At 40.0% G+C, this 144,179-nt stretch overlaps 2 protein-coding genes across 4 annotated transcripts; one reads left to right on the top strand and one right to left on the bottom strand.

Moving 5' to 3' along the window:
• The first annotated feature begins 38,017 nt into the window (after positions 1–38,017).
• KIAA0930 (KIAA0930 ortholog) lies at positions 38,018–96,983 on the top strand. 2 transcript variants are annotated; one of them, XM_015870413.2, is made up of 10 exons: positions 38,018–38,457; positions 65,133–65,281; positions 79,633–79,737; positions 81,011–81,088; positions 83,295–83,396; positions 83,904–84,044; positions 85,834–86,028; positions 88,086–88,248; positions 89,546–89,701; positions 92,179–96,983. In XM_015870413.2, the coding sequence occupies exons 1-10, from the start codon at positions 38,313–38,315 to the stop codon at positions 92,217–92,219; spliced, it is 1,275 nt and encodes a 424-aa protein (XP_015725899.1). In that variant the 5' UTR covers positions 38,018–38,312; the 3' UTR covers positions 92,220–96,983. The 2 variants fall into 2 exon arrangements, with proteins under 2 accessions (XP_015725899.1, XP_015725888.1); XM_015870402.2 differs by having other exon boundaries at positions 79,630–79,737.
• Positions 96,984–98,740: 1,757 nt separating this feature from the next.
• Positions 98,741–114,263, bottom strand: NUP50 (nucleoporin 50). 2 transcript variants are annotated; one of them, XM_015870382.2, is made up of 8 exons: positions 113,951–114,263; positions 111,144–111,222; positions 110,380–110,463; positions 108,211–108,403; positions 106,752–107,411; positions 105,634–105,712; positions 104,285–104,403; positions 98,741–102,572 (listed from the first exon to the last, which is right to left on the bottom strand). In XM_015870382.2, the coding sequence occupies exons 2-8, from the start codon at positions 111,210–111,212 to the stop codon at positions 102,370–102,372; spliced, it is 1,407 nt and encodes a 468-aa protein (XP_015725868.1). In that variant the 5' UTR covers positions 111,213–111,222; positions 113,951–114,263; the 3' UTR covers positions 98,741–102,369. The 2 variants fall into 2 exon arrangements, with proteins under 2 accessions (XP_015725868.1, XP_015725877.1); XM_015870391.2 differs by lacking the exon at positions 113,951–114,263 and adding an exon at positions 113,065–113,449.
• Between the last annotated feature and the right edge of the window lie 29,916 nt (positions 114,264–144,179).

Genomic DNA, 144,179 nt, shown 5'->3' with positions numbered 1-144,179 from the left:
GTTGCACAAAGTTGGTCCTTAAGCACTCAAGAGTGTTTTTATTCCTTAAAACATTATCAGTGATGCCCAAAATCTGGAAGGCTCCTGGCTACAAAGCAACTGCACAGCTTAAGAACAACAAGGCTTCTTTCTAGATCATAAAATCATTGCTTTCTCCAGTGATTCCCATAGAATCAGATTATGAGTTCCTTAGGTAGGTAACTCCAGATAAGCAGTCTTTTTTTCCTTTTTATTTTTATCTTTTTCTTGAGACAGAAAATGCACATATTATTTGCCTAATTAAAACAAAGCAAATAAACCACCAGAACATATTGGATGTCGGAGGAAAAGAAACAGCCTATTTTGTGACGTACAAGGTACTTACAGATACTCTTCCATGTTTTGCAGCAAATATCTTCTCCCTCATCTGCTTCCTGTAGTGGTCAAAACAGATGGACAACAGAAAGAACAACAGTTTTAAAGAGCAATGGGTTGAGGTCCAGAATCACAACATAAATTTTGGTTGAAAGGTAACAATCATTATTTCTTTTTAGATTTGCTGCTGTCAAGCAATAAGTTCACCACTCAGACAAAGCTCTACATGAACTTCTTGGAACTTTGCCTGGATGAAGGCTGTAGTACAGCACTCTGTGGGATATGATCATACAAGCTGTTACTCATGTGATTGATTTTACAACTGTCAGAAGTATGCCAGAAGAGTTGCTCATCACAGAAAAGTTAATCAACTTTTTAAGTGGTCACAGGATGACGATTCTATTCATTATTTCTCATGATGATATTTTCTTAAGCTGTTGTGACTTAGCCTGAGTACCTGGCCATCTTGCATTCACCAGACACACAAAAGGGGGGATAACACTGCCTGTCTTCTGAGATTTTAAAACTGTTGGGTTTACTCCATACTGAACAGCATCTCAAGCAAAAATAGGAAAGTAACATGACAATAAGCTCTCTCAGCTCCATCTGTGTTGACAGATGTGTCCTAAATTAGGACCAGATTCCATCCTTGCTTACACTCATGTAAATCCATATGGACTCCACTGAAGTCAGGAGAACTGGTCTGGATTTACAGCATGTTACCATGAACTTAACCACAGTGTAACTATAGTGTCCCCTAAAGCAAGCAGATGAGATCACTGTAAACTTCTGTGTCTTTGTTTAAGTAACTACGCCAGTCTTCTTGCTCTCTGTTACCTTGTGGTTCATTCTGGAGTAATCTGTAGAAGTCCTTAGAGTCAGTCTGGATCAATGGCTTTGTGAGAACAAAACTTACCTGTAACCCTGTCTTTCCAGGGCTGTATGAAAACCATAATTAACTGGGGATGATAGGGCCCCAAAGGCCATGAAGCGTATAGAGTCTTCCAAGATATGTAGTTGAAGCCATCTTCAGCTGTGTGCAGGGTGGAGATAACCCCCCATATTCTGCTGTGTTTCATCTCTCTTATTCACTACAGAGCCTGAAATTTGCGTTCAGCTTGCAAGCACAGATCCCTGTAGAGAACATTACAGTGTTTAATAAAGAGATTAAAAACAGGGGGGTGACATCAACCAGTTCAGAAAGAATCCGGTGCAGAGGGTAGAAAAATAAGTAATACATAGAATCCATTTTGAAGTGCTTCGAGCATCATCACTGGTTGTTGGAAAAGCTATAATAAGCTTGCAATTTCCTGCCTATATCTTGGTGGATGGGGATCGCGAGGAATGAGCTGAAAGAAGAGAGTAGTAATGCCTTTGTGAATTAATAAAAAATAATAAAAAAAAATAATAAAAAACCTTCAATGAATATAAAAGATGTGGGAGAGAATATGGAGATCTCATTAAAAACAACGATAAACTGGTGATCAAGGTTTGTGACAGTGGTGGAGAACAGGCAGATAAAAATGGGCAAGTATGGAGATGTAACACTGTGAAAAATCCTGAAAGTGAGGACAAGATGGAATATGAAACAATGGAAATATTTCTCCTTCTGCCAGTCACCCTACCTAACATGGCCTGGTGGAATCTGTAACTGCTTCTGATGCTTGGTCTCGCATTATCAACCCCACAGATTTTACCAGCAAGGAAAGCTGCTGTAGTGCTGCTATGATGGTAAAGGAGTTTGACCTTTTGAGAGTTGCACTGAAACCAATAAGACTGTTCTAAGCTGTTACTAGGCTGCTACTATAGGGTTCAAAAGTGGTTGTTCTGCTGGCCAGTGTTAATAATGTAATAATAGTATCTAGAAATCCAGGCTATCCTGGCAATGATAACTTCCAGTTATCAACAAATACCTTGCAGTCACTGCCACAATGTACTTACATCATAGGGCTATAAATAAAAGTTAGAAATTTCCCATTTATCCAGGGATAAAACTGCCCACTGAAGCAGGAGTTGAAATACCTTCTATGACATTTCTCTCTCAAAGTCATTCCAGGATACTTGGAGAGGAGGCAATTCACACCTCAAGATCTGCTGCACAGAGGCCACAAGGATGCCTGATATTTTTGAGCTGTTGTGGAATTTCTTTGATACATCGTTGGCTCCTTGGGAGAGTATTACTGCCCTTTGTGGCTGCCACAAGGAGCACTCACTTCAGATCTTTAAATCTGCACACCTATTGACGTGGCTTCTTCCTTTCCTAATAAAGTCCCTTTGTGTTTAAGGATTACGGGCCTCAGGATGTTGAAAAGGGGCTGAAGTGATGGAGATAAGCTCCATCCTACAGTCACTCTGCAAAGGAACAGACCTACCTGCTGTGTTGAGATCCCATCTGTGCACAGATCTGGGCAGTGTAACACACTGAGCCATAGATCTCCTTAAATTAGAAATCTTTCTTGTGTTCATAAGGAAATAGGAAGGATCAGTTATGAAGACAACTCTTAGAGCTTATTTTATCATCTGGTGAAAATTAATTTTGTTCAGCCTTGAAAGATCAAGCAGTGATAGCAATAAGAAGGGAAAAACAGCTTGCTACAGAAATCAGAGCCACACCATTGTTTAATGATGTAAATTGGCACAGCTCCATTGAGGTGAATTTCTTACTGACAGAACTGGTCCTTCTAGCTTTCCCCTCAGAAATCTCATGCAAGATCTTAACATTGCAGTAAACTCCAAACAACCTCACAGCACCGAAGCATCTGCAGTTTAGGGGAGCCAGAGGTTAAAATGAAAGGCCCCTTTGTTACACAAAAATTACTGTTGTGTTTGCTGAGGAAATTTCTTACCATTTACAGATAACTTTTTGAACTTCAGTCTCGTACTGCTGGGAACATCTAAGAGGTATTCGTGTTTATTAAAATCCTCAGTTTATGTGACAGTGGAGATGTCCCTGATAAAAACCAAACACCCTTTCTTTACTGCAGCCTTCTCAGAACTACCTGTTATGATGGATCATTTGTACCAGACAGACAGGTCCATATAGGGCAGTCACACAGTTCTGTGCATGCAAGATGGTAATAATGATAGTTTCCTAATTTACTGTTGACTGAATGAGAAACTTGGTCTAAACATCATTTACAATCAAGGGTCACACTGGTGTAAAAGAAGGAAAAGACAAAATATTGTTGGTAGTTCATTGTGGATGGATAATGGTGTGTTGTATCTATGAAAAAGTAATGCATTTTTTGATGAAGAGCTAAGCAGAGATGACAGGGGATCAAGTTAATATTCCTGGCTTATGACTACATTCCTTAAGCTGCAGTTTCTTTTATTGGCTTTGTGCAAAAGTGACTTGACTGTATTGGCACTGAAAAGGGCTAAAGCAATGACACTTCCCTGGATGATGTAGGTAAGCAGGCCTTTCCAAGCAATATGATCCCTCATGATGGCCCCGAGTATCTGTATGATATAGCCCTTGTACCTTCATTTTACCAGGTAAATGATATTTAGCTTTCTGAGTTTGCAACCAAAAGTGAATGTTAATGAAATCCTACTAGATTAACACTTGAGGTTTGAGATGGATTCCTGTGTAAGGGCTGGAGAGTAAGTTTTTTTGCTCTTGGAGATTTTTATAGAGCTTGGAAGTCTTCTAAATCTAGAATCTTGACGCATCACTGCATGGAGCTATTCTAATACCTTTGAGACTCAGCTGAAATTCAGTGCAGTGGCTGTGGTTTCAAATGAGCATGAAGTACAACATAACCAGGCTCCCATGCTGACCAATGCTCTGAATTCCACTGCAGTCAGAGTGAAGTTTTCTAACAAAATGATGAATTAAGTCCATAATATCATAATTTTAAATGGATAAAGCTTTTCATTAGAACTTCATTTATGCATTAATTTTAACCAAAATCATTTATTTATTGTTTCCAGGAGGATAAAAAGTACGTTATCCTGACTAAAGTTGCAGCTGAAATACTTTAGGTTACATTCTGATAGATGCTGTTAGAAAATAACCAGATAAATGCCAGAACAGAGCTAGCCTTTAGAATGAGGTATATGAATTAGATGTTAATTAGTCTGAGTCTGCATTCTTCAGACAATACCAGAGAAAAACCTCATGCAGTTGCCTTCTAAAAAAAGTAGAAGTTTTGAGAAATAATTCTGGTGCATCGGTCCTTGGTCTTCATATCCGTGGTTGAAATGCAGACTGTGCGGGAAGATGGAGTAACTCACAAGTGAGGCACTGAATGTCCATCTGGGACAGAGGACTTAAACCTATAAGCCTATGACAGGAAAAAATACATATATATTTTATTGTAAGATTATACGAGACATGCAAGCACTGCTGTGACTGATGTCTAAGTGTAAAAACTAAGGCACGCTGAAGTTCAGGGACTTGGAAAAAAAACACGTCTGCTCTTGTTTCTCCCAGTCCAAAATCTAATGGATGGAGCTAAGATATTTTTACTTAAGTGGTAAGCAGAAGCTTGATTGTCTTGTGTAGAACTACTTAAACCTTATTTCTCCTCTCTCTTGGCCTACAGCAGACATGGGGCAGCATCCTGGGATTGTGATGGGAGCAAATGGATGGCAACATGTAGGAACACTGATAAGCAGGATAAATAAAAGTCTTCTGCTGGCTTTCTATAAAGATCCCGTAAATGTATAACAGTAGTTCAGACTCCATTATTAATGGCTGAGAAACAATACTACACAATTTTTATAGAATATGTTACTAATGATGAATAAATGCTGATGGATGCTACCTATATTACTGTAGATGTGGATCTTGTAATCCCCTCTTAACCTTACCACAAATAAAATTACAATTCACTTCAGGCAGACTTTTGCTTGACTTTGCTGGAAGGAAAACCTAACAGAGGTCTCCACTGGTTCATCCCTACTTTAAGCAAAGCTTCCCTGTACTCCTCAGAAAAACATGCATAGAGACATTAAGATGTGTTAACATACTAAGGCTACTAACTAATAAAACAGTGTGCAGTTACTGGAATTGTTATTCCAGCATCTAAATTGTCTCCTGGAATAATGAATACTAAACTCGTTATGTAATTACATTAGTGATCACGATTAAGTGAGAGATGGTGACTAGCAATAGCTTTCTTAGTGAGTTGTATTATATTATCTGAGAGCAGAAATTCATTTTTCTTTGTCTGTTTATGACTTTTTTTTCTCTCAACCCTCTGCTTTTTAGAGCCTTTGGGGAATGTTGGGCTAAATGCCTGTTCTTAAGAAAGTCTTTCAGAGGACTCTGAAAGAGAGTACGAGGTTGTATCTCTGAAATTCATTGTCTCTCCACAGAGATCCACAGGTCATTGGGATCTCTTCTGAAGAATAGCATTGCACATAGCTTAACTTGCCTAGTTACCTTAACAACTCCTGCATTTTACTTGTTTATGTGTTGGTATGGAAGCTCACTGGCTTTTGTACTTGGAGGTCCTGTGCTCTGGTTTTGAAAGTCAGGATTTGGGGACAACCTACTTGGCTTTAGTTAGTGATAGTTAAAGAAAGTCATTTCAACATAGTTAGTGCCTCCAGTTTCATTAGAGTAAGGAGAGATTCAACCTTGTCAGAAATGTAATCATATATTTGTGTATATATCAGAATCTGACCTTTTATTTCTGTGTTTCATTGCTCAGTATTCTTCGGTCTTAGCGGCATCTGAGGACATCAAACCAATGAAGCTTTACATGTTGGAACTTACACTGTAATGATTGGATGGGCTAATATCTCCCAGGAAAATTCTGTATTTTTTTCTGTATTAGCTTTCTTTGACTGAAGCAATGAGGCTTTGATTCAAAGTCTTCTTAAATGAAAGTATCATATATCTCTAAAATGATTAGAATCTATAAGGATTTGAAAGAAGTGAACTGTAGCAGGTAGACTGTAATTCATCTTACCAGCATGACGAAAGGCCTCAGTTAAATAAAACATTGTCTCTGAGGAAGCATAGATACTTGTTTTTATAGGCCATATTAGCTACACTGATATTTAACATTTCTATCATTTACTTAAATATTTATGAGCAAAGTTAGCATCCCTATTAACATTTAAAATTCCCTTCCCTGTTTCACCAAAATGCCATATGATGGATGAGGAGATAACACGAGTAATAAAGACACGGGGCTTAGCAGTAGCAGTCTCTCACCTTTATAGAGCACTTTCTCATCTAGATGAAACAGGGCACCAGACAGTTTGTTTTACAAGTTAGTTCAGAGATCTTGAAAATGATGGAGGCTATAGTGACTTGATGATATTTATTCAATCCTAATTCATGTGTGATCAGGTGTATACACTTGTTCTTTGACTTCAACCTGACCAACAAGAACGGAGTTCTGCTGCCTGTCTATGCAGCTCCTTTCAATCATGGAACTGTTCAACTGAGAACTAAAGTCACTGAAATCTTCTAAATCTTTATATATGCTACTTAAGTTAAATGCAACACTCGTTTTTGTGGCATGAGTTAAATGAGTAAAAGTGATTCGCTTCACATATGGTGCTTAGTTATCTAAGAGCATTTTTGTCTTTATTACCCTTCTATTTTGGATACTGAGTGAATTAGATAAACTTTGAATTTTAGGATAAAAGGTCTTCCTAAAATACAGCGCTTATGATTAGGCATATGGCATAATATAAATAGCTTGAAAATAAGCTGGGGGGACAGGAAATCACATTGGATAAATAAGTGCATGCATTTATCTTCATTATTTATATCTTAAGAGGCTTTATGTTTTTCTATTATATTTCAGCTGAATGTGGAAATCCCACTGGAGATGCTGACTTCACTATGTAAGTCTTGATGCAAACACAGAATAATAACTTCCAGCCTGAAAAGCATGCAGTATAAACAAGTGAGGAAAGAAAGCATGCGGAGAGTCTAGATGTTACAAACCAGAACATCCTTTGAAATAACCATTGTCCTATTGGTGATGTTTCTAGAAAAGCTATGGATGTCAATGTGAGGTTTGTTTTCCAAATGATCCCTTGGATTTTAAGCTTTATTTTATATGCTGATTTATGAACAGTTCAACCCACACTCCTTCCCAATGTTAGTTTGGACTGTGGGGGAATTGGGCAGGTAGGTGGCTTCTTCTTTCAGAGAGTCTTACTTCATTATACCCCACAGAAAGACAACATGTCTTTTCATTTCCCCAGAATTGCCTTCCATACATCTAAAGCTTATGAGTTACTCAGAAAAGCACAGAATGATTTTACACCATGCACGGAGAAAAACATGCAAGGTTCACCATCCCTTCTTTATGCACAAGAGAGTAAGTTTTACTGATCCAACCCCTGATTTCAGACCTGACCTCATTAATCTGACTCCTCCTGAAGGCCCATTTCTCCTGTCCTTCTGAATAAACCCTGCAGATGGCACTGATCTGGCTTGGAAGGCAGTGTTTGCAATTGCTGATATTACTATAATAAAAGTATAACAGAAGTAGAAGTGTTACAGCACAGAGATTCTGGGAATAGATATTCCTAAACTGCCATTTTTCCCTTGCTGGTGTCCCTCCTGTCTGCAGGTGCACGCTGAAAGCAATGCACAGTGACTATGTGGTCACAACTAATTAAAAGTCTTCTTGTTCTAGTTGTATTTGCAGAAACTAAGCACTTAAGATCTTCTTAGTTTCCCTTATAGGGTTTCAGACAATACTTTGGAGATGTGGAAGAAAAGCTGAGAAGGACAGCTGACTTCAGATTATGAGTCTCTGGCTGAGAACTAGGAGGCAAGGCAACAAAATAAATCAGAAGATTCTAATAATCAAGACTTTTACTGCATTGCCTAATTGCTGCACTTAAGTGACTTAGTTAACTATAAAAACTGATATATCACTATATACTATTTATGCCCACTGAAGTAAATGTGTAAATGTTTCCATGGCTGATTCACTGGGGCCTCTGTGTCTTTTGAGATATCCTCCAGAAAGATGTCATAGTGCTTACTTGTGGTTGAAGGGAAGTGAGAACTGCAGCACACATTCACCTTGTCAGAGTGAAACCAATACAATGGTTGCTGACATCCTAGGCACTTTGAGTAGGATGTCAATAGCATTAATAGTGCTAGCAATGCTAGATAAGAACTAAAAACTGTGCAGTCCACAGAGGATATAGCCTGGAAGTCCCATGGATGGGTTGGATTTGTATCCCAGCAGAGTGAATCTGAGGAGTGCTGTTCTCATTCTACATCTGCAGAGCTAAAGCACAGAGTAAAATGGCAGGCATACAGCAATGAATGTAAAGGGTGGCAATGGAGACAAACGTCTGCCTCCTGTTCCTTGTGAAGGGCTTGTGAAGGGCTCAGATCTCCTATGAGGAGAAGCTGAGTGAGCTGGGGCTGTTTAGTTTGGGGAAAAGGAGGCTAAGGGGAGACCTTATCGCCCTCTTCCAGTACCTGAAAGGTTCTTACAGTGAGAGCAGGGCTGGTGTCTTCTCACTAGTGACAAGTGACAGGACAAGGGGAAATGGCCTCAAGTTGTACCAAGATAAGTTTAGGCTGGACACTAGGAAACACTTCTTTACAGAAAGGGCAGTTAAACACTGGAATAGGCTCCCCAGGGAGGTGGTTGAATCACCATTCCTGATTACCTGGACTGTGTTTATGAGCCATTTGTGGATGTAGGTGCTCACGAGAGTATGCATTTAGCAGAAGGGGTATTCCTTCCCTCCTCCCTCACCCCTTCGGGACCTCACTCTCCCCCCTCGCCCTCACCACTTCAACCTTCAAGCACTCCCTCCCTCCCTCTCCGCGTCCCCTCCCTACCTCTCCTCCCCTCACCTGGCGTGCAACTCCTATCCTTCACCTGCCCCGTCCCTCCCTTCACCCGTATTCTTCCCCTTACTATCTGTACTTCCTGGGCCTTCACTTCCTTCCTCCTCTCCGTCCCCTTCACTTCCTTGCCTTTCCTTCCTTTTCCTTCCTTCCTCTTCCTTCCTTCCTTCCTTCCTTCTTCCTTCCTTTCCTCTTCCTTCCCTTCTCCTCCTTCCTCCTTCCTTCCGCTCCTTCCTTCCGATCCTTCCTTCCTTCCTTCCTTCCTTCCTTCCTTCCTTCCTTCCTTCCCTCCTTCCTTCCTTCCTTCCTTCCCTCCTTCACTCCTTCACTCCTTCCTTCCTTCACTCCTTCCTTCACTCCTTCCTTCACTCCTTCACTCCTTCCTTCCCTCCTTCCTTCACTCCTTCACTCCTTCCTTCCTTCACTCCTTCCTTCACTCCTTCCTTCACTCCTTCCCTCCTTCCTTCCCTCCTTCCTTCACTCCTTCACTTCTTCACTCCTTCACTCCTTTCTTTCTTCCCTCCTTTCTCCCTTCCCTCCTTTCTCCCTTCCCTCTTTCTTCCCTCCCTTCTCCCTCTCTCCCATTTCACCTTTTCCCCTCCCTTCCTCCCTCCCTCCCTTCCTCCCTTTCTCTCTTTCTTTCTATCCTTCTCTCTCTTTTTCTTCTTAAATGGTTCAATTTAGGGATTTACACAGAAAAATAAACACAAAAACTGTGTATTTAAAATATAAGAGAAATAGGCATTTTAAATATACATCACTTTGTTTACTTACTTAAACCCTAGGGGAACAAGGGCATATTAGACCCATGATTCCCTTGGAAACCCATATTCAGTGAAATGGGAACATTTCAGCACATGTAATTGATTTATACTTCAAAAAAATGAACATTTTTTCCCCCTCCCCACTCCTAAGCTGTTTGATTTGAAAGTAATTGCTCTGCTTTTGAGAGGCAACGAGAGGTACAGATACAGGGCTTACGTCAAAACTGGTAACCCCAATGCCACATCAAAGCCACACAAATGTGGCTGTGAGTGAAACCAGATAAATGCACTGATAGTCAGTCAGCATGAGCACTGGCCAACTGAGACAATATTTATACATCTGCAGGGAGTATGTTTTATTTAGTGTTTAGAAGGTGGTCATTTGATCGACCAGAGCTTCAGTTTGTTTGGTGGGGATGAAGGGGTGCTGGGGCTTCAAAGGTCCAACCAGATGTTCTGGTTAAAGATTCCAGTGCTTATTTCTTACTCCTTGTTGCCACCTAGTGAATTCAAAAGTGATTTCATGATGGATCTGTGTTCTGTTTGTTAGTTTGGTTCTTGCTTGAGATTTTTATTACCTCGTTGTCTGAAAGGAAAAGAAAAAATGAAACTTCAGAAACTGTATCCATTGTTGGGAAAGAGTGGAAAGATTTTCTGGTATGTTATTTTGCTGTGAGTCAAGATAGGCCAACTTGGGGAAGCTCTCATAAGCTCCTTGGCTGATGGAAATTTATTCATGTTCTAAGTGCGGACTGGTTGCCTGGTATCTCTCTGGTAAAGCAGCATAAGGTGTTTCTTATACTCCTACTTCTTCCTCATTTCAGAGCAGTCTTTCCCATTACCCCTTGCCCCTAGGTCATTTTGTCTTCTTTTTCTTCCTTTCTGCTTCTATTCCTTCCCCTTCAAATATTGGTCTTTATGCTGTTTCCCTCCCATTTGCCCTTACTATGAGCAAGACACATTCTTCATTTAGTGTTTGGAAAGTAAATATTCCTCATGATAGTTTTGATATGTTTTGGCAGTGCAAGTGAATCTCTCTTCTGACTGGTCCTAATTCTGACTCCTGTTATCCTTTACAGTGATAGTGGGGAAAGTCTCTTCTCACCGGTGACAGGTGACAGGACGAGGGAAAATGGCCTCAAGTTGCACCAAGGTAAGTTTAGGTTGGGCATTAGGAAACACTTATGTACAGAAAGAGTAGTTAAACACGAGAATAGGCTCCCCAGGGAGGTGGTTGAGTCACCATCCCTGATGTGTTTAAGAGCCGTTTGGATGTGGTACTCAGAGATACGATTTAGCAGAGGGTTGTTAGAGTTAGGGTACTATGGTTAGGATGTGGTTGGACCTGATGATATTTGAGGTCTTTTCCAACCTGAGTAATTCTATGGTTCTATGACTCTATGGCCCCCAAAACGTCAGAAAAGAGATGTGACATACAGATGACTCCTAGGATGCTAAATTGGTTCTTGAAAACCTAGTTCAGTTCCTGAATCTCTTTCCTTCATTTGTTCCATTGTGTCTCTTCTGTTCAGAAGGGTAACATGAGATATAGAACAGGTTAAAAGCTTTCATTTCCACTCCCTGGCAAAATAAGAATCAATACTTACTACAACTTGACAACTCTGTTGCAAACAACAATCTTATTGACTTGAGTTGATACCTAAGATGTTCTTCTAGGTTTCTGACATTACATTTTGCACATTTGTAATCTGGTCAATGAAAGATCTCAACAAGATAATTCTTCCAATAAACATCTCCCGTTCAACTAATAAAATAAATTAAGCAATAAATTGCAGGACTGAAAGGCTTGAAAATCTCAGAAACTGATATGATCACTCCTTGCAAGCTACAAACATAGATTTAACTATCTTTGGTGAAGACATTAAGTTTCAGAGGTACGTCATTCATAGGTTGCAAAAAATCTGCTGATTTGAAAAGCTGGTAGAATTAAAAGGTGTTGGTTTTGTTTTTAAAACCACACATTTATTTTAGTCTTGATGGGGTAGGCTCATAAATAGCACCTGAGATCAAGAGAATTTTTATCTGAGGTCAGAGAATTAACAGATATTTTCATACCTTGTATTTCCAAGGCAGGTGAAGACTTCCAAACTCAGTGCTTACCTGTGGTTATGTTACCATTCTTTGAGGCACACCAAGGACATACTATCTATAGGCATGTTACAGTTATCTGTAGGCGGTTATTATCAAATAGCGTGTAATAGATTTCTAATTTCATTTGCACATACCTCAGCGGTACCTCAGTGCTGTTGACAGTAGCATAAATGAAGGTAGCAGAAAGCAAGTGTCTTTAAACTGGAAGAGGGTAGATTTAGACTAGATATTAGAAAGAAATTCTTTACTGTGAGGGTGGTGAGACACTGGAACAGGTTGCCCAGAATGGCTGTGGATGCCCCCTCCCTGGAGCATTAAAGGCCAGGCTGGATGGGGCTTTGAGCTACCTGGTCTAAAGGGAGGTGTCCCTGCCTACAGCTGATGGTTGGAACTAAATGATCTTAAAGCTCCTTTCCAACCCAAACAATTCTCCTTTATGATTCTATGATTCTGTATCTTGAATATATTGCATATTAAATAAAAAAAAAATCAATTAGATGGAAAGAATAAAAGAGTAGACTTTCAACTTTCAAATGGGTATGTGGTGATCACTATTAAGCATAGAGAGCATTGTTCTTGCTGTCATGTTTTGACTCTTATCTGGCATTCTCACACTCTGCCTTTTATCCAGTATCATCATAGTATCATAGTCTTTCTGTCAAAAGCAGGGGAACTTGTCTATGTCGTGTATCAGAAAATTATTGACTGATGGGTCATCAGTAGGCATTTTTATAAAAGATTTTATTTTTTTTCTCCTCTGGTTCTTCGATTTTGTTGCAGGAGCTGCTAACTGAAAGGAAATAGCAATAGCTCCCTCTAGTGAAGTGAACTCCTGCAGATGTGTACCTGTGACTCTGCTGGGCCTCTGCTTTTTGCTTTTTGTTGTTATTGTTATTTGCTGGAGCATCCTCTGAACTCTTTCAACACTATCAAATACTAATTGCAAAAATAAAAAACTCCAATGGAGATCACTAAGACTCTAAGAAAGCTTAAAATTAATATGTATCTAACTGTATGAAGCTGTAGTCTGTTACAACTAAGTGTGGCTTTTGGCCATTCAACCTGAACCACAGCTGGCAACACAAGAACAAATTTCAGTACAACTCAGTTCCTACTGGATGTTGTTACAAATACAGGTGCTTTGCACTTCCCAGCAATTTCACATCCACTTTGCAGCCTAACCAGCTGTAGCTTTGAACTGACACTTTGGCTGCTGTTTATAGATGAACAGCTTCTACATCTTAAAACTGTGTAATGTGGATAACTTGTAGTTATGAATTAAATAATATTAAAATGAGTGTGTTTTGTAGTCATTATTTAATTACTTTGCCTTTTATTTCTTTGAGATTAAAAAAAAAAACAAACAAACATATTCTTTTTTTTTCTTTAGCTTTCTTCCTGTTCTTGGGCTATCTTCCTCCTGCTTTATTTTTATCCCTTTGTTTTAGCATGTTCATACTCAGCTCTGACACTTCCCAAGCTGTTACTCCCAGAAGCCACATAATAATGTCAAACATCTCTGGTAGAACAAATTGTACATTTTACTGTAGTTTGGACTCTAAAAATGAACAAGAGAATTTCCACAAAATGGAAAAAAAACATTGCAATAGAAGGCTGAGGAGTAATAAACTGATTTCTCCAATGGAGAGATCTTTAAAAAGATCTTAACAAAACAAAAACATAAGTTAATACAGTCCAGATTTCCTAAAGGGCAATTTTATTAATGAATGTCAGATTTTGTTGTTTTAGGATGTAAAATCAAACCATCAATTTCTGTGTGCCATAGGATTATATGAGGGGGTGAGGAAGAACCAGAAAAGTCAGAAATAATTTCATAGACACTAAGTAGTGCCAGTACAGATTTGATACAGTGGTGTTGTGTAGAGTTTTGTTGCGTCCTGTCTTTCAGTGCACATGAAGAATGCAAAGGCCTTTTTTGCTTATTATTTCCCGAGCATTATTGCGTATGCATACATCAAGAATCTGTTTTAATGCAGTCTGATCTGAGGTAATGGAGACAAGTGTGTAGGAGAAAGTGACCGAGGGAAACATAAAAAAGAAAAGCAAACCAAGAGGTCAGTAGAAGATTAGACCTCAGATTCAGGACTGCAGGCCCTCCAGCAAAGTATTCTCTGCACTGCATTGCAGTGGGTATCTCTTTAAAATGGAACCTTTTATCCTTAACAGAAAATCAAATGTAATTAAATGAAGAACAGGAACTGCCTTTTGATAAGTGATGTGCAGCAGGGAATTGTTCTCAGGACTAGATACAAAGAATCTTCCATGTTGTGTTCACTAGATTAAAGAGAACTTAGAAAGATGCATTGGAGAACTCTCAGAAACTGTGGAATGAGAGATATTTCAGTTATATTTGATAGTACTGTGCAATAGCACGGGGTATTACTAATGGATTTCAGGCCTCATAATGAAATAAAAAATGACTGCAAAAATGAAACTGTCAGTGGAGACATAATAGTTAATGCTTTGCAAGCTTCCAAAAAACTATGCACTTCCTAAAATAGCTCTGACATTTTCTAGAGCAGGTAGATGTGTCACAATGTGCCATGATTTCACATGAGTGAGGAATCATTGTTAAGGAATTGTTGTTGCACACTAAGTTAACACATGGCACCTCTAACAAGTTCTCAAAGATTAACTGAGGTGTATACCAATAAGCATGAACTATATCTCAGCGCTAATTGCATGTTCAAAAGCTTCCATGTGTTTCTATAAAGCACAAATTGGCTCAGAAGTAAGCAAACGCTAGCCACAAAAGGACACTGAGAACACATTACATATTCTCTTCAGGTACAAACATTCTGTTATAAGTGTCTGAGAGATATTTTGAAGAGGACATTTTTACTTAATTTTAGGCATAAAGAGACTCATTTGTCTTTCATCAAATTTTATTCTTAGCTTTGTTCTCTGCGGAACAGAAACATCTGAGCAGGGAAGAGATGGACTCACACTAATGTTTGGTTTGGAGAGAAAGTCTTCTGAGAGACGAGTAAAGCCACTCCAAATGGTGGACTAAGGAGAGTAGTGGTGTGAACTCAGGGAACAGTTTATAGGGTATGTGCTGTCTGCCTGCTCCAAGCGCCTGACACACTAATGGAAAGAGTGGGAAATGTTTCCAGTCGGTGTTCAACAAATGACTAATATATCAAGGAGTTCCTGTTCACGCAATGCTGAGTGTAAGAAGGGGTTTTGCAGAGAACTAAGTGGTTTAGCTCAGTCACTCTGTTGTGCTAATACTGCACATTGGCTGCCAGACTGAATCTAGCTTATATATGGGGGACTGGAAAAGAGGTCAAAAAACACAGCTCTGTGTGTCCATAATTACAGTGAGCTAGCTATACAAATTAGGATAGACACCACAGGTCTAGATTCTGCTTTAGAATTTGCTATTGCTTTTTAAGAGTTATATATATATATAAGTGTTAATGGTAGTGAGTCAGTGCATTAATGGGTGTATCAATGTAAATTCTCAACACAAAAATGATTGACTCAAAAGACAGAAGCCAAAATAGAAATCAAGTGATGTGTGTCAACCAGCTCTCGATGAGCCTCCTCAGATGAATCTTTTCAAGAGGCTCACCCTCAGGCTGTCATGTTTGAATGACTGAGAACATACTTGAAATGATTACTGTTCTGGCTTTTAAGTTTAAATATGGCTCATTGAATCAGCGTAAGTATTAACCAATTTTATCCCCATTTTATCTAATTGAAATCTCTGTAATGGAACTTCCCAGCCTTTTCACATCTTGTTATGGAGACCTATATGTCTAACACAGCTGGATGACTGAGCTGTTACTCAAAAAAGCCCTTGTGCTACTTCTGTCAGCTTCTCCCAAAGAATTCAGGGAGGTTTTCTGCCTTGTTTTCTTGCCTGAGCCAGTATTTGGTAATTATTCTGTAAACATGCTTCTCCAAACTGTTTTTGTCCTCCAGACCCTGAAGTGGCTGAGGAAATGTGCTACCATTACAGGGAGGTGTATCTGCCATGAAGCCTGCTTTCTTTGACTGCTTGACTTAGTACAGTGTTGGGAGTAAGAACTGAGTTTAGTTTGTAAGGAGGATTCATTCAGTCTAGCAACCACTCTTCCTGCTCTGTGTTTTCTTGCACAAGCTCCTATTTACGAATTTGTCCATAGCTACTTGCCAGCAAATCCCTCTGAAAAGGCCTGAGGGAAGACACCCATGAGAAGGTTGTTCTTTAAAAAGCTGAAAAGTAGCTTAATGATTTATGCAACACATAAAGGTTCTCTGCAGAAGTCAAAGAGTACCTCAGTTGTAACAGCTCTCATAAACAACCCTTTCTTTTGAGTTTTTCCATGTACTGTAACTCCAGACTAACAGCTGCTACTGTGTCTCTGCATTTTGTGTGTAAAACCAGCCTCCTCAGTGCCAGAAGGAAGGACAAGAGAGCACTTCTCAAGCAACCTTCATTGCCTCCTTCCTACTCTCTGAAGTAATACAACTGTGAAGGCCAAGAATCTCTTCCAAGGAGCAAGAGCCTTGTGCTGCTCCTTGTCCTGAACTACATTGTCTTCATACTCCATACTCTGGCCAGGGCAGTAGTAGGCTTGTGTGGCAGCAGGCAGCAGATGAGGAAGTGGGTAGGAGGTGGGATTTGTAATGGGAGTCACTTGCCTACACAAAAGCTGATTAAATTCCCAGTCAAAATTGTTTTCCATGGAAAATTATTTATTCAGGGCATTTTGTCTAAAATAAATTATTTTCTCTGTTAACAAATTATAGAGCTTCTTAGATTGCCTGCATTCAGAACCAATGGAAATACATTTTTTCTTCAACAGTCCTCCCAAGCTATTTTTATAAGCAACTCTAGTTTTCATAACTGACATGAATTTGACTGAGCTTGCCATATGAATTAAATGCATACACGTTCTAGGAAGAAAATGCACTAACATTTGTATCATGTAGGAAGTTAGAAACTGTGGAGTAGAACACTGACTATGATAAGGGAGAGCAGGACATAGTTGCAGATAATCTAAATGAATATGTTTAATATTTCCAGCACATTTCAACAGATCTGATTCTGACCTGTTGTGCTTAACAAGTGGATTTTAAGATTGCCCAAACTGTTTCAGCTAATTAAAAATGAAGAAAAGATAAGAATTTTAATTTCGTTTCATTATTCCAACAGATGGGATAGAAAAAGGGCTGTGAGTTTCCCATTCAATTCTAGAAGAGGAGTCCTATAGCTTTACATAAATTCCTTCTCTGGAGTATGCACTATCATGGTGAAAATGCTTATAATTTTCTGTGCTAACAGGATGTTTAACTTAGACATAGTCATACAAACTAGATGATTTGAGAGAAGGGACCAGAAGCACCCAGATATTCAAGGTCATAAACTCATAAACTCACAGGATATTCCAACAGAAATAAATTAAAATGCAAGAACACACTAAGATAGCTGTTCTGGCAAGCAGCCTGCTTTAATAATAGGTTTTCTCTTGGCAGGCTGCAAAAGCTAGTAGGTAACTGCGGAGTTGAGAATCCCTTGTTTTAAAGACAAGGCAAAGTAGGCTTGAGTCACATAGAAAAATTGGTGCAACAGCGAATGTTATGAGCTGGCAAAAAAAAAAAAAAAAAAGCACAACTGCAGTTTCAGGACTGTTGGAAGAAGCTACCATCAGTGCTCAGGAGCTGATTATAGTAACTGGCAGATGAGAATGGAGCTGAACTTTTTCAGGGAAGCAAAGCTCAGTAGAACTAGCGTTAATTATGAAACGTTTCCAATCTGGAAGCCCACCAGACTGACATGACAACCCACCATAACGTGTGCAGAACGATTTGCAGTGTGGTGAGGTCTGACAGAGGGTACAGCTGAAGCTCAGCTGTGCAGTTTCCGTCAGGTCCTGACTGCTGATGCTGCTGACAGGATCATTTCCTCACAACAGAGCTCCACCAGTTGTTCAAGCTGGCATATCCAGTGTCGTAGCTGTATAGAAGTGCTCCAGCCTGTTTGCCAATCAGCAAGTGCCTGCTGTCTCTTGTGACTGCACAAGCATTTGCAAGGGGAATAGTGAACTGGCTTTGCACCTTTGCTGTGACAATACTGAGGAAGACTTAATAATTCCAGTTACTTTCTAGAGAAGCACTCTTCTTTCTAGAAAAGCATGCGAAGACCAGATTTTTACCCCGGGAGTAGCTGTCGAAGAGATAGTGGGAGAGTAAAAGCCACTCACAAACTTTTCATACTGGAAGAAAGCCTTTAAAACAACTTAATTGCCAATGTAATTCCCGAACATCTTGAATGTTCTGGTACCTAATAAAAATAAAAGACATAAAAACACTCTATCAGGACTTACACTTCTGTTTGTTGTGGTTTAGCCCAGTGGTGGCCAAGCACAACACTGTCCTCTGCTCAATCTCCCAAATCTCCCACCTTCCCAGTGGGATGAGGGAGAGAATCAGGAATAAAAGGAGCAGAACTTGTAGGCTGGGATAAATCTATTTCCTAAAGGAGAGAAAAGGAAAATGATAATAGTTATGATTATATATACAAACAAACAAAGGGCAAGTGATGTACAAGCAATTGCTCACCACCTCCTAAACAAGGCTCAGCTCAGCCCCTGAGCAGCGGAAGAGAGTGAGATGAACTCTCACCTCCTTCAAACTCCTTCCATGTGATGTCATATGGTATGGAACATCTCTTTGGCCAGTTTAAGACAGCTGTCCTAATTCTGTTCCCTCCCAGATCCTTGGGCCTTTCACAGTAAATGGCCATATCTCTGAACTACTCTGCTTAGTAAGTAACTTTGATGTAACTGTAAACATTAGTGTTGTCAACACTGTTTTTCTCCTAGAACCAAGACACAGCATCATGCCAGATACTCTGAAGAAAACAATTCCATCCCACCAGAAATGAAGACAATCTCTCTCTTCTGGGAGGCTGTCAGTCCCTCACAGTCCATCCAGGTGAACAATCTGTCCCACCTCTTATTCCAAGAACACAGCACCCAGCATAGTTTCAGTGAATGGTATAGAATAAAAGTCACGGCCAAGTGGAAACATCTTCTCATTTCAACTATATAGCATAGCTTTTGCATTTTCAGAATGGGTAATTGTAGTGGAAATGCTAAGTCATGGCCTGAAGGAGTGATTGAGCACTTGGTGGGAAGGCAGGGCCAACTCAACAGTGATAATATACAAAATGGTTTAACATTTGTTTTATACAGCACCAGATAGCTCAACAGTAGTATGCTCGAGACTTACATTTTGTAGGTGATACCATGACTACCTTACTAACATGGTTATGAGAGACTTTGACCAACATCAGAAATGCTAGCAGTGAAAAAATTTTGTGAGAACTTAGATTTCAACACACCTTCTGAGAGGTGTCATTAACAGTAATAAAGGTGACTCCAAAGGGATTTAATTAGTCTAGACAACATCAGCTTCCCCTCAGCTGAAATGCAATTTATTGCTGCTTGGCCTTACAAGCATGTCAAAACCAGCAGGTATTCAGAGCTCTGTCTGTTTGATAAAATATCTTCATCCTTGGTTAACAGCTATGATATGCACATTGCATTGTAAATGATGAATTTGCATTTGCACTAGTAAGTGTCAAACATACCGGGGCTCCTCCCCTACAGGATGTTCTGTGGTCAGTCCATGTACTCACATGCAAACAGTGTGGGTTAACTGTGCAGCTGGATGTCATGACTGTCCAGGGTAATTGTTTTACTCCTCACTACCTCCAATTTTAATGCAAGACAAACAAAAAACCAAAAACCTTTGAATATGAAATGAAAGTGAGCTAATGTTTTTTTTGTTTGTTTGTTTGTTTGTTTGTTTGTTTCCTCAATATCAGTGCAAACTTCAATTCTGTAGTGGTAGAAAATAAGCAAAGGATTTGCATTCAGCTTTCAAGAAATGGTTGCCCCACAGTTTCTCCCTAGAACACAAAGTCAGAAGTGCAAACCTTTCTGCCCAACACTAGCGCAGAGATGCTAGACTTATTACTGCACTTAAACGTGCCCTCCTACCTATCATGTTTCTGATAAAGTCTTCTTTTGGGAACTCAAAAACAAGATTTTCAAATATTATTTTTGTAATGTATTACTTCTACTTGTCTTCTGTTAGAACTAGATGACTAAGAGCCATTTCACAGAGCCGGCACCTGCATTTCTAGTTAATGTACATGAGAGATCATGACTACTAAAAAATATGCTTCTTGTGGATTTAAACAAATCATTCTGTTTAAAACTCAGATGTATTTTATCATCTCATATGCTCTGTACAATTGGCAATAGAACAGACTCATTATATAGTCATACATCTAAGGTGTGACTCACAATTATTTTAAAAATCATTCTTCAGATAATGCACCATAATGCATTCTATAGGTTCTGTGATTAGAGAAAACTGCTAGCACTAAAATGTCATTTGAATAACACTTTATTAGTGTCTTTCCCTTTGGTTCATTGATCCTTAGGCTACGTACTTCCAGCAGTCCCATGTGGGGACTTCACTCTCAGTGAAATAATAAGGATGAAAAATGCATAATTAATGTTGTTTTTTCTACTGACAAAACCAAAAAAGAATGGAAGAAATGGGGAAAATTATATATATATTATTTATTTATTTTCACAGCAAACATATACTGCTGATAATGATAGTGCTGATTCAGGGCCTTAGCACCAATACAAAACTGAGGCGAACTCAAACTGCAAACTACATTAAGTGATCTGGGATTTTCTGATGGTATTGATCATCTTTCTCTGGGTTGCTGAGCCCTGAACAATGCTACAAGCTGGCATTTCAGCTTTGGTGGTGATTTACCCCAGTTCATCCAAGACTTACCTGGCTTCTCTGCAACACTGTGGTGGCTCATTTGAGAAATTCACAATTTGAGATTCACTGGAGATCATTTTAAAAGAAAATGAAAATCAAACAACATGGTTAAATTGTCATTTAAAACTGAAAATGCAGGAAAACAAGAGAGAATTTCAATAGGCCTAGCCTTAGGCTTTCATCTGAGTTCCCTGAGGCGCATCACTGCAGAAGTCACCAGGGTTTGACTCAACAGAACTGAGCCTCAAGGGTGCTGCCCAGGGCTCATTGTCTCTGCTTTATTCCCAAGCCTTCTGATTGCTCTTGGATGTCATTGATGCTTCCAAGTCCACCACAGAAATCCTCTATTTCAGAGAACCTTCCCTGAGGGCAGCCTAAGGCATCTGTGAGATAACTTACAAGATGCCCTTCAAGTTTGCCTGAGAATGGCTGAAGAGTAGAAGGATACTTTGGGAAGCATCTTTCTTTCCCCATGTTAATCTTTTATTTTAGGAAGATTTTTCATTAATAGCTATAATATCATGTTATCATAGCACTGTTTAATTTGGAAGGGACCCTGGCACAGAGATGACAGGTTAGTAGTTCCCTAGGTCATCCTTTCTGTGTTACTTAAAAATGAGCATGACTTTGTGTTTGTTCCAGTCTCCAGGGACTTCAGTTGACTGCCATAAGTTTTCAGATACATTTGAGAGTGGCTCAGCGACTGCTTCAACCAGTTCCTTCAGGAATCTGGGCTGCTTCTCATTGGGACCAGTAGATTTATGAATGTTCAGGTTCCTCAGGCAGTCGCAAACCTGATCTTCACTTACAGCAGGAGGGGCATTGCTCCCCCAGTTCCCACCTTCTGAACCATTCCCTTAAATACACATGTGTTAGAAAACACATGATAAAAGTAATTTTATTATACAACACTTTCAGTCACTTTCTGGTTTACTGACGTTTTAGGGAGATCACAATTGCACATTATATGTGATGCTAGTTGTCAGTCAGGAGAGACCTCATGGAATTATAATTCCTGAAGTTCTGGGCAACTTGCAGATAAGATCATTGTGCATTTTACTCCTATTAACTCACCCTATGTTTTCAGCTGTGTAATCCTTACATCTTCCTTTCTAAATGGTAATGTTGCAGTACATACCTATATAGCTGATTTTAAACCCTGACAGCAACAAATGTTTAGCAGTAAACCACACACAAACACCTTCCTTTGAGAGATTTTTGAAGCATCATTAACACCATAAAATATTTTTTAAAATGTCTTGTTGAAAGACATAATACAAATGAAAAATATTCATGAACGTTATTATTTCTATCCTTTTTTATTCCTCTCTATATTTCTCTAACATGTTAATTCAGTCATTTCCAGAGTGCTTGGAAACCTGCTGAATGGTCTGTGACAGGACTGAGGAAAGTGGAATGAGAAAACTAAAGGAAAATGAGCTTTGTGCTAGAGCAACTCAATTTCTCATTCCAAACAAAATCTATGGGCATCATAATATCAGCTCAGCTGCTGCTCACAGTATAAAATAATTTCTTTTGAAATCACCCTTTTCTACATTGCCTCCATGGCTTCTGTGTGAGCTGTGTCTTCTGCTGCAGTAACAGATTAACTATGCTACTCCTAACAAGAGATGCTGCAAGTGGCAATGAGAACTGAGCTTCAGCTTGAAGGCAGTAGAAAGTGAATTTTGGTGCAGAGCATTACTGTCTTCACAGAACATCTTCACAGAACCTATGAGTGTGGTACTGGCTGAGGTAAACTGAAATAATTAAACTGTATTGATTAGAATCAGTTTGAAAGCTTTCGGGGACAAAAAGACAATCTGGAATATTGGGAATTTCTTTTCTTGTTAGTACACCTATTGTGTTCAGAGCAATGTGGCATCTTTTGACCATTTAAAAACCACTGAACGAAGTTGTTATGGTGTTTCTTGAAGAAGCAGTGCAGTAAAAAGAATGGAAATGTAAGCATTGGGTTCGATTACAGTCTGAGGTATGTGCTGTCAGCTGTAGCCTGGAACAAAGTGGTAATAAAAAGATGAATATTTATCTAGAAAATGCAATTTATACACTACTGATGACCATTTCTGCATTGTAGTCTGGGTCCTCTTGGATCTTGCATTCATGGGAAACTAATGTAGAATACACAAAAGTCTGAAGGTAGCATGTAAGAACTATGGGCCACAATTCTTTTCTCACCAAAGTTATATGGCCCTTCTGTGTTTTTGTTTGATTCATGCTGTAGTTAGACTATGCTCACTAAATGATACCACAGGAAAGCACTCACATGATATGACAATGCAAGAGGAAGCTAAGAGGAAATGGCTACCCTGCAGATACCATTGCTGCATACAGACTGGCCAAAAGAACCTCAGGCTAGAACTTTTTGAATTTGGTTCCTAAAATCTCACTTCTAATGTAGGTACCCTGCATCAAGAAATTTCCGGAGCCTAAAAAATTTAGTATCTGTCCCTAAATAAATAGTTCGATATGCAAAAGGTAAAGCACCCTTAGCATTTCTCACTGACTTAATGATGTACCACAGGTCCTTTGAAAATAGATCATAGACAACACAAAGAATGTGACTTCAGGGTTCAATACTTTCTTTCCTGGTTTTGAAGACTTCACTGATGAAAACCCTGAAATACAGAATCTCTGTTGTGGTTTAACCTGGTGGCTCAGCACTGTGCAGTCATTCTCTCACCCCCCCACTTCCCACTGGGATGATGGAGAGAATCGAGGAAAAAAAAATGTAGAACTCATGGGTTAACATAAAACTATTTACTAAAATGCAGAAAAGAACAATAGTTATGTATATATAAATAATATATACCTGTGTATTACCAGTGATGCACAAGCAATTGCTCACTACTCCCAAGTGATGCCCAACTCAGCCCTCAAGCTGAGAAAGAGGGTGATATGAACTCCCACCTCCCTCAAAACTCCTTCCACATGGTGTAATATGGTATGGAATATCCCTTTGGCTAGTTTAAGACAGCTGTCCTAATTCTGTTCTCTCCCATCTTCTTGGGCCCTTCACTGTGAATGGCCATGGCTCTGTACAACATTGCTTAGCAGCAGCTATAAACATCAGCATGTTATCAGCACTGTTTATCTCCTAGAACCAAGACATAGCATCACACCAGACACTCTGAAGAAAACAATTCCATAATCCTGAAACTGAGGCAATCTTTCCCTTCAGGGAGGCTGTCAGTCCCCTCACAGTCTATCCCACCTTTTGTTCCTAAAAGACAGCATGCTGTGTGCTGTGGCCTCAAGTCAGTGGCTCTACAGCTTCAAGGGAAAGGCTACAGGCAATCAAGCAACCCAGTGTCTCTGCCACCCACCATACAAACCTCAGATCAGCCTTCTCTCCTCCCTGCTTTCAGGCTGCTCTTCCTGCCAGCACACCTGCATGTTTGGGCTAGAAGTGGGGAAGGGGTTAAAGGTAATGCTCTTGTGCCATTCAGGTCAGTCCTTTTATAGTTAAGCCAGGCTTCAAGCTTCATAAATTCAAATTCCCCTTTGTGTTAGGCAAAGGAAAATGATGGAGTGATATATCTTTAAGTACTGAGGATGAGATCATCTTCTTTTTATAGTAAATGAAATCATCCAGAAGCTGCACAGCAGCAGGCTGAGTGCATTTCTCAAGCTGCATGGCAAGAACGCTATCTGGGAATTTTTTTCCACAAGAAAAGGGAACACATATCCAGCCAGAACTTACCTTGAAGCATGACCCCTAGATCCTGCCTCTGTTTCTCAGAGAGTACTGAGAGCATATCTGCTTTTATGTTAGTACTTCTGCAGTCATTTAATTCCATCCATACAGCCATGACAGATAAAAAAACAATTTTTTTCTAATTTCACAGGGTGTAACTGAGAAATGCTGATTATGGTTTGAGTCTCATCTCAGAAAGGAGTTATCTGTTGTTCTGGAGTTACTGCTAGACAAGTAGATAAAACAATAAAGCCCAAGTAAGAAAGCACCCCACCCTAATTCTGTTCATTATCAGAGGGCACATAAGAAAAAGGAGTGAGTGTTGTTTGTAAGAAAGACCTCATCCATCTGCAAGTACACAGACAGACACGTGTACAGACACAAACACAGACATACGCTGCCTGAGTCATTACTGGGTCAAGCTTGGCCAGGCAGAGTCACAAGTGGGATTCCTGTAATAGCAGTGGGAACATCATGGGTCATGTTTGCAGTCCTGGCTTGTCCCGTATGAAAACCTGGAAAACATACTCTGAAATTGGCATACTGCAGGTGTATCCATAAATCAAAGCAATGCCTACACTTAACCACGTGTTTTGAAAACTGAGCAATGTCACTCTTTTTCCAACTGTACTCTACCCTGTTTTGCTCAGAGCAAGTCACACCAGGGTTGATTTTTCTTGTGATTTCTAATTTTAGCAAAGCTTTAATAGCCTCATGCAAAAACTGCATCCATTGAGATGTTTGTGTTTTACTGGCTATCTGCACTGTAGCTTTGACTGGCAGGGGAGAAACAGTCCTTAAATCTTAGATAAAATCCCTAAGAGGTGTTCTCACCACAGTCTCCTGTTAGGTGTGTAAAGGTCATTGCTTGCAATAACAGGGAAAGGAGGTGAGGTGTTTAATGTCTTGAAGCTGGATCCCACCTTTCAGTCACAGATGGCACAAAGGAAGTGACATCACTACATAGGGTGACAATCATAAGGAGCTTTGATAGTATAGGAACAATGTACATATTAAGAATGACATAGATCAGAAAAGGCCACAAAATAAATGGTAATGACAGTGGAACACGAGCTTTGTTTCTGAAAAAATGTCATGTTGTTTTATAGCCATCCTTTCTGTTTTTATTTTCATAAGCCTCTTAGATAATCAGATGTGAAATTTCACTCCAGTTTCATTAACAACCAAATCCAAGTAAGCTGCATGCTATAAAAAGCAGATCGCCTATCCAAGATAGTTACATTAAAGATTTATAGTAGTTATTAACCCATGACCATATCCTTAGCACTTGTCAACTGGCATAGATCCATTGGTACATAGCCAGTACATCCCAGCTGAGAAGCCAGACTTCAAAGTCAGGTCCCAAGAATAGTCATAGAACAGTCAATATCAATTTAAGCAATGCCTTCTTTCTTCATTCTGTCACTTTTTGTTGAATTTTTATCAAAGAGAAAGCCCTCATTTTATGTGCTTTTGTATGGAACAAAAGTATGTGGTGGGTACATGTGATATTTTTCATTTTATTGTTTTATTATACTGGCATTCTCAAAGTTTCTGAATAACAGGAGAGTACGTTTTAATTACAGAAAACATCGAAGTTGCAAAGTCTTTCATTACACCACACATTTTCATTTTTCTTTGGTCCCTAAATTCATTCACAGACCAAGCTGCACATTGAACAGTAAATTGTAGATATTGATAACTTGTTGTATCTTCAGTGATCATTTCCTGATCCTACGTCATACTATGATCATTCAGCTTCATTCTACATGTAATAATAAATATTCATAAAGACATTATTACAGACTAAATTATAATTGTATCTGATTATTTAAAAAACAATAATGACTACATTTTCACACAGTTTTCATGCAAAATGATAATAAATATTCACTTAACCACTGGAAGGATAAGGCACAGGAATAAGCATGAGTACATATGTGTATGTACGTGTGTGTGTATGTTTAAAAGGGACCTTGGTACCTTCTCATTGACTTTTCTTAAGAGTCATTTTACAGATTACATGATAAATTTACAGCGACCATTTCAAAGACATTGTGACGCTGCATTAAATTAACCTTTTTTTCTCTGTTGTCCAACTAAGATATTGACTGTTCTAAAAATAAAATCAATGTCAATAAGGAGGTGGTACAAGAATATTTGTGAAATTTGCCAGTGAACAACCTTAATACTTCTAAAGTGGAAAGCTCTGGCTTTCTTTTCAAGGTTCATTGTGTTGCACAGGCAAAAAGAAAAACAAAGCCCAGAATTACTAATTTTCTACCTCAATTACGACAGGGTGGTAATATCTGGGCTGCAGAGCTATAAACTGTAATTCCTTTCAAGCTATGCCTACGATGCAGCATGGAGGACATTAAGACAATTGTACACTGCTCTGAGCTGCTTATCATAGCAGTGGTATTAGAGCAGGAAGAGGCACTTCCTGCACTGCCCATAGGCTGGGTTTACAATACCCTGTTAGAACATAAGACAAATGCTGAAACATTACTAGAAGGCAGCCATAGCTTGAAACTGGATACAGTTGACTTTAACTTCAGTGCCATGAAAACACATGAAATTTCAGTTTTCTTTGCAACAGTAGGCCAGTGAGGCCTGGCCTCACTTCTTGTCCTTTGTTTCATATTGTAAGTTCTGACTGTAAAAGCAGCTAGAAAGTGGAAGAGTGCAGAACTATCAGCCTATTTAACAAATTAAGACCTGTCAGAATCTGAACTATTCTTGGTTAAACAGGACTGGTGATTATTATTGTTATTATTATTATTTTATTTTATTTTATTTTTTCCAGAGAAATACGTAGCAGAGCAATTTCCATTCCAGTAAAATTTGGGTGAACTTGCATAGGCAGAGTGTTCTGCTAATGCAATTGAGTCTGGACTAGCTTATTTCTAACTAGTTGTGGTATCACTGTGCACCATTGTACACTGTAAGCATACTATGAAATTCTTGGAGCTAGAACTGTAAGCCAGATTCATCACTGTTCTTGTATTTGACTAGTACAAAAATTACTCCCTCCTTGCAGAAGTGCAACTGTAAATAACTCCAAGTTCTTCTTCCACCTCAGAACAGTACTTCTGTCAACCGCTTTGGTGTTTTGAAACCAAGTGGAAAGTATTAATGTGATAGATTCTTAGCTCCAGAAAAGGGATAAGACATATGGATGCTGTTGCTTGACTAATACCATTAACATCACTTGTCATTTTGAACTCATCATGAAATCCTAATATAAGGCAGACCTACTTTCTGTATGCTTTTGAAAGTACAGTTTCAAATCACACTCTTTTTAGCAATGGAAGAAGCCAACTCCCACTCTATTACTAATCATGGGTTGAGAAGTCAGATTGTTTTCTCATCACTAGATTTGTCCTTAAAGACCAAAATAGTGAGATACTGGCAAGACAAACATGGGAAAGCCTGTGACAAAATTTCTCCATATATCTACACTTCACTTCTTAAATATGGATCTTTCTCCTTTTTAGTATTATCTCAGCAGTGCCTAAAGGGTTTGTCATTCTAACAGACCCATCATACCCTTATACACATATGTGAAAAAATGTTACTACTTACTTTCAATAAAAGCTTCAGACAGAACAAACTGGACAGGAAACAGAGGCACATTGCTTTGAACTGACTCATTCAGGACTGATCAACATGTCAGCAGCACAGCCAGGATGCGTATTCCAGTTTTCCTGCATTCCTACATTGAGGAGGTGTCTTCTGACCTTTGGTCTGCAGAGCCAGCAATACCTTGTGAGAACTAGAAAATTCTCTATTCATAGAATAATTAAGGTTGGAAAAGACCTCTAAAATCATCTAGTCCAACCATCCATCTACCACCAGTGTTGTCCACTAAACCATGTCCCTTAGTAGCCATCTCTTAAACATCTACAGGCATGGTGACTCAACCACCTCCCTGAGCAGCCCATCCCAGCATTTGACCACTCTTTCAGGCAAGCTTTTCCTAATATTTAACATGAATCTCCGCTGGCACAACTTGAGGCCATTCCATCTTGTCCTACTGCTGTTACTCAGGAGAAGAGGCCAACCCCCACCTTGCCACAACCTCCTCTCAGGCAGTTGTTGAGAGCTGACAAGGTCTCCCCTGAGCCTCCTCTTCTCCAGATTAAACAGCACCAGTTACCTCAGCCCCATTACTGCAATGAGTGCCATCATCGGGGGTGGTTGGATAGAAGGTGTAATTTCTGTTCCACATTAGATCTGTGATCTGTGAATATATCAGAGCAGGTTCAGGGAATGCCCAGGGCAGCCACTGGCACAGGGGATCAGGCAAGTTCATGGTGGCAGTTTGGGAGGTCAAGACCACATGTCTGGGCCAGGATCAGCAGGGTACATGGCCAGGCACAGCTGACACAGGGTTGCAGCAAAGCTCAGACTACTAAATGTGAGAGCTTCGCCTTAAAAGCAGTTTCAGAGAGAAGTAAGGAGAAATCTTGCTGTAGCTTCTTGGCAGAGATGTTTGGGGAAGTCTCTGCTGAGGCTGCTATCTATCAAGGCTGCCACCTACATAAAATCTATCCTGGCCTTGAGCCCAGGCACCCAAGCCCCTAGGCTCTTTTCGAGCAGCTTCTCAACATTTTCCAGCTGAGTCAGCTCTCTGCCTTTTTTCAAGGTTTTGATGCTCCACACTTCAGTACCTCATGCTGTTAAGTCTGTTCCAGTCTGAACCTGCCAAGCCTTCATTGGCAGCTGTTGCCTCGGGCTATATCATCTTACACTGCTTTGTGTCTCTGTTGTTTGGCTCTCCAACAGCAGCTGTGGATGCAATAAGACTGTCCTCAGCCTCCTCTTTGCTGGACTAAACCAGACCAGCTCCATATCCCATCTGTTATTATCCTGGCAACTCTCCGCTAGATCTACACAAGTTTATCAGAAGCCATTCTGAAGCAGGAGGTCCCAAAACTGGACACAAAAATCCAGAGGCAGCCTTACCAGTACCAAGAAGCCAAGCATAGTTTTCCTTATTCATGAGGAAAGCATGATGCCGGCTTCTGTTTAATCTGGCATCCACCGTAACTTCCAGGTTTTCAGAGTAGGCCTTCAACCTCTGGCTGTACCCATGACTGCTTTTAGTTTGTTTATTTTTTCCCTCTCCAATCTAGGTGTTGTCATTTTGACCCTGGAAGGCTTTTCTTCTCTCTTCTTGGAAAGAAGAAAAGACCCTTAAAAGCTGATCTTGCAGTCCTTCTTTAAGTTTTCTTTTGAGCTGATTTGAAGAAGTAATTACACAAAATATTCTGTTAATATATCCCTACAAGCTTAGCTGCTAAATTGTTGTATAAATGTAAGTAATGCTTGTCAGCAACACCATAGAAGCCTTTATATGTTATGGATGATATTTGTGAGGTAGCATTGTAAATGGGGAGGCATGTTGTAAGACTGTTCTGCTTTAACATGATACAAGTTATCACAATATAGTTAAGCTTGCTAGTGTTTGTTGATGGATACCCCTGCCCTGCAATTTGTTTAGATAACAGAAAGAGCTGTGTCTCTGAACCAAGGAGATAAGGAAGTTCTGCTGAGTCTTTACCAAGGAAATAGGAGGTCCTGCTTGGAATTGGTCACTGAATATGTAACATACTTCTGGGAAAACCTGAATACATAACATAACTCTGAGAAACTTCTGCATATGTAACATACCTCTTGGAAAACTTCTGCATATGGAACACAAGTTATGTAAATAAACTGAAGACTGTTTGTGTAAGCTATGCATGATAGGAGGATTACCCCATGCATCCAGAGCTACCAGTAAGAATATCTACTTAAATGTGTTACTGGTGTTAAGTCGCATTGCATAGATTTCTTCGGGTCAGAGCCGTTGCCATTAGCTGGCATTATTGAGAGTTTAAACACTTTTATTTTGCAGTGTTTTATAAAAGAAAGAGTGTAAGGCTTAAATCCCTCAGGTTCCAGATGAATTTTTCCCTTATTCCCATCTTTTCCTTTAAAGTACACACAGGCAAGACCAGATACAAATCCCACGCATTAGCAGCTTTCCAATGCTATCAAAATTCTACACAATTGTCTCACAAGCCTTTAAAATGGAGAAAGATATTATTTCAGAATCCTGCTATTGTTTGTTAAAAAGCATCTTCTTAGAAGGAAAATACTTGAAATACTGATCTGCCTTTTTTATTTTCCTGCCTAAAGAAACCATGTAAAGTTTCTTAGTTACATTCTGTGTGTCTGAAACTGAGCTTTCCAGATAAACAAAACCAGTGGACAGGTTGTATTGTTATTACTTAATTAGTAGTATAAAGGCAGGATCAAAGGATCTTCATTGAAAAAGATCAGCTGACAGCTGTATTAGGAATGAAGCTTTTAAGAATGTATTAGGATACGTATCTCTGAAGAAATGTCATATACATGTATATTTAATTCATGCATTCTTCCAGAATGAAATTGGCAACCTACTTAACACTTGTATGAGAAAAATAAATACATTTACATGAGAAAGCAACTTTGGTTTATGAACTTGCATGGAAAAAGAGGAAGAAGAAAAAAAAAAAAGAAGAAAAAGGAGAAATAATAAGAAAAAAAGGAACAGTGAGTCAGAGAGTGAGGGGTGCAGGCCAAACAACCTTAAACCTTTGGTGGAGCTGTTGGAGAGGGTCCTCAGAAGGGCCATGAAGATGATCATTACCTCCCCTGCAAGGACAGGCTGAGGGAGCTGGAGAAAAGAAGGCTGCAAGGAGACCACATTGTAGCCTTCCAGTATTTAAAAGGGAGCTATAAAAAGGAGGGGAATCAACTTTTTGCTTGGGTAGATAGTGATAGGATGAAGGGGAATGGTTTTAAGCTTGAGGAGGGCAGGCTTAGATTGGATGCAAGGGGGAAGTTCTCTAGCAAGCGAGTGGTGAGGTGCTGGCACAGGCTGCCCAGAGAGGCTGTGGATGCCCCATCCCTGAAGGCACTCAATGCCATGTTGGATGGGTCCCTGCTCTAGTGCCTGATTTAATGGTTGACAAGCCTACCTGCAAAGGGAGGTTGGAGTTAAATGATCTTTGAAGTCCTTTCCAACACAAGCCATTCTATGACTCTATGAAAATAAAGTACAAGTTTTAACATTTTCTAATAGCTTTGAATTTTTTTTTCTAACAGTACAAATAAGAAATGAAGATATTATAATTATTCTCTTTTAAATATTCAACACGTTATTAGTGGAGTACAACAATTGGAAAGGGGTAAGGGACATTTTTACTTCTCTTTGGAATAACAGAATAATTGAAAGTTGAAGGAAAAAATACTCAAAAGTGGAATGTTTGTCAATCTGGTGTTCATTCTTCTGACATTAGAAGGCTCAAATATGATAAAATGATAATAAAAGCAAGCAGAAAAGAGCATCACAAGGACTTGTGTAACATTCCAATTTAGGAATATATTTTATTGATATGGCAATTAGTGCTAAGTACTTCTTTTTACTTAGGAATATCGGTGCTTGTTAACACTGTGATCTATGTAGGTCACTCCAAAAGTAATGCTTCCTATTTATTCCCATGGAAACGACAATAAAGAACACAATAATACTATTTGTTAGAGTAAATTCTTAGCCATAAAACACTATTTTTCAACACATTAGCTATGTATTTTTTGAGAGTGACTAACAAGAGTCTATCTGTTACCATGCTCTATGTCTGCTTTATTTTCCACGGAAATAAATAGGAGGCATTATTTCTGGAGAGACCACCATATTTTATACGTAGCCCGAGACAATTCTTCACTCAGTGCAACCCAAGCAAGGAAAAAAAGAGCCAAAATGAAATAAGAATGTAGCCTGCAGCCAGCTGTATAGGCAGGCAGGCTTTGTTGGATGAAATGTCTGGTCACATCCAAGTTACAGCAGAGCATCCCAAAGATGCTTTCAATTACGACAATATCTTTATCTTGATTGATGCCAACTTTAATCTTTGAGAGGCTTTGAAAGACTTTTGACATCTAATTTCCAAAGCTTTATGCATGCATAATAGAACTGTCGCTTAATCCCTTCAGGACAGGAACTCTTCCTTTGTGTATGCATAATAATAATACATTCACATCATTTAAAGCCTGTGTGTTGTGTGTGAGACTGGGACATTCAAAGTAATATGTTTGGTGGTTTTTTTTCAGTTTAACTTGAGAAAAAGGAAATACCTTTAATATTTGTCACATACTACCCAACAAAAGAATATTGTCTTCCAAAGTGGAGTAGTTTACCTATTGCAAACATCTACATCTGCATTCACATTTCTGAACATATGGGCCTTATAGGGCAAATGTTGACCTAAGCTTATCTGCAAGGGTGCAAAAAAGGGACTGTAATACAGCATGCGACGTCAGAGCAGCTTGTTAAGAGAAACTCTGTCAGTTATCAATTACACTCCCGAAACAAAGCATTTGTCAGAGCTAACGTGCAGCCAGACATCCATGAGCAGACAATGAAGCACTAGCTAATTACCTACCAAGTCTTTCCATTTACTTGATTGACTTTGGTAAGCAGATTCAGCATGCAAATTTACCATTCTACAGGGACTTAGCACTTTCATTTAGAGACATTAGTTCTTCCTGACAGGAAATTACTTCTCTCTCATAATGTTTCCACATAAAATAAAACAAAACAAAACAAAACAAGAAAAACATAGTAAGGCGCAGGAAATACTTCTATGCATTTGGCACTTGATACTCATAAAACTTCAGCAGCTAGGACTAGATGTAAGAGTTGGCAAGTGCAGCAAAGTTCTCCACACAGAGCAGCCATGGCATCACTCCTTGGCATGCCTGACCTCTAACTTTAATTGTATCAAGGATTTTCCAGGAGATAAGCTGACAACCACACTATTTGCTGGATGGATTGAAAAGATGTCTGTTACAAGAGACATTTACAACACACTGTTGTTTTTGGCCTTAGGAATCAAATTCAAGTTTCAAGAGGGAAAAGCTTCTTCCTGACTTCATGACCTTAAGTAATCACTCATAACACTATCACAAAATCACAGAATCCCAGAATATCAGGGATCAGAAGGGACCTTGAAAGATCACCTAGTCCAATCCTCCTGCCGGAGCAGGAATACCTGCATCAAGTCACACAGAAATGCGTCCAGGTGGGTTTTGAATGTCTCCAGAGATGGAGACCCCACAATATCTCTGGGCAGCCTGTTCCAGTGCTCTGCCACCCTCACCACAACAATGTTTTTTCTCACATTAATGAGGAACCTCCTGTGTTCCAGCTCCTACACATTGCCCCTTGTCCTGTCATTGGATGTCACTGAGAAGAGCCTGGCTCCATCCTCATGACACTCACCCTTTACATATTTATAAACATTAATGAGGTCACCCCTCAGTCTCTTCCAAGCTAAAAAGATCCAGCATAACACTGTTATATATAAAATTAAGGATTATTTTCACAATCAGTCTGAATGCATGCCTGTATTCCACTCATAGAAATAAGGGTCAAAAACCAAACAGTCCTCTTGAAAGAAATACGGGATAGAATAACAGTGAAATCAAAAGCAGCATCCTTCTTTCACTTCCAAATCCAGACAAATCTTTACATTGTTTTCTTTTGGGTTTTATTCTATTTATTTATTTATTTATTGGTTAAATGATTAAAATGCCCTATTGATGTCTTACTCAAGTAACAAGCCAGTCATATCTTATTAAGTTCACATTATGAAGGCAGTAAATCCTAATTAAAATAATAATAATAAATGTTGCATTTCATTCTTTTGGTTAATTATAGAATGTTTTGTTTTTACCACTTATGTAAATAGTCCTGCAAATTTTGGTTATAAACCGGAAGGAAGTAACACTTCATGATTTTTGTAGTTTTTAGAAAATGGAATCCAACAACTTCCATTTATGGTAAAAGAGTTATGCACTTAATTCTCCATCCATTGTACTAAGAATTGCGTGCTCTACAAAACACAATGTCAGTTTAAGCGTTACCTTCAAACTGTATAGAAAGGTCTACTTCAAAAATAAAAAGAGTTTACAAGATGCAACGTCAAATAGAAAGCTATAACAGGTCACAGAAGATATTAAATACAAAAAAAAAAAAAATGTAAATAATAATTAATGAATTGCTATCTGTGAATGAACCACTGATACCAAGACTTGCAAACTACTCTCTTCTTGACTTGGCTTGAACATTCAAATCTCATGATTTTTAAACACTTAATAAGAGGGATGTTGTATTTATGAGTTCTCAGAAGCAATAATGACTCTGGCCAAGAAATGCTGTACAAGACACTGAATAACAGCTGAGATTATTTCACAGCTGAAGTCTATAGCTACTCCAGCTAATCACATTTTTACAGTTCATCTTGCTCATCACTAGTACCATTAACTCTGTTGGGAATGAAGGTCTCACGCAGACAACTGAGCTGGCTTAATATTTTAGCATCAAAGTTTCAAGCAACTCCAAACACAAATATGATATTCTCATGAATAGGACAGTCAGAAGCACCAGCCTACCAAAACGGTTGATGTTCCATGTTCAAAAAGAAAGTTGTAATGTTTTAACTTGTTTCCTTCCCTTCTCCCACTCCTCACTCCCACACCCTGTTCACCAGAATACAGGTCATTATGTTTTGATTTGAGAGAAAAGTCAACACTTCAGATGGTTTATTCTAAACATATTTATCCTTAGCTGAAATGAGTCTTAAGTTCTTGTTTTCCCTTCTAAATAAAATTCTGCGTCAGAAAAGTGTCAGAGATGGAGCTCGTCTTACACATGAATTACTTCCTGTCTTTGTAAAATACATTTACCAACTATATTCTAGAGGCCTAGAGAAGTTCAAGCACTAAATGACCAAATATTACAGTTATGTCCTGACCCCATTAGTACCTTCCTTTTACAAACTTGAGTTCCAGTTTTACCCAAGATCATCTGGTCACATATAGTCACCTAGCTTTAAAATTCTTTCTTCTTTAAACAGGAAAGGATTTCCCTAATTCAAAACTTGTCTGCCCTTATCTATTTATTATTTACTGAATATTTTACCTTATACATATTTGAGTACCAGCATATTTTGCAAAGGTGATTAAATACCCTGATCGGATGCCAAGGAAAGAGGGTCTGAGCAGAGATCAGCGGTGTGATCTAGAGAGAAACTTTGCGTTAGTGGTAAAAACATAGAAAACTACATGAATTGTCTTGAATGTAGTTGAATCAATCAGAATGTTTACTCTTCCATTTCTAGAATTGTTCACAAAATTGGCCAAGATTTTAAAACCCTGGTTTCTAATTAAAATACTACTTAGGATTTCCTGCTGAAATCGTTTTTTAAATGAAGTTATTGCATAATTTTCCAATAGAATTAAGTTAGCCATTACATCCTCTGTAAACTGTGCATGACTGACCTCTTCCACAAGTGATTCTTTAAAACTCTCTATTGTTGCCTGCTAGGATTTAACTTTCTTCTTAGGGTGGGCTGAACCCCTCTGTCATTATAAAGAGATTTCACAAGCCTCTGGCATTATTAGATGTTGACAGTAGACAAGAGATCCCAGCAATGAGGTCATGAGGCTCAATACAGCCAAATGCAAAGTCATGCACCTGGGTCATGCCAACCCTCACTATCAGTACAAGCTGGGAGACGGAAGGCTAAACTACATGCTGCTTTCTAACACCACAGTGGAGTTAGCTTTCTTACCAGATTACAGAAAGCAGCCCTTAGCTGCCAGAGTTCAAGGAGCACTTAGCACTCTCAGACATAACGTTTGGATTTTGGGTGATCCTGTATGGAGGCAGGAATTGGACTCAGTGATCCCCGTAGGTCCCTTCCAACTTGGAATTCTATATCTCAACAGATACTTGACCTGTGCAAAGCTCCATGTTATCTCTGCTTCCAAAGCAGCTTCCCAATTACTTTAATCCTTTCAACAAATCCCTGCCATCTGACTGCAAAGCCATCTTCAGACTGGCAGGAAGTGAATTCCTGTGATTTGGCTTTGTTGAGGGCCTGCCCATTTCATCTTAGGAAATAAGAAGTGGTATAAACTCAAAACGTAAAGAATTTCTTCTCGGACTTCAAATTTGCTGAATTGATGGGGGGTTTGTAAGTAGTGAGGTGTTTCTGGATACAATATAGATACAGTTAAAATAAAACAATGAAACAGGGATTCTGTGCTAGTACCTAATAAAACCCAGGAGCCTGTTATCACAAAGGCTGTGTTTCACCTCTCAATCCAATTAAGATAATTACACCTCAGGAAGAGCACAGGAGCAACCTAGAATAAAAGGCACAGAAGACTCAGTTGTTGTTAATGAAGAGAGGAATCGGACAAGTTCAAAAGCTGTTTCTATGAGTTCATACATGTTTCCACTCTTGCAATGCAAAGCTGAGCACTTCTGGCTTCCATTCAGCATAACCCAAGGCAGTTAACTAATGGAAGTAGAGACAGGTATGACAAGAACAGTACAAAAAAGGGGGCAAAAGGGCTGAAGAAAGCTGAAATGATGAAACACCTCTAACTTCAGAAATACATGACCTTATAATGACCTGTGCTGCACTCAGGGGACTATCTAGAAGGATAATTCTAGCTAAAAAAAACCTGCAACATTCTAAAGACAGTATTTTCTCAAGCTTTAATTGTAAGCTTCATCTTGGGAGCAGAACAAAAAGGAATTTTGGAGCATATTCCAACCTGCCCAGTTTAACACATTTCATAATGGGAGGCCCAAAGCTGTTGTTTCCTAAGTCTAAATGCCTTGGCAGCATCAGCAGTGTAAGGCATATATAGCATTGTCTCAACAATTAAAAAATACATTCAAATACATTAAATAAGCTCATATCTGCTGACTTTCAACCCCCTTTTAATTGCTAGGTACTCTCTGGTGAATCTGCTAACAAGCCCTGCAGGCTGTCCCTATTGGCTGCTACTAAAACAAGCACAGCAAGAAAAATGCAGGCTTGCACATAGCTGGAACAAGTTATTTATGTAGGCGTAGCAAAGCTTGACCATTACTGACTGATTCAAAAGACGTTCTTTACAATGTTAGCTCAGCTAGCACTTACTCAGCATATGCATTAAATGACTTGAGATTTCTTTAGCACAACACACGCACCCTAACGCAGTGATGCTTTTATGCTGATGTAAGCGAGGTAGATAGCTAAGAAACCCCGGTGTTCCATTGTCAGGCGTAGTAGAGGGTGCGATTGCCCATGGGGTCGCTGGCAGCCTCAGGGGACCTCAGTTGTGCAGGACAGGACCCTTAGCAGCTGCAGCACCTAATCGAAGGAGCAGAGGAGACTCGAGGCCGCTCCTTCAGGTGACAGTAAGATCCCTCCACACGGTCCGACTTCTTAACCCGGCACAGCTCAGCTTTAGTAGCCAGCACCATCGGCACAGGGGGCGGGGACCTGCTTTAAATCCCGCCCTCCTCCCCGCCCTCTATCGCACCATTGGTTTGATGCGGGGTTGGGGCGGTGCTCGCGGTCGGCGAAGCAGGAAGCGGCGGAGCCGGGCTGGGCCGTAGCAGGCAGGGCGGTGCCCGCGCCGGCTTCAGCCCAGGGCTGCCCCGAATAGGGTAGAGCCCCGGGAACTCGCTGGGGGCAGCCGGGGACCGTCGGGCTGCACGAGTGGAAGGAAGCGGCTCGGCTCGGCTTGGTTCGGTTCTCTTGTCGCTGTCACAGAGCGGTCCCCGGCTCCGCCCGCCGCCGCCACCGGGAGAGCCGTGCGGGCGGCGGGGGCGGCCTGACATGAGATCATCGCCGGCGGCGGCAGCAGCATGGCCTCTGCCGGGAGCGGCGGCCGAGCCGCACCGCGGGACGAGGAGGCCAACGGCGAGCCGGACCGCTCCTTGCAGCTGATGCTGCGGGCGATAGCGGAGGAACGCAGCCGCACCGGCCTCCGCCACGAGATCAGCGGCCTCGGTGAGGGGCGGCGGCGGCCGGGGTGGGAGCGGGCAGCGGGCGGCAGCGGGCAGCGAGCCGGAGGGCTGCGAACGCCGGGGGGCCGCTCCTCGGCTCTCGCTCCTCCGTTGTTTGGCGTTATTGGGCCGGCGGAGGGAAGTACTGGGAGCAGAAATTGCGTGTGGTGTGTTTGGGGTACGCTCGCTTGTCTCGGGTGGACCCAGTCGGTTTTTTCCCTGTGCCCAGCGAGCTGCCCCGCGTTGCCACCGCGGGAGCCCGGGCAGTGTATCGTGGCGACGGTCCCTCCCGGCTCTCCGGTGGGTTTACATGCTAATGTGCGTCGCGTGTGACGTGTGCTCAGGTGTTGGCTAAGCCCCTGTTGCAAAACAGGAGCTGGGAGTTGTGTTCCAGTTGACTTGAGGTGACACTGGTACTACAGCTGCCTTAGGCAAGAGCCTTTGGGCCGGGAAACTCTTGCCAGCCGGAGTAATGAATAGAAATCACTCGTTACGTTCAACTAAGAGATTGTGGGCTGTGATGTGAGCGCTGTTTTTTGCATTGTTGAGAACCGCTGTATGCTTTGTGCTGGAAGGGATGTATGCTTCGGAGTTCCTGCAGGGTCAGGGCTTTAAATTAGGAACACTTAAGTGAAATTGTTGTTACTTCTTCAGTGTGGCCTTTATTAGTGGTTCATCCTTCCACTGCTCGCTTATGACTTCCTCGCCATCTCTGTCTCCAGGTCTTTTATAAAGGCTCAGAGTTTGACTTGGATTTTACTGATTTCTGTGGTTGGGGTTAACGTGGGAAACCCTGTTGGTCCTCCTCCTGTCCCCTGTGTACCAGGTCAGCCTCTAGTGCTCACTGGCGTCTCTGCAGGGTTGGGTGGTGTTTCCATATTTCTACCTTGCATATATTGAAAGCTTCTTCAAATAAAAAGAAACAAGTCTTCCTCATTTCTTTGTGCTTTTTCTAATGGCGTTGTGTCTCTGGGTCAAACTGAAGTATAAAAGTGTTATGGCCAAATAAAAACCTCTTATGGTCAAATTAAGCCTCATGGCAAAGAAAATGTAAATGAAAGGGAGGGTGGGGGGGTTGAAGTACAAACAACAGCAGCAAAAAAGCCAATTGTCTGTGAGATTGCTTTCATGGAAAACTTGTTGCCACTTTAAGTTTGGCCATATCGGGTTTGAGTGAAAATAAAAGCTTGCAGAAATAGAAATACTACCACCACTACTTTCTTTTAGTGAAATTGGCTGGTGATGACATAAGACTGCTTCCTTGCTGCTTGTATTTGAATGTATACCTGTAACATTTCTTGCTACAGCATGGCTTTTGGATGGCTACATGATCCATGAGGCAGTATTACGTCTTTAAACCCCTCTCCTTCCTCCCATCTCCTGGCAGAGATATGTAAGGAAAACTCCAGGGGAATGACTGAGCTCCTTATGCTGAGGTTAATTCTGGCTGTGAAGGGTCTCCTGTGTGTGGCTGTGCCTGTTTGAAACTAGGTCATATGTCAGCATAGGATTAGCTTGGATATTCATTTTTGCATTTAGCTGAACTCCAGCTGCAAGTGCTGCTGTTGGCCAGTCTGTAGCTGCTATACCTGGCCCATCAGCATGTCCTGCCAGCAGAGGAGTGCCGACATACAAATGGGGTTGCTGTCAGGATCAGGTTGTAATATGAACATTTAAATCGTCACATCTGAAACAACCAGCCTTGAAGATGGTAATGATGACCTTGGGCAAGTTCCATGCCTGGCTGCAGGACAAGCATAGCTGCAGCTGGTTTTAAGGTGGCGGTTTGTCTTCTCATAATGGCCAAATCCTTTTCAGTGGTATCAGGAGTCACAGTAGACTCAATCTGTTGTGAGTTTGTCTTGAGTGCTCTCAATATCATCTGTCGAAGGCTTTGATCCTGCTAAACTGTAGGTTTTTCTGGCTGTTAACCCCTTTGTTTTAAATGAAACTCAATGGGTCAGATTTGTGAAGCTTTTTTCCTGCTGTATGTCTTTTTGTTTTGTTGTTTTTAAGTTATCTCATGCTTCCCAGTTTAAGGAGGGGACTGCTGGTTTTTTTGCTGATGTTGGTTTTTCTGTGAGAGGAAGTGCTTTATTTCGAGTATCACATCAGCAGTTAGACAAGTGTTGTCCAAAAAATGTAAATCCCCATCATATGGGATTTTCCTAATTTTCCTCTTTGTGTAACATAGAAAATAATCAAACCCGCTGATGTCACACTACAGAATAATGACTCATACGTGACTCTGTACCAGGCTACTTAATGAGAATGATGATGCTGCTGTGAGATGGCTCAGCTGCGTGTCAGTGTCACCCAGCTGTGCAGAGCATTGCACTCAAATGTAGCTCTGACTTGCAGTTTGGTACTGCATTTCATTGTCAAAGTAGTTCTTACTTAGGGGATTGATAGTGTTGCTTTATGTGCTTTATAAGAAAGTTTTAGATGGTTCTATATAGTGTTAACTGTGTGGCTGTGAGTACTGCACTCTTCGTTTTAGGACCTAGTTGATAAAACAGTGTGAGCTGGGGACTTTTAAACTGTTGCTTTTCTGTTGGGAATCCTTTCCTTTGCTGTACTTGCTCTCCTTAACAGTGTTGTGTATAAAGTTCTGAAGTTAATTTTTGGTCAAAAGTCTGACATGGTAGAGCTTAGGTTAAATCTGAAACTACTGTGTAGTGTTGTCAGATGCTTAACTTCTCTGTCTTTCATCCTTTCAGGGATGAATTGCCCTGTCTTCAGTGCAGCCTAATGTTGTTGGATGGAGTTGTGACTTGCTACCTACTGGACCTTATAATTAGTAATAAAATAAAATAAATAAATAAATAAATAGGTCTGAACTGTCTTGAACCGTAGCTGATTGGTGACAGAGATGTAGCCAGGAGAAAGTCTTGATGCAGCTGGCTTGGGACTAAACCAGCTGTCAAAAATTGCTGTCACTAGGCACTGGTGACAGCAGCTGTAGTGGTTACAGGTGCTGGCTGAGAGGCCAGACCCTGCAGAAGGCCTGATAGTTTTATCACTAATTAAATGTTCCCTTTGGCTTCTTGTTTGGGGAGGAGATGCTCTTTTGTTCCTCTGACTCTTGATAAGAGGAGGGCAGGGGGATGCATGCTTGGCAGAGGGTCAGCAAAAAGAGGAACATTTTTCCTCACAGTTTGAGAGCTATGTGAACGTGTTTGTGCAGTAGTGATCTTCAGAGCCTGTCGTGTGAATAAAGGCAAAGGGATGATTCATGCGCCAAATGATCGTGATGAATAAATAAATCTCAGAAATAAGTAGGTCTCAAACCTTCTTGAGAGAAGGGAAGATGAGGTGGCATATACTAAGTGTTTATGGACATTGTGAAATTATGATGGGAACATGAAGACTTGAGTGGGAAAATGTGGGCAAAAGAGTTAAGGACAGCAAAACAAATGTTTGGAAAGCAAACTGGGTAAAAATAAGAATTGAGGAGAATTACAAATAATTAGGATTTGAAAGTATTAAATTCAGACCTGCATAGAGTGGTAATAATGTTAATTAAATTATATTATTCACAAAGAATACATTTGCTTCTGAAACTCTGATGAAAATATAACCACTGAGTAGGTGGAAGGATCTGCTGAGGGTTTTGCTAAGCTAGTTTGACAGGAGTAACTTGGATGTAGAAAGAAAATATATTCTTTGTTCATGTTTGTTTGTGGAGTTGGCTCTGTGATTAGTCCAGTCAAAGGTGAGGGACTAGAAAAGCTGGAAAGCTTTTTCTCTTGAGCTGTGAGTAACAAGGACTGTAAATCACTTCTGCTCTTCTGAGAGCTTGAGGAGCATATACAAACAGTCACATTCACTGCCTATTTAGTAATGTCCAACCTGAATCTCCCCCGCTGCAACTTGAAGCCATTCCTTCCAGTCCTATTGCTAGTTACCTGGAAGAAGAGGCTGATCGTATCTCGCCACATCCTGAAGCTGCCGGCTTCTCCAGAAGAATACTGTGGAAGAGTGTTGAAGGCTTTGTTGAAGTTTAGGTTGACTGTATCAACAGCCTTTCCCTTATCCACCAGGTGGGTCAATTGATTGCAGAAGGAGATCAGGTTGGTCAAGCAGGACCTGCCTTTCATGAGCTCATGTTAGCTAGGCCAGATGCCCATGTCCTGCACGTGCTATGTGTGATCTCCTTCAGCGTGATCTGCTCTATAATCTTCCCTGGCACTGAGGTCAGGTTGACAGGCCTGTAGTTACCAGATCCTCCTTCTGACCCTTCTTGTAGATGGGAGTCATGTTGGCAAGCCTTCAATCCTCTGGGATCTCTCCAAGTGGCCAAGCTGAGTTTGAGGTGGGCTTTTGTCTTTCTAATTTTCTCCCTGCACATCCTAACAACTTCTTTGTACTCTCCCCAAGTTGCCTGTCCCTTCTTCCATAGAAGATAGATTCTCTTTTTCTCATGGAGCCTCAGGAAGAGCTCCTGTTCATCCATGCTGGTCTTTTTCCCAATTAGCTCATCTTGTGGCACAAGGGGATAGCCCGTTCTGCACCTTCAGTGCTTCCTTCTTGAGGATCAACCAGCCTTTCTGGGCCTCTTTACTGTTCAGGACTGAATCCTGAGTGATCTCTCCCTGCCAGTGTTGTGAACAACCCAAAGTCTGTCCTCTGGAAGTCCAAGGTAGCAGTTCTGCTGACTTTCCTCCAGACTTCACCAAGAATTGAGAGCTCTACTGTTCTGTGGTTGCTCTGTCTAAGACAGATCCTGACCTTCATATCTCCTGCCAGTCCTTCTCTGTGAACAGCAGGTCTTACCAGCTGTGTCAGGGACTGATCTTCCAAACACTCTAGAAACCTCCCAGACTGCTTCTTCTCTGTTGTTTTGTTTTTCCAGCATGTATTAGGGAAGTTGAAGTCTCCCATGAGAACAAGGGCTGGTGGTTACACAACTTCGACAAGCTGTTTGTAGAAAACCTGTCTCTTCATCTTGATTAGAGGGTCTATAATAGACCTCTGCCATGATGTCTGCTTTTTTGCCCCCCCTCCTTCCCCCCCCCCCGATGATTACCCATAAAGATTCAACCTTATTATTTGCAGCCCCTAGCTCAACAATATCAAAACACTGTCTAGCATTAGAGAGCCATGCCACCATCCCTCCTTCCTTGCCTGTCCTTTGTGAAGAGTGTATACCCATCCATTTCAATGGATACAGTCTTCTTTAATTAGTTTAATATACCTGTGTTTCTAAATTGATTTTCATTCAACACATTAAGATTTTTTTTTTTGAGTCTGAAGTCATCTTTTATAGTACCTCAATATTTGTACAAATTCCTTTGTCCTATTTATAAAACATTTTGCAGCTAATACATGTGAAATGTTCAAGAAAAGATGAATATTCAAATCCCGAAAAAGGGTGCTTATGTAAGTAATTTATAAATAGTACAATTAAAATAAAATGTTCATAGAGCAGCTTCCTAATGAGTAAAAATAAGACAGTGTTCCAGCCAGGAAGAGTATGTATTTCCTTCTAGGAAAGGTTCTAGAAAGTAAAATGCAAAGCAAGATTAAAATAGATTATTTGAATTTGAGCTAAAGTGGAGATTACACTCTGTTGCTATTGCAGAGCAATAAGCTGTGATTTTTGCTGTGGTGTGTTTCTGTGCAGTGCTGGTAGAGTCCATGGAGGGACAAATGAGACTTTAGCATTGGAAGTGGGAGACCTTGTGATGTCCAGGCTTGTGTGGCTTGTGTGGAGATATGGGCAGAGGCAAATAATGTTTAATATTGAAGGCTGGAGAAAAAATGTCTGGTTCCAGAACAAACACAGAGATCTTGTGCCCCATGATTCAGTCCTGCCACGCAATCAAGCCATGCATGTTTAGGAGTAACAGCTTAGGATCAAAGCCATAACATGTGCTTCCTCATCTACTTTTTAATATGCCACCTTAGGACAATCATATAAAATAGCTCCTGGACTGCCTGAGTGCTAATTACTTCTATTTGTTGTTACCAACTACTGTGCTGTAGAAAATGGCAGTCTGGGGTACAACCCAGGGCTGTGGTCCTCCAGGGTAAATACCTTTTTTACAGGTTATTGTTAATATTATTATTATTTTTTTACTGTCATTCATTAAAAATACCATTTTGGTTGTTTTTCTAGAACCCTGCTCATACTGTTGTAGCTAACGGCCTTTCAGGCTTTCCATTACACATCAGTGTTTTTAGGGGATTTGTAGTTTGGCTATGGAAGTGAGCTTCTGGCAGGAGCTTGACAGGCATCATCCCACATCAATAATATAATGAGATCTTTTTATTACAGCTTTTATGTATTTTTGAGCAGTTGGGTTATTTTTATTTTTTCCTCTTTAATGGAGATGGTTAATGGGATTTCTGTGTCCTACAGAAGTATATCCATCTTTGAAGGGACAGGCTGGAGAGGCTGGAATATGGAGGCAGATGTTTTAAAAACAAACAACAAAATGAAATGACAGCAGTACTCAAACTACCCTCTAGATCACTGTTGCCCCAATGGAATAACTGGTTTAATTTTCATGCTGCTGTTTGTTGGTAGCAGTTGTTTTTTTTGTTGTTGTTGTTTTTACCTTTAACTCACTGATGGAATCCCTTCAATTTGGACCGTCAGTCTGTAAGACTGATGGTGGGAAGTTTTAAAGTATCCATCTTTTATTGATGTAGTTCTTGCTGATAATTGTTTAGTTTTGTTCCTGCAGTATATGTATTAATCCTCAAAGGGATTATTGGTTACAATTACCTTTTGAAGTCTGCATTCTGTTTTGTTCTTTTAAGATGGATAGGAGGTCTTGGATTAAAATACAATCTATCATTACTCTTCAGGATGGATCAAAGTGTATCTATTTGGATTCTTTGCCTAGAAAAGAAAACTGAATTTCTTGGTGGATGAAGTATGTGGTTCTCCCCACTTATATTCTGTGTTTGGAATGAATTCATCAATAGAAAAACTCAGAGGATGCAAAGTTGCCAGCAATTGAAGTAGACTTTATTACCTTAATCTGCATTTCTGGAAAAGCAACCCCCCTGCAATTAACTAGTTAATGCATGTTACATCTAGTTATTCCTGTAAAGCTAAACAACGTGAAGAAGGAGGGTTACACTTTGTTTGCAGGAATGAATTAATTACTTAATTACTATACTTATTAATTACTTTCCTTCATGCAGTCAGGATTCAAAAAGGCCAGATAAATCATTATACTGCCTCTTTATAGGAGTCCTGGTCCTGTCTGAGCATGCTTCAACAACTGTTATGTTGGAAGAACTTGGTAAGATGCAGCAGCTGTTCTGAGTAAGTTTTTCCCCCCAAATCTTTACCATTAAAGGTGTGAATACTACATATAAGGAATGTTAGGGTTTTCTGCCATCCTGTTATGGAAACAAAGTTTTAAAATGGAAGCTCTTGTCATATGGTTTTGCCTGTTCTCTCTATGTGCTGATGTTAAACAGAATTTGAACCCTGTAAGTAACAGTAGTTTTATCATCTTCTTCAAACGTGAAGATGGAATGAAAGCAGTAGAACTGTAATACTGTTAGGTTTTCCTTAAACATTTCATTAGGGTTTTTGAAAACAAATATTTTAAGTGAATGCCTTGATTTGTGGGAAGAGATTGTGTTCTGCCATTAAAAGAAATTCATTTTGGAGATGTGTATTTTATTTCACTTCAGAGTTGTCCCTCATGTTAGGAACAATTTCAAAGCATGACAGGGAGTCTCCTTGTAAAACCTTTTTCCCTTCCCCTTTTCCTGCAATGTGGGACTGTAGATTCCTTCGTAGCCTGTCACAGAACTAGGCCAAACCAGGTTGAACCATGACAGATAGGTCTGAAGCTGCCTCATCTGTTGTACTGTCTGGTGCCCTACATGGGAGATTGCATCACTGGACTGGAGTCTATCCCCTATAGCCATAATGTGCTCAATCAGACTGACTGAGACTGTCCCTGACATTGATGTTGATGTGTGGGTGATGAAAATCTTTACAGCTCAATCAAGACCTAGCTTTTTGTCAGCTACCATGTAGAGGATGGAGGCAAGAAATCAATAATTGCCAGAGGCTTCCTCCATGCCTGGATTCTTAATTTCGGGAGATTTGCATTAAGCTAATGCTTCCACAAACAGTTGTGCCTACAGTGTGTTGAACTGCCTGGAAGATGGGCTGTGCTCTGCCTTTGGGAGCTGAGTAGTACTCCTCTTGGTCACATGGATTTGGAAGAGGAGGTATTTCCAGTTATCTCTGTTTGGAAGTAACGAATGTGGAAGACGTTGTTTTCCCAATTACCTCTATTTGACAGTAACGTAGATAGTTTTAGTTCTCATCTCTACATGTCTAACTTTCAAGAAAATGAAAGAAAAAGTGTGTTGGGGCTTCTTGGGCCTGTCTCCCAGGTCTCGCCTAGAATTTGGGAGACGGATTAATACAGTGGCGAAGCCAGAGCTGTGTGTGCACTGTGAAGAGTTCTAGTTGCCTGTAGATGTTGATACATCATCATGGTGAGGAAAATGTTTTGAAATGTACTTATGGTTTATTCTTCTAAGGTACTTGAAAGGTTTCACTAGAAACTTGCTCCTCTCCTTGCGTCCCTGTTCAGAGACTAAATGCAGGAATTGCTGAGTGTCTAGCAATGTTATATTTTCAATAAAGAGTATGTTTGCTTACCACCTTAAAGAACCTTGGGAGTTTTAAGTCATGGTAAATCTCAGTGCTCCGTAGAATGCAGGACGGTCGAAGTGATTTAAGTAATCAGTCTTAAGGAGATGAGTTTAATACTTCCTAAGCGTCACTCCTGCTTGACTATTGCCTGAATACATATTTTCCAAAACAAAGCAACAGGCTTATCGTGGTATGTCCTGGAGATAAAGCTCTGCAAACCCAGCAAAGTTCCTAAATAATCATAATCCAGCTTTATGCATTCCATAGGAAGGCTTAATTAATATTTTTTTGCTTAGTATGAATGAGAAGATTAATTCTGTCTATATAATAATGTAAATGGATGACCTGTGTTTTTTCATAATAAGGGTGACTAAATTCTCTATAGTCAAAGCATCATGTGAACTGTTAGTAGGCCATGTTTTTTGTGACTAAAGGGGAACTAATTTTTTCCTCTTTGTTATTTTTGGCCTGATTTGCCAAATATTCATATTAGAATGTGTTTCATAGGCAGTGTTTTCTGTTGTTGTTGTTGTTTTTGTTTTTTTTTTCTTCCTTTTAATTTAAAATTGTAATAGATGTTGTCACAGGTTAACCGAAAAATCTACCTGTGCCCGTGACAGGGGGGCAAGTCCAGCACCAAAGTGAGACATGCATGATATGCAGGAGGAGTTTCTTGAATGTTCTAGGATCAGAATAACAATTGTAATGTTTTTACTAACGTTCAACAGCTATAATATTGATTATATATGTGTTACATATATGTATGATATTATATAGATATTTAATTCAAAACATTGAATATGACAATCATAGGATGAATGCGGAAGAGTGATGCTTTTAGTAGTTGTTCCATGTTCGGCTGTTTGTGGCTGCTCCAATAAATATATGTGTTCTGCTGGAATAGATGGTTTTAAGCCTAAAATAAAAGACAGGCAGAATTTACCATCCAAAGTAAATTTTAAAGTTTTGGTGTTCTGCATAATAAAATAAGATTTCTAGGTATCTCCAATATAAAGAAAGGTTTGGACTTGCTAGGCCTTCCTTCTGGAGGCTCATTCCTGTTTTGCTCAAAGACCTTGTGATTTGGGCTTGTGGGTGGTACTGGAAATGTAGACAGTGCCCTCTTAGCAGATTCATATACACTTCTTTAAGCTGTGCTCCCCTCTGAAGGGCAGCCTGCCCTACATAGTAGGATGGACAGGAGTAGCATCTTCAATCAGCAATATTTTACTATTGGAAATGTTTTTCAGGCATTGCTGTGGAATAGAGGATGGTCATTTGTTTGATACCTGCTCAAGGCTTTGAGTCCTAAAGCATCATGAGATTTCCTCTTTGCTTTTACCAGATACTTCCGACACTATGTAAGGAGGTGGAGGAGTGAGTCATTCTGTAAACTAAAGCCCAGTTGAAATCTAACTTGGAAGATACGCCCAGAGAAAGAATATGCCAACAATTAATGCAGAACTTCAGAGATCTGTATTCAGTGTCTGTGTTTCTATAGATTTATTGTAATTCTGAGCAAGTTGGTGATGCTCCTTGTGCTTGTGCTTTTCATGTTATTGGGTAATAACAAGGCATTTCCTCAGAAGAACTCTCCTATGATTAACAACTTTTCTTTCCCTTTCTGCCTTTTAGCTAATAACAACTGTTTTTCAGAAGTGCAAGTCCCTTCCTTCTCTAAACTGGTCTTCTTTAAGTGTACGTCAAACAGGTGGGTGGGTTGTTTGTTTGTTTTTAATTCTTGACCACAAGGTGGATAGAAGTGGTCATCAGCTTCTGGAAGCAAATAGGCTTGTGGTTGGGAATGGAAGTGAGAATTGCAGCTTCCAGTGTGAAGCTGCTAAACACTCACTCAGCTGCTACCAGTACGTGATCAGGGTAGGAAATCTGTTTCTCTGCAAATTGCTGTTGCAGCAATTGCTCTTTACTTCTTCCTTGCTGGTGTGACGTTAGCTAGAAGCATGAAGCAGGGAGAAGATGTGAGAGGATGTATGTACATGCAGACTGTAAGTAGTTTTGAAAGGCTAGTGTTCTGCTGAAAACTGATTTCCTGGTCTTATCACATCATCAACAATAGTCTGTTAGTGCTTTGACTGTAATGTTTATTAATTATGAAAATAGAGATGTTAGATGCCATAAACTTGCAGGACTGGCAGCGTTCAGCTGGCTGGCATGGTTGAGTTGGCAGAGAACAAGAATGCTGTGTATATACAACATAGAATTTGTTTGTCCTGCTGTAGACAGGCTTCTGCCAACATGCTTTGCAAGTCTTCAAACGATGCCCCCGGAGTGGGAGTCTCGGGAAGTTTAGGTCTGTTGTTGGCATATACTGGAAGCAGCAGTAGGACACGTGTAGCCACTTGTCCCTCTTCCGCTGGGATGGAAGTGATTGCATCCAGTGGAGTTGAGCTTCTGCTCAAGGAAGAGAGCTACACCTACAGAAGTTTTCCACATCTGTGTCAGTTAAGACATGGAAGTGCTTTCTCCATTAGTTTCTTATGTGAATAGGTGAAGTGGTTGAATCGTCTGATGTTATCCTAATGAATAAATGAGAACAAGCTGTGGAACAAATGCTTCAATCCCTGCTGGAGTTGATGGAAACTTGTATCCTGGAGTGAGTGAGGTTTGTATGAAGCTTCTGAAGAAGGTTCAGGTTACTTTCAGTGATTTCAGCACATCTGATAGTTAGTTGCCTGTTGGAGCAAGTCAGATAAATCTTTGCTGTATGTTGGAGACGGAACTATTACATGATGCATATGATGACTATTAGATGAAAAAACGTTTATTACTTCTGTGCATTGAAGTTTACTAGCAGATAACTGTATCCTACCAATTGTGTTAACATCTGCTACGATTATGTATTTAAAGTAAGCTAGCAGATCTCTGTAACGGGCTGTCTTCATTTGATAATTAATAATGATGTTATGTCTTTCTAAATTTAACTTCTAAGACTGCAGTGTTTCAGTATTTCTCAAATAACTTCCAGTTCAGTTTGAATTCCACACTTTCAAAGGGAATTCTGTAAATGCTGTTGAGTAGTTTATATTTTGAAACTCAATGACCTTTGATTTCACATTAACTAAAATGCTTTCTGCAGTGGGTGCAATGGTAGAATGGAGGTGACCACTAGAAAAGGATGTGAGCTTCAAGAATACCATTTGCAGGTGGTTTTTTGTTTTTTTGAAAGAGGAGATTGTGTTCTTGGTTACCACATGTGCAGCAGTATTCTGCAGTTAGAGAAAATGGAGAATATGCAAATGGAAATAGAAAACAGAGAAATGTGGGTAAGAGAAAGATTGCCCCCCTCCTGAATAATCTATAAAGCATCCCAAGGAAAATAAAGGAGAGAGCTACAGTGCCTGGGATCCAAACTCTTAAGATTTCTTAATGCTTTTGTGTGGGTAACAGATGTTTTCTTTTGTTATTATCGTTACTTTCTTGAAATGAAGTAACAAAGAAGCATGGTGTGGTTTTTTTTTGTTTTTTTGGTTTTTTTTGGTGGCATTTTCTTTTTTTCTTTTTTCTGCTTTCTGTTGTAAAATCTCTTTGTGAGAGTTGTTCTGATGTTCTACTGTCCTCCTCATAGGAATGTGACCTATAAATGGTGGTTAAGTCTGTGAAGAAATTTCTTTTTTGTTGCGTATTATTCCCCTTCTGTGTTTGCTTTAGGTGCATCTGTAATGTATACTCAAGTTAGTTCCTGTGAATTGCTTTTCTTTTGGGTAAAATTCAATAAAACAGAAAATAGCCAAAAGGAACGGTCTGAATCCAGAGGCAGTCAGTTGTGTATGGCCTGAAGAGCAGCAGTGCAACTGAGAAATGTGTTGATACATTGCTCTTGAGCTCTGTGGATGGAACTGTTTAAATTATTGATAGTTGTCTTTTATGAATTCAGTATAGTTCAACATTTATTGTTTTAATTTTCTTGCCTCTTGCTTTGGACTTTTTCCCCTCTGTGTTATGTCTTAATAATGAGAGTTAGTCCAACAAAGAGTTGAACTGAATTTCTGTGCTACGAAGTTGTGTGGCTTCATACTCTAGTTGTACTTGACGTTTTGCTTGTGAGGGCTACAATACACTCTTGCTGAAGCTTGTTAATGTATTTTCTTGTACAAGAGCACATTTGAAATCTTAATTACTGTTCATGACTCTGTTTGAGGGTCAACTTGGTAACTTTTGTCACATTTTGCCAGTGCACACAAAGTAGTTCTAGACAGCTGATGATTATCTTGCTTACAACTGGTGTCAAAATAGATCTCCAGTATCTTGTCTGTTTCCATTGACGCTCCTAGGTTTATCTTTGCTTGTACTATTTTGGGTTTGTCATCTAGGAAAATTAGAACTTAGTAAGAATAAGGAATAACTTAAAACACTTATATACATAGTAAAACTTTGATTCATGTGAAGGGCGATATACTGCATTTAGTTTCTCTGCTAAAGTGCTTATGAGCTTCATTTTAATCATTGACTTTGTTTTTTGTCAAACACCTTTTGTTTAAAAAGCTGCATTTTGAGTAATGTTATGCAAGCAACATTGTAAGTGAGTAAATATCCCATTTCACGCATTTCATATAAATCAGGGCCATTTGGGAACACTTAACTTAGATCCTGAGTGTGTAAATGAGCTTCTCTGAAATGTTCAGGTGCTATAGCTTTTGCAGTCTTATTCTCTTCCCCACAGTTTTGTCTCCTTTTGGCTGGAGGCTTCTCATGATTTAGGTGTGCCCTCCCTCAACCCCTCTCATTTTGCTACTTGTACTAAATTAAATATCGCTAAAAGGCTGTTTGGCTCTTAAGTGATTAAACCTTTCTTTTTGCTTTGTCCTGTGTAAATTTTCTAAGGCAGAACCTTTCTCATTGCTTCTGTCTTCCTTTCAGCCTTTGCCAGGTAAGTTAGAGCTATCCTGAAGTACTGCATTATTTGGTTATTGAACACCTGCTGAGACCTTTTTTTTCCCCCAGACTGAATACTGTGGGATTTGTCCTTGTCTGAGGATTTTCTTTGCCTTTTCCCTTCCCCTTCCAAAAATCTTTTGAGTCCAGTAGTTGTATTGGAGCTAAATTAAGTCTTTCAGTACAGTAGGGAAGACTTACAGTAATGGCTGCTATATTCTTGTGCCATTATTAATGTGTTAAGGAGAGTTCATGGTGGTATGGTGATAAATCCAAAAGCTGTAATTTGGTATTTTTCTGTCAAAGTTCATGGAAAGGAAGCAGTTTGTTACAGATTTAAACTGTAGGAGCTGTCAGGAAAAGGTAGGTGAAGAAATTGTAGGCATTAAATATGGTAGTAGGATAGCAAGATCAACTACTAAAACAGAAATATTTGAAAATAAAGAGTAACCTTCAAGACAGTACATGAAATATGATGTTTATGTGGGATTTACTTCTAGTAATAACCAAAAGGAAGAATTAGAACAAACTCTAGAGAGAATAAACTCTGGAGATGAGGATAATGCCTAGTTGTGCCAGAACCATGTTCAAACACTTTCAGACGAAACAAATGGTACAAATCTATCACTGTTCTTTCTGTTGTTTGCTGCAAGTGCCTCTTTTGATACTATAAATGCATCAGAAATAATTAAGCAAGCTAAATGTCCACTGGCTGCTGATGTGGTAGAGACAGACAGAAGCAGTTGCAATGAGAACTGGTGCCCAGACTGAGGCACTGATTCTGTCATTGCTTTTACTGCTTTCCAGTATGTGATTAGGAGGTGGAGAGGATGCAAAATGGATTACAGAAATACTATGATTGCATCTATTTGCATCTCTGTGTTAGATTAGCACTGGCCCATCTCTGGAGACATCAAGGCCAGGGCAACCTGGTGATTTTAATTGTTCAGGTCCTTTTTTCTTTTCTTTTTTTTTTTTTTCCTCACTGTATCTTTTTGAAGGAAAAATTATTGTAATGAATCTTTGACACGGATATAATGTGAATTCTTGTCCAGTAGGAAGGCGGCTCCTTTAGTGCATATGCAGAATCCATTCACATGGTGTTGGCTAAGGTAACACATCTGGAAAGAAGTAGGTACTTACTTGACCAACACCATCCAAATGCCCATGTCTCACAAATTCTGACCCTTTAGCTGCTTGGGAAAGATGAAACTAGTCTAGAATAGCTCTAGTTTGATGGAGCCGTGAGGAGCATCCCTGGGCCATTGCATCAATTTTGTGTGCTTCATGTGGGTCCTTTTAAAAAGTCCAGAGAGCTTTCAGTATTTCTCTACATTCAACATCCAGTGCTGGTGCAGCTGGGCCTGATGGTGTTCCTGGTGCCCATGGACCCAGGAGCAGGACCTGAAGGCTAAACAAAAGACAAATGATTTTTATTTTTTTATATTAATCATTTGTATTAGTCTGATTCTACTCTTTCTGTCTCTTTCCCATTCTAGTTTATTCAATAATTTGGTATCAAACCACAGACTTGGTTAATGGACACTGGAGCTGTGGGCTGGCTTTGTGAATTTGTAGTAACACAGATCTATAGCATGGAGTCTAGACAGGGATTTCCTTGAAATTAGTACTTGTTTGGCTGCAGACAGATTGCATTCCCTTTTGGATTTCTTATCTCCATCTGTTTTCTGGATGAGCATTAAGGTATTTATCTCAGGCTTGCCTGGTGGGTTAATGTTGAGTCAGACTTAACTAATTTAGTGCTTTTAATTTGCTATTAACTCTGGAATAAAGCTTCATTCTGTGTGTACTCCTTAGCTAAGTTGGTACTGGTTTGGGCTTTTGGGGAACTAAGAACTAATGTGGAAAAGACATCTTATAATCAGCAGGCTCATGCTGAGAAGATTTGAGAGGTTGCCATCCCCAGCTGTGTCCACCTTGCTGCTTGCTGAGGGTGACTGCTTATATAGCACAGATGAAGACATGGTCTCTTGGTCTGTTCATAAGGTGCTTGTAGCCTGGCAGATAATGAAATGAATTCAGTGACACAGTAATACTCTGAACCTACAACAGTTAATGTGCAAGTTCCACATCTGTTTTGCTGTCCCTGCTGCAAAGGTTGTGCTTTATGGTGGAAGAATGAGCTATCAGCTACAGACAACAGCTTTTGAATTTTTTCCAACAGCAGTTGTCTATATTTGGAGACACGCTTGTGTACATCTATGGTGAGAAGAGCTTCTTCCATATGTTCCTTCCTGTCTTCAGTTTACCTGTTCAAATCCTAAGTACTAGCACCATCTAGGAAGAAAATCTGTGATCCAAATACTTCCTTGGCTATTTTAAGTAGGTGCTGTGTTAAAGAAAGCCTGTAGTATTTTTTAATTTTTTTTCTAAGTTTTCTTTTTTACATGGTTTCAGTCAACTGATCTAGCTGTGCTATTGCCTCATGCATGGAAGTATCTTCTACTTTGCAATTTATCATTCTGACACATCAAGTATACAGATAATTTGTCTTTATTCCAGGTATTACAGTTGTCCATGCTGGTACTTGGAGAGATAATTTTATGTTTTGCTCTTGACTAACTTTTTCATTCTCCAGCTGGGAATCCTCTTTCATAATCATTTCTGCTATTTTCCATATTTTAATTTGACAGAAAATTTCTGACAAATGCTTTTAGACCTTAAAAAGGGCAACAGTAGTGATGCAGTAGTGATGTGAATGTTAGGCATCTTGACAGCTTGACAACTGATACACTGTGAAGAAAGCTCAGTTGTGGTTGTTGTATTGTGGTTTTTCTTTCCTGCAGGAAAGAGGCATATGTCAAAGGTATCAAGATGTCACATTTCCCACATAAAAGAACTGGGTTGGAAGGCAGTTATGAATTGAGATGTATTATCTGTGAAGCACAAGTTTTGTGTCTTAAGTGTGTTGTAGGCGTTATGCTTTCCACTTCCCATTTTAGCAAATGGAGAGCTGGTTATATCCCTATTCTGACCTAATCGCTGTCTTTCTTCCAGTAGCCCTGTGTACCCAAAGCACCAGCCACTCATTTTGTTTCATCTCCTTGTTTGTATTGTGATGTACTGAAGTTCTTCTTTCACTAGAAGCTGGAAAGGTTAGGTTCCTTGTTACTAAAAAGAGAAGTACTTTTCTCTTTTTTTTTCTTTCTTTTTTATTTTTTTTGCCTGCTTAGTATACTTACTTATGTCAGAAGACTATAAAGTAATAGCTATGTGTTTATGGCTTTTAACACTGATATTCCCCCTCCTTAAATTATGTTTCATGTTATGAAACGTGTTTTGAATTTTGGCTGAAAATAATTGACTCAAGGAATGCATTTGTTCCGCATAGCCAGGAGTCACTGTATCAAAATAGAGTTAAAAGCCTCATGGTAGAATCCATATTCTTCTGAAATACAAAATCATGGGTGTTCCCATGTATCTGGTGAGGAAACTGGATGTTAAAATGCATGGAATATAAATGGATTTAGTTTTCACTTTGCAGTGATATCATAAATCCGGGCTTTATGCCGACAAACCCAACAAAATGAAGTTAGGAAATGTAAAATGAGTCATATTGCCCATCTTATTGTTTTTGTTGTGCTCCGTCCTACTTTTCCCCCTGAGCTTATGTTACACTTTCTGTAGTACAGCTTACCTCAGATGTTGCTGTGCACTCTTTAATCTGCTTTTATAACTACCTGGAAAACAAACTTGTGTTCAGGACTCTTCTGTGTCATTCCCCTCATTGCTGACAACATTTGTTTTCTTCATGCTCTGCTTTGTCTTTTCAGAGTTTGTGTTCCTGGTTAAAATTCAAGCAGTGTTCACACTAATCTCAGTAGGGTTTAGATGTTGAGACACTTACACGGATTAAACCTGTAAAGAAAGCTTGTTTCTGGCCCAGTCTCATAGGCATAAAGCTGAAAAGAGAGGAGGGAAGAAGAAAATCCAGGAAGATTATATTTTGATTTCTTTTGCAGCCTGAGTGGAAGGAATTTTACACAGACTGGAGACCTGGCATGTCCTTCTGGTATCAGTGTTGTGCTGTGAATGGGAAACCGTAATTAGTATGCCTCAGCAACTAGGGACAGAGCATGCAGTCATCCCCTTGTTACATAAGCCTTAACCTGACATGGTTACTGATGTCTAGGTAAGTGACAAAAGGCTGAGTAAGGCCTTGAAATGATATCTTCTCGTTTGCATAATAGGACTGAAGTAAGGATGGCATGCATCTCAGTTTTGTCTTAGTTTTGCAGTCATAATGGCTTTTGCTGCATGTATTATATAGAGTTTAGGAACCATTAGGGAATTTCAGAGCCTTGAAAAGGGAAAAACAATAAATGAACAAAGAAATCCTACCTGTATCTTTGTAACTTTCATAAGCAACGAAGACCACAAGAGAAAAGTACCACTTATGCTCTTTTCCTGAGATAACCAGAGTTGCATGTGACCAAAAACAAAGCATTGGTGAGCAATGCTGTCCTTGCTGTGATGTTAGCCTTGCTGTCTGTCATGCATTGTTTTGAGGTGCTTCTGCTTCTTTCTTTCTACATTGCTGGTATTAATGGAAAGTAAGATTTGAATGTTAACATCTGAAACTGGATCGGCATGGGCTTTTATTAGCATTGGAGAGCGAAGGTATAATTGCTACCTTCAGCTAGCTGTTTGCTTTAAATCTAACCTTATTTTTCCATCTTGAAGTATATGAATATTAAGGATTCATAGACACCATGGCAGGAGATAGCTGTTCTACATCTTTGTTTTCATTGCTGCTGAATCGGAGTGTTTCCTAAAGAACTGCACGTTTGCTGAAAGTTTTTATAGATTTGTTTTGCAGTACGTTTTATCAAATAGTCAAGACTTCCTAACACTTAGTTTAACCTTGTGATATAGGTATGTACTGCTCAATTACCACTCCTGATTTTAATGTGTAGTTATACAGACTGCAGTCAATTTGCAGTTCCTGTTTTGTAGCCAGCAGGAATATATTAAATGTAATACATTGAAAAGGGTTTATTTTGGCACCTGCTACTATCTCATGTTCTTATGTGTCAGGTATTATAAATACATAGCTACTAGAATGGGAGTTTATTCTAAACTAGAGTTTAGACCAGTTCAGGTGATAGTGGCAGCTTACAACATCTGATATCATTTGTGATAAGCTTTGTCTCAACACAGTAGATCTTTCACATTTCCAATAGCCTTACCCCTAATCATGGTCTATTACTTTTTATCCAAGCTACTTTTCTTTGCATTTAAAAAAAAACAAAACACACAAAGCAAACAATCACTCATTTAATTTATGGAAAAAAGTCTCTCAAATCATTTTTAATGGAGAAACTCAAGCCTTTTTGTGGGGGGAGAGGAAGTACTAGCTTCCATGGATGAATGTATTCAGGTATTAAAAGATGCTTTCCATTTAGCTACTATCTCTTAGCTGTTTTGATACCCTGATTTTGTTTTCTTTGTTGTTTCTTCCTCAGGGAAATGAAGAATGGGAATTAGTTGTTAGCCAATTAGAAGAGTAGAGGAAAAAAAGATGCTATTAATGTTATACACGTTTATTATACCATATAACAATGTGGCATTAAGAAAGCCAAGTTCTTTGATTTTTCCATGATAATTAAACTGCGTGTGCTTGCATTTGCCTGGAAACTGGAATTGGGTTTCAAAGTTAAATGTATTTTATGCAAAAAAAGTTTTGTCTCCAATTCTTAAGTCGGTTTTGTTGGTTTTGAGTAGCCTAATATTTGCTTGGTTTGTACCTGTTTGTGTCAATATTCAAATAGTTGGCTGTCACAAAACATTCTGAAGAATATTTTGGTGGTACTCTAAAGTAAAATTGTAAATTTTACAGGGGAGGGACATGGTTTAGTGGGAGGTATTAGTAATAGGTGAACGGTTGGACTGGATGATCTTTTAGGTCTTTTCCAACCTTGGTGATTCTGTGATTCTATGATTCTAAATCAGTGAAGAGGGGAAAAGGAACTTAGTAAAAAGTGATAGATGAGAGTCAGAAGTCAGACTACCGCTCTGAATTCTGTTGGCTGTTTTCACAAGGTGCACTTTGTCATGCCAAAGTTATTCATGGATGATTCTGAGCTGGAAAGAATGTGTACTCCTAAAAACACAGGGAGATATTGGGAAAGTTTAATTTGCATGAATTAATTTCTGCACTAGGCAGCAATGAAGATCTTCATTATGATAAAGAAAATGATGCTACAGTAAAGAAAGTCAGCATTTCTTATTTTCTGGGGAAGTAGGTGGCCAGTCGTAGTTGACATGTGTGCTGTGCTGAAGAAAGTACTGAATCATGATTATGAAGATGAGCTATCTGAAGTTTCTGTCAGTTCAGGTGTTTGGAAACTGTGTTGTGTTGTAACCAAAGCCTTTTGTTTTAACATTTATGGCACAAATCTATTTTACCCAATGAAAGTATCAGTGGTTAGGTAACTGTCTGGTTATGGGACAGGGAATCTATAACTCCTAAAAACCATGTGCAGCAAATGTTTCTAGATTGCTTTGATTATATGGACACTTTGGTTGAACTCTGTGTTTAATTATATGAATAGAAGTATGAAGACCATCAAAACAGGCATGGGAGCAGTGGAGGGTTGTTGCTATGGCATGCCAAATATGCTTGAAGGTTGTATTTTCATACTGGGAATGAAAAGGTTCTGTATTTTGGCACTTAATTCTCTCTATTTTTGACCGGGGTGATAATTCCATTGCTTTGCAGGTGGAGGATAAGATAGGCATGTGATTCAGTTCTCGGTTATTTTATGGTTATGGACCATGAATTGCTACAGTCATGGTTTGAGGTCACAGAATGTTTCAAAGTTAAATCTCTGGTGTGGGAAGGAATCTTTCACTGAGAGGGGTAAACCAACTGTGTTTGGTTTTTAGAATATAATTGTGTTGTATTTGTTCGGTGTAATTTGTCTAGTCAGCTCTGAGTCACTTCTTTGCTTCGGGGAATTGAAGTTATCAATTGAAAATAAGCTCAGTTTCTCCCAGTCATAAGCATTTTGGACCTGCTATTTCATGGAATTGTTCACATGCCTTCATGGAAGATTTTACAGTGTTCAACAGTAAAATGTGATGTGTTTTTCTCCCTCTTCACACAAAGGACCACATTTGTATTACATCCAAGTGGCTTCTTGTCTACATGACTTTCAGCCTTTCAGTCAATTACCTGTGGCAACAGGCTTTGAATTTAAGGTGTGCACTGAAACTATGTATTGATCCTGAAGCTCATAGTGGGTGTCTGCAGTTTATTTGTGCTTTGTGAAGGTGAGAAATGAGAGATGTAGTATAATCTCTTGGCAAAGAGGGTACAGCAGCTGCAAAATCAATTGGTCTGATTTTCTTTCTTGGCTTTCTAATACTGATGACCCAATGCTCAAAGCTTAAGTTTTGTCAACTCCCTTATAGATATACTGTGAAACCAAGTCTAAAATAAGTTTTGCTGTAAGAGGTCTTAAATAGGTATATATTTGGAACTGTATGTCCTTTAATGTGCTTGAAAAGAAAGGAAAAAGTGGTGATGTTTCTATCTGATCTAGACCGTTTTCGTTCAGCTTCAGATTAGGCTTGATCTTTTCTCCTCTTTAATTGTTCTATTTTAGTAGAGGAGCATGTGGTGTAACTGTTAATTAGGGATGAAAGAAAAAAAAAGTATTCTGCTTATTTTCTTCATATTACCATAATGGATGTTTTTGTGCAATGTGTGGTAGGGCAGTGGAACGGTTATCTCTCTTTTGAGGTAAGAAAAGAAGCATGCTGCCCATGGCAGAGAAGGAAGGATAAGCTATGGTGTCTATCTTGTCACTGTCTCTGCTGTTACTATGCTGCCTTCCTTTTTTTATCTGGAATTCTGCCAGAGAAACTTAACACTGAAAGTATGTTGTCTTTTCTGACAGATTTAGGACTTCTGTGCTTGCAGAAACATGCTTCTTGCAGTGCTCTGTCATTACAGCTGGCGTTTGTGGAAGTGCTCATTTCATGGCACAACTATTTCTGAGAGGAATATGCTGCAAGGGTTTGCTCTGGGGACCTCAGTTGGTAGTGTGTTGCCTGATTGGGAACAGTTGGTTACTAGCAAGCTTTCGAATGCTTGCTGAAGTCTGTTTGTATAAGGTCAAACTCAAGGGTTTAGATATTGGCATTTCTTGTCTGCATGAGTAGAAGACTGAACTTCTGATTTTGTGGGGGCCCTGGCAATTACCACGAGACAGGAGGCATCTGTTCTGATATTATGTGGTTGTAGTTTAAACTATTTCAGTATCCAAAAGTAGTTTTAATCTACGTGAAGCACTTTTCATATTGTCCTTGCAGAACACTTGAAACAAAATTAGCATGTATTGCTCAGAACTCATCCTGGGGCTGCAATGATGGCATTGCGACAAAATTAGGTGAAATGAGTTTTATGATGTTTCACAGTTGATAGTAGCTCATGGCAGTCTGGAGGAGTAAAGTACAGTAAACCCTGTCTGCCTTGAAATTATTGCATCTCTAAAATTCATAGTGGTACATGCTGGGGAAAAAAAAAAAAGGTGATTATTCACCAAATGTGAAACTTTCTTCTATTCCTTTGAAGCGAAATAATACACTGACACATCTCTTTATTTACTGACTTTTTGAAAAGCATTAATTTAAGAAAAAAAATTAAAGTCTCCAGCTTATTATGTCAATCTGGAGTCAGTTCCCTGGAATTAATGCCCGATAGAAAAATCTTAATAGGTAAAAAATGATTTATTTCATAGCAGCTGGCATAAATCTTGTTTCTAGTGAGGATAAAATCCATGTAAATGAATCATTACAGTAAATGGTTGTAATTAGGATTTATTCATTTCAAAGTTCTCTAATTACATAATCAACTTTTAGTGTATTAAGATTTATGCTCTCAACTCTTCCATTTTATTCATTTAGAAACGGAATTCGTTGGGGGAGGAGTGTTTTCAGAAGCTACTTGCTCTCAACTAGAAATGGAAGTTGGTTCCTTTTCAAATACCATCTAATTCTGGTGTTGCAGAAGGCTCAAATTCTCCAGCAAAAATAAACCTTAGCATTTTGAAAGGACTCTACAACTAGCTGGAGTTATAGCTTCCAGGGCTTGTGAGTGTTAGATGTTTCATGTAGTGCCCATCAGCTTGACAGTCCTGTGCATGTGTGTATGTACATCGTCTGAGCAAACCAGTGTCAGACCAATGTCATAGAAAGCTCTTGCCAACTCAGAATTGTCTGGACTATTAAAAAATCTCTCCCCTTTTTATTTCAGTCCTTGCAGAGTAGGTAGAAGTAGTATTGAGTATTGCAGTGGAGGGTTGAGGTCAGCAAACCAACTGAGAGCTGAGTCTGTCTACTTCTTTAGTGGCTGGCACATGATGTGACCAGTATTCCTCTGAGCCCTGACATCTCGAGTGCAGCTGGGGCTCCTTGAATGATAACTGACAGTCAGAAAAATTAAGGCCTCTTCTCTGTTCTCTTTATTGAAAAGAAGAATTTTGTTTGCTTGGCCAACTCAATGATATTACCTAAAAGAATTTAAAAAGAAGTCTAGAAGATTCTCCTTAGCAGAGCTGGAAGGCTTCAAGTGATACACTGAAAATTACCAAAACACTTGTAAGGATGTGACTTGCTTTGGAGATTTAATTGAGAAAGGTAAGACTGAATGAATTTATTTGTCCTGTCAGTTCATGGCTTGAAATTGGAATTGATTTTATTTATTTATTTATTATCCCTTCTGTTGAGCTTTAGGAAGCAATGATTGCAATTACAAGTTTTCTTACTTATTTTCAAAGTTAATGCCAGTTCTTTGTGTGCTACTCCCCATCCTTCCTGCTTCTACTAAAATTAAATAAAGGCAACTTTTCTGCTGTGGTTTGCCTCTTCTTGTATTCAGGAAAAGTCCTCCAACCACTGCTGTCCTATTAGTCAGAACATCTTCAGTCCACTTTTAATGATACAGTAATGTCTGAAAATGTTTCTGAAGTTTGGAGGACAGCTTTCTCCAATCGTTTGGAAGTAGGGTTTTGAACTGATGGCTGTCCAAAATTGCTGTCGGGATTTTCCCCTGCATTATGCTGCAGTGCAGAAATAACTTCACTGCCACAGCACTTCTGTCCCCTTGTTTTCTGTTTAGACTTTGTTCTTGCTATTCTGTTCTTTGTTCTCCAGCAAGGGCAGGAGCACAAGTGAAGTCTTGGTATCTTCCTCTGTTCTGCTGTTCTTCTGCATATATTAAGGTCCTGCTGCTAATGATGCTACCAGCGACGCATACAACCACTCCTCAGAATTGTGCAAGTACTACCAGAATCTAAAAATTATTTAACCCTCATTTATGATATTGAATTTAAATAACTTGATTCTTCTTGACTAAGGGGAAAGTAAAATTTCTCACTGATAGGAAAACTTTTCATTATAAATCTAGCAGCGTCTTATTTAGGTTTATTTTGTTTGCCCACATGTAAACCAAAACTGAAGTACTGTACTTCCAAACACTATGTTGTCTTCAGATGTTTGTTTAAAGTCTGTAGGTTTTTTAGTCTTCATTTTTTTTCTTTTTTTCCTAAGACTCCATATGAATTCAGGGCAAACGCTCTTTCCCCCTTTTCTCTACCCCCTCCTCCTGCCTCACATCCCTCCCCTTTAATTAAGTTCTGAATTTGGGTACTCAAAACCCATGAGATTTAATAAGGTTTTTTTTGAGACCACTAATGAATCATGCCCCGTTTCCTACTCTTCACTAAATATAGAGGCAGGACTGGGTCACATTGTCCCCTGGTGTCACTGGTATCACATCAGTCTTCTTAAATAAGGTTAACTCTGCCTTTACATCTGTAGGGATTTTTGCCTTTCCTATTACTACTCAGGAGGCTGTTCCTGAGGCTCATGACCTGAATGCTTTGGAGTATGCTGAATATTTGGAGTATACTCCTCACTTCCGACCTGTAGTATATGTAGGTATATGGGTATATATATATAGGTATATGGGTGGGTATTTCAGGAGCTGTTTATCCTTGTGTCAGCAGTATATCGTTAAGCCTGAATAGCTCTTCTGTCTTCTGTATGTTATTTAGGAATATACTGAATGATGGTAATTGTCTTTTCTCACCCTAGCTGTGAGAGTCAGAAATACATCTGAAGCTCCTCTGGATTGGTAGGCTCCCAAATGCAGCTGTTTGCAATGCAGTCCTGTTCACTTGCGTCTAGGGGAAGGCAGCACAGCATCCTGGAGTCGAACTTTCCAGTGCGAGATTCACCTTCTCTACTAGAGAAACTGGCATACAGTGCAGATTTTATTTCACAATTGCACATTATGCTCTGTGCTGGCTTAAGTGACCACAATGACTTCAGCACATCTATGCAAATAAAGCAACTGCAGCTTGGCCTGGAAGTAGCCTCTACTGGAAGCTTTCTGTCTTGGCCTTTTGCTGTTCTTTCATGCCTTTCTCATTAATACTTAGAATCAACTATATTCATATTTTTGAATATTGTCTTTCATGATGTTGATTCTTTGAATTCCTTGTATGTTCCATCAGTAAAATTTCACTTTGTTTTCATTATTGCTTTTGGATTTAGTTGGAAAGATATAAAATATATATATATAATTTCAGTCACTCATTTGTCTGCTAAAAAATTTGAAAGTCTAATCTCCTGCCCACCAAGTAATTAAAGATTTGGAGGAAAGATTTGGCTTACAAATACTGCACTCATAATGAAGTAGGAAAATGTGCTGAGTTATACTTGTGGATGAGAAAGTTGATTGATTTGCTTCATAAAGCCCTGAAGTTAGTTAGTTAGCCACCAGTGCCTAAGAAAAATCATGTTCATTGTTGTGGTATGTCAGCTTTCTTTTGCAATTGACTGGAAAATCTTCTAAAGCTTAATTCATGTATCACTCTACATAAATGTCACTTACGCAAGGCTCATCTCTCTGCAGCGGCGTTTAATATGCTCAGTGTACTTCTGGGATTGGAACGATCCAATGGGAATAGTTGCTGGGCTGGGGAGTGACATGTACAAATCTGGCAGCGAGTGCATAGATTTTGGGGAAAGAAGTTGCTGTAAGGGATATTTGTTCTGGAGGCTGTGCTGTCAGCCATATGTGTACATGTGCACCAGTTTCAGGTTTTTCTGTTTTTTGACAGTGTACGGTTTTCAGTGCCATTCGCACAGGTTTCAGAGCAGCCAGTGAATGGCTAAGCCAGCTGCAGTTCCCACTCAGCAAGACTCCTGAGGGAGTCTGATCAGCCTAAGCAGTGCTGGAGAATTTCAGCTACCAGGTGTAGATCTGAGACTTCTCTCTTTGTATGTGTTGGTCTTTAATGTGTAGACATTACAGCATGACAGAGTTGCAACACTTTTGCTGTTTTTATTATAGCCAACTATGTTGAAGAGTTTCACAAAATGTGAGGTCACCTTTGCTATACCTCCTTTTCCTGGGAAGAGACCAACAGCCATGTTCTCGATGCTGTAATTTTTCTCTCTCCTTCAATAAGGCTTAATGTTATCTTCCTCTCTCAATGTTCCCCTTCTCCCTAACTGGGATTAGTAACTTCAAAGCACCTTGTTTTGTTGATGTACAACTGATTTTGTTCCTGGTTAGAGGAGAAGTTACATTAGCTCCTGCATAGGTATGTCCTTGTTGCTGCACATTGATTTAAAGAAAGAAACAGCTGCTAGCTTCTGAGGGATTAGCAGTGCTCCTTGAGAGCATACAATAAATCTGCTGATAGATTCATGTTGTTTTCTTGAGCATATATTGACAGTATTCACATTTGGAACTATTCCTTGAATGCTTCTGAGAAATTCTGGCACTCTTTACTGGTCCTGTACTTCTCAGCGGTACAGGCACAAGGTGAGACGTTCCTGTTGGCCCTGATTTGTGTTTGTCATGTAAGGGAGCAGATAGGTTTGAAGAGGGCAATTTGAGTTGTCCGTGGCCAAAGATGAGCGCTGGGATTGTGCCAAGTAGTAGCTAAGCTGTACAACTGCAAATATACTACTTGGAGCTGTACAAGCTTTTCTGCTGCAGTTGGGCTTGACTGCACCATCCATAGCTGTGTATGTCACATTAGGCTCAATTAAATATGATGTTTAATGACTCTTATTTCCCCTTTAATTTGTGTCTCTCTTAGGGTGTTTCAAAGATGACCGTATCGTATTCTGGACTTGGATGTTTTCAACATATTTTATGGAGAAATGGGCCCCCCGGCAGGATGATATGCTCTTCTATGTCCGTCGAAAACTGTCCTATGTTAGTAGTGATAGTACAGATGGGAAAAAGGTGAGTGAATAATGATATGTACTTTAATATAAATAATAAGCACTGATGAATCACAGATGTATGTGTGTGGCGTATGTGAGTTGTTTATTTATTTTAAACTGGGTGTGTTCTTTGGGTGAAAATATGATCGCGCAGAGTTGTCATCTTCCTTGAAAAAGGGATCCTGAAAGAGACTTTCCAACAGTGTGTTTTCTTGTGGTGTTTTTCTGTTGTTGTTCATGTGGAAAATACAAAGGGTTATCCTCTTTTTCCCTTATGCCTCTGGGCTCTATCATGACAACCACCTAAGGTAGGGATGATAGAATATTGATCTTTTCCTGTCAGATTGGTGGCTCCTTACTCTTCAGCAAATATTTCAGGATAACATATTTGTGTGTTTAAGACTTGAAGGAAATTTTGATCCCAAATTGTTTGAATGACTACAAATGCATTTTCACATCAAACAACATTGTGCCTTTGTTTAGCCTAATAAAAACACGGGTCATTTAACCTCTCGTTCTTTCCCAACACAGAAGGTGAACCTTAGAGGAATTCTGATTGCTTAAAATTCATTAACGGACTCCAATCAATCTCTATTTAACTTATTAATAGAAGTTCAAACTGTTTGACCTCCCCCAGAGAGAGGAAAGTGAAATAACCCTTGCATTTGCTATCAGAGCTTTATTTAAGCCTCATAAAAACCTCACAGATAATTTTGATTTGTGAGCTCTATTGTAAGTGGTAGTTATATCAGAATCGGCATTCATAAATTGCTTTAGTGAACTGCTTGCCCTAACAGCTGACATGGAGAGAACACGTTATATGTAGCTCATAGCGGAGGTTTTAAGACACTGTTTTGCACCTACTCAGTGATACACTGAACTACTTCAGATCTTCGAGATATAAGTAAACAGCTTTTGATTTGACTTCTTAGTTTTGCCTTTTCTTTCTTGAAAGATGGTATCAAAATACCAAAGTAATACCATCAAGAGGGGAAACAGATGGAGACCAGTTGTTTTTTTACATCTCACACTGACTTCAGACATCCTTGTCATCTACCAAGTTGTGTGTTCTCATTTACATCCCCAGAGGTAGACTGAGAAAGTGGGGAATGGGAGAAGTTTGGGCTTGCCTTGGACCTCAGGGGTAGAATCAGACTGCACCACAGGTACATGCCTTGTATAATAGTTAAGCAGTGTCAAACTGTTACTGATGGTCACCGTCTGTGGTAGTGACTGTTCTTCTGGCCGTACAAAAGCCTGAATATTGGGTATTTGTAGAATTGCATCTTTGTAACTTGTGTATATGATAAAGCAAGCTCACTGTAGTTATTCTGTAGACATTTATTTGCTCTGCATTTGTCTGGCAACCATCAGTTTTGACTGAAGAATGCTGGCGGAGAGACACGAGGTGAATTGTTGTCCTGTGATATCTCAGGATATTAGTTATATTCATGAGAATAGTACCTGTGCAGCTTTAAGCCCGGTAGTTTCCTGTAGGACCAATCACAATGATGGAAAAAAGTGGACTGAAGTGGGACTATTTGGATACCAAGAGTAGGGTTGTTTGTTTTCTGACATAATGAGCTCATGCAGCATGCTCATATTGCGTACTATAGTGATGATTCATGTCAGCAGAAGACAAGTGATGACTTAGCACGCACATTCCATGTTTTGATGGTTGTCCTCTGTGTCTTAAGTTATCGCTGCTTTTGCTTTTTTTTTTATGCTTTCTGTAGGTCAAGACAGTCAGCAAAAATATTTGATGTGAAGTTAGTGAAATAAATGAAAAGCAGAGAAAAACTGTTGGGATTGTGATCAGTTGGAGGTTCATTTTTAAGGCTAAATGAGACGGGCTTTGAATTCAGCTTGTGTAGTGACCATAGCTTGAAGTAATAAATCTTGTAATCCTTTATCAGTAGATGCTAGTGGTTAGCTTTGCTGCTATCTGAAATTTCATTTTAAAAGCCTTTTAAGTGATCTGCTTCATAGACCTCATAGTGCAAGAAATTTTCCATTTGCTTCTCCTTTCAGCTTCACCAGTTTCTAAGCTGTGTGTATACAGGTGAAGCAGCAATTAATCTCTTAATATGGTTTCTGCCAGGGCAGAACTGCCGTGTCTAATTCTATACTATATTGGTTAGAGATTCTTGGATCCCAGGTAAGTGCCTTCGAGTGTTTTCTTTTCTTGGCATTTCACAGTAACAGTCGTGCAGTTCTTCTTGCCAAGTTTTGAAGATGCTTTTTCTCTCTATGTCTTTAAGCAAAATTATAGGCTCTCTGTCAGGATCAGTAACAGCAGGGCAAAGTGGAATGCAACTCTTCTCAAAGTTGATTTACTAGGTTTTTAAGGTAAAATCCCTTTAGCCTGTGGCTCTTTATCTGCTATTAAGTCAAGATTAGAAAAATCCCTTCACCACTGCCTTACGCAGTAGCTAATATGACCAGCTTGAAAATACAAGCCCTGATCCTCACTTACAAAGACTCCTTTATGTTGCCAAAACCTTTAAGGTTATAGTGGTTGAACTTAGGATTCTGACCTTAAAATGGCATTAGATCAAAATTTAATATTTGTTAATCTTTCCAACCCAATAGCCATTTATAAAGGATTATGCTATGTTACAATTACAAGCTTCTGATCGTTCTATAGAAAGCAGCTTTGCCTTCTCTTAGGGATAAAGAAAAATACTAGAATGGTGTTAGCAGGATAACTGCATAGTAGGGGGAAACTAAGGTAAAACCTCAAAGATCAGTCTATCAGCAGAGCTAGGTTGTACAAACTCCTTCTGGCATTGTCATCTGGTAAGGGTGTTGTATTTATAAGGCAGAGATATAAATACAAATGAGCTTGCCTGGATTTTGGAGTAGATCCTGTTTTCTACAGCATCCTACAGTTGTGAAGTAGTAGAGTTGATGCCAAATGCATGTGGTAGTCATTCAGGCTTCTAATTCTTCACTAAGCATGAGCTACTGATGTGGCTGTGGTTTCAGAAACAGAACTGAGCAGGAGCAGTGGTTTACATATTTATGTTACGACCTGTGACACTACAAATATTGGCTGGTGTGGGAGACTAGTTAGTTTCTAAATGACTTCAGGCACATGACTCCCACTAAAATTCACAGTATTCTTAGCTGAATATCTATTTCACATTAACCATCTGTCTGGCAGGAAGATTTGACAGCCTGATCTTAGCATCTAGCAGAAATGCAGTGTTATAAAACTGTCCCTCTTAGAAGTCTCAGACCTGTGCTTTTTAAACTCTGTAAATAAATAAAATGTCTTCTGTAGAACTACTTGATACGCTTTCTGACAGGTCCATGTCACCATCTGAATGCAGCAGAGAAACAAATAGCCAAATTCTGAATCTTATTTGCAAGATAAATTGTCGTCTTGTGTGTGAATAGCTATGTGGGAACAAAGGATGATTACAACATAGGCTAGTCTGCAGGAAGACGACTCAACTCTCTTGCTTTGCTAAGCTTTTGGAGGCGTTACAGTGAGTAGGAACAGGGGCTTCTGCAGAAAAGGGGAAGGTAAACCATGACAGGAGTGTTACAATTCCACACAGAACTATCTGTGAACTAGGACATTTCTTGTGGCTTATCTGGCAAGCTAATTAGCATTAGGTTTGGAGATGCTTTTATGTTCTGCCTTTATTCCTGAGTAAGTTTGTGCCTGAGAAAAGCAGGCATGCAGCTGAAATATCTTTTTGGTGCTGCAGTTGGTTAACTCTCCGCTCAAAAAGCAGCTTGTGCCACATGGGTGTTTCTGATAGATTACTGGTTATTGCTTTGTGCATCTGAAGATCTCTTCTTATGAAGTCAGAACAGGTAACAATAAAGCAAGTATCACAGGTTAATTTAACATGAGTTATACTGAAATGTGGCAACACCGAGTCTTGTGGTTGAGGAGGTGCTTGATTCTCTGTGACAGAGAAGCTTCATCTGGAAGAGAAGAAGCCCAAACCCACTTTCCCATATTGATAAAACAGTGATTAATAATTAAGTATCTCAAATGCAGTGTGTCTAAGTCACCAGGGGATTGAGGGACAGCTGAGCACTGCTTCGCTGGGTTGCTCAGCCTGGAAAAGTCGGAATGTCTGCTTGGAGCTCCCTGAAAGCCACATCAGGCTGCTGCTTCAGCCGAGCACGTAGCCTTTGATCTGAGGGTTGTGCAGGCGGTGTCAGCTTGCTCATTGTGGTTATGAAAATGCTTGTGTTCTGTGTTGAAACTTGCACTATTGTGCAATTGAACTGAAGCTCTAGAATATCATAATCCAGTTGCTAATGACAGTAGTAATTAGGACTTACAGGTTTAATTTATCTACTTTTTTTTTTATGTTTTCTGTTCAGTAATTCAGTTTATACATTCCCACATCCAGCAGAAGTGGTTTGAAATGCAGTACTTTATTAACACTCTGTAACCTTATTTTTCCTATGTCTGCCTGCTGCCTGAGTTCATGGTGAGACATACTTTCTCCTTTCTTACTGGATTCTGCAGTCAGCACACTTTCAGGTACTTGTGCTTTTCTGTGGAGGACTTCAAAGAAGCTGTCAAATATGGTGATAAGGTGGTGGTAAGCAGCCTGTTGCATCCTAAAATATTGGTTGCGCTGTAGTCTGGGACCGCATTTGATAGTGTTTAAGTAGTTGCACTTATATCTATCCTTTCAGTACTTGAATGTTGGTTTAGCAATTTTATAGAGCATTTAAATTGGGGAATTAACATAGATGCAATTCACAGAGTACAAGTGTTAGGTAGCAGCTAGAATTACTTAAATAATATTAAATATTACTTAATCACAAGGATCTCCTACCAAATATATTAAGGATTATTTATCACAAGGGCTGTAGTCTGTTTTAAGATGCTCCTTTTCCTACTGGGATATAAATGATCCCAATAATGAAGAGTGAAAATAAGAATCCTTAAAGCATCCTCTGTGCATTCCACTGTTGTCTCATGGGAGGTAAGCGGGGTCTGACTTTAAGTTTACTGTTCGGTTCAGAACCAGTCATAGAATAAATTCAGTTCCTGCCCCAGATGTACCGTTACTTGGAAGATGATGCAAACAGGTTGAAACTGGGCAACGTTTGCAGTGATGCTTTGTCTTTTCTGAATGGGTTTGGAGTAATGAGCAGTGTAATTAACCTTGAGTTTCAGGGGGTCAGACTCCACAAATCAGAGCATTTCTCATTCCAACAGATGCTAAGATGTGCACTCCAATGCAGTCTTGTGCCATTAAGTTGTCATTTGCAACCAGGTTGATATATGACGGGAAGGATTAGGCTTGTAAGGATTTACAGCTGCACTAACACTGATCTGAGTAGTGAGAGTAGCTTTGCAGAACTGAGAGTCATGAAGAAAGGAAGTGGGAGTGAATGAAGTCGTACTTTGTTGTTTTCAAGCTCAGACTGCAACTGAGCTTATTCGGTGAAGGACTGTGATGAATGAATGCATCTGCAGATACAGTTACCTTTTGTTATCCTCTAGTCTCCGCCTTTCTGTATTACTGCTCTCTAATCAGTGGAAAGTACTTGAGGGTTGAATAATAGGATGGTACAAGAATAGGATTTCAGCAAATCTTGCTACTCTTGTTTCAGTTGGGATATAGTTTTGGGTTCTTATTTCTTCATAGTGTCTGGCATGATGCTGTGATGTGGCTTTGGGATAGAAACAGTGTTGCTAACAGAACCGTGTTTTATTTCTGGGCAGTGCTGCACAAATCTGGGGGATGTTTCTGCTTCTTGTGCTGTGCTGCCAAGTGGGAAAGACTGATGGGGCACAAAGACGGCTGACCTGAACTGCCAAAGGGATATTCCACGTGATATGACATCATGCAAGAAAGCTTTTAAAAGCTGAGGCAATTTGGCTGGGGGACAGCTGCTGCTTGGTGGCTAGCTCGGTATTGGTGGGTGGTGAGCAATAGTGTTCTGCATCACTTGTTTTGTAGGTATATACCATATATATTATCATTACTGTTGTTTTCCTTTTCTCCTCCTTTTCTGTCTTGTTAAATTGTTTTTGTTTGTTTTATCTCAGCCCACAAGTTTTTGGTTTTTTTTCCTCATTCCCTCCCCCATCCAGCTGGGAAGAGGGAGTGAGCGAACAGCTGTGTAGTGCTGAGCTGCTGCTGGATTGAACCACAGCACAGAATCACAGAATTGTAGGGGTTGAAAGGGACCTCTAGAGATCAAGTCCAACCCCCCTGCCAAAGCAGGCTCCCTACATCACGTCACACAGGTAGGTGTCCAGGTGGGTCTTGAACATCTCCAGAGAAGGAGACTCCACCACCTCCCTGGGCAGCCTGTTCCAGTGCTAACACTACGTCGGGGCTCGCCTGCTTTATAAACATTTCAATCTAGATTGTTGTGGATACAGCATTGTCAAATATACTTGAAGTAGAAGTTATGAATACTTGGAAGAATAGCTGCTCCCTGCTCACTGCCCCCAGTGTCCCACTGGTGATATCCCATGCCTTTCACTTGTTTCTTTTCTGGTTATTATGGTTGTCACTGAGGTCTTCACCTTGAGTGATTGATGGCAAATGGCTGCTGAAAAGTTGAACGAAGGCTGAACTTCCCTGGTTCATTTTCCCCAGATGGGGATGTCTCATTGCTAACTATTGTGAGTATATACTCTAAGACACCTCTGTCATATTTGTCTGAAGTTGGCTGATGCTTATGAAGGATAGGTGGGAGTACAAAGGAAATCAGTGTGTTCTGCCAGTTCCGTTTCCTTAAAGCGTATGTTGATTCCCTCCTACCCACCACTATATGCACAGTTACATTGGTAAGCCTACATCTTTTTGTGAAGCCTGCTCTAAGATGGAATATGTTTGACAGTCCCATTTTCACAAGCAACTGAACTTGTACAGCATTCTTTCCTCCTGTCCTGTTTTCATGAAGTCCTAGGTATGTGCAAGAGCTGTGAGTGAGGACAGGAGGAAAGAGGATGTTGTATAAGTTCAGCTACTTGTTCTAACCAGCACAGCTTCAGGCTAAAAGATACGGGAGCTATTCTTGTAGTGTAGTTTGAGTGGTTTTGACTTGAGTGGATCTCCCATTTACTGATAAATGCATCAAAATGTTTGTTTACGTTATTATTTTAAAATCATCTGTGCTGGTAGCCTTCTGTGAACTCTATGTTCCTGGTGAGCACAGGCTAGAATAGGAGCAGCATCTATTACATCAATGTCTATTATCAGCCATCCTACATCTTGGGTAATGAAAAGGGTAATCCATTGCCCTTGTCTAAGGCTTTTATTCCATCTGTAAGTACCCTCCCAAATCCTTACCTGTGCATTCATGTAGCACTTGAAGTAAATCAACCAAGTTGATGTTAAAGCTAAATGTCAGCTTGGTCCTGGAAGAGGAAGATTATATGCCTTCACTTTGGGATGGTGATATGGGCTGTTGAGTTTCTCACCTGCAGGTCTTGAATAAATAGCAGAAGTAAAATCAACTTTTTAGATCATTTACTGCTCTTTCGGTAGGTATGACCTTTTGGCTATACTGAAGTGGTTGTGACAAACATAGTATTGAAGCAAGTTAAAAATGAGTTAAAAAGCCTGTAGCTGAACTTTGCATCTTACACAAAGCAGTTCACAATCTCTTTATCACAGTGGGCTTTGTTTCAGCTTTTAGTTTGTTTCAGTTTAGGTGTGTCTGGTTGCCATAACTACTGGGCATTATGCTGCCTTTTATGCGGGCTCTGGAATATGTTCCAAGAGCATCAGGTGCAGATTCTAAAAAATTAATAGTATCTGGGAAAAGGGAATTGGAATCTTGTTTTGGAGGGCTTTCTTCTCATTGCCTCCTGGAGTTACTGCCAATGAATGTTAGGGTAGCTGATAAACCTAAGATGAAAACTCCATGTTACGTTTGAAAGAATCTTTTTCATTTTTGTACGACAGCATGTACTTCACCCCTTTTAAACATTGTCTTGGATGTAAATATTCTAGGCAAGGGATAGAATGTAGTCTGTTGTTAATGTCGCTGTCCCTTCTGTAGCTACTGTATTTGACAGGACCAGGGATGCACCATTCCCACAGGGCTTCTCTGTATGCTCAAGAAAATGCCAGACTGCTTTGATTTTTCTTTCCATTTAATAGAGACAGGTCTGTTGGTGCTGACCGGATGAATGAGCAGATGGATTTTCATGGGTGACTTGGTCAGATCAGCTCATGTTGTCTTATTGGGTATATACTCTACAGTGATGCTTGGCGGCCTGTTAAAAAACATAAATGTTTGTCTTCACATACATGTCTGCAACTTTTGCTTGCCTATTAAATATATGGGAAATAAAAATCTTTGGAAATTGGAGTAGTGACCTCTCTGCCAATCCTGAAGATTTCTTTTTCTACAAAAATCCCATATTTCTGCATCAGAAAGTCTTGACAGCTCCCGGGATGCTATCGTTTCCTTCTGAATTTGTCATGCTATTGATTTATTGTTGCATGCTGGCAAAGAAGCGTGGAATGACCTGCAGCTCAGTGCTTTGGAGGGGACAGTGCTCAGAGAGCGAACATTGCCCTAAAGGCAGCTAGCTCCAGGAAATAAGAAAAGCTTGGGTACATTTTGGCAGATTTTTGGCAGATCTGTGTAGCCAGCCTTGGGTCTGAGGAGCTGGAAGAGTTGCTAGGGCCAGAGCTGTTGCAAGATTTTGGCATGCTACCACCTTTCTAAGAGCAGGATGAACAGAAATCACTGCACACAAACCCTTTCCTGGTACTGAGCTTTGACTCAGGCTGAATTTACCACCTAATATCTGCTAATTTCAGTCATGATACCTACAGTAAAAATACCATGAAATGGGGTAGGGTGCTTTGTAGAGAGACTTGCAGCTTATAGATTGTTGTTGTGTTGTTTGCTTCTTTTTAGATACAGAAATCAATATAAACCATTTCTCTTCCCGTCACCAGTAAGTTACATTTAGCTTGAAACTTTTTATGATGCTGTTTCAGAGTTAAGGCTCTAACATCTTTAGCTTTCAGAAGATTATTATTTAAAAGATGCATGTGTGTGTTTTGCTCTCTTGGTTAAAACAGTTAAGAACAAGTTTACTGGGATTTGAAGTGCTTCAGAGATAGAATGGAAGTAAAATTAAAAATTCTCATGGAGGCCCTCAGCATTTTCTTATAGCATAGAATCATTAACTTCTATGAGGAGTTGTGCTTGGATTTCGCTCTCAATGCCTTTTTAAAATTCATTCAAGTAGCTTATTACAGCTGTCTCCAAAGTCTATTTGTACCAATGATAAATATCAATGATAAAAATATCTGTGATAGCCTTGGTGAAGTTAGTCATGGAGATGATGCAGAAGTCCAAAGCTATATATGTTTTTGGATACACATTGAAGCAGTGGTAGTGAGAATTGATATATTTGCTAAAGTTGGGGAGAAACAAATTGCTTTTTGCGGTGGAAGGAGCTAAAGATGGCTGTTGGCACCCCAAAGCTTGTTTTTGCTGCCTGACCAATTGGTTCTAATAAGCAGCTCCTAGAGCAGCAAATTCTGTCTCCCTCACATCCATTAACTGCCATAAACTGCCTTGCTATAGTGACTCTTCTGTGCTGTATTAAGTATTTCAAGTTATTTCAACATGCTTGTTCATTTTAGCTGATCTTTTCTTTTTAGGGATCTTTCATTCTGCTAAGTGAAAAATTTTGTTGTCTTCTATCACAGTTATGGTGAATTAAAGCGTAAGGAGAGAGCAGAACAAACTAGGGACTGTGTAGAGTGAGAAGGGAGGAATCTGAGGCATGGGAGGGAAGGATGTAAGCTCCTGTAGTCAGTGCATTTAGAAAAACATAAAATTCATCAAAAGAGGTGCTACTACTAGATAAGCCTGTAATCCCATTGGATTTCATTTAAAAAAGGACAAGAATCTATTTGTTGTTTTATTTTAGAGATGGCTTCTTAATACCAACAAAATAGTGTTTCCTGTAAACCATTCTTCTCCTGCTGCCCAGCTAACAGCTTGTATTGATTTTGATTAGACACCTTTCAGGAGTTTTTCAGAGGCTTATGAGCTAAGCTGTGCTCATGAGGTGGTGATCAATTCACACAAGTTTTTGCAAATAGCTCTAATGCATTAGCAGCTATGTAGAAGTCATTCTGTCCTGAGTTGAAGGGTAAGGGAAGCGTGTCTAAATGTTATAGCATTCCATTATTTGGGAAGTACGTGGGCATGGTGGGGAAAAGCATCCAGTTTATCACAAAGGTTTTAAAGCTATTATGGTGTTCAGATGGGTTTCCTGGGCTTTATGAAGAAATGCTTCAGCTGTCTAAATAAGTGTATAACTAATGCGAGTGTCATATTGGTTTCCAGGGTAAGATCTGTGATTCTCTGTTACTTGAGTTCTGCAAACATATCCAGTCTGTATTACATCTCAGAAAGGCATGTTTCAGTGATTAAAACTGTAGTAGATACTTTGTCCCTTCTCACTTGAAATGTTCTTTTATGCAGATTACCACTTCCAGCAGTTCCAGTAATGCTGCAGGTTCCCTGCTGCAGTAACCTCCTGATGGCCCTTCCAGGCTCTCTCCAGTGCCTCTGATGTCACAGCAGCATAGTCACAGTAATTGTGTGAAATCCTAGACATGATTGCATGAAATCCTAGAGATGGACCATAGCTTGGCAAGTGTGTAAGAAATGTGCAAGAATTTGCCAGTGTTGACAAAGAAATGGGGCAATGGGAGGATTCTGGCAAAATGTGAAGTTAAGTTGGGGGGTACCAAGTGGAGATATTGGTGAAGAGGATCAACAGGGGTTACTGACTGGGATGGTAGCACCAGAGCAGATGCAGATTTGTAGATGACACAGATTGGTGGTGCATGTATTAGTGACGGCAGGGCTATCCCTGCACAATATGCTCCCTGAGAAGTATGGAACTCTTTGTTACTAATGTAGGTCAGTACTTCAGTGCCAGGAGTGCATGCAGGCTCTGAGAAGAATGCACAAGTCTTGAAGCATAAGTAATTAAGCATGAGATCGTGGAGCTGCTGTGGAGAAAAACAGTGGGCTTGATGTGTGTTAACAGTGGAGTAGTGCGAGTGAAAGTACCAGTGCTGTACCAGCACCGGGAAACTCAATTACTGGTGAAATACCGAGAGTGGAAAAAGACACCATTTGAAGTTGCCCAACTGTGGGAGGCATAGAGAACTCCTAAAGGAATTCTACTCTATATGAAAGGTGAATGACAAATTTAAACCATGTACATTTCTTCATGCAAACAATATATATATATATATATATATATATATACATATATATATATACACACACACATATATTGAGTATTAAAGAGCTTCTTAATGTAGCAGAAACAGGCATGAGAAGAACCAGGGAATGGAAAAGGGGTAGTAGTTTTTAATTCAAATGAAGTTACATATTTTTAGCTGAGAAGCATGTGATTCACTGAGCATGTGTAAACACCCCCATAGATTTTATATGTATACACTATGTTTATCCATACATACATTCATTTACACATTATAAATATGTATATTAAATCAAACAAACACAAAACAAAGGTTCACATTTGCCATGTAGCTTTTATGTAAATCTAAGGCAATGCTTCTGTAAGGTAAATGTTCCTCTTCAGTCATGGAGCACTGTGCTCAGCACTGGCAACACCAATTTACCAAAACTCCAGTAATGGTTTCTATCACTGAGAACCTGTTGAGATTTTGACATCTCTACTGTTTGTTTGAACTCTTAAAGGTCAGAATAGTCAACTTGTTGATCTTCTGTTTACCATACTCTCAATCCCTTTCAATGTCTTCTAGAAGCACTACTGTCACTTAAAATGGTTTGCCTAAATACAAAAGATTAGTACTTACCTTCTGCTTTTCAGATTTTCTCATTAAATTAAGAAATCTTTTAGTGCCAATTGAGAGATAGTCGTTTATGCAGTTATTTGAGGTAGAATAACTGCAATTCTTTTGCACATAAGTAACCTTACAGAAAAATGGGACTGTTTGGGTGGTTCTGCTTTTATTTTGCATGTTTGGCATGTACACTGCTGCTGCGTAGTACCAGGAAGAAAGTATACAAGCGTGTGAGTGAATTGCTTAGGGAACTGAACAAATTAGATCAACCTGCCAAGGAATTTAGATAGCTGATTTTAAACAATGGCTAACAGTGTGTGTGAAACACTGAGGGTCTGTGTTTGAAGTTCTTCATCGTTTTCTTTTTTACTTCTCTTAAAATGATTGGTTTATTTGTTTTGAATGTCTCCTTTCATAGTGGCTGATGCTGAACAAATCACTGCAAGTGGGTTCAACTCCAGTCATCCTTCCAACGTGCCAGTAGCATTGGGATCATATCATACAAATTGATGTTATGGGAAATAAATTAACAAGCTTGAATCAAGTGGCCGCTGTTACCTTCTGGCACTGTGGCAAAAGAAGGAGCTGAAGTTAATTTGTGAGCTGTGGAAGAGACTGCCCATGTCCTAGGTGGTGTCATATGTCTGTGACCCGTGTGGTTTATTGTCTGCCAAAAAAAAAAAAAAAAAGAAAAAGAAAAAAGAGATTTGATTAATCTTACCTAATAAGGTTCCCATTGCATTACAGTGAAGCCCAAGTGCTAAGCACCTGTGGAAGGGATTTACTGTGAGCTACAGTGCCCTGTCTCAGAAGCTGTGCTGCTTGGGGGTCAGATGCTAAATGAGTGGGGAAACACCATCTCCCCAGCTTGGGGGAAAAAAGAAGTCACAGGTGATTAGAGAGAGGCTGTTGCCTGTCATTATCCATCACAGGATGAGAATGGTGTTATGTGAGAAAGCTGTGGTCAAATGTCTCTGATCTACTTCTCCCTGGTGGTGCATGAATTAATTTTATGAGTAGAGAACATTAGTGGTCAGTTTCTGTAGAGAGAGATTTGGTCTTCATCATGAAGATATGATTCTGCCTGGGTTAAAATAAAGGCTTTGTAGACATGGAGGTGAAATGGGGTGTCTGCTGTGTACTTTATCTCCCTTGACCTGTTGTTAACTGTACCTGGACTTTTACCCTTTAATTGTTGAGTTATGCTCAATTACGCTTGCCTTCATCCAATCCTCCTTTCCTTTCCAGACAGCCCAACTTTGTCTCACAAGATATTTCTGGCATCCCGTGAATATAACATTTCTGTGCTGCTAGGCACGAAAGTGCAAATATCACCTTAGTTTATTTGGAGATGAGTTTTGATGAGATTATTGCCCTCAGCTCCTCACGGCTTTTTCTTCAGTTTTCACAGTAACTCAATCTGTGCAATTATGTTACTAGTGAAAAAACTGATAGGAGCTTTGGAAATAAAAACCAAATAACATAACATTTAGAAGATACTTGTAAGGCAAAAAAATATTAACAACATTACACATTCAGCTTTCATGGCATCTGCATGGTGGTATTATATAGTTTGTCTGTGTTACCTAGTCAGCGTATTCCTGGTGTCTTAACAGATGTGTAAGAAATGTTAACTAAAAATATTTCTCAAAGAGGAAGAAATACTCTTCTAGGTATATCAAGATACTATATAGCTTTTATGTCAAAGTGTTACCCGTCTCTCTGTTTTGTTTTATGCACCATTTCAGAGACAAGGCTGTTGGTGATACACTGGACTTCTGTTTAACTGTGTGCAATAAGTCACGTTTTTGTTATTTCAGCTGCTTCTGTTTGTCAGCATGTGAAGAATTGCTTCTACTTTCTGGAATTTTTGGGGCTTTTTTTTTTTTTTTATTATTATTTACCTCTTTTTTCAGTACGTGAAAATCTCATATGTAAGTACTGGTCTATCTAGTACTGTCAGTGTGAAAAGTGTAGGAGGGTAACCAAAATGTGCTTTCTGAGGGATTAATTAGTGAACTTCATCCTGGAGTATCCCACTCCACTTGGGAACAAGCTCAGTTCTTTCCTTCTGCCTCCACAGTGACATGCAGATTTGTTGTGTTTGCTTTTTTATCTCTGATGACGTTCTGCCTTCGTGGGATTTTTCACAGAGCTTTTGTAGGTTCCTTGGGATGAAGGTTTCTCATTGCTGATATGATGGCTTTGAGTTCCAGTTCCTGCTGCATGTTATTTTTCTCTGAACAGCTACCAGATGGACGAATGTGTGCATTCATCTAAAGTGTCTGGTTCCAAGGGATTATGTTAAGAGAAATGCCTGTCAGCATATGGGTAGCAAACTTGATTTCACTTTTGCTAAAACATACCCACACATAGGGAATAAATGAAGCATTGCTTCCATGAAAAGTCTTGGTCAGCAAAATCTGATCCTCACAAAAACATGCTGGCACCTTCATTGGCAATGTGTCATTTCTGGAGTCAATATTAAATGTGCATCTGGTACCTTTGGATGGTATTTTTCAAAGTATTTTTTTCTTAGCAGGTTGAAGTTGAAGTCTATCGAAGAGATTCTAAGAAGCTTCCTGGGCTGGGAGATCCTGACATTGACTGGGAGGAGAGTGTCTACTTGAACCTCATTCTACAGAAGGTAACAGTGGTGCTTACTTTAATTTTCACATGTTGTTCGTGGTGGAAAGGTTTAAGGGAAAGCTTTAGTCTGTCCACTTTCCTCTCTAGCATTGGGATGATTTGAACTTCTCTGGAAAATGGAAGCAAAACATGTTTTTTTCTTTTGTTAGTCTGAATGAACAAAACCAGGAATAGTTGTTATTTTCCAGTAGAGGCATAAGAGCTTTCTTCAAAACCTTTAAATATATTCAGTAAAGCTGAGCTGAATATTATTACCTGAAAGCTCTGCAAAATGGAAGGCTTTGTCAAGTATAATAGTTTTTGAGCGTGAACAAGACCATTAGGCTGGCAGCAATTTTGTTAGTTCACTGTAGAGCCAAGAGAGGAAACTACTCAATGGAAATGCAATGGGATTTTTCTGCTTTATACTTCAGAGCTATATGAAACCTTTTCTTTCTGTTGGTGGAAAGATGAAACTAGCACATCCTATTTTTTCTTAATTAACTCTTGTTGTTCAGTTACTGTGTGTTATGTTGGTGCTTTGAAAAGGCGAATGCTATTGGAATCATTCCAGATCTCTGAAAAGTTTTGTTGATTATGATTTTAAAATGAGGCTGCTGGCTCATTGCGCACATCCTGGAGAATAAATGTTTTATTCTCTCTCCTTCCTCCACAAACTCAAATTGCAGAAATTCCCTGCAAGGAGTGGTTTCTGTATGGATTTGGTGTTGGTTTAAACCAGAATCTGTTTTAATTCTACAGTCAGAATTTGGAGATGCTGCTATAGCAGTACACTGCTGTCCAGAGCTGTTACGCATGCAACTTCTAAGTGTTTTGGGGTTGTTTTTTTTGGCAGGCTGCATTAATGCATTCTGATCTCTCTCATTTTTCACTTGTGTTGGTTGTTGTTTTTATTATCCCCTTTTTGAAAGGAGGGAATATATTTTCCATTTCTACTGTAGAGTGTTCTGTGCGTCATGCTTGTTCTCTACTTGACCAGTAGGCTTGGTGTTAAATACTGACAGATGATTCTTTACCCATAGGTTGTCCACTCCAGCAAGCATCTCCATAGAAGATTTTTTCAGTATTGCTGAGTTAGCCCACAGATTTGTGTCTTTTTATTATCAAGAAAACTGTAGGTGTGTCAGGATAGTGAAGGGAATAGCAGTACCCAAACATTCTACTGCTTAGTCGGGGAGCTGAAAGAGATGAAGATGGAACGTGTTCTGCTGTGTGCATTTTATTTTTCTGACTTTAGAACTTCATTTCTCTGTCTGGTGTCCTTGTTTTAGCTGGATTATGTGGTGACATGCGCTGTGTGCACACGCTCCGATGGAGGAGATATTCACATTCACAAAAAGAAATCTCAGGTGAGATTACCCTATTCTTACTGTGGATAAGAGGTTGGCATCCGGTATTAACTGATTCTAAAAACTGTATCAACACCAGCACAGCAGTTTTCATGCTGTGCTCTGTCACAGCTTCACCCTTGTGAAACAGCTCAGGTCTGCCTGCTGACACATCCTGCCAGTCAGCTAAATGTGGGATCTAAATGTGCTTTATAGCCTCTCTCAAAAAGCAATAAAGACCTCTCTGCGCTCTCAAGACTTACATCTTTGCTTGATGTGTTTGAGAAGAGTGAGTTGAGAGGAGTATGACTGTTAGGGTGAAATCAGAGGTTAAGCCCAGTTTGTACAAGACGTGAGTTATAAGAAACCTGCAGGATACATCTGTATTGCAGCAATATTAAATGGTAAACAATTTAGTGATTGGCATCTTATCTTTTTATTGTTTTTACACAGTTCTTATTTTCTTCCTTAAATCGCTTATTCCTTCCATCAGCCTGCAGAGAACGTTTATCACTGATGTGTGCAGCATACGTTTAATCCAGCATTTCACACAGGGGTGGAGACTGAATGATAAGCATGAAGAATAAGAAACCCTAGACTTCGTCACCCATTTTTCAGCAGTTCTTGCAATACCTTTTCCTGTTTAACAGAAATTCTACTCTAAAGGGCTCCTGTTGCATAAACTGTCTCAGAGATTTCAACTTTTTTTAGTCTCTGCTGGTTGTGTGACTTCAGCTAAAATAAGTCAGTGTTTTAAAATTCTTTAAGCAGCTTTACTTCAGTGAATTCTATTCTTTCTATTTCTAATCTTTTCCTACAAATAAAATGAGCACTGCTGGTTATTGTATTTATAATTTGCATGTTGGGCACAAAAATCCCTCCTGGTGCTGTTAAGGCACCACGTTACAACACTGACAACAAGTCTTTTATTTCTCATTGCTGTTTCTGCTGTGCACAAGTCCAAATATCACTCTGAGTTAACTTCAGCAAAATTCTTTTGAGAAAGAGTTCTGTAAATATTGAGCGTGCCTTTGAAAGCTAGGAAGATGAGAATAGAAGGCCTGCCCAAAGCACTTGGGCAATGTTCTGTGGAAGAATGAGGTTTTTCTGTTCCTCATTTCTCGCAGTTTATGATGTGAGGCTGCTTATGAATTTTACTTTCTCTTCTTATCTAGGAGAAACTAGGAACTTGTTAAAATTCACCTGCACATCCTAATATTATGAAGCTGTTGTATGGAGAGAGGAAAAAGGGCAAATCTATGTACTGTAGAAAGTATACTTCCATTAGGACATTTCATTGAAAAATGCATGAATCAACTTTTTAAGATCTATCCTACAGCTCTGATTGCTGCTGATTTATAAAACGTATGCTATCCTGCTAATGTGCAGATAGACATTGAGTATGAAAAGGCCCTGCTTAGGAGGATGACCTGCTGTACTGCTGTGATGTGTGCTACCATGTTCATACAGTAGATATGCTACTTGGTATGTTTCTTTTAATTCAAAGCTTTGTAAACAGAAGTGAAAGCAAAGAAAGCTACAAAGAAAGCTATGAATTCCTCTCTTTAGCTGTTTGCAGTCCTGTTGGGCTGCTAAAATCTAAAGCCATGATATTCTTAAGTGTTGCTAGTTTTGGAGAGAAATAAACCAAGAGGATGAGGAGTTGCTTCAGAGGGGGGATGACTGCTACAGGAAGCACAATGGCTAGGGAAAGAAACAAGTGGAAGGTGATGGTGAGAAATCAACTTCTTGTCTTCTTGAGAGCTTCATGTCTCATTACTGAGTAATACTGATCTTACTGTGAAAGTGAGCAAACAACAACATTTGTTGTACAAACAGTGTTAGGTCAGCAGCTCCACAGTAACTCTCTGCTGTAACGTGCTCTTACGTTACAGCAGACTGCAGTAACATATAGACAACTCAGGATAGCTTTCTGTTAATGAAAAGCAATACCATAGGTTGATGAGAGGTCAGATGCATACAGAAGCATCTACCATGAATTAATAGATTGTTTATACATGAAAACTCAAGAATTCATGAGTGGAAGGTTCTATCATTATTGTAAGATGAGCTTTGCTTGCAGGGTGTCCAGCTTAAGTGCAGGTGTTGGCTGACTGAGGAGCGTTGACTGCGGTGTTTTGGCATGGTTTGCCTTGTGTTTGGTGTGCCCATTCCTGGAAACATTTAACTGAGAAGATGTAATTTTCTTTTTCAATATCTTTCTCAGCAAGTGTTTGCATCTCCCAGCAAACACCCAATGGATAGCAAAGGAGAAGAGTCAAAGATCAGCTATCCCAACATATTCTTCATGATTGACAGTTTTGAAGAGGTGAGTTCCTTGCTGCAGCAGGGTTTTGTCTTATACTAGTCTTGTATCCAAAGTAGTTGTTTTCTAGCACTTCTGAACCAATATTTTTGGCTGTTCAAGCTGTATCCCAAGAAACTTCTTGTGTAAGTCATGGTGATTTTTTATATATATATATATATATATATATACACACATATATATACATATATATATACACACACATATGTGATCTTTCTAATTCTTTACTCTGTCTGAAATCTGGATTTAGAGCTGAATTTACTGTAGGTCTTTATGAAGGACTGAAGCAAGAGGGGATGATTTTAAGAGATGCCTATCCTAATTTATGATATGCAGTGGGCACTGTCTAGAGTCTATGATCTTTGGAAAGGCAAGGAAGGAGCCTGCAGATTCCTTGCATTTTCCCATTGACATTGATTCTGCATTAGGCATAGGGAGAGGGAATCTGAAGGTATTTGTACTTTGACAGCCGCTCTTTTCCTTTAAGTCTTTTTTTCTCTCATCTTGCAGGTTTTCAGTGACATGACTGTGGGAGAAGGAGAAATGGTCTGTGTGGAGCTGGTAGCCAGTGACAAAAGCAACACTTTCCAGGGTGTGATTTTCCAGGGATCCATACGCTATGAAGCACTCAAGAAGGTCTATGACAACAGGGTAAGGTGCTCTGAACAGCAGTGTCTTGTAGCAATGATGCTAATCACAGTTTTGGTATTGAGACTGTTGGTTTTTTGTCCTGTTAGGTCATCTGCATCATAGTTTATCCTATTTGGCATTGAAAGCTGTTGGTGCTTTTTGTCTCAAACATCTGAGGTTTCTCAGGTCACTATATATTAGTTTTCTGTTTGACAAAAGGAGTAAAGCTGATAAGCATGGCAGGATGTGACACCAGAATAGACTTGAATAACAAAGTTCTGGGGTCCCTTTTATTTTTCTGAAAGCTCGTGGATTTTTCTACTTACCTCTGAGAAGGCATGTTTTGCAGGGAGATCTTAAGCTCTGCTATCTGTTATATGTGAAATGTTTCTGTACACAAGTACAGAAGACACTACACTGAGTTTCACAGCTGCAAAAGACTTCTTCATTGTTTTCAGATAGGAACGTGAAATGCCATCACTTCCAGCTTCAAATTCAGTACTTTGAAGTTAAGTTGAGAGGTGGCAAGAGCCAATCAACTTCACCAAAAATTTGCTGTGAAGACAGCACTGAAGGATTAAAAGAAAATAAAGCCAATCAGTACCTACTGTGACAGTAAACTCCTTCGCTCCCCTTTTCAATAGAGATCCTGAACAGTTTCTCTTTATCCCATTTGGAATGAGAGTAGTTTTGTAGCTCATCTTCCAAAGAATGTGAAAGTAAAGTTTTCTCTCTTGTGCCATCATCCTACTGTCTGAAGTTACCAGCAGGTGAGAATGCAGAACCTCTAAAGACTAAATAAGAAGAAAGTCTTGCAGTAGAGAGGCAACAATTGATGTGTTAGTATCATGTTATAGCTAAGGAATGTCCTGCTTAACCATACTGCAGTTTTATTAGATGAAAAATAGAATGGTTTGTTTTAATATTTGATTGCAGCTGAAGGCAAATCTTAAAAGTCTGACTTCTTTGTCTTGTCAAAAGAGAGCAGTAGTAAGCTATGTGTACTTTTGAAGGTTACTTGTGTGTTAGTTGCCTGCTTTAATTCTTAGTGCAGTATGGATTGATACATTATGAACAAACTTGGCTCTTCAAGGTGTTAAAGTGTTGAAAGTTATGATTAAACAACTGAAGCGTGTGGATAAGTCCTTCTTATTTCACTTGACAAAACCTTGATCATTTTCATATCATTCTGTTCTCTTTTCCATTTCTCAGTTCGGTTTTCAGTTCAGTAGTGTTGAGTGGAAACCGAGCCCTTCTTTCTGCCATGAGTTCAAAAGCTGTCAGGGTTTTGTGGCAAGTGATGTTGTGGTCCGGGTGTTAATTTTGCATCAGGACTCTGTCTTTACGCTTTGGGCTTGACAATGTGAATATAAAGATGTCCGAATTGTGCTTCCCAAAAGGTAGGCACATAGTCCCATTCTGCTCAATTTTAGTTGTGTCTATAGTATTTTGACTCAAGCAAACATCCCTGCACACCTGTGAGGGGCTGTGCATGTGCCTGCCTGTGCTCCAATGTGCCATGATGGGTGGGTTTGGGTAAAAGACTTTTTATCTCAGTGTGTCATTGGATAACTCTGCTTTTTGGATAGCTGAAGGAGTTGATTCTTCTCTGAGCCAATATTCTCTTATCTGTAAAGTTGCTTTCCCTTTAGAATTCACTTCTTATTGAGGCGTAAAATGCTTCCTAAGAATCAAGATAATAACCATTATTCGCAGTGTTTTTACTTAAATAACTATTTTCAGAGAATATTGTATTTTATATCTGGAAATGAAATTGCATGTATTTCTTTCCTGTCTTGGTGCCATGTAGGTTAGTGTTGCGGCAAAGATGGCACAAAGGATGTCCTTTGGCTTTTATAAATACAACAACATGGAGTTTGTTCGGATGAAAGGGCCCCAAGGGAAAGGACATGCAGAGATGGCAGTGAGTAGAGTTCCTACTGGCGACACTTCACCATATGGAACAGAAGAAGATTCAAATCCAGACTCCCCAGTGCATGAGAGAGTAAGTGGACTGATCTAACTTTAAGCATGAGTATGTTTTACTTCAAAGTCAGTGGATGGACTGAAGCTGGAATTAATCGACATCATGGTTCTGAACTTAGTTTTGCATGTGTGTATTTTGAATATATTCAATATATCACAGAATTATAGAATGGCATGGGTTGAAAAGGACCTCAAAGATGGTGTAGTTCCAATCTCCCCACTATGTGCAGGGTCACCAACCACCAGACCAGGCTGCCCAGAGCCACATCCAGCCTGGCCTTGATTTTTTACCAGGGATGGGGCATCCACAACCTCCTTGGGCAACCTGTTCCAGTGCGTCACCACCCTCTGTGTGAAAAACTTCTTCCTGGTATCTAACCTAAATCTCTCATGTCTTAGTTTAAAAACCATTCCCTCTTGTCCTATCACTGTCAATTCATGTAAACAGTTGTTCTCCCTCCTGTTTATACGCTCCCCATACGCAGTTGGATTCTAGTCACAGTTTCCTGTGAGCAAATACTGAATACAGAGAAGAATGCGTGATTCATATTTCTGGAGGAGTGTTTTGTTGAAACAACAGCAGTGTTTATGCCAGGGAAAATGATGGTTCTGCCTATTTTCTATGAAAGTTAATAGATTCCATTTCTGTACGTGGTGGTGTTTACCAAAAAACATGCAATTTGCATATGGTGTAGCTTTCTTACTAAACCTCACAGGTAGTTTCTGAGGAGTCTTATGGAGAGATTTTGCCAGCAGTGGGAAGATGAAAATATTAAAGCAAAGACTATACATCTAGATGCAGAACTGTAATTATGCATGTGCTTAATTCTAATGCAAACTCAGTAAAATACCAATTGAGTAAGTCCAGAGATGTTGATTTGGCCCTTAATCAATCCTAGGTGTTGTTTTTAGTTACAACATTTCACCTAGTAAATGGGGATTGGACAGTGTGCCTTTAAAATATCTGTACAGGTGTGTCCTGACCCAGGCAGTGTGATTACTGATTCCTATGTAACATCACTAAGTGAGTAGTTGATAGACCCACAGAACTGCTTCCAGAGGTATCCATGGAAGAGTGTGACTTCAGGACTCTTAAAAGCCCAAATAAGCAGTCAGCACTGAGCTCATTAATTGAATGTGTGTGCTCTGTACTGTAGAGATACAGCCTGAAGAAACCATGCCTGGTGGGACTTCCTGAGCTTTTAGCTATCAGGCTTCCAGTGTCTCTGTTGATCTGTCATTGTTGCTCTTTGCTAATGGTTTTAATGGCCCTTTGTTTCTGGTTTAACCTCCAGGTGTGATAAGAAATGGCTGTGGAATTAAAAAGAAATTGAGACAAGCATAGATTAGAGAACAAGTGCACTTATGGGAGGATCATTTGAGTGATAGAATGCCTCTTTTTTTTGTTCTTTTTTTTTTTTTTTTAGTATGTGGATAACAGAGGGCTTCTTCAGTGCAACACTGATATGGTTTGGCTGTCATTCTCAGTTGTATATCACCTCCCTCCATATTTGCAAGGACAGATATAAGCAGTGTCAGGTCTCATTTTAGGAAACATTATGGGATTGTTAAATCAACAGTGTGAGAAAGGAAGGCTGAGATGAGAGAAGTTATTACTATACAGAAATAATATACATAAAGTTGAACGTTGATTTGGCTTTTGTGTCATGTTCTTGGGTTAGGTAATTTCCCTGTGACCCTGCTTCACAGATGGCGACATTTACAGTGATTTCATGTGGCATCCCTTTATATGTTCCCCTTTAACCTGGGGAACAACTACCTTGTGCTTACCAAAGAAATGATGATGCACAGTTTTGTGTCCACCGTGTACGTTCCGAGCTTTAGTCTTCTGCATATCAACATGCAAAAATAAGATTGATGTTCTTGGGGCATCTTGAAGCTGAGGTGACTCTGCAGTTGACATTCTCTGTCCACTACGCTAAAACTTGCAGTTAGATGCCAGCTGTGATTGAGTTTTAAATGTGACTCGTTGTGGCACGTTTCAGACTAAAAAGTTCTATGCTTCTAATAAGATGTAAACAAAATTTTTCCATTGTTTCTTCTGTTCTGTTTCAGCTCACGTCTTTCAGCACCCCACCAACCCCAGAACGCAACAACCGGCCGTCCTTTTTCTCCCCATCTCTTAAGAGAAAAGTGCCCCGAAATCGAATTGCTGAGATGAAAAAATCCCACTCAGCAAATGACAGTGAGGAGTTCTTCAGAGATGATGATGGTGGAGGTGAGAGAAATAACATCAACTAAACAGACTTTCAGAGGGAAGGGGAAACACATCTGTGGAAAGGGATCACAATGCTGGATTTTGCAAAAGGTTTGCAGCATGAAAAGCATAGCTCCTCAAAAAGGCTGATGCTGGTGCCACTCTGAAACTGGGTTCACGGGTTTAGCATCTATTTGGAGGCTGGAGACCAATTTGTCTCCATGTTTAATTATACAAAGGCTACAGTGTGGATCGGCTACTAAGTACTATGATGGGAAGAGCAGCTTCCCCAGATGGAGTCCCGCTGTCCCAGTTTATTTCTCCTGAAGGCTGCAGAAGATAGGCTGGTGTTCAGAGCTCTTATGCAGCAGCTTTCCATTAGTGGTGATGGTGCCTGCTCAGTATACTGTCTGATCCTAGCATACTTGATCGTAATGATGAACGTTCTTATTATTTTCATTTTCTATTCCTTTAGCATTATTGTAGGGAAATTCTGCTGTGTCTTGGCCTTGTTGGTGGATAAAAACTGGCTTGTCTGAATGTCAGTAGTATTCTTGATCTGGATCTGGCCAGTGATGCTTGCAGACCTGACTCCAGTACAAACAGACCTGTTGTAGGCAGGAACAGCCCGAGAGACTTCACTTGCTTTTGCTGTGTACAAGCATGACACAGCAGGTGAATTGATCCTATTATAGCTACCAGAGTTAGGTCATTCTGACCTGATCACCATGGTGCTGTTGATGCAGTTCTAATATATGGGTAGAGGGAATAGAATGTTTGGCTGTACATATTTACAGGGAAGGAAATCAGGATTTTCTAATCCTATGTTGTTATGTGCATTGCCAGAGTAGCTGCCGCTTTTTACTTTGCTAGGGCTTCTGATTAATCAGAACCTATTTTTAAGCGAGTGATTGTGAATCTCAGAGCTTGGATCAGACTTTCAGATTTTCTTTCTGTTACACTTCAATGTGAGTAGCTACTTTGTTGTAAGGGTCTTCTATTTTATATACAAAGGAGGGCTGGAGTAGGATTTTGCTTGAGCAGTTTCTTGATTCCCTCTCCTCCCTCTTCTTGCTGGCCTATTAGTGGATGATGGTTTACCACTGCTGCCAGCTGTTGCTATAGTTCATTATCTTCAGCGTAAATAGTGAATTCTGTATTGGCACACTCTCACTCATTTAAAAATAAGTGACATGCATGTGTGATCTCTAGAAGGTGAATAGTTGGGTTTCCTTTTTCTTTGACTTTCAGAAGCTTTCATTGAGTCTTACAGTGAAAGTGCAATCACTTTAAAATGTGCTGTCATCTACCTTTACAGATCTGCACAATGCAACAAATCTGAGGTCACGTTCCTTATCTGGGACAGGACGGTCTCTGGTGGGCTCATGGCTGAAACTGAACAGAACAGATGAAAACTTCCTTCTCTATGCACACTTAACTTACATCACTTTGCCATTGCATCGAATTTTAACAGGTGAATTTGAAGATATGTTACCTATAAACAGAGTTAATTGGTTCTCCCAGATTGCCCCTGTGTTGTGGGATTTTGCTATTAAGATAGAGGAACAAGCTTTTCTCTGAAAGGAAATGTAACTTCACAAACCCTATTTGCTGACTGTAGCAGCAAATCAATGTAAACAAGCAGAATGGTGTCAACTGTTCTCAGGCTTTGAGCTGGTTTTCATTTGTGAGGGTTCAAACAAGCTGGTAGATTTTACTTCCAGAGGAATGTTAGTGGCTACATATAAATATATAGTGCTGAAATATAAAGTTCAATGTAATTCTTTGTGTAACTGTCCACTGAGCAATAGACGTATGTAGCAGAGATATGTGACTGAGAGAGCTATGGAAAGGTAGCTTTGCAATTTAGAGACCTCCTCTGCCAATACTGAGTCCTAGATTTGTTTTCTAAATGAGTTTCTTGGATTGATCCAAGAATCCACACTGTCTGTAAGTCTCTTAGGTGCCCAGTTTGTTTGACTGAACTAAGTGATTTTTGTGTAACACCATGAACAACTGGTCCTGAGTTGATGGTCTAGCTCTGAAAATTTCTATATTGATGATATTCAAGTATGTGTTTGTTTAGCTGGATTTTCAGGGTATACTTGCAACCCAGGCCAGCTGTACCCTGGGCTTGATCAGAAGAGGGATAGGCCAGGAGGGCAAGGGAGATGATTGTCTGCCCTCATGAAGTCCTGTCTGGAGTGCTACATCCAGGCCTGGGACCCCCAAACACAAGAAGGATGCAGAGCTGGTGGAGCAGGTCTAGAGGAAGGCCACATTAACAAAGGGCAAGGGAAGTGGTCAAGGCCAGTTTGGTTAGGGCCCTGGGCAGCCTGAGCTGGTGGGTGGCAGCCCTGCCTACAGTGGGAGGGTTGGAGCTCCGTGATCTTTAAGGTCCTATCCAATCTAAGCTATTCTATAATTCTGTGACTACAGTATCACAATAAATTGTATTTTTCAACCTGAAGGCAGATAATGAGGTTTCAGTTTTTTCCCCAAATAATCCTTGTATGTCTGAAATTACAGGTGAACCAAGGAAAACTACTAATCTGTTTAAACTCTAGCAATCAGCAGGCATGCTAGCATCTCTGGGATATAGCTTGCAGCATGAGGGACTTCCTAGGACTCTGGGATGCTTAAATACTATTGCTTTCTCAATTTTCATAAGCATTCTCTTCTCTGTAAATACCACTACAAATACAGCAGTAGTTTCTTGCATCTGTATGTTATTAGTGCTGCTGTCCACTCTCTTCATGCATTGTGAGTGAAGCCCTGAAATGCCTTCTTTCTGAAAGTATACATAGACTATCTCAGATACAGAGGAAGTTTGATGCAGATAGAAATTAGCAGTGGTTTTGCCTGAGATACCTAACTCTAAACTCTGGATTTGAATTAAGTTGGCACCCCCTGCAATAACGTTATGATCATAGAGCAGTTCAAAGTCCTGTCACTAACCTTTGAAGAGCCTTCTAACTTCATCTGTGAATTTAATTTTTCTCTTTCTCTTGCCATTCACTGGGTCACTTTTGATCAGTGCCTGCTTTTTCTTGTCTGGGGCTAGAAAGAGGACAAACATATTACACAGTGGTTATTTCCAGACTGTTCCTGAAAAGTAACTAAAAGGAAAGAACTTGGTAATCTGTTGTTAAACAGAATAATCATCTGATAAAAGAGATGGGAAGAAAGCATGGGTGTGCTACTAATGTCATGAATTGTACTATGCTAGTGTGGTAGTAATAGCTACAGTCTTCATTTGTAGGCAGAGATGTCAAACTCTGTTGCAAAAGTATAATGGTTCTCTACAGAGAAAGAAAACTAGCTGATAAGGTAAAAAACTATACTTAAAGAGATGCTTCTACCTTATTTGCCATTTCACTGCATATAGGGTAGGAATTGATTTCAGCTGAGAAGAAATAAAAAAAAAAATTCCATTAAGAACTGATCCTCATTAAGAATTTCTCTCCCTACGTGCTAAGCAACCCAAGGCCTTTAGAGTGCAGGAATGTAGACTTCAACCTATAAAATAGATGAAACTATTAAATTGCTTGTACGCGCATCGTCAGAGCCAAAAATTTTCTTCATTTTTGAGGATAGTGCATTTCTCTCTTCAAGAAGGAAAAAACCAAACATTGGCATATCCTTTCATGTTTCAACTTTTTTTTCCTTTGGAAGACTGCCACTTTCTCTGTGTCTGGACACGTTGTTTCGTACCACTGTAAATGATAGGTCAGGTATCATGTCTGTGTGATGGGATAGCTTAGCATCTTTCAGGCAGGGAGCAATTAGTTCAGGCTTCATTTATAGGCAAAATTTCATGCTAGTTGTGTTTTGATCTCCATTAGTGGTGTAATTAGGGGTGTATGCTGCAGTCCAAAATTGCTTGTGTGGTTGCTACTTCCAGGAGCCTCCTAAATGTGCTGTTTCTGTTTGTTTCTCTCCCTTCCCCAGATATCCTGGAAGTGCGGCAGAAACCAATTCTGATGACATAGCAGAGAGCGGGCACAGCTTTGGAGCCTTGTTGCCAAGTGCCTAACCTCAGCAGTTTTCTGTGCTAACACTACCATCTAGTGTCAGGAACATAAACCTCCGCAGAAAAAGGGAAGTCAAAGAATACCAGCCGATCAAAAGTGCCTCTTTCTTCCTTCCTCTGCTGTCATACACCATATGCATACTCGCAGTACATCACTTGAGTGTTTCCGACTGGAAGAGGACTTTCAACAAAACAAAAGAAGGGGCTGTGTCTGAATTGTGTCATTGCTTTATGAACAGTTTATTACTGGGTTTACTTTATAACTGAGAAACCAACAACATGTACAGAATGTGTTAAACTTTATATTCTTTGAAAGAAACAATTTCATAACGATGTACTAATGAACGTTGTTCCATTGACTCTCGCCCATACTCTCCTCGTTGGATTGGCTTTGTGTGTGTGAGCGTGTGTATGTGTTGAGACTGAAGGGATAAGATGAATTCCTGTTGAGGGAGGAAAAGGGAAAAGATGCTATGAAAACACATTGCCGTTTGGTTATGTGCAGTGGGTTAGGCCAGAGATTGAAAGAGGCTTAAGATGTTCCCATTCGTTCATGTGCCAGTGTTAGGACAGGAGAACTCTGCTGAAAAATTCCTGTATCTACCAAAGAACATTTTCATCCTCAAGAACTGGTGAAGAAACTGAGCCAGGGAAAAGAAGGCTAAAATGTGCTGCTATATAGTAAAGCTGAGGTTCATATCCACTACTAATGCTGCTTATCTCTTTTAGCTGAGTCCATGCAAGTTGGAAGCTAAAGTAGAAAAACTGGAAAATTCACGTGGACTCCAGAAACTTAAAATCTTATTGATAACCATCATCCTTCTTCATGCACTGGACCATAGTATGAAAAGTTGTCCTTGTGGTAGTGTTTGTGGCCAAGGAGGGCATGTGAGCTGATTAATGTCTGGGCAGCTTTCCCAGATTCTTCATTTCCTGGTCACATTCTGCTATACTGTTGTTACACGCCGAAGCACAGGGAGTTTTCTTTCAAGGCAGAAGGCTTAAATGTGATCCTGCTCTGAAAAGTGACTAAAAATGTCATAGTGGGGAGGTTTGGAAGTTGTGCCAGGAGCTCTCAGGAAAAATGCCTTATGTTTACAGGTAAAGTGCAGCTTTCTCAAAACAACACAACTGCTGTCCTTGACACATGAAGTCTAAATGATGAGTTGTTGAGTCTACTGCAGCTGGATTCCCTGCAGCAATGTGGGAGCTAGCCATGGCTCACTTTGTTTTTAGCTGCCTAACTGGTGAAGCAAAGTGTGGGGTAGCATGAGGCACTCTGATATACGCACAAAGATCCATAGAGAGTGAAGGTGCCATTTTTGTCACTTTTCAGATGCTGAGCACCCGAACTCTAATGCTGGTGCCATACTTACCAATATGATGTGTGCTCTGAGCCTGCACCTTTTGTCTCCCTCAAACTCAGCCTTTCCCAAAGTGCTGTGATATTTTCTCAATAGCATCTGATGACTTAACCTCTCAGATAGGACTTTCTGCTTTTTTTCCTCAGACCAAGTTCCATGGGAATAGCTTCACTACAGCATTAACAGATAGGTTAACTGTCATGCAGCCCAACATGATGAATCCAGTGTGGTAAGGTCTTTTCTTGTTTGAGGCTAGGCCTGGGAGTAGTCACCTTTGTGCTGAGTGATGGCATTTCTGAAACAGGCAGCCTGAGTGCATAACAGGGACGTCTGAGCACTTTCTGCTTGCTACAGATGTTTTATGACAGCATTAGAGAGAGAAAAAAAAAAAAAAAGTTCACTTTGTCATTGCCAGCACGGCCGCTTTGCATGTTGCAGACTGAGTTTTGCTCTGTAGGAGAGTACGCTTCATGTGAGGCTGTTCACACAGTCTTAACTTGAAGCCTGCAGGTGAGGTATCTGGGCCATCTTACCAGAAAGGTGGACTCCTGAAAGAGCAACTGAAATGTTCTCTCAGGGAACTTCATAGGCAGCCCAGGTGCTTGCTTGAGATCCCTGGCAGTGCACCTAAAGCCAGTCAGTGCAAGTACTCTCTCTCCCTTTAGCCATGCCGAGAAGTCTTCAGCTTGTAGACCTGTCCTACTCAGAAGCCTCTGAAGGTGTTCCATGTTCTGCATTTTCATATTGGAATGGGAAAGTGGTGCTGTTTTCTTTCATCAGTCACTAGAGAGGGAAGGGAGGGTGGGTTAAATATTTGTACTGCTACTGACAATTGATAACAGTTTGGTTAAACAGAAACAATGAACCCTGGAACCCGAATGGTAGGTACGCGAGTACAGCCTCGACAAAAGTAACTTGTAATGCATTTGGATACCAGTGTGTTAAGTTCAGACAGCTTCATGTCATGTGGTCTGAAAGACCTGAGCAGAACTTGTGTAAGGTTTTTGAGCAAATAGGGAAAGATTCTGAAGTAGCAGAAGGGCAACGTTATAGAAAGGACAGTGCAAACCTCAAGTCTGCTAAGCAAGAAGTATTGTCTGCTTTGTTATGTGTATGTGGATGAATCTGATGTATGGTTTTTGAAGGGCTGAATGTGAAAGTCCTGTAGAAGAATTAATTGATGTATTTTATCCTGCTAGCAGATGTGCAGTATATGCATAGAAGACTCACACTTTTTTTAAGTACAAAAGGGCTACAGGTATGCCCAGATGGATATTGCTGGTAAACAAAAAGTCTATTGAATGTCTGGTACTTTTGGGAGCAAATTAGATTTTCTCTGTTCTCAACTATTCACTCTAAGCAACTGACTTAGAGTTCTTGTATGTGATGAATTTCCTTATGTTGTGATCAGGTGATAGGGGAGAAAATGTGTATTTTATTTTGCTTTTAAGTAATCCCTAAAAAAATTGTAATGTATTATCCTCGTACAGACAAACTGACAGGGAAGATGACATAACTTCTGTCCGAGTCAGGGTAGCACAGCTGGGCCTTTAGCTTGCTATTGCACTATACCAAAAAAGAAAAGGGAATGTTAGTTAGAAACCTCTCACCCTTTTTAATTTGGAAAGGGGAGGGATGGGTTAAATTCTATGCTCTAAAGCAGTAAACCAATAGATTTGAGCCTCTGATGGCCATTTAAATTGCTGAGAAATGGACTGGAATGTTGTGCATGCTCTAAGGACTGCAGCAGTGTATGGGTGTTGATGTCCTGACTGTTGGAGTGTGGTGGTTTTCATTAGATTCATGTTGATGCTTGGCAACAGCTCTATCTGAGAAGGCAGCACCATTAACAAATTTGGGTTGCTTTGCAGAATCGTTTTTATTTACAGAATATCATTCTCCCTCAATACTAAGTTAGTTTCCCTTATCCTGCCCATTCACTCCCTCTGGGGACCTGAGGCTTACTGCATCAACTGACTTTCTTCACCTGTGTTGCATTTGTTGTCTGACAATATACAAGGCTGTATGTTTCTTCAGCCTGCACGGATTTTTCACTCATAAATTCAGCATGTAGAAAGCATTTGATTTGTACAGAAAGCTCTTAAATTACTTGTTTTGTATTAGCAGATTATTGCTTTGCCTTAGAGACCACAGTGTATGTAAAATCATATTCTCTTAGTGCCAGCCAGTGCAGGATGGGATCCAAGTCTCCTTTGAAAAGAAGCCATTTCTAGGAATTCAACAAATCTTTCAGCTGTCTTGGCAAATTCAGTCTGTGTTGGTTTGTGTTCCTTCTTTTTTTTGCTCTATCAGTCTTCATTGTTTACAAGGCTCGAGCATGTTGGGATTTTAATCCATGTTACTTGGTTTTCCATTTCTGGGCACAATGTGCTATCCTGAAAAGAGAGTTGTTTGAAAGTGATTTTTTTCAGAGTACAATGTTTTGCCTGAAGTGTATTATTTGACCGTGTTTTAATTTAACTCTTGGGTCCTTGGTTTTGCAAACATTTCTTCTGGCAGACCCTCATGTGCAGAGTCCTCTGCTGGTCACTGAGGTTCTCTATAGAACTCTGTATATGGAGTCTGCATAGAATCTACATGGTTAGGCTGTTGGGCTGCTGCTTGCCAATCACGAATGTTTTACTTCCCAGATGGTTGCTCACCCTGTAGTCTAAAGCTTCCCCTTATGAAAGATGTGAAATCTTTAGAAGTGCCTAAGTCCTGTTGTTTCAATGAGGTTTAAGAAAGAAATAAGTTGATAGTTCTTGGAAGAACTCTCCATCTCCTACAGTTGCACCCTTCCCGTTAGGTTTTCAGAGGTCATGGCTGAAAGCTCTGGAAAATGGAAGTCTTGAGGTCAGAGCAATTGGATGTCTGTGAATGCCTTACCTTGTTCTGTGTGATATGACTGAAAGTGTATGGTGCCGGTGTGTAGCAAAAATATGGTATCAAAAATAGGTGCAGTAGAAGCCAGTGGAAGGCATTTTTAAATAAGTAGCTTTTACACCAAACAATATTACATCTGAGCATAGGTGTTTGGATGCTTGGTCAAGACTGCAAGAAGGCTACAGTGTTGAACATTCTGTGTGTGTGTATGTGTGTGTATATGTATATATATATAAATACTCTCAGCTTAATTTTATTGAACAAACATAAGTTGCATGGTTTGTTTTTTGCCTCATTGATCATCAGTGTTGATTAAAAGATGCTGGGTTGGAAATCATGCTGGTACTGTATTGAGCCCTTGAAACAAAGTGCAAGGAGAACCTCTGTGCACCAAAAATTGAGTTGATTTTGAATATGGCAGCAGCAAAGAAGGTGTTGGACCCTGCAGCCAATAAACAGACCTCTTAAATGACTGCAAACTCTAAGTGTTTTCTCTCAACCATACCTGGTGATTTTTGAGCTTGAATGTATTCCTTAATGGTGGCACTCTGTGGCCCTTGTAATAAGTATTGCCAAATAGACACTCATGAGAAAAGCCTATTTACTCTCCATTTTTGTTCCAATTTGGGCAAGGCCTAACTTGGCTCTGCTTGCTGAATCACGTTGTATGAAGGGAAAAAGGGTTCAAGTCACTGCACTCCCGCATCTGTCTTAAAAGTCTGAGTTTTCCATTAGATGCTGACACTTGAAATAAAAGCAAAATGAAACAAACAAACAACAAAAAAAAACAACAACCCAAACAATCCAAAACCAAGCGACAGAAAATCAGCCCTTCTAAAGAGTTGTTTTCTTCTAACTAAGCTAGGTAGCCATAAGTGTTTAGGCTTGACTAGAGTGTAATATTGAGAAGCTACAGGGATTTCTTCGTGATAAATATAGGAAGAACTTCAATATGGACCTGAATAGTATTGTTAAAATGAGATTGCTCGTTAGCTCTTAACTGCTTTTGCTTCCTTAAGCTGTACTTAGCAACACCGAGTCATTTTTCTCATTTGAAGAATTGCGAGGCACTGCATCTTCCTTCTCTAGCTGACTTCTGTGACTAATGTTTCATAGTAGGCAGCTTCAGGGGTACATAACAATAGCTGAAATGAAACACAAGCAAATTATAAATGGAAGGTGATGGCAGCGATGCAAACTTTAATTCATATGTGAACCAGTGTGTTCATCAAAACCTGATGCCAACTAGAAATAGAGCGCCTTAAGCCTGTGCTAAGAAGTCTGGATGTGTTCCTTTGCTCTTGAAGATAGGGAGGTTGGTGGATCCTCCATCCCTTCTTTTGTGTGGAATTACACTGTGCTTGGGGAAAAACAGAAGGTAGATCATCAAGGAAGAAGAGTTGTTATTCAAGCTTGATTCCCCACAAGGAATTCAGAATTCTATACTTCCTATTAAGTATATCCACAGATAACCTGCTCATCTTCTCCTTATGTACTAAGCATAGATGGTAATTCATGGTGATCATTCTGACTTCCTTTTAAAGGTAAGAAAACACTTGATTTCATAAATTGTCAGTGATGTTGTATTTGGTAAGTGACCTATGGTTTTCTCTTCGGTATTGGATATTTGCTTTTTACAGAAGCCTGCCAGAAACATGGAAAGGTGTATCAGTGACTGTCAAACGGCGTAACTTTCTTCTAGCTCTATTTTCATGCTGTGTACCATCACCATCCTCCCGCTGGTTCTCGTGTACTGCTCCTGTTTTGTGCAGCTTCACAGAATTGTAGGAGTTGGAAGGGACCCCTAAAGATCATCGAGTCCAACCCCCCTGCCAAAGCAGGTTCCCTACACCACGTCGCACAGGTAGGTGTCCAGTCGGGTCTTGAATATCTCCAGAGAAAGAGACTCCACCACCTCCCTGGGCAGCCTGTTCCAGTGCTTCATAACATAACGTGCAGAGTGGTGTAGAGTTTGTCATCTATTCACCAGCTATTGAATAGCCAAGGAAGTTTGTTGTTCTTCTGTCTAAACTCTTTCAGTTTCAAACAGCACAACAGTGGCCAATGGAAGAAAGCACAGTTGTACGATAGACGTACTCTCAAGGACTCAGTAGTTCACGGTGCACTGGAAAGTCATTGTACACACACAGCTTTTCTTTACAAGTCTGATGATTTTATTTTTATCTCCTTATGTGCTCACAGTCCAAGTGAAAGGAATGCACACAAGATGTTTCTCTCATTCATTTATTCACATTTCCCATGGATTTTTGTACACTTCCTCAATGCATTAGAACTAATGAAAACATTATTACGAGTCATGTGAAAACTAAGCATCCATTGAAAAAACTTAGAGCAGTTTGAAGTCTATTAAGAGATCATCACATTCAGCATTTCCATTCCATTTATACTAAATCGTGCCACTTAAAATTGTTTAATGACGGTAAATTTTTGCACACAGGCACCAGCTACAAAACTTTAGCAGATGCAAATAAGTTAAGGCATCGGGAAGTAAGTCTTTAAGAACATTTTCAGTGTTACAGTGCTGCAAAGGGAGCTGAACTAGAGTTCCTGCTACTAAAACCTTACCTGTCTTCATTGGTTTGCATTCTGCAATGTCTTCATTTAAACTACAGATCTGAGTTTTCACATCCATCAGCACAAAGAGATTAAAGGAAGATGCTGTTGTGTTCCCAAATAGGTTGTTTAAGTACACTGCAAAAGACTTTGCAAACAGCAATCTGGTATCTTAAAATAAAATACACAACAAGTGTAATAATCTCTCTTAGAGATGGCACTGAGAAGTAAAAGAAGCTGAGATCTTCACTTTCTTTTCTTGGAGGTGCAGAAAGGTGGGAGGGGAAAAGGCTTTCAAGCTGCTGAAACATCAAAATTGCAACAAAAGGAAGAATGCATATCACCCATTAGACACTCCAGCACCTACGTACAGCTTTAACAGTCTAGGCATTCACTCTAATTAGGGGAGGCAACTTTAGGTCTGTCTGATATCTGGCTGTCCAATATATTAAGTATCAACCATGATACAGGAATGCCTCATTGTACAGGAACTCTGGTCAAAGTCCTTCCTTGTGTAGCCACTTAGTTATGAAGGCATAAATTGGTTTCTGTTCTCCCCACTAACTTGCTTTTAACTCAGTTTTCTATGTAATAATCACTGGCTTCTTAAAAATATCACTTCATTTCAATATTTAAATAGAAACTGAAGGTTTGTCATGGATTTGTTTTAGAAACAGTACTGAGAAGGATTGTGCTTTATAATTGAACACCAAGTCAGACGTTTGACTAACTTCTCCTGCTTCATAGTACAAATAATTGCAGGGTCACTAAGAATGATGTTGATTAAATCTCTAATTTGCAGTTAATCTTTCCCATTTTTCAAGCCATGCTTTTAAGACCATGTATAAGACAATGTAAGACATTGTAATTAACACAAGATTTCTATTACCTTTCCCTAGGCTTTACTGATAAACACATACACTGTTAAAGAATTGTGATGCTTCATCTCTGTTAGTCTTTCCCACAGCTAACAGAAGATATTCCTTGCCGCCATGAATATTGTTCTCCAGCGTATCAATGCTGTGACTGCCTTGCTTTGGAGGTGAGTCATTAAGGATACCTAGGAAGCTCAGTTTGTCTCTTAACTGTTTTAATTGGTCCACACTTCAATGTATATGCAGTTATGTACCCACGGGCTTTAGGAAATAAACATAAAACTAAGACCCCTGAAACCATCTGTACCGAATTACTCTTAAAGTGAGAAGCATAACAAGAATCTGCTCACCCCATCCAGCAATTTAACCTATAAATGATGCTGCATGGAGACAGGTTAAGACACTACAATCATAAGACAAATCAACTGAGCCCTTGGATGATACACCTGAGCCTATAAATCAACTTTCAGGCAATAGTTCTGTTTTTCATTCATACACATTTACTATGAAAGCCTTCAGCTTTTGGCCTCCAGTTCAGGTATCAGCAAGACTTTAGAAAAATAAAAACTGAAGAAAGTTATGTCAGTTATCAACAGTAAAGCACTAAGCTGGATGCAAGAAAATAAAGGCACAACTTTGTATTTATCGAATAATTCTTGACGCGGTACCTATATTCCCCTTACACTTGATTGAGTGTTAAAAATGGAACTCCAGTTATCTCAGTGAAGCTGAAATGTGAACAAAGGCCTTTGTTTCTGAACTTTGGTCAGGAGGGCTGTAGATGCTATCAGGTTTTCCTCCTTCATGGTTAACAGGGGGGAAAAAAATGGCCTTAACCTGAATTGTGCGGTCAACTAGGACTAAAAGCAGCCATTTGTTCCCTCATGGAGAGCTGGCACAAGAATCTCAAAAGGTACTTCTTTTTTTCACCACAGGCTGCCACTGTTACAGATTGTATCGGCCCCTGTGAGAGTTACATCATGCTGCTGCTGCATTAGTGAATGTTTGGTTTTTCCTTCTGTGCCTCATTAGCCAGAAGCAGGGTGGCGTGTTTCTTCCAAATCCCGAGCTGGTCCCTGTAACAAATCAGAAGTCAAATCAAACATTAGCATCCAGATCTCTGATAGTTCTCAGAGACGGAAATGAAGCAGAGAAATATTTATGAGGGAATTGCCAGCCAACTAGGGCAAGACTTGAAAAATAAAAGGATTAAATAACTGAACAAGGTCTGATGGAAACAGAGAACAAAACAATGTTCTACTCTGTGGATCTGTGAATCACTGCCATGTGGTTTGTTTCAACTCTGCTAAAACCTGTTACTAATTAAATAAGTGCGTGCTCCCTGGTTGGGATAGAAAGATCATCCCAAAGCTGTGAACCACTGCTTTAGGTAGTGCAGCAATGCACTGCAGTTTGAGCACACGGGAAAGATAATTATTGACATATGTTTGTGCATGCATTGGACAGAGTACAAGGTTTTGTAAAGATCCTGAACTTTGTCTTTCACAAAGCTATCTTCATCAAGTACTAGCAACTAGCAAGACAAGTACCCTTCCTGCTCTGCCTCTGCTGCGTTGCAGTGATAGCCCAACAGATGAGGGAAGAAAACATCAGAACCTTTGCCTCTGACTTGTCAGAAGCCAGTAAATGCCAGCTGTGGTTGTGGTCCAAGATAAACAGTCTTCCAGTTGTCCGCTTATACTATTGCACATCATTAGCTTGTTGCTACAGTAAGAACAGAACTGCCAGTTCTTCTCTAAGAAACACTAATTGTCAATAAGACTATGCAAGCTAACTTTGTATTAAATAGCTGGAGATGCAGTCTGCGAATCCCAGAATCCCCCAGTCCCAGAATCACACAAAGTCTGTAAGAGTTAAAACACAGTACAATATACATCGTTGCTGTTCGGGCACATTGTCATTACAGACAGTTTGAAAAATTAAGTCTCACCAGAATGATGGACCAATTAAAAATAAAAATCTTGAGTACAGAAACAGTTTCAACAGTTACAGGATATTGGAATATCCTCGCAAAATAGGAGGCCGTTGCATTGCACTGCAGTCTGTGAGGAATCTCTGGTACCATATTTTATACTCTGATTTCAGTCCATTCAGTCAAACTGACCAGTGTTAAAAACATGCTTTAATTTCAGTCAGTGTAGTTTATCCAGAAGAGAGGTCCTGCATTTCGACAATGAAAAATGAGGGAGCACAGTCCAAAACTTGTGTTCTATTAAAACTTTTATTAGCTCGTTTACCTTTTCCTCACAGATTTTTTTTCCAGACTTTCTATAGTAGTTCTTAGTATCAGAATAAAGAGTTAAGTGTTCAAGTGAAGATATGGAAGGGGAAAAAAAATAGAGCAGCAGCAGTTTGGCAATAATTTCTCAGATCATTGGCTGCAACATGCTTAAGCCGCCTTCTTCTCGAGTAAGATTTTGTGCAATTCATCTGCATCCTCACTTGTTTTCACCCTTATTAACATAGGGACAGGAACAGTTGGGTTATTCTCATCGATGGGTGGATTAGGAACGCAAACTATAAGAACGTTGTTTTTTCCGGTTCTTGTACATGGCATCTTGGGTGGAATTAGAACGTTCAACAGTATGTTTCCTGCATGTAAAGGGAGAGAAAAAAATGCAACTTAGCAATTTTTCACCTTTTTTTCCCCACAATCTGGATGTTAGTATATACTTATTAAAATAGGGAAGGCACTTCCTTCCACAGCATCTTATTCTTTAAGCATCTGCTCATGGCCCCTGATTTATTTCCTCAGTAGGAAGGAGGAATCCTGCTCCTGCTTTAAAGGGAGCAAGCTGAGGAGTATCAAGTGACAGTAGAGACACACAGGGAAAACGAACATGAGAGAATCAGCACATAAGGAATTGAGTCACTACTTAGTTAATGCTTATGTAAGTTACTCATTCTGATGCATAGCTCATAAGCACAAAAGCAAAAAGTTAGTTTTAACACACATACAGACATATTAATCTAAAAATGGACAAAGTAGAACAGAATAAATACTTTGTATCCTCAAATCATATACCGCAGCTGATGTGGTCTACCACTTACTAATAATAACCTATGTCAACTTGTTAAATTCTGTAGTGAGTTGGAGATGCACGGTATTAGTGGTCTATTAAAACAGTTGCAAACAAACTCAAATCTGCTTCAACAGACGATGCACACAGTTGGTAAACCTGGTAAATAGTTCAGAACACGGTAGTAGTATTTATGGGAAAGTCAGTCTTCGCCTTCCTTTTCAGTTCAGTTTTTCAAACACAGTGAGATTTAAGGAAAGTAATACAGCACTGTGTGAAGATAGCAAAAAGGAAAGTGTGCATCACTATGACTGTAGCTGCTGTACAAACCAATGCTTGGAGTCACCAAGCTGAAGTGTGTGAGCTAGAAAAAAAAAATTCCTAACATCACCTAAATGATGTTAGAGGGAATGTAAATCAACGTAATGAAAATTAGCATCAGCTGAATTAAAAACTAAGACTTCTTTTATAGGGTATGTAAGTTGGAGAAAGCAAGTTTTCACCTGCTCTGTTCACCATCTTCAAATCCTTAAGAAAATGATCGCTGCCACCCATCTGCCTTAAGTTTTATTGCTAAAAAGAATTGCCTTTTATCAGGCAAACCTTGCCTGTTTCCATCAAAAGCAGTCGTTGATTTGGAAGCAACTGACTCAGGAGTTCCAGTCTCACCACACACTTGAAAACTTTGCCTAATAAGTCTATGAGGGCTTTTACAGACCTGCCAGAGCATTTAATAAAGTGAAACTGAGGTAAGATTTACCAGTTGCTTTGCAGGCACAGCATGGTTTAAGTTCTCACATCTTTTATAAGCATAATGTACTGTATTTTATGGAAGTTGCCAAGTTAACATGAACTCCGTTTCACATTTGTTGAAATGAGGTACTAAAGATGTAGCAAAGCTGTTCAGCAATTACTATCAAAGCAGGTGACGCCTGGACTACTTCATAGCAGAAATGTTCACCTACACTCATCACACCACTGATACAAATATACTTGATTGTGGAGTCCTAAAGCCAAGCTTCACAGCTATTCAGAGATGGAGAACGGCTACTAAAACAAAAGTATGGAAAAAAGTACTCCATCATATGCCGTAACCTTTTACTTCTTTGCACCGCTTAAGGTGTATTACTTCAGAATACTTGTTAGAGGTATCCAACTGTTTGAAATTATTCAAGGAAAAAAAAATTAAGATCAGGAATCTCATTGGTTACATTATGTAACAAAATCCTAATGATTTGCAGAGAGTCTTACATCAAGACTTGTTACTAGAAGACATTTACTTACCTAAATTGGTATCTGCTCGGACTAGGAGTTGAGTTTTTTCATTTCCTGCTGGTTTTAAGTGTAATGTTCCTACACCTTTTTCTTTAAATTCATTATCCTTTTTGTAGAACAGTTTACACCTGTGCGCAAGAAAAGCAGACCTAGTTTGTACAGAGATTAAATAGCAGTACAACCCAAGTAGATATATATACACATGTGTCTGACTTCCAGGAAGCCAACAGTTTAACAAAAATCATTTAACTTTCTGGGCTATGAGTAAGAAATCCTTATTCTTCCTGACCTTACTTGATTCATTTTCTAACAGACAGAACAGTTCAGGTGGAAGAGATGTTCAAGGATTGAGTCCTGAATGCTTCAGGGCTAACCAAAAGTTTTAGGATATTACTGAGGGCAGCGTACAAACACCTCTTGAACACTGACAGACGTGAAACATCAAGCACCTCACTAGGAAACCTACTCCAGTGCTTGACCACCTTCATCGTAAATAATCTTTTTGCAGTGTCTGGTCTGACCAGCCCCTGGTGCAGCTCTGTGCCGTCCCCATCCTGCAATCAGTTCACAGGAGCAGTGTCTGGCACCCCTTTCTGCTTTTGCTCCTCAGAGAGTTGCAGAGAGCAGTGAGATCGCTTCCTGGCTCCTCCATCCAGGACAGCCCACTGGTCCTCAGCTTCTCCTATATAGGACATGCCCTCCTGTCCTCCTAGTGGCTTTGGTGCCCTCCTCTGTATGCACTCAAAGATCCTTTTTGCAGTGTGGATCTGCACACAGTACTGCACACAAGGTTGCAGCAATGCTAGACACAACAGGAGAATTACCTCTTCTGACCTATGCTGTTTGTAACACACCCCAAAATGCAGTACTGTGGTACGTATCAGTTTAGTAAGAGGAGGCTATTCCTTTCAGTACTGAAATGACAAGCAGTATTGTCAGCAAAATAAAAACATAAATATAGTGGCTTGTATTCAGGACCTATATGGTCCTATGTTATTGTTATGTAAGTAATAGCAATATAATTATTATAAAGGCATCATTCAACAAGCAATAATAATAAAAAGCAGCTACAAAGGCATTTCTTCAATCGCTGTAAAATAAAATGAAAATTTACAAAGACAAACCCTTATTACAAATAGCTACCAGTGCTGTGTTCGTGACATAAAAACATTAGTAAAATCCTACATGTCATTGTAATTATGATTTTACAGGCAGAACTTCATGTTCTACATAGCGTATAAGTCAGAAAGGCAACATGCACATCATTAATTTTTATACCTCTATGGTTAATTGTAAAACGTAGATATGAATTTTATCCTCAAAGTGATGACTCACTATTCCAAGATAAAGAAACTTACTTCTTTGAGTAGAAAGCGTCATCTTCTTTTATTTCATTAACAATGACTTTTGGTGGCTCTTCCTCCTCCTCTTCTCCACCTTTAAATTAAGTTTCAATACATTCCACATGTTAACATTAGGCTTGTGTTAGAATTGTGTTAGACTATAGATGTTATATAAACATGCAGAGCTTGTCAGTGATTGCCAAAATATGTTTAATATGCTCATCTTCAACTTCAATTAGATGAAAACATCAAACTCCCACCAACCAATCAAAGAGCATTAAAACAAAGCAAAAAGAGCGTAATGAGTCAAATTTAAGTTAAAACCTTTTCTCAGGGGGAAAAAAAATCGTTCTAACATTTCTAAGAGTAACTTTCAGTAATAATAAGAACACGAGGCTGAGTTTAATCTGCGGAAGGGTACTCAGCTGCAGATATGAGAGATGAGAGGCAGGATTATGCCATTCCAGTTCTTTCAGCTGCTATAGGATTTCTATCAGCTAACAATATTCAACTTAGCTAAAAACCTTCCAATAGCAAGCAATTTTGTCTCTTGCAGTCTTGCAAATAAGATGCATGAAAGTGTTTCATATCTCAAGTATTTTGTTGAGGAATCTTTTAATAAGCCTACAGGGAAAAGCAATAGGATTGAGGTGTCCTGCAGGCTCAAAGATGAATATACCAGCTGCTTTAAATTTCACTGGGTTCAGTCTTGTTTTCTGTAATAAATCCTTATGCTGAATACAAGTCTGACAGACATGCGTAGGTTTCGATACTCATACTGGCTGCCCAGGGAGGTGGTGGAGTCTCCTTCTCTGGAGATATTCAAGACCTGCCTGGACGCCTACCTGTGTGACATGGTGTAGGGAACCTGCTTTGGCAGGGGGGTTGGACTCAATGATCTCTAGAGGTCCCTTCCAACCCCTACAATTCTGTGATTCTGTGATACATTTTCAGTGTTACTGAAGCAACATGCAATACTGAGAATTCTGTATTGGTAACATCATTCTGCAACTTTCAGATACAGGAGCTATGATCTCATTCAACTTGGTATTAATAATTTCTGCAGTATTCTTAAGTCGCATTCATTCACTGTTTACCATTAAAAAGATTCTATGTGTAAACATAGAATTTACCTTTATCCTCACTGTTCCCACTTTCTGTCTGAGCTTCTGATGCATTGGTGGATACCACAGTGACAGATTTTGCCTGGTTTGCATCTTTTCCAAACAAACCTGAATTTCCAGGAGAAAATGAGAAACTACTACGTGTTCCCGAACCAAAGGAACTCAAACCCTCACTGTGACCACTCTTGCCAATATTAAATGAGACAGTTGACGTAGCTCCTATTGATGGGTCGCTTTTCTCCGATGCAGCTTCTGTTTTTTTGTCAGAGGCATCCTCAGTTTTGTTGTTAAATAGAAAAGTTGATCCTTGCTGTAGCTTTGAATTCCCGAATGTGGAAGCAGGCTGTGTGCCAGGTGTCTTGTTGCTTTCGTTTTCAGAGCCACTATCACTACTGTTTCCATGCTGCTGTTCGATAGTTGCTAAATACTTCTCATAGTCTCTAAAGATAGGTGTCAGATCACATAGTGGGTTTGTGTTTACATGCTTAACTATCCAGTCACGCACAGAACAGTTTAGAGCTGCTAGCTGTTTGTGATAAACACTAGAGCTACAGACTTTGCTCTGAGTATAGCCAGATGATGATGGTTGGCTGCCACCATTGGTTTTTGGGCTTGCAGCCGCCTTCTCAGTAAGTGTGGTTGTAGTCGGACCATTTGACACAGGGGATCCTATTAAAAGAAAAACATGGTTTAGAATCTCTCTCTTTTTAAAATATAAAGTATTCTCATTCATCAAATGTTAAGTTTTCAGTACTTCTGTATCAAATTATCAAACCACTCAGTTATGTACAGTTCATTGCATCACAACACTGCGTGCCAGATAGCACAGGCTGAGTAAACAGGCAGTGCTATGAAACAGATCTAAACTTGCTACGTTGACAGGAGTACTTAGTGAGGCTTGTAAAGTTAAGGAACTAAGTACCGAAGCACAAGACCAGAGTTAGATCTGCCAAAATATTTAGCATCCTTAGATGATCTCTAAGGTCCCTTCCAACCCGCATGAGACTATGATACTATGATCTTCAGATGTAGGTATAACTGTAAGAGATAAACTTCCTATACTGCAGTCAGTCTTACTACATGTACAAGAAACAAAGCTTAAGACGTCAAAAAAAGTAAATAATACAGAAACAAGACCTTAAAAACAAAACTAAACAAACCAAACCCATAAAGTTGTCAGACCTACTAAAAGGATATTTTCCATTAGCAGTATTTTTTTAATAAGATTCAGATAATTGGGATGAATATTTAACTGGAATGCATTATCAGCTCTTCTGTACTATTGAGTATACTCTAGCAAATTTCTTCCACTCCCTTTATCTCTGTAAGTTTTATCTCTAGTTGTAGTTTCTACCTCTTAAAACTGCATTTATTTGATACCACGTCCATCCAAAATCTTTAAGAAACAGAACTACAGAATTATTGGAATATGTTTATTCACTATTAAATTAACTTATTTAAAGCTTACCAAAAGCAGATTTTGTTTCAGATGTTGTCTTTAAACCACTGAAAGGAGTACTGAAGATACTACTGTTTCCATTAGACAGGCCTTCTAAAGGCTTTATTCCTGCACCATTACCAAATCCGCTGAAGCCACCTCCTTCTTTTCCAGAAGGCAATACAAAGCCTTTAAACCCTTTAAACGCTCCTCTACTTTCAGGCTGGAGAGAAGATAAATAAATAAAATCAGTTATATGCATCACTGTGCTTCTAATGCTACCAGTATTAAATTTCAATGTGCCATTCCGTGCCTTACATCCCTTATTCTGAGTCAGCAATGTAAACAGGATTAGTAGTTTCCTTATGACACATACTGGTACTATTTTTAAAAGACTCAGAGGATTGGAATGAAAATAAACTATTTACAGGAAGTGAATACCTAGAAATTGTTCAGAGCAGCAGATGTATTTGTCTACCTACTCGCACATTCATAGCATCTTGTTTTCTTCAAATAATCATGGAGCAACATATAACTGCAGACTCATTTTCATGAACAGCCACAATTAGAGTCCAGCACTCATCAGACTCATCAAAACAACATACTCTGTAGTCACCTCAGTAATGTCTAAGGAACTTACCAAAATTATTCCAGTGTGACTGATGGGGAAAAGCAAAGACAGGCTGTGCTTGATAATGTAACGCATCTGCATTCTGCAACCTTTTCGTTACCCAGTTCTGAACACTACTACCATCATAATACTTTGTGACATAGTTTTACACGTTTTTATAAGATAGTGATATAGCACATTTAACACCCAAACGGGCAGTGCTACTTTTATCTACTACATATGCTTTGAGGTAACGAGCACTTGTCACTGAAGTAGAATTTCTCTTTTTTCAGTGTCTCTGGAAAGCCATCAGAGAAAAAGGAGAACATCTTCTGAGGTTCATCTGCTTTTGTCACTGAGAAATAACAGAACTTAGCAATTTTAGGTTCGCTTTCACTATCTGGCCCTGCAGGTCTGGGCTCTGTTTCCATTTGTGCTTCACCTTTACCAGTTCAGTCCTCTGTTTCTCATTTCCAGCTAGCTATTTTTATCCTGTCCCTTTGATCAGTCCTACCTCTCTCTGGACAAGCCAGTTAAACTGCAGCCTGTTTTGTCTTTGCGGCATTCTGCTTGTTCCATTTATGAACTTCAGTAAACTTTGAGTTTATCTTTTTGTAAATGTTTCACAGATTTATTACACAGACTCAACTACCCTGACATCTATTCTGCTTTTTAGACTTTGTCTAGCCTATCATACTTTTTCGAGTTCTGATATCTGACAGCTGAATCCCAACCTTACAATCATTTCTTCTGCGATTATCTGGTCCCCTTTCTCAACCAATTCTGTCTTTCCATTTTATTTTGCCCCTGAATCCTCCCTGTCCAAGGTGCTGGGTGTTTGTTTTTTTCTTTAACATCACTATAAGCCTCTTCCCAATAGAGTTCTTAAAGTAACTGCACCTTCTACCACATTGGTGGCTAAAATTACCACAGGTAGAAGTGAGATGGGACAGCTGCCACATTTATATTGCTTGGACAGAAGGAAAAAGAACATAAGAAAAAGCTACATAGCTCATAACTGAGCCCAGTCTTGTCCTATCTAAAAGGAACTTGGATGGTAGGTAAAAACTGTCCAATTCCTAACACCAGACAAGCAATCTTGAAAGAAAGTTTCACAGAAAGATGTACAACAAAGCATCTGTCAAGGATTTCTGAAAGGACTAAACTTTGGTTAGAACAGTTAATACTTTCACAGGAACTAAATCTCTAAGAAAGGCCAATTTCCCTTCTACATTCCATTTATTATTGCCAAATGTATATCACACACTGAAGGTCTTCCAGGGGAAAAAGTACTACTGTTTTTAAACAGAACACATTTATTTCACTCTTAGACCAACTTAATAACTTGGCTTTTACTGCCTTGGACATCCCCGAGCCCTCCAACATGATAATTAGTGGCTTCCAGGCTAGATTTCCAGGCTCCAGCTCTGCTAGGATTGGAAGTGGAGCAGTTGGCTAGTCGCAAATACCTTTAAAATGATGGCTTTATCCAGAATTGTTACAAGCCAAAATAAGGAAAGATTTGAACACAGATGTCATTTTTTGCAACTGACTGGAACTATGATACTAAAGTTCAGTGATTACATTACCTCTGATGCAACATTCTGACGCTTTGCTTTTTTAATAGCTCTGTTCTTCAGGACTTCCTCGCTAGCCACTGAGAAGGTTCCCACCTTTGAGATAAAGACATGGAATTATTAGTGTAACTCTCAGAATACACTGATTTGTCATAGCCTGATGAGATGACTGAAACCCTGAGATACTTTTTGAACAGAACTGTAACAATTCTCATTAACAAGTAAGAGAAGAAATTAGAAATAAAAATAAAAATGAAGAACATTACAGTTCTACTATTAGCTTGCCAGGTGCTTGGATATGATTAGCTAATATTTCACAGCTCCGTTCTTCCTGTTCTGCATTTAATTTCCCTTTATACAGACTGCAATCTCAATTTTACTATTGCAAGCAATTCAATTGCTGTTTACTATGGCAAGCAAGTCAACAAGGAAACTAACTTTGCTGAAGGTACTCTATCAGTAACAGCTACACTGTTACAAACCATATCCAGTTCAGAGAAGGTATATTGAGATATGTTCCACAGTTCAAGTAGTGGTAAAGGCAGCTAATGTGCTAAATGTGCTGAAGTGAGGGTGAGGGAGCACTGGAACAGGCTGCCCAGGGAGGTGATGGAGTCTCCTTCTCTGGAGATATTCAAGACCCGCCTGGACGCCTACCAGTGTGATGTGGTGTAGGGAACCTGCTTTGGCAGGGGGGTTGGACTCGATGATCTCTAGAGGTCCCTTCCAACCCCTACAATTCTGTGATTCTGTGTGAATCTAATCTATAGTTTTACCTCCTCAGCTTCGTCTTCTTGATCCCAGTTTCTGTCGGTCAGTTCCTTTTCTGCAATTCTCTTTGCCATTTTTCCACACCTGTAGAAAAAAGATCAGAAATGCAGAGATTTAATTGCCCGGTCATTCTAAGAAGGGAATCTTCAACTTCTGTTATTCAGAACAAGTAACTGGAATCAGAGTTCACAAAGAACTAAGTCAAAATTAGAACAACATTTGGAAACAAAGTGTTTTTTAACATTTGTTGCAACAACAATCAACACAGCACATGAAACTGGGATTGTGGTTATTAGCCGTACTTGATACTAAAATCAAGCAACAACAGAAATATGCAGTTCAGTCACAAAGTTATTTTTCTTCAGCAGTGGAGCAAGCTAGAAAAATTCCTTTCAGTCCTGTATTCCATCCCTTGTCACCAATTAGGCTGATGGGCTGAAAAAAAACAACGAACACATATAAAAGGATCTAGCTAAAAGATTACATATCCCAGTCCGTCTTCCTTCAGGATAGCTGGTAAAACCTAACAGCTTTGCAAGAGAAAAGTTTCTTGCCAGCACCTATAATCAATATACTGATAATGACTGACTAAAGCCAGTTCACTTTGGGTAAGGATGAAAACAATACCCTCCTACAAAGAACCAGATTGCTAGGACATTACTATTAGAATACTGACAAATTCTATTGCAAATAAATGAGACAACTTACAGAGGTTGTGACTGAGAGCCATGAATTTCACAAGGCAACTTATTAGGATCTTTTAGAAGGGCGGAAGCAAAAAGCTGTTCTACGTAAATGCTTTAAAATGGCATAAGCCCCACTTTGCTGGGGAAAAGAAAGAGGTCCTACCATGTACTACATGATTCTCTGCAGACGAGGGAACTGGTTAAATTAACCCAATGAAAAATAACTAAAAATACTTATTTTACAATTGTCTCCCCAGTGCAGCTTCCCACAAGGGCACACAAACACTTACCAGCAGAGGAAGGCGAGATTGCATTTCATTGGCAGCGACCACAGCTCAAAAGCTCATGAGACTAACCTAGAGTTACTCCATCAGATTCCACACAAGATCACATTACCAGTCCTAATGACAGCCACTGAAGCATTACAAGCGCTATATTAAACAGAAAGCCTGTTCTCCACTATGAGGAAAAAGTGGGAAACTAATTGGCTCAGGCTCCAGGTTCTTTATACCTACTTGTCTTCACATGATCATTGCAGCCTTTCAATACCTGAAGGGAACTTACACCCAGGAGGGGAGTAAACTCTTCGAAAGGGCTGATAATAGCAGGATACGGGGAAATGGTTTTAAGTTAAAAGAGAGAAGATTTAGGTTGGGTGTTAGGGGGAAGTTCTTCACTAGGAGAGTGGTTAGGCCCTGGAACAGGCTGCCCAGGGAGGTTGTGGATGCCCCGTCCTTGGAGGTGTTCAAGACCAGGTTGGACGGGGCCCTGGGCAACCTGATCTAGTAAATGTGTATGTTTGGTGACCCTGCCAGGCAGGGGGGTTGGAACTACATGATCCTTGAGGTCCCTTCCAACCCAAGTCATTCTGTGATCAGTGTGATTCTGTGTGATTTCTCTAGGTCACGTCTGAAAATAGGAGCTGACAAGAGAATCTAACCTATATGAAGACAGCAGCAAGAGGATTCTAGGCATTTCTAAGCTGTGAAACAGGAAGCAATACAAAACGAGCTCTATGTTACTTTTTAGATGCAGCCACAACCTTTGGCAGTTTTCTGTCACAAGCGCAGGTTTAGATGGGAGAATTATGAGAAACAGCTTTTTATTTAAGAAGCTCAACACGTGCTTTGTTGAGCTACTACGACCCACTGAGTTAAGGCTGTATTACAAGAACTTCTCTTACATTTCACAATCTAACTTCTACAAAGGGGGTTAAAAAATCGGCACTGTCACAACTTACAAGCTCAGTAGCGGGAGCTACAGAAGGCACCGTCACCCCAGCAGTGCTCAGGAGCCTTAAGCCAGCTAAAGTGGGGCTGCACGACCAGCATTATGGAGCTTTTTGCAGCCCTGCTCTTAAGTGGGAAGCTGCCGCCGCCTTCCATCAGGTCCGGAAATCACAGGGCACGGGGCAGCTGAGCCAGGCTTCCTCAAACAGCGTGCTGTTTCAACACGCCTTCTGTCTCGTCGTTTCCTCTGTAAACGCCTATAGCAGCAGTCTCGCAGAACACCGTCGGTTCTTCACGGTGATTAAAGCCCTGTGTTCCTGTGCAGCGCAACGTATTCCTGCCATCTGCCAGCGCAGTTCCTCTAAACGCCACCCGCCCTTTAAAGTCGCGAGCCTACCCGTTGCCCGCACACCTTACAGGGCGAGCTGGCTACCCGGCCTTACTCCCGCTACCGACGCCGATCTGCTTTTTAATCCGCCGGCCTCTTATCGGGGTGACACGACCACAACAGGGCCACCCCTCTCCCCGCCCGCAGACCCTCCCCGAGGGGAGGCTCCCACGCGGCGGGGCCTTCAGGGCCGGCCGGAGCCGCAGCGGGCAGGCGCCAGCCCACCGGCAACGGCCCCCGCAGCCTCAGCCTCACCCTGCCGCAGCGCCGCGACAGAGCTGTGCCCCGGTGGCTCAAGTGGTTAAGGACGCCACTTTGCAACACCGGAGCCCCTGGGTTCGAATCCCCCCTGTGGCGCAAGTGGTAGAAGTGCCGCTCTGCTACACAGAGGCTCGAATCCCGGGGGTTGGACTCGATGGTCTCTAAGGTCCCTTCCAACCCGCACCAGACTGTGATACTGTGATACTATGAAAAGACGGGAGGGGAGGAGGGGAGGAACTGCCACTCACCCGCGCGGCCCGGCGGCCCGGCCCGATGACTGTCGTTCGCCGCGGGGCCGAAGCTTCGGTTGGCGAGCAGAGCGCGTTCGCTGGTTGCCCGGCTCCGGAGCCCCGTCACCATCCCCCGCCGGGGCCCTCAGCCGCCCGCTGTGCCTTCCCGCAGTGTGGCAGCCCGCCGTCAGGCCGCCATTTCGTGCCGCCCTGAGCCTTCGGAACCACACGAAACACCGGCCCGGCGGTCGCACCCACCGCGCATGCGCAGCCCGCCCCGCGGCCGCAGCTCGAGGGACGGAGGAGGCGGAGCAGGCCGCTACCCCGCCGCCAGCCGTTGGGATGCGAGACACGTGACCTCCGCGGCCCAATGGGAGGCCTCGCTGCGACGCTTCTCGCGGGAGGCTGACCGCTCCTGCGCGTGGTCGGCGTCTCGCGCCGCTCGTTCGAATTGCTCGTCACGTGACGTAGCCGCGCTCTTCCTGCTGCCGGGGCCGGTGGCGGCAGCGGAGCGGTGCTGCTCTGAGGGGGAGCCGGCGCCTCATGGCATTAGTGTGCCACGGTGGCGCAGTGGTTAAGGACGCCACTATGCAACACTGGAGACACGGGTTCGAATCCCCCCCTGTGGCGCAAGTGGTAGAAGTGCCGCTCTGCTACACAGGGGCTCGAATCCCGGGGGTTGGACTCGATGATCTCTAAGGTCCCTTCCAACCCGCACCAGACTGTGATACTGTGTGTATATACTGTGATGACTCGGGGCCCAGCTGCCCTACATTGCCTGCACTGCCCTGCATTGCCCGGCTGGGTGTAGCTCCGCTGAGTCACGGCTCGCTGCACTCAGGTCCGGCTTGGAGCGGCAGCAGTTTGCTTGGCTGACCTATAACTTGTGGTATGATAGCGATGGGGATTAAGTCCAGAATGAAGTAACAGCCTGCCCCTATAGCCTTGACGGCAGTGTCTCCAAACGAGTTTGCATCATGTATAGCGACCGTATAACCTTAAGAGGAAAGAGTAACAGCGAATGAAAGCTCTTAGAACATACTATTCTATTACAAATTCAATACTTGGAAGAGGAAAAAAAAAAAAAGATGAAAACTCTCCCACTAGATTACGCTGATTTTTTTTGTCAGGCACCCTTAAGATTCCTGAAGCAGAGGTCTGTTCCACAATACAGAGGGTGGTGATGCACTGGAACAGGTTGCCCAAGGATGTTGTGGCTGCCCCATCCCTGGGGGCATTCAAGGCCAGGCTGGATGTGGCTCTGGGCAGCCTGGTCTGGTGGCTGGACACCCTGCATGTATCAGGGGGGTTGAAACAAGGTGATCTCTGAGGTCCTTTTTAATCCAGGCCATCCAATAATTCTATGGTATATTGAGTATATTCAAAATATACACATGCAAAACTGAGTTCAGATCTTTGTTCCCGGACCTCTCTCTCTAAGTGTGAAGGTTTTTTTCCCTGACCTTCATGTTGTTTGCCTTGCTTAGCCCCCAGAACACAAAAATTGCTTCCTTCTATAGGCAAGTTCTCTTTTCATTGGGCATATTCACATCAAAAAATAGGTGATTTAATGAAGTGACACATGCAACAAGTTTGGAATTGCCACTGATAGATGCAATAGTGCTAATGTATGATGATAGTGCTGGCAAAATAAGTGCTACCCTGGGTATTCTTCACCAAGATGTGATGCTCAGTACTTACTAAGAGGTGTCCCATCTCTTATCTCATCTCTTTTCTCTCCTCCAGTCTCCCTTCCTTTCTCTTCCCCTCTTCTCTGCCCTGATCTTCCCCCTAAAGATACTTCCCTTACAAGAGACCGAGAGGATCTCTGAAGATGGTGATGTTTAACATGATTTGAGTGGACAGTCAAGTAAATAGTCATATACGTTCAGCATGTTGTTCTTAGAGCTTATAAGCATACTCAGAGGTGTTCATTTTAATATTAAATTTCACAGTAAATGCATAACTCTGGGTTTTGCAGCCTTAGAGATTTTTTGCTGAAGCTGTATATCTGCTTTTTCTTGAAACATTTAGCCAAAAGAGAACTGTCCTTCCACTGCAAGACTCCCACTTTTGGCTGCTTTTTATGCCAACCTTGCAGATTTCCATCCCCAAGGTTTACACAAGAGATAAGCAGGCACCAGCATTTTTAACCCCTTATGTGCAAGTCCCATGTTATTCACCCCATAAATATATAGTCACTCGATTCAAGGTCCAAATCATGTTTGCATGAATTAAGACCAAGTGTTATCCTATATGTCTGAATTTTCTTTCGCCCTACCTGGATGCAGCTCAGATTCAGGGACACCATGCACGCTTAGTGAATTAATGCACTGATTAGCTTGGATTTGGCACATATACCAAACATAATAATCAAAATTGCTGCAAATAACAATGCTATAAATATTATAAATGCAGATTGCAGTAAAGAAGCAAGACATCCTTATAGTGGGAATCCTATCAATAATGTTGATAACTGCTGAGAAGTGCTGCTGAGTGATGCTGAGCTGCCTGCTTGGTTAAAGCACAACACAGTCTCAGACTGTGCTGTCATCCTGAGCCTCAGACAGGTGAGTGCATAGTCCATGTTCCATCACTGCTAACCTACACAGCATGTCCCATAGAGTGTATATTGAGTTCTGAACAAATTATATCACACATTATATATATATATATATTATATATTATATGTGTTGTTTTTTTTTTTCCTTTTTTTATTTCTATTTTCTTTCAGTAGCCAACTGAGAGGTCAGTGTTGGCCTCCCAGTCTCCCTGAGCTGTGCTCTGCCACGCAGTGGGTGCCTTCCAAGCACCACTGCCAGGGTTGCCTCTTAAGGTTCACAAAGGGCACTGTGAAGTCTTTGATAAATGGCTGCAGCACCTGCAACAAGGCCATGTGGTCAAGCCTTTGCATACACGTGAAGCCAACAACAGTGCACTGTCCTGCAAGCACCTCCCATCACCCATCCTCGGAGATCCTCTCATTGGAGCCAGTGGAGCAGAGGTCTGAAGTCTTTTGGATGTTCTTAGAAAAAGGCAGCCCCAACCTAAGGTGGGAAGTTATGCTCCGAAGCGAGAAGCACCGGTTCTGCTGACCCCTGCTCATCTTGCAGGCATAACTTGAATGTGCTGTGGGCTGCAGGACAGGACACTCAATATATTCATCGTCTGACCTCACCAAATATTGGATGGTTTTTATCTTGTGTTATTTTGTGTAACAGCACAACTTAGCTGCTTCTTTGCCCGCCAGAACACACAGCCATAGCAGGGCTGGTAGAAAAAGGGAGTTACATAGATGACATCATCCCAAAGCTGACAACAGACAGGCAGGTTCAGCTTGATGCCAAGTCCATGGCTAGAGGATGTGTTGTGGGCAGGAGAGAGCTGAGGTCAGGAAGCTACTCCCTCACTGGTGCTGCAGCAGGCAGGTATTACAAACAGCAAGATACATAGGCTGCAGTCACTCACTTCCCCAGGAAGAGGCAGCAGCAATGCCTCAATCCCTCAGCAGCAAACCCTCCCAGCCCTTGCTCCCTACCATCCACCCTTGGGGCGAAGTCCCAGCACCATACTCTGCTGCTGAGAGCATGCCCTCTGGGGTCCTGACTGCCTGAGTCTGGCAAAGATGGGGAAACGTGGGTGGTGCTGTGGGATGGGCATCAACAGCTGCTGGCAGTCCTACAGTGCAACCCAGTCAAGGCCTTGTTCAGTGATACAAGTCTCACAGATACACTCAACTGAAGTTCAGGCATGAGTCCATGCTGAACTCTGCTGGTGCCCGAATTTGTACAAGGGTCGCAGTCATCCCTCACTGACTCCCCAGTCCCTTGGTTGGTGGCTTCACAGTCCAGCACTGCATGTACTCATGCTCTGGCCTCAGCCTCCATAACCATCACTCAGTGATTTTCCTTTGTAACAATGATATATTTGGGAAATTCAAATTACAGTGTTTTGGATCATCTAGTTGGGAAACATTGAAGTTTGTGTATCAGATATCAACCTGAATTGGGTTGTCCAGTCCAATTGGGTAATCCAATCCAATTAAATCCCCAATTCTTTGCCCTGTATCCATATGAACTACACTGGGTGCAAAGCACTGTGAGATTAGCATTCCGTGTTTGAGTAGGATACAGAGGAGCCTTGTTCTGGGTTGGGTTTCAGAGGCAGACATAAGTGACTAAGATGAAGATGTTGTAAAACACAGTTTAAGGATCTTTAGGAAAAAGGGAAGTTTTGGAAGGCATTTTCCTGAGGTCTTTAAAGAATATGAAAGGCATGGTAGGATATTATTTCACCCCGTAATCTCAGATAGTGAGATATTCCAGCTAGTCAACATTAAACACTTAGAAGTAGATTGGTGGGCAGATGAAGTAGCAGTCCCTCCTTGTGGAAAGCATTGACTTAACCGATGCAGGTGAAAGTAAAGTTTAAGTATCAGCTGAGAAATAAAACAAACAGACCCTGAACGAATGGGAAGAGTGGAATAAATGGTACAGCAGAAGTAGCCTGGGTTGTTAACAGACAACCACTACATTTATTTTAGAATGATATAAGGGGGACGAGTTGTTTAAGGACCAGATTTTACTGTTGAGTAGAGTCAAATAAATATGAGCCCTTGGGTCGTCCAGATTCATCCAGATTTGGGCACTAAGCTTTCAGATGGATGCAAGATACCCACAGAATCATAACAAAATTGCAAAAGTGCGAGGAAGATGACCAACAAATCAAAGCCAAAATAATCATTTGTTTGATGCGGTGTTGGGGAATAAAGGATGATTTGTTCTTCAATATGTTGTTAGGAAAACAGAAAAACCTCCTGTACATCTGCTGAGGGATGAGTAAGTAGTAATAGGCTTTATTTGTAGCAATGGACAGTAGAAGAAATAAGAAAAGTTTTAAAGTATATTTAAGTATTATTACAGGCTACTGAAAAAAAGAAAAATCACTAGATTATTCATTCTTAGAAATTTTAATTACTTTAATTTTAATATTTTTAATTTATTAGGTTAATAACAAGTGTTTTATAGTTAAATTTTGTATAATTTCTGGAAGTCGTGTCCAGTGTTATCCTTAAGATCAAGTTCAAGCTATCTCAAAGCACAGTGAAGGATACACAGGTACAACTTCAGGCCAATCTGGCTGCAAAGCAAAGCAACTTGTGTGACAAATACGACTGTCAGAAGAAAAATGCCTATGCAAATCTTAGAATGAACGAACTTAAGCCACAACATATCTACTTCTGTTTCAGAAATACACAGGAACATGAAGCCTTTTTTTTTTTTTTTTTTTTTTTTTTTAACAAAACAGTGCATTTCTAAGTACAACACCCACGTGTCTTCCTACTTCTTTTTTCCCCCCCTGTTAATTTTCTTACAGCCTGGTGTCAAAATGCTGTACTTTGTGTTCTCTGAGAGAGGGACCTGTATGTGTGGCTTACTCACATGTGCAGTTTCTCTGTGATGTTCACAGTGCCTGTTAAATATATTAAAGCATTATCATATTTATAATCTTCTGATTATAAAGCTTTTAGGATATATTCTATTTCTTCTTAGCTTTGTACAGCACCCAGCATATTGCAATCCAGACTGGGGAAGTACTCATGCCTGCATAATAAATGCACATGAGAGTACTCACAATAGGAATATTTGCCATGCATACTCTAGATCCCAATTTCCAGTATCCTGAATGTTTACAGATATAGTCACCTGGTCCCAAACAAGTTATTTAATTTCTCTAGTCAGCTTTTAAACATTCATTTATGAATACATTTTACCTGGCTTATATACTCACTTTGTAGTGCAGTCTGATAGACAGTTACATAAAATTATAAAGCTACCTATTTCTAAATAACTTTCAGTGTGAATTTAATCATCTCTGCTTTATGTAACATAAATGTTACATACCATTTTCTTCTCAGAGTGCTTTTCTGTACCAGACCTTGCAAGGCTACCATCGGGTATAAAGTGCAGTTTTAATGCATGCAATAGCACTACATATAAGTCTTGAATCTGCAGTGCTCACACAAACGAGCAGCTTTAAATTCAGTAGGGCTGGTAAAAGGCAAGGGTACAGTACAGTGAGAGATATCACTGAACCATCCTGGTTGGGTGTAAGCCACAGATCACTCCCGTGCTTTTGTGATGGCTGATTAGTTTCCAGCGTGGGAAACCCAAATACAGTAAATGAAAATATTTTTCTGCTTGTTCAGTGAGCTGAATTTTCACATAAATTCCCATGGGAACGCTGATGTTTAAAACCCATACAGTCCACGCAGTTCTTTTAAATTGAGAATATTGCACTAGAAAAGCTTCAACACTCTTTCATTATTGTAACAGTTCAAGATCAGTCTACCTCCAGCATAGCCTCTCAGAGACGACACAGCGTGTTCAGATAGAGATTGCATCTGACTGCTCCCTGGCACTGGTCCTCCAGTGAGCAGAAAGCGAGAGGAGGGCTGTTTGGGGGTGCTTGCCCTCCAGCCAGCCTTAGCTGCCAGCTGGCCCACTGGTTTCCTTCTGCCAGCTGGCACAAGCACCAAGAAATCCCATGATTCACATGTACACTGAGAGCTCAAGGAGCCATAGCCTGCCCTTAGCAGATTTTGGCACAGGAAAAATTCTGACCCATGAATTGTATGAACGAACTCGTAAAAAAGTACAAGGGAGCAGGTACAGTCCTGGTGATCTGGGAAAGTTTCCCCAGACAATTTGTTTGTGAAACATTCAGAACGAATCCAATTAAAACACAAACTGCAAATATGCTGTAGAAACACTGATTCACTCCAACATTTTGATTTGAGCTCTTTTTTCAGCCAGGTTGAGCCAAGACCCAAGACTGCAGCTACCCTAGAGCACCATGAAAATATGAGCCAGGTTTCAGGAGAAACAGGTGTAATTCAAGTCCCATTCTAGAAAATGTTAAATAACATCTTGTTCTAGCAGAAAAATAATGAGAAATGACTTTATGAGACAAGACAAAAGTCATCCACAGGCAGGGCTTTACGTCCAACTCTATCTTGGGCCTGAAAGATGAAAATAAAGACTGTAATTCTGTCTCAGTAGGGGGCAGAGAGCATGTGAAGAGGAACTGAAAGACAAATCCAGCCTTGCCCTTGAAAGACACTATTTAAACTGAAAAGGTCATTGCCCACATGATTGCATCAACCACTATGCCAAGTCAGTGTATGGTCTGAGGCTTTGACAAGTCATCTGTTTTTTCAGAAGATGAGGGGTTTCAGGTGTAGTTTGCTGATAAAATCTCAATACACCAAACATAGATATGATTCTAAAAAGTAATTAATGGGAAAGAAAACATAGATTTGAATACATTTTTTAATAAAATAGATGTTTTCTCAGCTGTTTACACATTTTATTGTTCCAGAACTGTAGCATTTTAGATTGCTTGGTCTGTCAACTCTCATTCAATGTAGTTAAAGCACCCCTAGTGCTTAAGAAAGGTCTGTTTATAAAATGTTCCTTCAATAGCAAGTTTTCTGGGATCACTTAGTAGGATTCTAGGCATTTACTGGTTCTGCTTTTCATGTTTATATGGTTGGACATTGTTATCTGGAAGGTTTCTAAGTTATCTTTAACAACTATTTTAATTGGAAATGTATGTGTTACTCTATACTATGCAAAAGACTCAATGATTAGAAAGTATCTAAGGCTGTGTGATTATACAGGTGTTACAACTTACAGTTCTGTTGACAGGTAGCAAACTCAGTGTTGATCCAGAATAGCAGTGTTTTCTTCTTGTCATTGTCCCCATTTTGCAGTGTTTATCTGTTAAACCTCCAGGTACCTCAATATAGCTGCCTATGAAATGGCTTGGCTTTCTTGACTTTATAGTCCAAAATAGAAAAGAGGAAATTAAAGAAATATCTTCCAGCAGTGAATTGGGTTTGCTGAAGTGTCAGCACCGATCTCGTAATTAGCCTCTCAGAATACCATGTTGTCTATTGGTCTTCAGAGAGAAAGAATATGAGTAGAAATGAAATGCAGCTTGCACTACTCCTGAAAAACTCAAAGCATAAGAGGAGAAGCCAAGAGCCATGTGAGAAGCTGCATTTTAAAATACCGATTTATTTAGAAATGTGAAAGTTGATGAAAATAATGATGAAGTATTATTCTTACGAAAAGATTAAAAATAAACTGCATTTCCAAATGCATATTCAAACTTTATTCATTGCTATAGCTAAGAAACTCTCAAATTACTTCCAGTGGTTCATACAGATGACTGCAGTTGTTAGTTGCTTCCCTTTTAATTGACCCAAAGTTACCACTACTGAGTGTTGTCAAAATTGTTTTTCCTTGCAGTTCTGCTAAAAACTAATGTGCCAAACACAGCTCTTCTCCTTGGTGAGGAAGATCTTTGAGAATGTGTGAATATTCACCTTTTTCACAATGCTTTTAAAGGGAACATCACAACTGTTGCTTCTGTAGTCTCAATATGGTATTGTCCTTGATAGAAACTATTTCTGATGTGTTGTGTTCATCTCTACTGCTACCAAGTACCAAAGAATGTTCTGTAGTCTAGTTGCGCATTACATATATTTCTGGTAGTCTGTATGTAAGACATGTTCATCACAGCACTTCTAGAAGGCATATTCATATATATATTCATATATAGGAGCTATATGAATTAGGAATAGTTCATTCCCCAATATATTTCTGGGGTTTTTTTGTTTGTTTGTTTTGTTTTGTTTTTTGTTTTTTCTTGTCAAAAATATGAAACTAAATGTTTCTTCTCATTTTTTGCGTGTGTTTGAACAATTTGAAAATTAGGAGAAATGGACAGAAAAAGAAAAGAAAAAAAGGAAAAGGAAAAAGAAAAAAAGAAAAAAAGGAAAAGGAAAAAGAAAAAGAAAAAGGAGGGAAGGGAAGGGAAGGGAAGGGAAGGGGAAGGGAAGGGAAGGGAAGGGAAGGGAAGGGAAGGGAAGGGAAGGGAAGGGAAGGGAAGGGAAGGGAGAAGAAAAAAGAGGAAGATTTCTCTGCATTCTTCCCTCTGTTGCTTGGGGGAAGCGGTTGGCCTCTGCTAACTCAGTTATAAAAATGCTTGTGGAAATGCCATCTCTGTTCTCAAAGAGATTTCTTTGATGCCATTTTCAAGATTATTCTGCTAATAGAACTCTACTTTATTATCACTATAATAGTAATTGCTTACTTCAAAGTGGGGTCATTAGTCCTAATTAATTTTTATGAACATACCAGTATTGAGGTGAAACAATACGAAACACTGAAATATTTTGTCACAGTGATGTATCATCTCAGCACTCCAAGAGTGCTTAAAGCACTCTTCATTTTAATCTCAGCTGCAAAATAGGTCAGGACTGTCAATTTTAGTCATTTTCTGACTATCATGCAAATTGTGCTATACCAGACTTCAAACAAAAGATTAGTTTGTACCAACTTTGCAGATCTTTGTAGCAGTAATTATCTTCATTTAAAACATACTAATTACTTGAGCTATTTTTCACATAGAAGCTTTTTTTTTTTTTTTTTTTTTTTTTTTTTTCATTTTACAAACAGATGCCATATTTTTGGCTGGACTTCCATGAACTTTTAAGAAAACATCAGATTTGTTAACATTTTCTATATTTATAGAAACCTATTTCTTTATGAATATCATGTTATGTTGTTATCTACATACGGCAGTTTGTAGAAATACAGAACCTAATTCTATCCACAGTGGGATGGTGTGTATGTGAGTATGTTGTGCGAGCCTAACTTTAGAGAAACATTATTTCTGCATTTCAGTGTCCAGATGGCTAGAATTTTTGTGTGGGATTATTATTTTTTTTTTAATTGTTTTTGCTGCTTTCCATCTTCTCAGTTGGAAATAAGAGTTGTTATTCTAGGCCTATTCTAAGCCTATAGTAATTGTTAGAAAAATGAAATTCCATCTGTTATTGACTGGAAGAAGATTGAGGGGGAAATCAGCAGCAAACCCCATTTGCTGGGTAGCATTTGTTGCCAGTTCTAAGCCAAAAATCTCTAGACACTGCATGAAGGGCTCTGGATAGCTGGTGACATCACCTACTGGACAACAAGACAAATGCATGTTGTTTATTAATGAGTCATTAGTGTCATTTGGTGTTGTTGTTTTGTTTTTTTTGTGTGTGTGTGTGTTTTTTTTTTCTTTTTTTTTTGTTGTTGTTGTTAAGTTCTAGGTCACAGAATCACAGAATTGTAGGGGTTGGAAGGGACCTCTAGAGATCATCGAGTCCAACCCCCCTGCCAAAGCAGGTTCCCTACACCACGTCGCACAGGTAGGCGTCCAGGTCCTAACTCTTACCCACGAGACTTCTAAACAACAATTTTTTTTTTAATAATTATTTTTTTTTTCCTAAAATAGGAGCAAGTTTACCATTCAAGAAACTCAGACTTTGTATACTCATTTAGGTGAAGATGCTAAAAGATGCTAAAAGAAGACCAGGCTTCTCACTACATGTAGTGAGACTTAACTGTCATGCACTGCCAACTTTCAGAAGCCTCAGGTGTTTTGCAATTAGTTCAGTGCAAGTTGCTGAACTCTCATTTTTTTTTTTTTTTTTCCATTAGGTCTGGCTTTGCATCCAGTACTCTGTGTGCACATTTGGGTAGACTCACAAAACTCTGGGGCAGAAGAATGGTGATGATTCTTTTTGTCAGTAGATTTCCCCATGAATATCTTCTGTGATCCCTCATTGTATGTAATGTAGATAGTTCTGTGCTGAGCTCTGTTTGTCTTTAGTGTTTTCCTAGCTTCCTGTGACTGCAACAGACAATAAGGCAAACCTCATAAAATGCTTAAGTCAAAATTGTTGCTGGTGCATGATTTTTTGTGTGTTACATACATCATCATTACCCTATTAATGATACCACTGTTAAATTATGTCCTGGTAGTTTTGGTACTACTATTAATCATTTATGCCTTTTATAGAGTTCTTAGGGATATTTTAGCACCTGGTAACCTGAGGGAACTCAGTTACCAGTTCCACAACCCAGATTAACATGTATTTTTCAGATATACTGACTATATCTCCATTTGCTATAATGCAAGCTTCTACACAAAAGGCATACGTAATCATCTGCATATAGTCACCTATATTACCTGTCTCCATTTCAAAACTGAACACTAGTCCCTAGTCTCTCTGTTAATTCCTCTCATAACTTCTTTCCTAGCAGGTATGGAATATGATACAGTGAAAATGTCACTCTTCACTTAATGGTGGCAGAATAGAATTTCTGGTCCTTCTGTTTTCAGTAGAATTTCTTCGTGGAGAAATCAGACTTCCTTGTCTGTTTTAAAAACATGCTCTTCTTCTCTCTCCCCTTGTTCCACTGTAGAGGCAATGTGCCCGAAAACACCATCAGCTTCCACAGAGTGTCATCTTTTATCTTGGGTATGTGTGTGCTGCCTTCAACCTTGGAGTGTTACTGTATTATTGACCACAACAGTGAAAAAGCCCTGCAGGTTTTGAAATGTATTGGAAGTCAAAGGTTATTGTATCTCATCAATATATGCATTCAAAATATCATTTACTCCAGGGCAACAAGGTAAAGGCGAGAGCAAGACAAGTTAAACAAAAGACAAGCCAGTTATATAAATAATTTTTCTGATTCATCTCCGAACTTCAATATTATTTGCAAAAATCAAAGGGGGAGGGAGGAAGGTGGGGGGGCATAATGGCTTTTTTATATAAGGCACTGTATTTTTACTTATATTATGAAATATTCTGTTGGAAGAGTTAGTTCATAAGGAAAGTGAATTACTGAGCTTTCAGGATATCTAGGCAATTAATTTCATATTTCAAGTCACTACTGAGGAAAATGTCTTGCAAAGCTGATACAGCAAAAATACAAAGCTTAAGAAAAGTTAACAAACTTCTTAAAAAATTAGTTGTTGGTTGTTTTTTGTGTTTTTTTTTTCTCTTACAAATGCATGTTTATTTTTGTCCTTGTTTGGCATTGTTCTGCAAAAAGCAGTGATATGAACTTAGCAAGGGGTTTATGCATATGTCTAAGCCTTAAAACTAAATTTCTGCATGATAATCAGTGTCTTGTCTATCATCTAAGAACAATGCATGTTTCCCTGCAGTAACTATTTACCCTATTAAAAAGATCGATCCCCAGAACCAGAATCAAATCAAATACTTGTAAGATTCACTTATTACTAGGATTGATAGCAAATCAAACTGAGAGAAGTGGTTAAAAATCCAGGAATTGGAAGACTTTCGAGATAAGGTTTCTTCTGGAGTTCCTGAAGGTTCTCAGTAACCATTGGTATTATATATAGTCTTTGAATTGGTGTAGAATTAGACTGTTTTTGATGTATCTGTGGGTGGATTACTCAGGTTCCTAGGTAATTTGTACTGCAGATGTGCAGTGCTCAAACTTATGAAGCATCTTGCATCTAAAAGCTATGTATTTTAGTACTGTCATTTTGCCATCTGTTCCAGTTATCTAATCTATAGGTGTCACATCACCTGTGTTACTCTACCTTGTGCAAAAGTGAGCTCCATTGACCAGTTCTGATGGTGAGTTAAGAAACATGGAGTTGGAAGGAAGACAGGTGATTTGCTAAAAGAGTCATCTTGAATCTGTGTTTTTCTTTCTTTTTTATGTTTGGCTTTGATTTGTTTTACAGCTGCTAGTATTACTGAGTACTTCATATGTTTAGGCACTGAATTAATTTACAGCTACAAGTTCCTGAGACATCTGCAAATTGTAATCTATGATCTGGCAATGAGAAGATGACAAAGATGCTTAGTGATTGATTACAAAAAAATCTGCATTGAGAACTTCGAGTAAGACTTTACAGCTTTCAAATGGTCTTAAAGCCCCCATTTTTTTCATGTATAAGATTCACTGATACAGGACTTCAGATTGGCAGAAATTGCAGTTTGTCCCTTAAACTTCAAAACTTCTAGAAAGAGGCTGCAAGGAAGCTTCCTGGATCTGCAGTGGTGTCTAGAAAGCATATTCTACAAGATGCTCTCCTTGCTAGTCTTGCCCTCTGTTGGAAGCCATACCTCAGTTTCAGCATTTAAAATTAGCAGATTCTTATGCTTTCAGGACTTCAGCTGCCACTAATATCACACTCGGTATCTGCTAGATATTTGTGAGATCAGGTTCACTGTTCATTAGGCGAAGAGGTGCACACTTGCTAAAAAATACTGAGGTGATAAAAAGGCAAGGAAAAAATTAACTGTTTTATTTTTAGAGCAGGATTTGAATAGGCTTGAGTCTATCACTAAATGTGGGGTAAAATGAAGTATTATGAGAGTATTGTCATGTTGTTTGCAGAGTGAAGTGGGTTCCTGCTGGAAGTAAATCTAAAGATGTTATCAAGTGTAAGTAAAACTACAATTTTTTTCTGAATGGAAATCTAGGGTACCTATAATATACAGTAACTATCCTTTGACTTCTACAAGGCAGTGAACTTGAAGGTGGTATAGAGGACATTATGGGTCATACACTTTCTGGATAGTGTCTGTTGTTGTATGGATATGCAGTGCACTGCATCAACTAGTGTGGACATGCTTCCAGCTGATAAAAAAGTCCATTGTCAACAAATACTTGATAAAATATTTATATGTACTGTTTCTTGACAATAACATACTCACAGTCCAAGATGAACAGTCTCCAATTCTGTTTTGGAGTAAAATTATTTACATTTGTCTTGTCTTTGAGGCTGAACAATGTTTTATATTACATACTTCTACACTTCTTCGTTTTTTTATTTTTTTTTATTTTCCAGGGCTTTTTGTGCAATGTTTACACAGATACTAACGTTTATTCTGAATTCTGTAGCTAAGGATGTTTTGTTATGATGAAATAGATGTTTATTTATACCAGTACATCTGCAGCCTTAAATACTCATTTTCTCTCTTTTAAGTACTTGACTTGTCTAAATCTGGTGATAGATATCTCTATTGTTCACACAGATATGATGGGAGCGGTCTAGACCAGTGCTTTGCAGTTCAGTGTAATATTTTTATCTGCGTTTAATCTCACTGCAAAGATCTCCATGCATTTGAAGAATGTGTGTTTGTGCTACTAACCTGTTTTATTGCATGTCTATATAAATAAAGAGTTTTCAGCAAATGTAACTGCACTATATATAACCTCCCTACATTTGCTTCCAGTAGATATATTTTTGGCAAGTCATTCAAATACAGAAGGGGGAGGGAAGGAGGAATAAATTTCCTATTATCAGATCTTGATATCTCCTTCCTTTTTTAAAATCTTGAAAAGCAAACTAATTTTAGTTATAATTTTATGATAAAAATATCTTCTAATTTCAAAGTAAGAGAATGTTTTAAAGCATTTTCTTCATACATGGGAAACTAGGTTCTCTAGGCATTGTTATCAAGATGCAGCCCTGTTTTGTGTTATGGTAAACCACAGTATCAGTGAACAGAAAGATGATCAAAGACTACAGGACGCAATAGATTAATAACAAGAAGCGTATTATAACACAATCCAACCTTAAAAAGGTGTTAAACTTTTAGAACACTCTCCAGCTGTCAGTTTTGAAGATACATGCTGGATGTTTGGAGTTTTTATTTGATCTCTTTATGTTCCTGTAATACCCATACAACCTTTGTAATAGCTCCCCTACTTGTTAAATAATGGAAATCCTAACACTCACGGGACTGGAAGTCCATTTTTTCAATTTTTATCTTTTTATTCTTCTGCTAAGAGAGAACAAGTGAAAATCTGTCTCTTCAGTTTGAACATAAAGGAATACTTCTGTGTTTAAATAGTTGCACTTAACAGGAACTTCACACACACTTAGTGGCAAATGTCATATTAAAGTAATGGGAGACCATATTCCCACATCCATCTAACTGTTCATTGCACTAAATGCTCCTCTCTTACACTTGAGGATAGTGGCAGCAGCTTCTTTAAATGAAGTCACTGAAAAAAAAAATGGTGAAAAAAAAATCATGGTATCACTGTGAGTTGTACTGGATTTCTGTCTGTCCACAGGAAAAAAAATAATCTATAATGGTTTTGTTTTTCTGTATCGTCTTCAAATAGAGCTGGCAGGTGAGATTTTAAGGAGATTTGTTGAGATGGGGTGGAGGAGGACTAATAAGGAGCATTAACAAGATGTTTCTAAATTGATGGAAAAGAAAAAAATAGATTTTCATATGTCTTAAAGATGATCATTTTATGACTCAGTAGTGTGGTTTCAGACTTTGGAAAAGCACTATCCTTTATCATTCCAGAAACAATGGTATTTTTCTGTTCATGTCAATCTTCTGAGCCCAGGAGGCAAGGAGGTTTTAACTGGACTTCATAAAGGAAGTTTGTAGCTGATTTAGTAGTTACATATCATCACTGTACCCTTTGTAACACCAGTTTTCCCTAGAGTCTCTTCAGCGAAGTAATGATTTAGCCTAATGCCTTTGAATCATTAGGTAGCAGGCTGAAATGTTGTCCTTCTATTAAAAAGAATAAAATAAAACACAAAATATTGATCATAAAATAATGAGGATAGGTCATTCATACTGATCTTTTGCTGGCATAACTCTCTTCTGAGAATTTTTTACAAGACATTTAATGTCTTGTATTTCTGCAGCTAGTTCCACAAGTCTTACTGAATAGGGCAGGCTATGGTTTTATAATCACTTAAACTGACGTTGCTGCCAAAAAGAAGAAAAAGAAAGTAGTCTTACTACCATTCACAGTTCAAGCTATTCTTTCTTCTGTGTTGGCAGATGTTTTCTGCAGCTGAGGTTAGAGAATTGTGTGAATTAATACTAACTTATATTTTCTTACCAGATTGATTTCAGCTTAGGTAAGCTTCCTGATCAGCTTCATCATCCAGCTGTAGAAACAGTTCTGCCAGCTCAAGAGAATAGCAGCACAAAAGATCAGAATAAAACCCTACATTAAAGTTATTTTTATTTAGTGGTAATCCTGCTTTAGTTGCCATGGGACTTTATGAATCCTCAAATTAGAGTGGGTTGAATAACAGGCTACATCTAATTTGATTTGGTGGGTGCAGGAAAGGTCACCCTCTGGCTTTCAGGGCAAAGAGCACAGCATGGACTGGGATGGATAGGTCATATCTTTTCTGCACCCTGATGCCAGTGCTCTGTAGCTCTGAAGTCATCTCATAAGTGCCTTTGTCATTTATACAGGCTTCTCTAGTGTAAACCTGTCTGCTTTTGTCACTATCCTCGGTGACCAGATGTGAGATATAAGGAATATTAACATATAAAAGCAGCTGGATTATTAGCCAGCTTTAGCCTGTCAAAACACAGTATAGGTTTTTCTATGTCTCACTGACCTGCACAGTACAATTGACCTGTTTGTGAGGCAGTATCAGATTGCTGGGGACACTAACAGGCCTTATTGGCCTTGACCAGTACCATCTGGGACACTCTTCCATCCACGTCCATGACTCAGGACCTCATATCAGCCTCAGCTCCAGTCTAGGGACATTAGTCCCTGCCCAGCCACACCACAGCAGTGCCAGCATGCAACCCTGCTGATGTCCTGTCCCATCACTGATCCCACAGAGAAGCCCAGTTTCCAGGTCTAGGTCTTCCCTTGCCCTACTATACTATGGAAAGCTCCACTGCTCCCAGAGAGATGCCTGCTGGTGTTAGGAGAACAGAGTTGTCCATAAAAAGAAAAGGAGACAGCAATTTCATGGGCTGATGCCAGGCTCCCAAGACATGAGAGGCTGGGGTGAACATGGTTGGTCAGGGGCCCTTCCTGCTTTGCTTGCATCTGCACCAACTGCACAGCTGCTCTTAGGGAGAGACCTAAAGATCCTGGAGTCTGTCAGGGGCAGCTGCTGTGGATGGGATGTAAATTTACATGAAGTGTAAAAGCTACAAAAAGACATTGAATTGTATATTAAGGAAAATACAGATTACATTGTGAGGGAGTTGTAGAAGAAAAAAAGCAACCATGAATTTCTCATTGTGGTTTTGTATTTATATCTGAATCCACTTTCAAAGCCAATAGAATACATGTTTAATATTAAGCTGCAGTTCTTCGATGCCTTCAAACTGTCTTTGTTTCCTCCTTTAGGGAAGCTAGAAACATTTTCAATTCCATTATCAATATTTTTTCCACCTTCTTGTTCTCAGGACAAGTGTCCTTGAAAGGGCAGCTGTTTTGGATTTGCTGATTGTCATGTAGACAAGGATGTTTTCAAAATAAAGGCACACAATCCATTTGTAAATCTTCCTGAATATATGAAATTCTAATCAGGCTGACTCAGACAGCCAAACTATGGCACATCTCATTTGAATTTTCTCTTCCCCCAGGCCCTGTCTACAAGATATATGCATACATTGTTTTGTAAGTAGAAAACATGAATGATAACAATACTTGGCCCTGGTGGAGTACTGAATGTATTTTACTTTTAAATGCATCTGAGCATTTACCTTTCTCATATACTGCATGTAGCTGTAACAAGCCCTACATAATGTCTTTTTTTTTTTTTTTTTTTTTTTTTTTTGTAGCCAGACAACATGGTCTTGAAGCAACACATCTTGCTCCATTTTTCCTTACCGCTCTTAGCTGACAGTATTTCCTGCAGTATCTCCAGTAGATACGTAGTCGTTGATTTAGTAAATGAATGTGATCTTTCATGCCCTAGTTGGGTGAGTGATTTGTCCTTTCACAAAAGGTTCTATTGAGTACAGCTCCACTAGTTGTATATGATTTGTGGGCCTTTCCTCCATTTTAATCCCATTTTTTTAGTCACAGGATCACAGAATTGCAGAGGTTGGAGAGACCTCTGGAAATCATCTAGCCCATTACTGTCCAATCTTTTGGCCTCCTTGGACTGCACTGAGTGAGGAGGAATCATCTTGGTGATTCCTCCATCATCCATCATCTTTGGACCACAAAGGGTGCTTTGAAAATAAAGCCTCCTATTCATTTCCTTGGTTACTCTAACCCATACAAAAAGTACAGTAGCACTATTTGATAGAGCATATTTTCATCTCGGTGACGTTATTTTTCAGCATACTTGCCACCATTAGGTATATACTTTCACCTGCCATGATGTAGAGCTTGCATGCTGCACTTGTGGAAATCTGCGTCAGCAGAGGTGGCCCACTGTTCCACTGCTGCTATGACGGCATTGTTGTAGAGACTCACTGCCTCACATCTACTGTTTGGTCTCCATAAACATTCAGTAAGCACTGATGGATGTCAGTGGGTACTATTTTTTTCCACACAGAGGAATTCAGTGACGCATCTTTGATTCAGATGCATTTCCGTGTGAGATGCCGTTTTCTTGGACTGCCCCTTTGCTGCCATCACAGCAACACAACATAATGGAATATTGGCAGAAAGGTTCAACCTTTACAGCTGTAATACCAGCGCCTGCCTCTGATGTTGTGGGCCAACATAATAAAATAAGAGGCATTACTTTCAGTGCAGCCCTTGTGAAATATATAATAATGTTCAAGTATATAAGTAACTAAACTCATTTTAATTTTTATTATTTTTTATTAAAATATAAAACTCAGAACAATAAAAACATTAAAATTCTGGGATATTTGATGCTGTTTCTGTAAAACAAATGCATGAGACTGGCTCAGTGTCAGCTTATGCAATTCTTACTGGGTTCTTAAGCTGCTCATCGGAGATTTTTGATGAAACTTTACTCTTCCTGTACTTCACTCTTGAAAACTGTTCTTCTCAAGTGTTTATGCTGCCAAAAAGTGATGACATGAATAAGGCATGGTGGTGAAATGAGGGATATTTTTCCATGTTAAAAGAGGTCTGATAAAAGTCAGGTAGAGACATAATCAAGAATGTCTGATTGCAACCCTATACATTCCATTTGAAAATGTGCAGGTAATGTTTTGATGTTGACTGAAAATGGAATCACAAGTATACAAAAACTGTTTTGTTTTTTAATCTTGAAACCTATTCTCAAATTCCTTTCTAAAAATATGAAGTGAAAATACCTATTTTTCACTGTTTTCAGGACTGTGTTTAGCCAATTTTGGGGGGGTGGGAGGGTGGGGGATCTCAAATAGGCTTGTTCAATTAACTTTATTCCAAAAATTGTACTTGGAAACCTTTTCTAACATAGCTTTTATTATCTATTCCTGTGTAGTTCTGGGTGTGGAGGTATGCCCTAGGGCCACTGCCTCCTGTTCTTCTACAGTTTCTTCAATGGAGAAGAGCACACGACTTGTCATGCATCTCACTAGGCTCATATCTTGAAGCAAACCCAGGTCAATAACACGGTTCTGATCATTGCCAGCAAACTTCCCATCTAGCTAATCCGAGTGACTGGAGAAGGCAAGCTAATCCCGGTGCCTGGAGAGCCATTCACCCTCATCTTGTTAATTACTTTTTGGTAAACATTCTAGATCTTTTGTTAAACATTCTAGATCTTCAGGCTAGAACAAGGCTTGTGAAGGGCTTGGAAATTCAGCCCTATGAGGAGAGGCTGAGGGAGTTGGTGCTGTTTAGTCTGAGAAAAGGAGGCTGAGGGGAGACCTTATTGCTTATTGTTTAGGTTGGATGTTAGGAAACACTTCTTTACAGAAAGGGTAGTTAAACACTGGAATAGGCTTCCCAGGAAGGTGGTCGAGTCACCATCCCTGGATGTGTTTAAGAGCCATTTGGATGTGCTCAGAGATATGATTTAGCAGAGGGTTGTTAGAGTTAGGGTTCTATGGTTGGGCTGTGGTGATCTTTGAGGTCTTTTCCAACCTGGGCAATTTTATGATTCTATGATTCAGTCTTCCATTCTACCAACCAGGAAGTATCACTAATAATAAAACAACACTTTATCTCAAATGTCTGACACCTACGATTCTATTTTAGTAACAGAACACTAACTGTAGCTCTGTTAGATGGCGGGCTGAATTTCTCCAAATTCCTTATTAGAGGCTGCAAGAACCTGAGATGTAAAATTAATTGTTTTTGTGATGGTAAGAGTGACCACAGTAAGTTGTCAATGGTTGTGGATGGTTAGTCCTGGGACACTCATTAAAGAAAGGCCTAGGCAACTGCCTTTCCCTTTGGTAACAGGTTTACATTACTATCACAATTTGCATCAAATTGTAGAGCCACTCATTTGGATAACCAGCCTCTATAGATGTAAGAAAGGAGATACGGCTACAGTACTTCACCCCAAAGTGCAGGGGCCACTCATAGTACTAGAGGGAAAACAGGAGTGTGTGACACTCTTGTAGAGAAAGAACCACCCTACTGGCGATGCATCGAGATAAAGGTTGCCTTCATCATCTCATTACACTGAAATTCTAGGTTCATTAAATTGTATTGGGGCTTAGTGCAGCTCACTACCTAGAAAAAACATGTTGCGTGAGTTACTCTTGCTAACCTAAATGTGTATGCTTTGGCACACCACTGGGTAACTTCCTCCCCCACAGCTACTGATCATCTCATACATGATGCTAATGTCAAATTCAGTGAAGTTTGTATCATCTGGGGGTGGCTTGATACACCCACCATGCAAGTGGTCATTGTATTGTCTGCCGACTGTCCTGCTACACAAAAAGCTGAGGTATTGGTAGCCTTCCAAGCTAACCATAACCACATGTTTTTCCCCCTAGGGTGGATGTTTTCCTGGAAGTATTGCTCTGACTTCCTATCTGGAGGAAAACAACATGCAGACTCAGAACATGGTGAAACCAGTTCATGCGCTCCCTTGCCACTATCCTCTCAGGCTTCCCAGGAGGTTAGTTTCTTAGGGCCACTAGACAGCGGGCTTCATTTAAAGGTTATCCACAGTCCTCTGTCTTCTTTCAACTCAAAGGTCCAGTTTTCTGGAGATGTGTGACTTTAGGGCTTTAGCACTGGTATGGTGAATCCATTCATGTTCCACTGTTTTCACAGCAGTCTCTGTAGTGAGTAGCACCTGAAAAGGTCCATTCCACTTAAGAGTCACTAATGATTTCTTCCAGACTTTTACCAGGATTCAATCTTCAAGCTGAATACCATGCATCCCGAAGTCCAAAGGAAGGGTTTGTGCTAGCTGGCCTTCTGCCAAAGAGATTTGACAAGAGGCTGTATCTTGCCCGTGTATTATCCTAGGTAAATATCACTTATTTCCTTCTGTCTTCCAGGTTGGGATCTACCTGGGTAAGGCATCCTGAGCTGCAACTCATAGGGGGCTAATCCTATGTCTCCCCTAGGTTTTCCCCTTGTTTGGGCCAGCGCCAAAGGTAGCAATCTGCTCCAAGATAAGTTAGTTTCCATCACCAGTTTCAGAAGATGTTTCTTTATTTCCCCATTCATCTGTTCCATCTTTCCTGATGTATTAAGGTGCCAGGGGTCTGCAAGCCTCACTATATTCCCAACACTGTCGTGACTCCCTATGTGGAGAGAATCATTATATCAACACGATAAGAAAAGTACTGAGACATCTTGGAAACAGCAGGATAGTGACTTACTGGCACAAGATAGAACATGGATCAACAAGTGTCAGAATGTAATTAACAAATGTAAATTTTGGGTAAAATTGTGAACCTGGAGTACCCAGACAAGGGGAAAACAGGGGAGGGAGTGGGCATGGGAGAGACAAGGTACAAAAGCTGCACTATTGTGTCCATTGGTGCACTCCTGCTTGTGGGATGCCCACCATTGCAATTGTGAATAAAATCTACTTTTATCAGAGATGCCATTCTGACAAAAATATTTGGATATTTCCAACACCTACAACACCTTCCCAGTGATGTGAGTTCCTCTATTTGAATCTGTTGCCTCCATGATCACATGCCTGGGAATTATTTGTTCCAGGAATCTCTTTGTGGCAGAGCTGGATATTGCCAAGACTACAAGAAATGTTTCTGGCCATCCTGTAAGCTAGCATCCTATTCTTAGGAGGTATTTAAATTACACAGCTCTGGTCATCTAGGTAATATCTGCCTGACAGCACAGAAAGGGTTGCCCTGCTCAGAGCTGGCCTTCTTTTGCCATTTTGTATGTTTGTTTGTTTGTTTATTATTTACATTAGCACGTATCAAACATCCCTTGGTGACTCGTTTTGCTAGGACAAATTGCCCTGTGGTAGAACATATTTTCATAAAGACACCTGTTAATCCTTTGGAGCTCTAGTGGTTTCCTTTGTTAAGTTGTTTAAAAACTTGTAGGGCCAATGATTTGGGTAGCCACTGCTCACCATCCCCAGTGAACCAGTTATTCTCTCTCTCTTCTGCCCCACTATTTTTAATTATTTCTAACTCCTCTGACGGGAAACATTTTAACTGCTACCAGCGGGGCCTCTGGGAGAAATGGGAGGATCTTAGATACTTCTGGCAGAAGGGCTGCTCCTCAGATTTCTTCCATCTGCATATCAATTACCTGTAGACTCCTTCAAAAATCCCGAATTGTGTATTATAGCCACCTCTTGTGGTAGATTCATCACCTTCAGTATATGAGTAATTAAGCCCTCATGGTCTAGTGCTTTTCCTCAGCAAGTTAATAACCCTCTTAAAAAACAAGTTCTGGCTTAACTGTAACAAAGCAGACAGGGAACATCTTCCTTCACTTCCAAGGGATCACCACACTCAAGTGCCTTGTTCTCTTTTCTCTTGACTTAATTATGTCAGTTAAAAAATGTACAAAAGGTGCTAAATAAAATGAGTGAACCATCTGGAGGACTTGCATCATCAACCACTGTGCCTGCTTCTGTTTCATCCTCTTCCTATGGCCATATCTTATTGTAACCAGGGATTCAGTTGGGAATGACTCTTCTGGCACCATCATTGTTAACTGTGGTGTGTGACATTTACTACAGCCAGAGCCTTAGCCTTAGCCTGTGGGCATTTCTTTTTCAAATGCCCAAACTCTTTGCAAATGGAGCAGTTATATTCTGCCAAACAGAATCTTCCAAAACAGAGTTCCCTGGCTCTTCTCCCAATCCTCTGCCTCCCCCCCCCCTTTTTTTTTCCAGTGTTTCAATATGCATTCTAAGGGAGGGTTCTTCAAATATGCCTTTCCAGCAAAGGCATTGTAAAAACTAACAGAGACACAAAACAGAAAAAATAGCATTCTATTTGCCATTTTCACACTTAATCATTTGAAAGAAGGGTCTGACCTTTTGTTTTCCTGGGGTACCAATTGCTGACAGAAAACTTGTTCACAGGTCCTTTCAAATATTTAACATGCAATATTTTGTCCCCATATAAACTGAGAGTTTTAACTGTCTCATTTCTCTGTGTTTTTGCCTGCTCATTCCTGGAGGAAAACAGAAACCTCTCCCCTTATTGTAGATTTGTGCTTGAGCTAACACAGCTAAAAAATTGCAACATTTTTGTCCCCTTCTGTTCAATTTCCCTTTGTTTCTTGGGTTGTTATCTGACATCACCTACAATTTATTGCCTTAGCCATTTAAAAAAAAAAAAAAAAAGGGAAGTCTTTAGTTTTCTTTATTCAAACAAAGGGAGAATCCATGGGGGAAAAACCCCTGCAGGGTCTTTCAGAGTATCAGAGGGCACGGTCTTCTCTTATCTGCACTTTCTGTCTACACTGTCCCTTCCCCTTTCCTCATTATCTGAAGTACTCAGTGGTTACAGACTTCCCAGTTTGCCGAATATGTATTCCCCCTTGTATGAGACTCCATACATAACATGTATTCCATGTGTAATTCACTCCAACTTTATGCTGCCTGGGGTGTAGACATTAAAGTTAATTAGTGCACTAAGTCTGTACAGTAAGTCCAAAGTTCATAAGTTCAAGCTGTTGACTGACCTTTGTAACCAAAGCCTTATTTTGTGAGACTTTACAAAGTACTGACTTTAAGTGGAGAGGAATTTGCAAGCCCCGCACAACCTGTTTGCAAGCCTCTTTTATCTCTGGCAGTATATCAAAATGCACATAATTATTTGCTATATCTTGAGTTAGCACTGCACTGTGCCCTCCCCATGCCTTGGGGTTTCAGCCCAGAGAATTTCAATTGCGCATCAACGTTTGGTTGTTGCTGAATGATGAATGAATGCTCAGGGCCAGGCTGGGCTGCTTGATGGGGAAGAGCTGCCACCATGATGGTGCAGGGCAGAGGGCAGCCTCAGGTTGGGCTGAGCTTGGTTGCAAATGGGCTGTGCTTGGCCATGGGTTGGGTATGCCAGTTCTAGTCCAATCTACTGCCAGCAAAAAAAGGATTCCCTGCAGTAGGTTAGAAAGGAAAGCGTCCAGGTGGGTTTTGAATATCTCCAGAGAAGAAAACTCCACAACCACTCTGGGCAGCTTGTTCCAGTGCTTCATAAAGCCTTAAAGTGTTTCATAATCTTCAAAATAAAACAAACCTCAAAGTAACTTTTTCCTCTTGTTCGCATGGAACTTCACGTGTTCTAGAGTTTGTGCCCATTGCCTGTGCTCTGTCAGGTCATTGCTGAAAAGCACCTGACCCCATCCTCTTGAATTCCACACTTCAGATATTTATAAACATTGAAAAGATCCCCCCAGCCTTCTCTTATTGAGGCTGAGCAGTCCCAGGGCTCTCAGTCTTTCCTCATAAGAGAGATGTTACAGGCTTCTCATCATCTTTGTGACCCTTCACTGGATACTCTCCAGAAGTTCCCTGTTTCTTGGAATGCAGAGCCCAGACCTGGACACAGTATTCCAGATGTGGCCTTACCAGGGCAGAGTAGAGGAAGAGGAAAATATCACATCCTTTTTAATGCATCCCAGGATGTCACCAGCATTTTTGTCCACAAGAACATACTGCTGGCTCATGGTCAACCTGTTGTCCACCAGGGCACTAAGGTCCTTCTCTGCAGAGTTTCTTTCTAGCAGATCACCTCCTAACCTGTACTGGTTAATGTATGTGGTTATTCCTCCCTAGGTACAGGACCCTGTACTTGCCTTCTTTGAACCTCTTCAGGTTCCTCTCTGTCCAGCCTGTCCAGGTCTCACTTAATGGAAGCAGAGCCTTCTGGTGTGTCAGGCACTCCTCCCAGTTTCATTTCATCAGCAAACTTGTTGAGGGTGCTTTCTACCCATTTGTCCTTTGATGAGGATGTTGAACAAGACTGGACATAGTATTGACCCCTGGGGAGCAATGGTAACTATGGGCTTCCAGCTTCATTGATAATAAGTCTTTGAGCTCTGCCAGTCAGCCAATTTTCAATCCACCTAAATTTCCACTCATCTATCCCACACTTCCTAAGCTTACCTATAAGGATTTTATGGAAGCTTACCAAAAGGTTTGCTGAAATCAAGGTACACAACATCCAATTCTCTCTCCTCATTTTCTCAGTTGGTCATGATATCATAGAAGGCGACCAGATTGATAAAGCAAGATTTTCCTTTGGTGAATTCATGTTGACTATAACTGATAACCTCCTTCTACTTGGTTGGAGATAACATCCATAATAAGCTGCTTCATCACCTTCCCAGGAACAGGGATGAATAATTGAAATCAACTAATTATTTGCTGTTTTTTTTATGTACTGAAAACAGATGCTTTGTTTTGTTTTCAGAGTTACCTTTCATTGTATGTAAACAGAGACCAATTCTCACAGCACTAAAAACAGTGTTCTTCATGGCTGGCTATCTTATCTTACCTACTGGTAATGTCTTCCTTAACAGTGATAAATGTTTGAAGAAGTACTGCTTCACAAGTAAGCAGCGAGTTCAAAATTGCTGAGCAGTAGAGGCAAAGTAGAGTTCTACCACTCGGGATGAAAGGAAAAGTAGCTTGTATGATCTCATTGCTGGTACTAAGAATGGTTATTTTTGTGGTCAGGGCTGGGTGGAAATAAGGGGTGGAGCTGAAATAGGTTACTTGGGCTTTGGAAAAGTGAGGGTTGTAAATGTCATCCTAGTAGAATTGGGAAAGTCTGTAGAAATATAATCCTACTCCTTCCACCATAGTCTGAGGGCTGCAACTTGTTTCTAGAAGGACTTCATGGTAACAAGCATATTTAAACTTCTCTGGTCCATGTCCTCTTGTATGTGGCCATCCACTGAAAAGCAGGTTGCTGTTAGAGGTTCTTCTTTCCCAGTTGCTCCCCCTCAACTGTCTCACTGACTTTGAGGCCCTGCCGTCTCTGTGTCCTAATGTAGAATCTGAATGTATGTGTACGTTCTGTTCTTTCTGCCACTTCTTCCATCCTACTTGTGCTAAAACTCTAATCCAGTTGAAGTCCAGAGACAGAGGACAAAAATGAATGAGTGCCCTCTCCTTTCCCAGACACGGGAGGAGCAGCTGGAAGCAGTCTAGCAGTCTGTCCTCCCTTTCCTCTCCCTGCTCTTCTTCAGTGAGCCCATGATTTCCATGCAGGTAGCAAGTTGTGGCTGCCTTAAGCAGACATTTACTGACAAGACATTCACCTAAGTGGGATCTCTGGTACCTCTCATGTCATCCCTACTGTGCTCAATGATTGTGGCATATGATTTTTTATCACCGTGGGCATTTTTCACTTTTAACCTGAATTGCTCTTGCCTAAGTCTGTTAACATAACGTAATTTCTTAATTTCTGTGACTGCTCAAGGGGCCATAAAATAGTCAAGAAAAAATATTAATTTTATTTCTTTATATTTTATTTGCATAACTACTGGCAGTATATTTTGTGTTACCCTGGTTGCATCATGCTTGAGGTGCACAATTTATATCTGTTATTGTTGTTGTTGTTTTGTTGCTTTGTTTTCATTGTGCTGGCTTCAAAAGCCGATCTCTTGCTTTTTCTCTTGTTCAGAAGTCCCACTCATGCCTTGCTACTGGCAATTACAGCGATCCAAAGAGTAACCTTTTCCTGATCATTAGAGGTTATTAAGCAAGATGCAAAATATGAGGGAATTTGTATCAAGCAGTCTTATAAAATGTGCTTTATCATGCCTCCTAAGTACATAATTGACTAACTGGATCTTTCCACTACAGTGAGCTCATTTAACACCAGCCAGAAAGTACCAGCTGCTTTTCTGAGTTTGCAGCCATTTAATTCTATTTCTTAATACACATGAGCTATGCTATGAATTGACTTTGTCTGAATTAAAAATGATTAAGACGATGTTGTCTGTGAAACCTGTCAACTTTTACTCTGTCCTCAGCAATGAGCCCACTTTTTCTGCACAATGGATATGATGTGGTTCCATTGCCATTCCCTGAGAGAAGATAGGGGCTTTTCCAGTAGCTGAGCTAGATGCAGATCTGTTCCAGTGTGTATAATTAATGAGTGTCGAAAAGGAGACAACTGATCAAAGTTATCTAGGGGGGGAAAAAAAAGCATTTTTGAAAAACAAAACAACAGCACAACAACTCTGAAATCAGTGATAAAGACTCTAAAGGGATCAAAATATAAGGGGGCTACCTCTAATATCCAAATCAATTGAAACAGCGATTCACTTTTGTTGGAAGCAAGTATTACAAGAAAACAGTACTCGGAGCTATTGTGTAAGGTATTTTTTAAATCCTTGTGAAACAAGTATAGAAAAAAAGTCAGAAAACATTATGATTTTTTCTTATCTTTTCTTCTTCAAAATCTGAGACAATAAAGACCTCATCTTACATCTAGAAATACTTGAAATAATATGCTCTTCAGGGGGGAAGCAGTCTGAGCAGCAGTTAAGCTATTATTTTCACTAAACCAAATAATAGGCTTTAATAAATAGCCTCTTCTTAGCAGTATTGTCCATTAGCAACATAACTACATTGGCCTTATAATGTTCTTATTTCTAAAAGACGCTTGATAATGCTTTTTCCTCAAAAGAACATGTTAATCTATACATTAGTAGCTGACACATATGGTTGACTGTGCAACCGATTGTGCCTGCCTGCAGAAAGCTATTTTTTCTATGTCTAGTTGCTTTTCGTGACACAAGGAAGATGCCTCAGTCAGCTGAGGCACCTTGGTCATCATGGGGAGCATGGAAAGTCATCCCTGTTAAAAGAGTGTGGTGAATTTAATAACCTGGCTAAAAATCTTGTGGGCAATGCATTAGAAGTTGCACAGTTGCAAATGCTTTCAATTTTCTATGTACTTGAGAGGATTAAATTATATTTTAATACTGAACCAAATGAATCATTACTGCTGGAGAAGGATTGTCTGTGTTTAAACATAGCTGAAATACACATTGAATTTTCTGAAGGCAAATTTTCATTTTGACTTGCATTACTGCCTTCACTCACCCCTGTAATGTGGAGATCCAGAACTTTGTGTTTGAAGGAGTACAGGCCACTGATTCTCATCCTCTCTGAGGTCAGCATCCTGCAGATCAGAGAACCTCCAAAGCTTGTGCTCAAGTTCCCAATGGCTTCTTTAAACTAACATATTTAGTCTTTATAGCTGGAACAGGAAGAAAATGGTATTTTAATGCAGTGAAAGAGCTATATGCCTGATTTCTTACCCTAAGGCCTTTTCCCCGCGGTACAGTCACAGAAGTTTTCCTTTTCAGATCCTACAGCTGAATCAATGCACTTTATTCCCTGCAGAATTTCTTAAGGGAGATCATTTTAGCCCATATCTTCATTTTCAACTGTTGTTTTTCTTCTGCATCACTTTTCTTCCAAGACTGGCAAAACCTGTTGTGCTAACATTATAGTCTGTCAGAGGCTGGAGATTATTGCACACTACTCCACTGTCAAGGCTTGATCTTGTGTCTGTAGTTACTGCTTTCTTCCTAGGAATTATTTTCAGATAGATCTTTCTCCAAATCTAGCCTTAAGCGCAGTCGCAAACTTATTGATGTGGTAATAACCTTCAGAACTAGGGAAGACAGGGATGGGAAGAATAAACAAATGTGAGAATAGTTATGAATACTGATCTCTTAGTCATCAGATCTACTGTTCCCAGAAGACTTTTGGGTGACCAGACTGGAAGATGAGGAAAGGCTGCTGATGTAGTCTACCTAAGACTTCAGCAAAGCCTTTGATGTGGTCACTCACAGTATTCTCCTGGGGAAACTGGCTGACTGTGGCCTGGAAAGGTATATTCTCTTTTGGGTAAGAAAGTGGCTGGTGGGCCGTGCTCAGAGGGTTAAGTAATGGAGTTAAGTCCAGCTAATGACCTGTTACAAGTAGTGTCCCCCAGGGGTTGGTTCTGGGGCCTGTCTTGTTTAATATCTTCATTGACAACCTAGATGAGGGGATTGAGCGTACCCTCAGTAAGTTTGCAGATGACACCCAGCTGGGAGGTAGCATTGATCTGTCTGAGGGTATGGAGGCCCTTCAGGGGGATCTAGATAAGCTAGATAGGTGGGCTGGGGTAAGTGGGAAGAGGTTCAACAGGGCCAAGTGCACTTGGTCACACCCATGAAGCGCTATAGGCTTGGGGCTGAGTGGCTGGAGGACTGTGAAGAGGAAAGGGACCTGGGGTTGTTGACTGTGCTCAGCTGATCATGAGCTGACAGTGTGCCCAGGTGGGCAAGAGGGCCAATGGCATCCTGACCTGCATTAGAAATTGTGTGGCCAGCAGGAACAGGGAAGTGATTTTCCCCCTGTACTCAGCTCTGGTGAGGCTGCACCTCAAGTACTATAACCAGTTTTTGGCCCCTCACTACAAGAAAGACATTGAGGCACTGGAAGGTGTACAGAGAAGGGCAACAAAACTTGTGAGGGGTCAAGATGTCATCCAAATACAGGAAGGTCGTCCATAGTTGCTATTTTTTCATATGTCGTGCTATACCACCTCTGAGCTGCATGAGGTTTTTTTCTTCTTGTGGAGTGACAGCTCTAATGTGCTAAGCAACACTGCACTTGGATCTGAAGTTAGCACTGAATAACATGACCATAGTTTTTCAGTCATCATCTTAGAGGTCAAAATTGTCAGCACACAGGCTGGGGCCTATATCTTTGTGACTAAAATATATCGTGGATTTTCCTGTCTGATTTTTCCCAAAATTTCTCTGGGAACAGATATAAAGTTTGATATATGCATCCTGTAATTACTGTAATTCATTATTTTTTTCCCATATTTTTAAAAGTAATTTTTCAGTGGTATAGTATATTAACAATCATTGTGCTTTATTAGAGATAATTTCAACTTATTTCTTTCAGTCTGCTAAGTTCTTTAGATCAACTTGATTCTGCCCTCTTAGAACCTGGCTGGTAGAATTTGCTATAATGAACAAACCTCAGCATCTCCTATACCGTAACATAAAGTGCGTGCACTAACCTCTAAAATACAAAACATTTTCTTCAAGAAGGGTCATAGCAATGCACTCTTGCAGTAGGATGGTTATAATGTTATGTATGGTCTTTCTTACTCCCAGTAGATGTTTTGCTTAAGGAAGACCACAGTAACAAACAAAGGGATGCCATATAGGTTTTTTTAGTATCTATCACCAAAGGTGCTTGCATATGA

This window comes from Coturnix japonica, chromosome 1, assembly GCF_001577835.2.
Source record: "Coturnix japonica isolate 7356 chromosome 1, Coturnix japonica 2.1, whole genome shotgun sequence".
In the NCBI taxonomy this organism is placed as follows: domain Eukaryota; kingdom Metazoa; phylum Chordata; class Aves; order Galliformes; family Phasianidae; genus Coturnix; species Coturnix japonica.
This window is presented reverse-complemented; position numbering and strand designations above follow the sequence as displayed.

Excerpts from the sequence above, each read along its gene's own strand:
- KIAA0930 (XM_015870402.2), top strand. The coding sequence starts at position 38,313 with ATGGCCTCTGCCGGGAGCGGCGGCCGAGCCGCACCGCGGGACGAGGAG. Across the intron at positions 65,282-79,629 it reads ATAGTACAGATGGGAAAAAG|CAGGTTGAAGTTGAAGTCTA; the intron begins GTGAGTGAATAA and ends TTTTTTTCTTAG. Across the intron at positions 88,249-89,545 it reads CAGAGATGATGATGGTGGAG|ATCTGCACAATGCAACAAAT; the intron begins GTGAGAGAAATA and ends CTACCTTTACAG.
- NUP50 (XM_015870382.2), bottom strand. The coding sequence starts at position 111,212 with ATGGCAAAGAGAATTGCAGAAAAGGAACTGACCGACAGAAACTGGGAT. Across the intron at positions 107,412-108,210 it reads TGAAACAAAATCTGCTTTTG|GATCCCCTGTGTCAAATGGT; the intron begins GTAAGCTTTAAA and ends TTCTTTTAATAG. Across the intron at positions 104,404-105,633 it reads GACGCTTTCTACTCAAAGAA|GTGTAAACTGTTCTACAAAA; the intron begins GTAAGTTTCTTT and ends TCTTGCGCACAG.